The sequence below is a fragment of the Bufo bufo genome, chromosome 4 (genome assembly GCF_905171765.1).
Source record: "Bufo bufo chromosome 4, aBufBuf1.1, whole genome shotgun sequence".
Classification (NCBI taxonomy): domain Eukaryota; kingdom Metazoa; phylum Chordata; class Amphibia; order Anura; family Bufonidae; genus Bufo; species Bufo bufo.
In genome coordinates this window covers 389,182,857-389,327,035 of record NC_053392.1, presented here as the reverse complement: position 1 = coordinate 389,327,035, position 144,179 = coordinate 389,182,857, and the positions used below count along the sequence as shown (strand labels likewise).

At 44.5% G+C, this 144,179-nt stretch overlaps 1 pseudogene; it reads right to left on the bottom strand.

Annotated features, from left to right (window-relative positions):
* Positions 1-43,898: 43,898 nt before the first annotated feature.
* LOC121000091 lies at positions 43,899-44,076 on the bottom strand (annotated as a pseudogene).
* Positions 44,077-144,179: the final 100,103 nt, after the last annotated feature.

Below are 144,179 nucleotides of genomic sequence, written 5' to 3'. Positions count from 1 at the left end.
TCATGATATGGTCTAGTCTGTGGTATGACCCATGAACATGGGAGAAAAATGTGTAATCCTTAGATACTGGATTAAGGGTTCTCCAGACATCTATAAGATCTTGACTATGAAACTGTTTTTTAATGGACGATAAAGCTTTGTGAGAAAGGGCAGGTTTTTGGGAAGTTGAATCACTCAGAGGGTCTAGGGTCAGGTTAAAGTCTCCGCCCATTACAGTAATGCCTTCTTTAAAGGAATCTATAAATGGGGTGAGACTTTTAAACCAGTTCTGTTGGTTAGTATTTGGGGCATAAATATTAATGAACGTGTATATTTGGTTTGAAATACAGCCTTTAATTAGAATGTAGATGTGGGGAAACCAGCACTCACTCAAATGCACGCTGCACGGGAGAGGACGTCAATCCACAGTAATATGAACAAAGGATCCCAGCAGTCGCGTCTTAGTGAATCAAATGTCTTTTATTCCATAGACCAGGACCAGGTTTCGGCAATGTGCCTTCATCAACAGGTAATCCAAATACAAACTTAACAGACTATATATGCTCTACAGTCACTGCCCACAGGAGCAAAAGTCCATCCCATAAAGGGAATGGCCAGAAAGTAACAGGTGTAATCAATTTAATAATAGACAAACCAAAGCAGAGAAAAAAGCATCTAGATAGATATTTCATCTTACATTTGTAGATGATACTCTTGTATAACTTTCAAATTTTCAATACCTGAGAAATAAACAGCAAAATATTATAAATATATAACAAAATTATTATATTACAGATACATAACCTCATATTCCCTATTGAGGCCTCTAGGGTGCAATGTGTCCAATGTATGGATCCAAAAGGCTTCCCTCCGTAGCAACATCTTATTAATGTCACCCCCCCTCCGTGGTCTAATCACCTGCTCTATAACCTGGAATTTCAGTTGGGCAATAGAATGTCTGCACTTTTCAAAGTGGCTTGGAATGGGTAATAATAAATTTTTAGTTCTAATGGTCGATTTGTGTTTGTTAATTCTGTCCCTCACTGCCTGCATTGTCTGACCAATGTACAACAGACCACAAGGGCATTTAATCAGATAAACAACATTTGAAGACTCGCATGTAAAAAAACCTTTTACTTCAAACGGATTCCCGGTGTGTGGATGATAAAATGTAGGGCCCTTTATGATGTGTGAACACTGGAGACAATGCAGGCAGGGGAACGTCCCTTTACGCGGTGTTGATAATACACTTTGACGTAACCGATGTTTAGTGCCCCCTAAATCCGCTTTCACTAGCATATCCCTGTAACTGGGGTTCTTCCTATTACAAATCAGGGGTAAACTTTTAAATTCTGAGACCTCTGGATAGGCCTTACCCAATAAATGCCAGTGTTTTCTTACAATATTGTCAATATATGCATTAAAGGGGTGAAATTTATGGACAAATGCTATCCTAGCATCATCCTTTTTCTTATGTTTAACCCTCACTTGACAAGCACCACTGTTCGTTAATACATCTAAGGGATATCCTCTTTCTCTGAATCTAATAGTCATTTCCCCCAACCTCTGATCCTGTAAGAGCGGATCCGTAACAATCCGCCTTAGCCGCTGATATTGAGATTTAGGTATAGACCTTTTTAAGGAAGGGGGGTGTGCACTCGAATAATGCAAAATACTGTTTCGATCCGTTTCCTTCCTATAGAGGTCAGTGGATAATTCACCTTCCTTGTTTTTTTTAACCAATGTATCCAAAAAACTGACTTTATCTCTATCGCATGTCATTGTAAACTGTAGACCTTCACATGCTGAATTCAGATGATCCATAAACGCCACCAGGGTCTCACGTGGCCCCGCCCATACGCAAAAAATATCATCAATAAACCTTTTCCAAATCAAAATGTTCTCAATATATAATTCATTGGTATATACATATGTTTCCTCAAATGAAGCCATGAATATATTTGCATAGGGCGGGGCCACGTTTGACCCCATCGCGGTCCCACGCTTCTGGAGATAATAATTATCCCCAAATAAAAAATAATTCTCTATCAGAACAATGTTCAACAGATGCAGAAAAAAATCACGTAAAGATGCAGTGTATTCACTAGTCTCCAAAATCTTAGATACCGCCTGGATCCCCTCCCTGTGGCTAATCGACGTGTAAAGACTCACAATGTCGATAGTCACAAGGAGGCTATCCTCAGGAATATGGCCCAAATCATTAATCAGTCGTAGAAAATGAGAAGTATCTAATAGAAAAGATTTAGTATTCCTAACAAATGGTGTCAGGGCTTTTTCTAATACTATGGCCAATGGACTAAGAATAGAATCTACTGAGGACACAATAGGGCGTCCAGGGGGATCTATAAGGGTCTTGTGCACTTTAGGTAAAATGTATAATACCGGGGTGATGGGGGATTGCTTAATCAAGAATCTACTCATGTCTGAGTCGATCGTACCGGCTGTTTCAAAATGCTTAACCATAGTGACAATTTTCTCTTTAATTCTCCAAACTGGATCTCTATCAAGTAGTTGATATGTTTGAACATCAGACAGCTGTCTCAAGACTTCATTAATATATTTCTCCCTATCCATCACCACAATCGAACCCCCCTTATCAGCAGGTTTTATCATAAGAGTATTGTCCTCCATAAGAGCCCTGATCGCTCTTTTTTCTTCCATAGTAATGTTTGGAGTCATGAATAGTCCACCATGCTTTACCTTGTCACAATGCTCTCTTATTTCTTTAAGTATTAATTGTGCATATGTCTCCACCGGATGGTACGTCTTCGGCGGCATGAATGTGGACTTATTACTGAGTCCCAGATCTTTCAAATGCAGGCATGTATCAGCTGGTACAATGTCAGTGCGTTGAACAGGCAGAGACGATTGCGCAAAATGTGCTTTCAGCCTCACTTTTCGAAGAAATTGTTGTACATCTATGTCCATTTGAAAACTGTCAAATCTGGGTGAGGGACTAAACGACAGGCCTTTTTGCAATGCCTCTACTTGCTGGCTATTGAGACATCGGGACGATAAATTTATAATCAAAGATTGACTCTTACCTGAGACCGAGTCTGTACTTGATGCGGTCCCGTCTCCGATACGATGCCGACGGTGTTTGCGGCCTGCTCGCCTGTGTCTCCTCCGCCGCGCGGACGCCGTCTGCCTTTCTGAAAAGGGCGCATCTCGCGTGCGCCTGTTGATTCGTTGCCAGAACTTGACGTGAAAGATCCTGATCTCGCGGGTCTTCTGATTAATCGTGAGTAAGATCAAGTCATATGAACATTTATTAATGATACGTTCAAAGTCCTTGCAATATTCACTGTCCTCAGCAAAGAAGGTTGGACACAAATGCACTCTGAGACCTCTTGGAATTCTATTCACTTTATAGTATTCGGCTAGTGTGGCCGCATGAAGTTCATAAGAGGTCGACACTCACATTGCAACCTATAAAAGAGAGACAGAAGATAGGAAACGATCCAAGTTCCTACGAGATTGCGAGGATTATCACCTGAACAAGGTTTACAGATGGCAGGACACGTCATTTCGTCAGCGATCAGGTTTCAGAAGACCCGCGAGATCAGGATCTTTCACGTCAAGTTCTGGCAACGAATCAACAGGCGCACGCGAGATGCGCCCTTTTCAGAAAAGCAGACGGCGTCCGCGCGGCGGAGGAGACACAGGCGAGCAGGCCGCAAACACCGTCGGCATCGTATCGGAGACGGGACCGCATCAAGTACAGACTCGGTCTCAGGTAAGAGTCAATCTTTGATTATAAATTTATCGTCCCGATGTCTCCAAAGGCCAGCAAGTAGAGGCATTGCAAAAAGGCCTGTCGTTTAGTCCCTCACCCAGATTTGACAGTTTTCAAATGGACATAGATGTACAACAATTTCTTCGAAAAGTGAGGCTGAAAGCACATTTTGCGCAATCGTCTCTGCCTGTTCAACGCACTGACATTGTACCAGCTGATACATGCCTGCATTTGAAAGATCTGGGACTCAGTAATAAGTCCACATTCATGCCGCCGAAGACGTACCATCCGGTGGAGACATATGCACAATTAATACTTAAAGAAATAAGAGAGCATTGTGACAAGGTAAAGCATGGTGGACTATTCATGACTCCAAACATTACTATGGAAGAAAAAAGAGCGATCAGGGCTCTTATGGAGGACAATACTCTTATGATAAAACCTGCTGATAAGGGGGGTTCGATTGTGGTGATGGATAGGGAGAAATATATTAATGAAGTCTTGAGACAGCTGTCTGATGTTCAAACATATCAACTACTTGATAGAGATCCAGTTTGGAGAATTAAAGAGAAAATTGTCACTATGGTTAAGCATTTTGAAACAGCCGGTACGATCGACTCAGACATGAGTAGATTCTTGATTAAGCAATCCCCCATCACCCCGGTATTATACATTTTACCTAAAGTGCACAAGACCCTTATAGATCCCCCTGGACGCCCTATTGTGTCCTCAGTAGATTCTATTCTTAGTCCATTGGCCATAGTATTAGAAAAAGCCCTGACACCATTTGTTAGGAATACTAAATCTTTTCTATTAGATACTTCTCATTTTCTACGACTGATTAATGATTTGGGCCATATTCCTGAGGATAGCCTCCTTGTGACTATCGACATTGTGAGTCTTTACACGTCGATTAGCCACAGGGAGGGGATCCAGGCGGTATCTAAGATTTTGGAGACTAGTGAATACACTGCATCTTTACGTGATTTTTTTCTGCATCTGTTGAACATTGTTCTGATAGAGAATTATTTTTTATTTGGGGATAATTATTATCTCCAGAAGCGTGGGACCGCGATGGGGTCAAACGTGGCCCCGCCCTATGCAAATATATTCATGGCTTCATTTGAGGAAACATATGTATATACCAATGAATTATATATTGAGAACATTTTGATTTGGAAAAGGTTTATTGATGATATTTTTTGCGTATGGGCGGGGCCACGTGAGACCCTGGTGGCGTTTATGGATCATCTGAATTCAGCATGTGAAGGTCTACAGTTTACAATGACATGCGATAGAGATAAAGTCAGTTTTTTGGATACATTGGTTAAAAAAAACAAGGAAGGTGAATTATCCACTGACCTCTATAGGAAGGAAACGGATCGAAACAGTATTTTGCATTATTCGAGTGCCACCCCCCTTCCTTAAAAAGGTCTATACCTAAATCTCAATATCAGCGGGTAAGGCGGATTGTTACGGATCCGCTCTTACAGGATCAGAGGTTGGGGGAAATGACTATTAGATTCAGAGAAAGAGGATATCCCTTAGATGTATTAACGAACAGTGGTGCTTGTCAAGTGAGGGTTAAACATAAGAAAAAGGATGATGCTAGGATAGCATTTGTCCATAAATTTCACCCCTTTAATGCATATATTGACAATATTGTAAGAAAACACTGGCATTTATTGGGTAAGGCCTATCCAGAGGTCTCAGAATTTAAAAGTTTACCCCTGATTTGTAATAGGAAGAACCCCAGTTACAGGGATATGCTAGTGAAAGCGGATTTAGGGGGCACTAAACATCGGTTACGTCAAAGTGTATTATCAACACCGCGTAAAGGGACGTTCCCCTGCCTGCATTGTCTCCAGTGTTCACACATCATAAAGGGCCCTACATTTTATCATCCACACACCGGGAATCCGTTTGAAGTAAAAGGTTTTTTTTACATGCGAGTCTTCAAATGTTGTTTATCTGATTAAATGCCCTTGTGGTCTGTTGTACATTGGTCAGACAATGCAGGCAGTGAGGGACAGAATTAACAAACACAAATCGACCATTAGAACTAAAAATTTATTATTACCCATTCCAAGACACTTTGAAAAGTGCAGACATTCTATTGCCCAACTGAAATTCCAGGTTATAGAGCAGGTGATTAGACCACGGAGGGGGGGTGACATTAATAAGATGTTGCTACGGAGGGAAGCCTTTTGGATCCATACATTGGACACATTGCACCCTAGAGGCCTCAATAGGGAATATGAGGTTATGTATCTGTAATATAATAATTTTGTTATATATTTATAATATTTTGCTGTTTATTTCTCAGGTATTGAAAATTTGAAAGTTATACAAGAGTATCATCTACAAATGTAAGATGAAATATCTATCTAGATGCTTTTTTCTCTGCTTTGGTTTGTCTATTATTAAATTGATTACACCTGTTACTTTCTGGCCATTCCCTTTATGGGATGGACTTTTGCTCCTGTGGGCGGTGACTGTAGAGCATATATAGTCTGTTAAGTTTGTATTTGGATTACCTGTTGATGAAGGCACATTGCCGAAACCTGGTCCTGGTCTATGGAATAAAAGACATTTGATTCACTAAGACGCGACTGCTGGGATCCTTTGTTCATTTAATTAGAATGTAGCGTCCATCTGGATCTTGTATTTGGGAGCAGAACTGAAAGGGCACATCTCCCCTGATACCCACGCTAACTCCTCTGGAAGCTGAGGAGTTTGAGCCACAATGAAACCATACTGGGAATTTTGAGTGGGATAGATTCGGATAGTGGTTAAATTTAAGATGCGTTTCCTGAAGCATCAGGATTGAACAATCCTTTTTTTTGAGAAATGAGAGAATCTGGCATCTTTTGGAGGGCGCATTAAAGCCCTTTATATTATAGGAAACTACAGTTAAATCAGCCATCTCTTTTCCTTAATAATGAGACTGCTAGTTCCCTTAATAAAAATGGGTGTTCTAGAGGGCCAGGGATCTGGATGTGCCCTTCCAGGAATATTATCTACCTCATCAATTATCATCCTAATAGGATGAGTTATATTGATAGTATCAGCAAGACATCTACTCATACTGAAAACATATATGAACATTAGTAACAGGTAACAACAATACCACATTCTCTTTTGCTTTACATTTAGCATAAGGGTCATGTGGTGAAAAAATAAAAGTAAAAATAGAAATAAGGTATGAAAGATAAAAAATAATATAGAAGTGTAAAGTATTCGAGGACAGTAAGATAGTAAAATTAGTAAAATTAGAGGGGGGAAAAGGATCTGTTTCAGTGCCCTTATTTCAAGAAATGGTCTAGTTAGACCGAGGGGGAGATAAAGCCGACAGAGGCAAAGAAGGGTAATAAGATAAGGTAAATCTAAAGGGGTGAAAGGGAGGTATATCAGAGGATGGTATTAACAGAGGTAATACGTGACCGCATAAACCTCTGTGTAGTAGATTTTCATTCTCCCAAAGGAAGTCTTCTTGGGATGGTTTTCAGGTTTCCTCTTCTGGTTCTTTGCTGCTTGGGAGTATGTTGTTTGTCCCAGGATTCAGTAGGAGGGAGAGCAGGTAGTCCGCATAGGTCTTGAACTGGATCCCAGTCCTGGATATCCAGAGGGGCAATATTCAGATGCTCATAGACTGGATCCAAATCTAGATGAGAGGAAATGGACATCCTGCGTCCCTCAAAAACAAACGTGAGGCCAATGCGAAATGTCCATCTATACATGGTGTTGTTTCTCCTGAGCCAGTCTGTTAACGGTTTAAGAGCTCTTCTTTTCCTGAGGGTGGATTGTGCAAGGTCTTGGTAGACTAATATGTCATGGCCGTCCTATTTCACTGCTTGTAAATCTCTGGCTTTATTAAGCACAGCTTCTTTCACTGGGAAGCTTAAAAATTTACAAATGACATCTCTGGGTGGTGCTGAAGGGGCAGGCTTGGGTTTCAGGGCTCTGTGAGCTCTTTCTAACAGAACTTCATGTGCCGAATCTGGACCCAATAGAGAAAGGCAAATTTGCACAACAGTATTAGGGATGTCTCCCTAGGCAACCGTTTCTGGTATTCCTCTAAAGTGAAGATTATTGCGGCGGCCCCTGTTTTCCTGATCTTCTATCGCATTGTATAGCGAATTCAGGTTTAGTTGGACTGCTTGCAATTTTTGTGTGACTGCTGTTTGGTGTTCTAGCAGGGCGATTTGTGTGTCTTCCAGCACATCTACTCTGCGGCCTATGTGGCGAACATCTTGTTTTATCACACCTATGTCAGCGCTAAGTGGCTCTAAAGCAGCCATAAGAGAGGCAGTCAGAGTGTCTCTGAGATAAGAATGGGAAATCGGGAGGGTGTCAGATTCTTCCTCACCTCCCTGTGCGCCGAGAGAAGATTCTTCCTGTTTTCGGCTGGCTGCATGTGGAGACGCCGGCGCCATCTTGGCTTCCCTGTTAACGTAGGTGGAAGCAGCCTTTTTTAGAAATTTATCCATGTCCCCGCTTGTAATGGACGGTTTCGGATGAGCGGCAGGTTCCCCCGCTTTAGAGCCTCCGATCTTTACCATGATTAGACCGATTCAGGTGAAAATTCAGGCTGTAAGGGCACTTTTCAAACGGAGCTCCTGCTTCACACAGCCATTCAGCTCGGTCGCAGGCTCCGCCCCCCCCCCCCCCGACCTTCATTTCTTAAAGTAATGATGGCCACTCGTTTTTCTTTACTTAGCTGCTTTTTTCTTGCCATAATACAAATTCTAACGGTCTATTCAATAAAACTATCAGCTGTGTATCCACCTGACTTCTTCTCAATGCAACTGATGGTCCCAACCCCATTTATAAGGCAAGAAATCCCACTTATTAAACTTGACAGGGCACATCTGTGAGGGGAAAACCATTTCAGCGGTCTACCTCTTGAAGCTCATCAAGAGAAAGCCAAGAATGTGCAAAGCAGTAATCTAAGCAAAAGGTGACTACTTTGAAGAACCTAGAATATGACATATTTTCAGTTGTTTCACACTTGTTTGTTATGTATATAATTCCACATGTGTTAATTCATAGTTTTGATGCCTTCAGTGTGAATCTACAATTTTCATAGTCTTGAAAATAAAGAAAACTCTTTGAATGAGAAGATGTGTCAAAACTTTTGGTCTGTACTGTACCTCCAGCAACATAATCAATTGTTCTTTTCTGTACGGTGAATTCCTAATGTTTGGGCCCTGTACTCCACTGGCCTGCAATAAAATTGTTATCCAATGACCGTCTAATATACCTCCAGCCACATTATCACTTGATCTTTTCTGTCCGGTTAATGCCTAATGTATGGGGCCTATACTCCACTGGCCTACAGTAAAATTGATATCCATTGACCGTCTAATATACCTCCAAGCACATAATCACTTGTTGTTTTCTGTACGGTGAATGCCTAATGTTGGGGCACTCTACTCCACTGACCTGCAGTAAAATTGTTATCCAATGACCCTCTAAAATTCCTCCAGCCACATAATCACTTGATGTTTTCTGTTCGGTGAATGAATAATGTTTGGGGCCTGTACTCCACTGGCATACAGTAAAATTGATATCCATTGACCGTCTAATATACCTCCAGCCACATAATCACTTGCTCTTTTCTATACCGTAAATGCCTAATGTTTGGGGCCTATACTCCTCTGGCCTGCAGTAAAATTGATATCCATTGACTGTCTAATATACCTCCAGCCACATAATCACTTTTTATTTTCTGTACGGTTAATGCATAATTTTTGGGGCCTATACTCCACTAGCCTGCAATAAATTTGATATCCATTGACTGTCTAATATACCTCCAGCCACATAATCACTTGATGTTTTCTCTCCGGTGAATGCCTAATGTGTTGGGCCTGTATTTCACTGGCTTGCAGTAAAAATTGATATCCATTGACAGTCTAATATATCTCCAGCCACATAATCACTTGATCTTGACTATACACTGAATGCATAATTTTTGGGGCCTATAATCTAACTGGCCAACAGCCAAATTGTTTCACGGTGACCGCCTAATAAACCTCCACCACATAATCACTTATTCTTTTCTGTACAGTGAATGCATAATTCTTGGGGCCTGTACTCCACTGGCCTGCAATAAAATTGTTATTCAATGACCATCTAATATACATCTAGCCACATAATCACTTTTCTGTCCGGTGAATGCCTAATGTTTGGGGTCTATAAATCAATGGCCTGCAGTAAAATTGATATCCAATGACATTCTAATATACCTCCAGAAACATAATCACTTGATCTATACTATACTCTGAATGAATAATTTTTAAGGCCTATAATCTAACTGGCCAACAGTAAAATTGTTATAAGGTGACCACCTAATATACCTTCAGCCACATAATCACTTGTTCCTTTCTGTACGGTGAATGCCTAATGTTGAGGCACTCTACTCCACTGGCCTGCAGTAAAATTGTTACCCAATGACCGTGTAATATACCTCTAGCCACATTATCACTTGATCTTTTCTGTCCGGTTAATGCCTAATGTATGGGGCCTATACTCCACTGGCCTACAGTAAAATTGATATCCATTGACCGTCTAATATACCTCCAGGCACATAATCACTTGTTGATTTCTGTACGGTGAATGCCTAATGTTGGGGCACTCTACTCCACTGACCTGCAGTAAAATTGTTATCCAATGACCGTCTAATATACCTCCAGCCACATTATCACTTGATCTTTTCTGTCCGGTTAATGTCTAATGTATGGGGCCTATATTCCACTGGCCTACAGTAAAATTGATATCCATTGACCGTCTAATATACCTCCAGGCACATAATCACTTGTTGTTTTCTGTACAATGAATGCATAATTTTTGGGGCCTCTACTCCACTGACCTGCAGTAAAATTGTTATCCAATGACCCTCTAAAATACCTCCAGCCACATAATCGCTTGATGTTTTCTGTCCGGTGAATGAATAATGTTTGGGGCCTGTACTCCACTGGCATACAGTAAAATTGATATCCATTGACCGTCTAATATACCTCCAGCCACATTATCACTTGATCTTTTCTGTCCGGTTAATGTCTAATGTATGGGGCCTATATTCCACTGGCCTACAGTAAAATTGATATCCATTGACCGTCTAATATACCTCCAGGCACATAATCACTTGTTGTTTTCTGTACAATGAATGCATAATTGCCTACTGTTTGGGGCCTATACTCCTCTGGCCTGCAGTAAAATTGATATCCATTGACTGTCTAATATACCTCCAGCCACATAATCACTTGATCTTGACTATACACTGAATGCATAATTTTTGGGGCCTATAATCTAACTGGCCAACAGCCAAATTGTTTCACGGTGACCGCCTAATAAACCTCCACCACATAATCACTTATTCTTTTCTGAACGGTGAATGCATAATTTTTGGGGCCTGTACTCCACTGGCCTGCAATAAAATTGTTATTCAATGACCATCTAATATACATCTAGCCACATAATCACTTTTCTGTCCGGTGAATGCCTAATGTTTGGGGTCTATAAATCAATGGCCTGCAGTAAAATTGATATCCAATGACGTTCTAACATACCTCCAGAAACATAATCACTTGATCTATACTATACTCTGAATGAATAATTTTTAAGGCCTATAATCTAACTGGCCAACAGTAAAATTGTTATAAGGTGACCACCTACTATACCTTCAGCCACATAATCACTTGTTCCTTTCTGTACGGTGAATGCCTAATGTTGGGGCACTCTACTCCACTGGCCTGCAGTAAAATTGTTATCCAATGACTGTCTAATATACCTCCAGCCACATAATCACTTTATCTTTTCTGTCCAGTGAATCCCTAATGTTTGGGGCCTGTACTCCACTGGCCTGCAGTAAACTTGATGTCCATTGATCGTCTAATATACCTTCAGCCACATAATCACTTGTTCTTTTCTGTACGGTGCATGCCTAATTTTTGGGGCCTATACTCCACTGGCCTAAAGTAAAATTGATATCTAATTGACATCTAATATACCTCCAGCCACATAATCACTTATTCTTTTCTGAACGGTGAATGCATAATTTTTGGGGCCTGTACTCCACTGGCCTGCAATAAAATTGTTATTCAATGACCATCTAATATACATCTAGCCACATAATCACTTTTCTGTCCGGTGAATGCCTAATGTTTGGGGTCTATAAATCAATGGCCTGCAGTAAAATTGATATCCAATGACGTTCTAACATACCTCCAGAAACATAATCACTTGATCTATACTATACTCTGAATGAATAATTTTTAAGGCCTATAATCTAACTGGCCAACAGTAAAATTGTTATAAGGTGACCACCTACTATACCTTCAGCCACATAATCACTTGTTCCTTTCTGTACGGTGAATGCCTAATGTTGGGGCACTCTACTCCACTGGCCTGCAGTAAAATTGTTATCCAATGACCGTCTAATATACCTCCAGCCACATAATCACTTTATCTTTTCTGTCCAGTGAATCCCTAATGTTTGGGGCCTGTACTCCACTGGCCTGCAGTAAACTTGATGTCCATTGACCGTCTAATTGACCTTCAGCCACATAATCACTTGTTCTTTTCTGTACGGTGAATGCCTAATTTTTGGGGCCTATACTCCACTGGCCTAAAGTAAAATTGATATCTAATTGACATCTAATATACCTCCAGCCACATAATCACTTGATGTTTTCTGTCCGGTGAATGTCTAATGTGTGGGGCCTGTATTCCACTGGCATGCAGTAAAATTGATATCCATTGACCGTCTAATATACCTCCAGCCACATAATCACTTTATCTTTTATCTATGAAAAAATGCATAATTTTTGGGGCCTATAATCGAACTGGCCAACAGTAAAATTGCAATAAGATGTCCGCCTTATGTACCTCCAGCAACATAATCACTTGTTCTTTTCTGTACGGTGAATGCCTAATATTTGGGCCCTGTACTCCACTGTACTGCAATAAAATTGTTATCCAATGACCGTCTTATATACCTCCAGCAACATAATTACTTGATCTTTTCTGTCCGGTTAATGCCAAACGTATAGGGCCTATACTCCACTGGCCTACAGTAAAATTGATATCCATTGACCGTCTAATATACCTCCAGCCACATAATCGCTTGTTTTTTTATGTACAATGAATGCATAATTTTTGGGGCCTGTAATCTAACTGGCTATCAGTAAAATTGATATCCATTGACTGTCTAATATACCTCCAGCCACATAATCACTTGTTCTTTGAAGAGGCAGCAGGGGGAGCCTGAGTGACTTCCTTGTTTTTAAGGTGTTTACTCCACTGCAGTTCATGCTTTGCATGCAGGTGCCTGGTCATGCAGGTTGTGCTAAGGTTCAGAACGTCAATGCCTCGCTTCAGGCTCTGATGGCACAGCGTGCAAACCACTCGGGTCTTGACGTCAGCACATTGTTTGAAGAAGTGCCATGCCAGGGAACTCCTTGAAGCTGCCTTTGGGGTGCTCGGTCCTAGATGGCGGCGGTCAGTAGCAGGCGAAGTCTCTTGGCGGCGGGTGTTCTGATTTTGCCCACTGCTCCCTCTTTTGCTACGCTGTTGGCTCGGTCTCACCACTGCCTCTTCCTCCGAACTGTGAAAGTCAGTGGCACGACCTTCATTCCATGTGGGGTCTAGGACCTCATCGTCCCCTGCATCGTCTTCCACCCAGTCTTGACCCCTGACCTCCTGTTCAGTCTGCACACTGCAGAAAGACGCAGCAGTTGGCACCTGTGTTTCGTCATCATCAGAGACGTGCTGAGGTGGTATTCCCATGTCCTCATCATCAGGAAAAATAAGTGGTTGTGCGTTAGTGCATTCTATCTCTTCCACCCCTGGGGAAGGGCTAGGTGGATGCCCTTGGGAAACCCTGGCAGCAGAGTCTTCAAACAGCATAAGAGACTGCTGCATAACTTGAGGCTCAGACAGTTTCCGTGATATGCATGGGGGTGATGTGACAGACCGATGGGCTTGGTTTTCATGCGCCATCTGTGCGCTTTCTGGGAGATAATGTGAACGTGCTGGATCCACTGTCGGCCACCCAATTGACTAATGCCTGCACCTGCTCAGGCCTTACCATCCTTAGAACGGCATTGGGCCCCACCAAATATCGCTGTAAATTCTGCTGGCTACTGGGACCTGAGGTAGTTGCTTCACTAGGACGTGTGGCTGTGGCAGAACGGCCACGTCCTCTCCCAGCACCAGAGGGTACACTAACACCACCACGACCATGTCCACGTCCGCGTCCCTTATTAGATGTTTTCCTCATTGTTCCCGTTCACAACAATTTTGAGAATGGCAAATTTGGGAATGCTTTTTCAACCCAGAACAAAAAGTCTGCTTTTACGGTCACTACAAATAACTTGACCAGCTAAAACTGTGCAGATTTGGTTGAATAGAGATGAGAGACCTGTTTTTTTTTGCGCTGTGTGACAGTTATAGGTTTAATCACAGAATGACACTTCTATCAGCACGCTAGCGTGTGTCTTAGGTTTTTCTGAATCACACTATCAATACCTTCAATGTAAGATTTTCTTTTTGGGATAGATTTCAAGTAGGCCTCAAATACCACAAACTAGTTATTTTCAGAATGGCAAATTTGGGAATGCTTTTTAAACCCAGAACAAAAAGTCTGCTTTTACGGTCACTACAAATAACTTGACCAGCTAAAACTGTGCAGATTTGGTTGAATAGAGATGTGAGACCTGTTTTTTTTTTGCGCTGTGTGACAGTTATAGGTTTAATAACAGAATGACACTTCTATCAGCACGCTAGCGTGTGTCTTAGGTTTTTTTGAATCACACTATCAATACCTTCAATGTAAGATTTTCTTTTTGGGATAGATTTCAAGTAGGCCTCAAATACCACAAACTAGTTATTTTCAGAATGGCAAATTTGGGAATGCTTTTTCAACCCAGAACAAAAAGTCTGCTTTTACGGTCACTACAAATAACTTGACCAGCTAAAACTGTGCAGATTTGGTTGAATAGAGATGTGAGACCTGTTTTTTTTTGCGCTGTGTGACAGTTATAGGTTTAATCACAGAATGACACTTCTATCAGCACGCTAGCGTGTGTCTTAGGTTTTTCTGAATCACACTATCAATACCTTCAATGTAAGATTTTCTTTTTGGGATAGATTTCAAGTAGGCCTCAAATACCACAAACTAGTTATTTTCAGAATGGCAAATTTGGGAATGCTTTTTCAACCCAGAACAAAAAGTCTGCTTTTACGGTCACTACAAATAACTTGACCAGCTAAAACTGTGCAGATTTGGTTGAATAGAGATGTGAGACCTGTTTTTTTTTGCGCTGTGTGACAGTTATAGGTTTAATCACAGAATGACACTTCTATCAGCACGCTAGCGTGTGTCTTAGGTTTTTCTGAATCACACTATCAATACCTTCAATGTAAGATTTTCTTTTTGGGATAGATTTCAAGTAGGCCTCAAATACCACAAACTAGTTATTTTCAGAATGGCAAATTTGGGAATGCTTTTTCAACCCAGAACAAAAAGTCTGCTTTTACGGTCACTACAAATAACTTGACCAGCTAAAACTGTGCAGATTTGGTTGAATAGAGATGTGAGACCTGTTTTTTTTTTGCGCTGTGTGACAGTTATAGGTTTAATCACAGAATGACACTTCTATCAGCACGCTAGCGTGTGTCTTAGGTTTTTCTGAATCACACTATCAATACCTTCAATGTAAGATTTTCTTTTTGGGATAGATTTCAAGTAGGCCTCAAATACCACAAACTAGTTATTTTCAGAATGGCAAATTTGGGAATGCTTTTTCAACCCAGAACAAAAAGTCTGCTTTTACGGTCACTACAAATAACTTGACCAGCTAAAACTGTGCAGATTTGGTTGAATAGAGATGTGAGCCCTGTTTTTTTTTGCGCTGTGTGACAGTTATAGGTTTAATCACAGAATGACACTTCTATCAGCACGCTAGCGTGTGTCTTAGTTTTTCTGAATCACACTATCAATACCTTCAATGTAAGATTTTCTTTTTGGGATAGATTTCAAGTAGGCCTCAAATACCACAAACTAGTTATTTTCAGAATGGCAAATTTGGGAATGCTTTTTCAACCCAGAACAAAAAGTCTGCTTTTACGGTCACTACAAATAACTTGACCAGCTAAAACTGTGCAGATTTGGTTGAATAGAGATGTGAGACCTGTTTTTTTTTTGCGCTGTGTGACAGTTATAGGTTTAATCACAGAATGACACTTCTATCAGCACGCTAGCGTGTGTCTTAGGTTTTTCTGAATCACACTATCAATACCTTCAATGTAAGATTTTCTTTTTGGGATAGATTTCAAGTAGGCCTCAAATACCACAAACTAGTTATTTTCAGAATGGCAAATTTGGGAATGCTTTTTCAACCCAGAACAAAAAGTCTGCTTTTACGGTCACTACAAATAACTTGACCAGCTAAAACTGTGCAGATTTGGTTGAATAGAGATGTGAGACTTGTTTTTTTTTGCGCTGTGTGACAGTTATAGGTTTAATCACAGAATGACACTTCTATCAGCACGCTAGCGTGTGTCTTAGGTTTTTCTGAATCACACTATCAATACCTTCAATGTAAGATTTTCTTTTTGGGATAGATTTCAAGTAGGCCTCAAATACCACAAACTAGTTATTTTCAGAATGGCAAATTTGGGAATGCTTTTTCAACCCAGAACAAAAAGTCTGCTTTTACGGTCACTACAAATAACTTGACCAGCTAAAACTGTGCAGATTTGGTTGAATAGAAATGTCAGGTCTATTTTTTAGGCGCTGGGTGACAGGCTCAACTTGCCCCTGATGTAATATATGGCCAAAAAATAACCACACTGTTGATGGTTAAATGCACTTGGGTGACACAGGCTCAGCCTGCAGCTGATGTAGTATATGGCCAAAAAATAATCAGACTGTTGATGGTTAAATGCACTTGGGTGACACAGGCTCAGCCTGCAGCTGATGTAGGATATAGCACAAAATAACCACACTACCATGGTTAAATTCACTTGGTGATAGCTCGTGCTGGCGCACCACAAGTCACAAAATAGCAGCCGATCACCCCAGAAAAAAAGTGATCTAAAAACGCTCTGGGCAGCCTCAAAAAAGTGAGCAAGTCAATAATAGCACTTCAATGATCCACAGCTGCAGATCGATCACAGAATCAAGTCTTTTGGAGGAGTTAATCTGCCTAATCTCGCCCTAACGTCGCAGCTGCAACCTCTCCCTATACTGATCATAGCAGAGTGACGTGCGGCGCTACGTGACTCCAGCTTAAATAGAGGCTGAATCACATGGTGCACTGGCCAATCACAGCCATGTCAATAGTAGGCATGGCTGTGATGGTCTCTTGGGCCAAGTAGTATGACGCTTGTTGATTGGCTGCTTTTCAGCCTTTCAAAAAGCGCCAAGAAAGCACTGAACCCGAACACGGACTTTTACGAAAATGTTCGGGTTTGGGTCTGTGTCACGGACACCCCAAAATTCGGTACGAACCCGAACTATACAGTTCGGGTTCGGTCATCCCTACTCCTGCCCCATAATTACTTGATCTTTTCTGTCCGGTTAATGCCTAATGTATAGGGCCTATACTCCACTGGCATGCAGTAAAATTGATATCCATTGACCGTCTAATATACCTCCAGCCACATAATCACTTGATGTTTTCTGTCCGGTGAATGAATAATGTTTGGGGCCTGTACTCCACTGGCATACAGTAAAATTGATATCCATTGACCGTCTAATATACCTCCAGCCACATAATCACTTGCTCTTTTCTATACCGTAAATGCCTAATGTTTGGGGCCTATACTCCTCTGGCCTGCAATAAAATTGATATCCATTGACTGTCTAATATACCTCCAGCCACATAATCACTTTTTATTTTCTGTACGGTGAATGCATAATTTTTGGGGCCTATACTCCACTAGCCTGCAATAAATTTGATATCCATTGACTGTCTAATATACCTCCAGCCACATAATCACTTGATGTTTTCTCTCCGGTGAATGCCTAATGTGTTGGGCCTGTACTTCACTGGCTTGCAGTAAAAATTGATATCCATTGACAGTCTAATATATCTCCAGCCACATAATCACTTGATCTTGACTATACACTAAATGTATAATTTTTTGGGCCTATAATCTCACTGGCCAACAGCCAAATAGTTTCACGGTGACCGCCTAATAAACTTCCACCACATAATCACTTATTCTTTTCTGAACGGTGAATGCATAATTTTTGGGGCCTGTACTCCACTGGCCTGCAATAAAATTGTTATTCAATGACCATCTAATATACATCTAGTCACATAATCACTTTTCTGTCCGGTGAATGCCTAATGTTTGGGGTCTATAAATCAATGGCCTGCAGTAAAATTGATATCCAATGACGTTCTAATATACCTCCAGAAACATAATAACTTGATCTATACTATACTCTGAATAAATAATTTTTAAGGCCTATAATCTAACTGGCCAACAGTAAAATTGTTAAAAGGTGACCACCTACTATACCTTCAGCCACATAATCACTTGTTCCTTTCTGTACGGTGAATGCCTAATGTTGGGGCACTCTACTCCACTGGCCTGCAGTAAAATTGTTATCCAATGACCGTCTAATATACCTCCAGCCACATAATCACTTTATCTTTTCTGTCCAGTGAATCCCTAATGTTTGGGGCCTGTACTCCACTGGCCTGCAGTAAACTTGGTGTCCATTGACCGTCTAATATACCTTCAGCCACATAATCACTTGTTCTTTTCTGTACGGTGAATGCCTAATTTTTGGGGCCTATACTCCACTGGCCTAAAGTAAAATTGATATCTAATTGACATCTAATATACCTCCAGCCACATAATCACTTGATGTTTTCTGTCCGGTGAATGTCTAATGTGTGGGGCCTGTACTCCACTGGCATGCAGCAAAATTGATATCCATTAACCATCTAATATACCTCCAGCCACATAATCACTTTATCTTTTATCTATGATAAAATGCATAATTTTTGGGGCCTATAATCAAACTGGCCAACAGTAAAATTGCAATAAGATGTCCGCCTTATGTACCTCCAGCCACATAATTACTTGTTCTTTTCTGTACGGTGAATGCCTAATATTTGGGCCCTGTACTCCACTGGCCTGCAATAAAATTGTTATCCAATGACCGTCTTATATACCTCCAGCAACATAATTACTTGATCTTTTCTGTCTGGTTAATGCCAAATGTATAGGGCCTATACTCCACTGGCCTACAGTAAAATTTATATCCATTGACCGTCTAATATACCTCCAGCCACATAATCGCTTGTTTTTTTATGTACAATGAATGCATAATTTTTGGGGCCTGTAATCTAACTGGCTATCAGTAAAATTGATATCCATTGACTGTCTAATATACCTCCAGCCACATAATCACTTGTTCTTTTCTGTCCGGTGAATGCCTAATGTTTGGGGCCTATACTCCACTGGCCTGCAGTAATATTGTTATCCAACGACCCTCTAAAATACTTCCAGCCACATAATCACTTGATGTTTTCTGTCCGGTGAATGCCTAATGTTTGGGGCCTATACTCCACTGGCCTGCAGTAATATTGATATCCTTTTACTGTCTAATATACCTTCAGTCATATATTTACTTGATCTTTACTGTATGGTGAATGAATAATTTTTGGGGCCTGTAATCTAACTGGCCAACAGTAAAATTGTTATACGCTGACCACCCATTGTTCCTCCAGGCACATAATCATTTGTTTTTTTCTGTCGAGTGAATGCCTAATGTTTGGGGCTTGTACTCCACTGGCCTGCAGTAAAATTGATATCCAATGACCTTCTAATATATCTCAGCCACATAATCACTTGATCTTTTCTGTCCGTTGAAAGCCTAATGTTTGGTGCCTAAAATCTAACTGGCCAACAGTAAAATTATTATACGGTGACCGCCTAATGTACCTCCAGCCAAATAAACACTATTTCTTTTCGGTACCGTAAATGCCTAATGTTTGGGCCCTGTACTCAACTGGCCTGCAATAAAATTGTTATCCAATGACCGTCTTATATACCTCCTGCCCCATAATTACTTGATCTTTTCTGTCCGGTTAATGCCTAATGTATATGGCCTATACTCCACTGGCCTACAGTAAAATTGATATCCATTGACCGTCTAATATACCTCCAGCCACATAATCGCTTGTTTTTTTATGTACGATGAATGCATATTTTTTGGGGCCTGTAATCTAACTGGCTATCAGTAAAATTGATATCCATTGACTGTCTAATATACCTCCAGCCACATAATCACTTGTTCTTTTCTGTACAGTGAATGCCTAATGTTGGGGCACTCTAATCTACTGGCCTGCAGTAAAATTGTTATCCAACGACCCTCTAAAATACCTCCAGCGACATAATCACTTGATGTTTTCTGTCCGGTGAATGCCTAATGTTTGGGGCCTATACTCCACTGGCCTGCAGTAATATTGATATCCATTTACTGTCTAATATACCTTCAGTCATATATTCACTTGATCTTTACTGTATGGTGAATGAATAATTTTTGGGGCCTGTAATCTAACTGGCCAACAGTAAAATTGTTATACGCTGACCACCCATTGTTCCTCTAGGCACATAATCATTTGTTTTTTTCTGTCGAGTGAATGCCTAATGTTTGGGGCTTGGACTCCACTGGCCTGCAGTAAAATTGATATTCAATGACCTTCTAATATATCTCAGCCACATAATCACTTGATCTTTTCTGTCCGTTGAAAGCCTAAAGTTTGGTGCCTAAAATCTAACTGGCCAACAGTAAAATTATTATACGGTGACCGCCTAATGTACCTCCAGCCAAATAAACTCTAGTTCTTTTCGGTACGGTGAATGCCTAATGTTTGGGCCCTGTACTCAACTGGCCTGCAACAAAATTGTTATCCAATGACCGTCTAATATACCTCCAGCCACATAATTACTTGTTCTTTTCTGTCCAGTGAATTTCTAATGTTTGGGGCCTATGCTCCACTGGCCTGGAGTAAAATTGATATCCATTGACTGTCTAATATACCTCCAGCCACATAATCACTTCTTTTCTGTACGGTGAATGCATAATTTTTGGGGCCTAAACTCCAATAAATTGCAGTAAAATTTTTATCCAATGGCCGTATAATATACCTCCAGCCACATAATCGTTTGATATTTTCTGTCCGGTGAATGCATAATTTTTGGGGACCTGTAATCCACTGGCCTTCAGTAAAATGTATATCAATTTACTGTCTAATATACCTCCAGCCACATTATCACTTGATCTTTACTGTACGGTGAATGCATAATTTTTTGGGGGCCTGTAATTTAACTGGCCAACATTAAAATTGCTATACAGTGACCGCCTAATGTACCTCAAGCCACATAATCACTTGTTCTTTTCTGTGCGGTGAATGCCTAATGTTTGAGGCCTATTATAAACTGGCCTAAAGTAAAATTGATATCCATTGACAGTCTAATATACCTCCAGCCACATAATCACTTGTTCTATTCTGTACAGAGAATGCATACATTTTGGTGCCTATACTCCACTGGTCTGCATTAAAATTGTTATCCAATGACCATCTAATATACATCTAGCCACATAATCAATTGATGTTTTCTGTCTAGTAAATGCCTAAGTTTTGAAAACTGTACTCCACTGGCCTACAGTTAAATTGATATCCATTGACCGTCTAATATACCTCTAGCCACATAATTACTTGATCTTTACTGTTCTTTACTGTTCGGTGAATGTATAATTTTTGGGGCCTATAATCTAATTGGCTAACAGTAAAATTGTTATAGGGTGACCGCCTAATGTACCTCAAGCCACATAATCACTAGTTCTTTTCTGTACGGTGAATGCATAATTTTTGAGGCCTATACTTCACTAGCCTAGAGTAAAACTGATATATAATTACCATCTAATATACCTCCAGCCACATAATCACTTGATGTCTTCTCTCTGGTGAACGCCTAATGTGTTGGGCCTGTACTTCACTGGCTTGCAATAAAAAAAAAAATTCCATTGACAGTCTAATATATCTCCAGCCACATAATCACTTGATCTTGACTATACACTGAATGCATAATTTTTGGGGCCTATAATCTAACTGACCAACAGCAAAATTGTTTCACGGTGACCGCCTAATGTACCTCCAGCCAAATAATCACTTGTTCTTTTTTGTACGGTGAATGCCTAATGTTTGGGGCCTGTACTCCACTGGCCTGCAATAAAATTGTTATTCAATGACCATCTAATATACATCTAGCCACATAATCACTTGCTCTTTTCTATACAGTAAATGTCTAATGTTTGGGGCCTATACTCCACTGGCCTAAAGTAAAATTGATATCTAATGGACATCTAAAATACCTCCAGCCACATAATCACTTGATGTTTTCTGTCCGGTGAATGCCTAATGTTTGGGGCCTATACTCCACTGGCCTGCAGTAATGTTGATATCCATTTACCGTCTAATATACCTTCAGTCATATATTCACTTGAAGAAAAATAGAGCTAAACGTGCTTAATAAAATCGATACCTTTATTAATAGATTGGGTTTTTAGAGCAAAAATATATTCACTTGATCTTTACTGTACGGTGAATGAATAATTTTTGGGGCCTGTAATCTAACTGGCCACAGTAAAATTGTTATACGGTGACCACCCATTGTTCCTCCAGGCACATAATCATTAGTTTTTTTCTGCACGGTAAATGCCTAATGATTGGGGCCTATACTCCGCTGGCCTATAGTAAAATTAATATCCATTGAATATCTAATGTACCTCCAGCCACATAATCACTTGTTCTTTTCTGTATGGTGAATTCCTAATGTTTGGGGCCTCTACTCGACTGGCCTGCAGTAAAATTGATATTATCAATGACCGTCAAATATACCTCCAGCCACATAATCACTTGATCTTTTCTGTCCAGTGAACGCTTAATGTTTATGGCCTATACTCTACTGTCATGCAGTAAAATTGATATCCATTGACCATCTAATATACCACCAGCCACATAATCAATTGTTCTTTACTGTACGGTAAATGCATAATTTTTGGGGAATAAACTCCACTGGATTGCAGTAAAATTTTTATCCCATGATCGTATAATATACCTCCAGTTACATAATCGCTTGATATTTTCTGTCCGGTGAATGCATAATGTTTGGGGACCTGTATCCACTGGCCTAAAGTAAAATGTATATCCATTTACAGTCTAATATACCTCAAGCCACATAATCACTTGTTCTTTTCTATACGGGGAATGTCTAATGTTTGAGGCCTATACTCCACTGGCCTAAAGTAAAATTGATATCCAATGACCTTCTAATTTATCTCAGCCACATAATCACTTGATCTTTTCTGTCCGTTGAAAGCCTAATGTTTGGTGCCTAAAATCTAACTGGCCAACAGTAAAATTATTATACGGTGACCACCTAATGTATCTCCAGCCAAATAAACACTAGTTCTTTTCGGTACGGTGAATGCCTAATGTTTGGGCCCTGTACTCAACTGGCCTGCAATAAAATTGTTATCCAATGACCGTCTAATATACCTCCAGCCACATAATTACTTGATCTTTTTTGTCCAGTGAATGCCTAATGTATAGGGCCTATGCTCCACTGGCCTGCAGTAAAATTAATATCCATTGACTGTCTAATATACCTCCAGCCACATAATCACTTGTTCTTTTCTGTACGGTGAAGGCATAATTTTTGGGGCCTAAACTCCAATGGATTGCAGTAAAATTTTTATCCAATGACCGTATGATATACTTCCAGCCACATAATCGTTTGATATTTTCTGTCCAGTGAATGCATAATTTTTGGGGACCTGTAATTCACTGGCCTTCAGTAAAATTTATATCAATTTACCGTCTAATATACCTCCAGCCACATTATCCCTTGATCTTTACTGTACGGTAAATGCATAATTTTTTTGGGGCCTGAAATCTAACTGGCCAGGCCAACATTAAAATTGCTATACAGTGATCGCCTAATGTACATCAAGCCACATAATCACTTGTTCTTTTCTGTTCGGTGAATGCCTAATGTTTGAGGCCTATTATCAACTGGCCTAAAGTAAAATTGATATTTACTGACAGTCTAATATACCTCCAGCCACATAATCACTTGTTCTTCACTATACGGTGAATGCATAATTTTTGGGGCCTATACTCCACTGGTCTGCATTAAAATTGTTATCCAATGACCATCTAATATACATCTAGCCAAATAAACACTTGATGTTTTCTGTCTAGTAAATGCCTAAGTTTTGAAAACTGTACTCCACTGGCCTACAGTAAAATTGATATCCATTGACCGTCTAATATACCTCTAGCCACATAATTACTTGATCTTTACTGTACGGTGAATGTATAATTTTTGGGGCCTATAATCTAACTGGCTAACAGTAAAATTGTTATAGGGTGACCGCCTAATGTACCTAAAGCCACATAATCACTTGTTCTTTTCTATACAGTAAATGCCTAATGTTTGGGGCCTATTCTCCTCTGGCCTACAGTAAAATTGATATCCATTGACTGTCTAATATACCTCCAACCACATAATCACTTGTTCTTTTCTTATATCTAATTACCATCTAATATACCTCCAGCCACATAAAGACTTGATGTTTTCTCTCTGGTGAACGCCTAATGTGTTGGGCCTGTACTTTACTGGCTTGCAGTAAAAATTGATATCCATTAACAGTCTAATATATCTCCAGCCACATAATCACTTGATCTTGACTATACACTGAATGCATAATTTTTATGGCCTATAATCTAACTGACCAACAGCAAAATTGTTTCACGGTGACCGCCTAATGTACCTCCAGCCAAATAATCACTTGTTCTTTTCTGTACGGTGAATGCCTAATGTTTGGGGCCTGTACTCCACTGGCATAAAGTAAAATTGATATCCATTGACCGTCTAATATACCTCCAGCCACATAATCACTTGTTCTTTTCTGTACGGTGAATGCATAATTTTTGGGGCCTGTACTCCACTGGCCTGCAATAAAATTGTTATTCAATGACCATCTAATATACATCTAGCCACATAATCACTTTTCTGTCCGGTGAATGCCTAATGTTTGGGGCCTATAAATCAATGGCCTGCAGTAAAATTGATATCCAATGACGTTCTAATATACTGTACCTCCAGGAACATAATCACTTGATCTATACTGTACTCTGAATTAATAATTTTTGGGGCCTATAATGTAACTGGCCAACAGTAAAATTGTTATAAGGTGACCACCTAATATACCTTCAGCCACATAATCACTTGTTCTTTTCTGTACGGTGAATGCCTAATGTTGGGGCACTCTACTCCACTGGCCTGCAGTAAAATTGTTATCCAATGACTGTCTAATATACCTCCAGACACATAATCACTTTATCTTTTCTGTCCGGTGAATCCCTAATGTTTGGGGCCTCTACTCCACTGGCCTGCAGTAAACTTGATATCCATTGACCGTCTAATATGCCTTCAGCCACATAATCACTTGTTCTTTTCTGTACGGTGAATACCGAATTTTTGGGGCCTATACTCCACTGGCCTAAAGAAAAATTGATATCTAATTAACATCTAATATACCTCCAGTAACATAATCACTTGATGTTTTCTGTCCGGTGAATGCCTAATGTGTGGGGCCTGTACTCCACTGGCCTGCAGTAAAAATTGATATCCATTGACAGTCTAATATACCTCCAGCCACATAATCACTTGATCTTTACTGTACTCTAAATGCATAATTATTGGGGTTTATAATCTACCTGGCCAACAGTAAAATTGTTTCACGGTGACTGCCTAATGTACCTCCAGCCACATAATCACTTGCTCTTTTCTGTACGGTGAATGCATAATTTTAGGGGCCTGTACTCCACTGGCTTGCAATAAAATTGTTATTCAATGACCATCTAATATACATCTAGCCAAAAAATTTCTTGATGTTTTCTGTCTAGTAAATGCCTAATCTTTGGGGACTGTACTCCACTGACCTGCAGTAAAATTGTTATCCAAAAGCCGTCTAATATGCCTCTAGCCACATAATCACTTGATGTTTTCTGTCCGGTGAATGCCAAATGTTTGGGGCCTGTACTTCAATGTCCTGCAGTAAAATTGATATCCAATGACCGTATAATATACCTTCAGCCACATAATTACTTGATCTTTTCTGTATGGTGAATGCCTAATGTTTGGGGCCTGTACTCCACTGGCCTACAGTAAAATAATATCCACTGACCTTCTAATTAACCTCCAGCCACATAATCACTTCATGTTTTCTGTCCGGTGAATGCCTAATATATGGGGCCTATACTCCACTGGCCTACAGTAAAATTGATATCCGCTGACCGTCTAATATACCTCCAGCCACATAATCACTTGTTCATTTCTGTACGGTGAATGCATAATTTTTGGGGCCTATACTCCTCTGGCATGCAGTAAAATTGTTATCCAATGACCATCTAATATACCTTCAGCCATATAATCACTTGATTTTTACTCTACGGTGAATGCATAATTTTTGGAGCCTGTAATCTAGCTGGCCAACAGTAAAATTGTTATACGGTCACCGCCTATTGTTCCTCCAGCCACATAATCATTTGTTCTTTTCTGTGCGGTAAATGCCTAATGTTTGGGGCCTATAATCCTCTGGCCTATAGTAAAATTGACATCCATTGATCGTCTAATATACCTCCAGCCAGATAATTACTTGTTCTTTTCTGTTAAAAGTAATATCAGGAAGTATTACTTTACCGAGAGAGTAGTGGATCCATGGAATAGCCTTCCTGCAGAAGTGGTAGCTGCAAATACAGTGAACGAGTTTAAGCATGCATGGGATAGGCATAAGGCCATGCTTCATATAAAATAGGGCCAGGGGCTATCCATAGTATTCAGTATATTGGGCAGACTAGATGGGCCAAATGGTTCTTATCTGCAGACACATTCTATGTTTCTATGTTTCTATGTACGGTGAATGAATAATTTTTTAGGCCTTTACTCCACTGGCCTGCAGTAAAATTGTTATCCATTGACCGTCTAATATACTTTCAGCCACATTATCATTTGTTCTTTTCTGTACAGTAAATGACTCATGTTTAGGGCCTATACTCCACTGGCCTATAGTAAAATTAATATCTATTGACCATCTAATATACCTCCAGCCACATTATTACTTGTTGTTTTCTGTATGGTTTTTACAAAATTTTTGGGGCTTGTACTCCAGTGGCCTGCAGTAAAAATGATATCCATTGACCGTCTAATATAACTTTCAGCCAAATAATAACTTGTTCTTTTCTGCACGGTGAACGCAAAATGTTTGAGGTCTGTACTCCAATGGCCTGCAGAAAAATTGTAATTCAATGACCGTCAAAAATACCTCCAGCCACATAATCTTTTGATGTTTTATGTCCGGTGAATGCCTAATATATGGGGCCTATACTCTATTGGCCTACAGTAAAATGTATATTCATTGACCGTATAATATACCTCCAGCCACATAATCACTAGTTTTACAGCAAGACACGGAGGCTCCTATTGCTATCTCCTTCTTTACTGTCCACCATTAGCAGCAAAGAAAAATTTACATAACATGACGTAACCATAGTAACATCACCCTCCCCTCACAGTCCATATAACAGACGGCTCCTCCTATAGATCCTCCTCTTTCTTTGCTGCTGCCACCAAGATAAGTACTCATTTTGGCAGCTCCTGGTTTATTCATATTGTGCATTTATTTATATATGCTGTATTCTGATTGTGCATTTATTAGATATGCTGTATTTCATGATTTTGTTTTAACTGCACGCTTCTCTTAGCGTTTATTGTGCAGGGCATTGCTTGGGGCTAGTTCCCCTGCGGCCATCTCCACTGCTGGTATTTTGTGTCATGGGGATCGTTCTGTTTTTCCCCCTATAGCCTCCGCTTCTTGCGGTTTACACTGTGCGCCCATATAGCTTTCTATTCATTACTGCGTCTTACCGCCATCGCCGCATCGCTTCCCGCGCTCTGCCCGGTCTTCTCCTATGGTCGCGTGATCTCGCGAGATCTCGGCGGCCATTTTGGTACACCTTTTTGCCGCCTCCCGCTGGATATCGCGGGATTTCGGCGCCCATTTTGTTTTTCCTCTGGTATTACCGTCGGGCGTCGCGAGACTTCGGCGGCCCTTGCATTTTCACCGCATCGTCCTGTGTTCCAGTCGCCTGACGCCGGCGCTACTCTCAAAGCGGGTGAATAACCCAATTTTAGCTAGTGTCTCTTAGCGATCTTTCTATTGAGCTCCGATCCCTTACCATTAGATTAAGATCAGTTTTTTCCCCTGCAGTCTATATATTTTAGTATACTACCTCACCATGCCTCTTTCAGACCCTACCCCTGAGGCCTCAGCACCTTCATCTCCTGTGAGGGATTCATATATGGATAGTGACACTCAGGCAGTAGCGCTGCAGCGCTCTGTCTCGGCCGCAATCACTGCTGCAATGGATTCCATGTCCTCTGTGCTGTCTCAGACGATAGCACAGGCACTGGCTGGCCACCCTGTTCCAGGGCCTGTACAGCCTGCGGTCCCCACAGCTCAGCAACCTCCTATGAATAGTCCTGTGTCACAGGTACAATTGACTGGTGCGCCTCCGGCCACCCTTGAACACGCGCATAGATCGCGTAAGAGAGCCTTTCCGCGCCAGGCAGAACGGGCGCGGCCTTGGAAATGCGCTAGAGCGCAACAATTGAGCGATTCTGACGCCGATATTGGGTCAGATGAGGAGGTTTTTGCTGGAGCTAATGCTGATTCTGAGGAAGAAACGCTTGCGGGGCCTAGTTCCCCCCACTGCCCCACTCCTTCCACTTCTCAAGTGAAGGATTCCTCTGCTAGGTCTACTCCGGCCTCCTCCCTTGTTGACTCTTTGGGAGAGCCCATGTTTGACCCTAACGCCCTCCACCATCCTAGATCAGCGGAGTGGCTACCGACGGACCATGTTGGTAAATACCTGGAACATTGGGTCCGCCGCCCCCTTAGCAAGGAGGCGAGAAACAAGATGAAGGCTGAATGCCCTAGGCCCATTGTACCTAATAAGGTATGTGACACCCCTGTGGTTGACCCCAAGGTCACACAATTCCTGGCCAAGTCCGGCTGGAATCCCCGTAAGGGGTTAGACTCAGCTCTGCTTAGCTGTCAGGACAAGCTCCTAGATGTCTTTGGTCCTCTGGCCAAGTTGTTTGAGATGGCTGAGAATGCCAGATCTGAGGGGTCCCCTATTGACCCAGAGGAAATGAGAGGCTGGATACAACGAGCAATTTGCATCGCTGGTAATGCCAATTCCTCTCTAGCAATTGAGAGAAGAAAGGCAATTTTATTCAAAATAGACCCGAAACTGGCCAACCTGGCCCTGACTGAATCAGGCGCAGATGCTCAGGGGCATCTCTTTGGCGACTCCTTTATTAAGGATTTGAGTCGGTTCGTAGGAGCATTCACTGCCCTAGATAAGGCCCAATCTTCTATTAGGAGAGTGTTCCAGGGACGGGTCTCCACCAGGGCCGGCAGTATTAGGGGCCGTCTGTCCGGCCGTTCCAATTTTCAAGCCCGCAACGCGGGCAGAGGCTCCTTTCATCAACGCCCCGCATTCCAGGAACAGAGGTTTCCATCCCCGTTCTTTCCTGCCAGAGGTGGACAATGGCGTGGCAGACCCTACAGAGGAAATCAATCCTCACGACGACATTTCGGTAAGTCCTCCCCGATGGGGGCTTCTTTGGATCATTGCATAGGGGGCAGACTCCTGCATTTTTCCCCTGCTTGGGCGGCAATAACATCCGACCCTTGGATTTTATCCACTATAGAAGACTTCCACGTGGAACTCGTGGGTTCACCAGACCAGATTCCACCCCCTCCCACCTCCCGGCTGTCTCGCCCCGACGCCGCGCTGGTAGACCTGGAACTCTCTTCCCTCTACCACAAGCGGGCGATCGAGAGGGCACCTCTAGGCATGACGGGTGTCATCAGCTCTATCTTTCTGGTCCAGAAGAAAGGGGGTCAGATGCGCCCTGTTATCAATTTGCGGGCTCTGAATGCGATTGTCCGCTATCGCCACTTCAAAATGGAGGGCATCCATCTACTCCGAGATCTCCTTATGCCGAGCGATTGGTTTGTAAAACTAGATCTCAAGGACGCTTACTTAACAGTACCTGTGTCCGCCCCATCCAGGGACTTGCTGCGTTTCCTGTGGAGGGGAGAGATCTGGAGGTTCTCTTGCCTCCCTTTCGGTCTTTCCTCAGCACCGTGGTGCTTCACGAAACTAATGCGACCAGTTGTGGCCTGGCTCCGCAGTCGTGGAGTCCGCCTCATAATATACCTGGACGACATTCTTGTCATGCACCAGTCAGCCTCGACTCTGCTGATACATCTCCGCTGGACGACGGACCTTCTATCCCATCTAGGTTTTCTCGTCAACCACGAGAAGTCGTGTTTAGAACCATCGCAGAGGATGGAGTTTTTGGGTTTTACCGTGGATTCGGTGTCCGAATCCCTCTCCCTACCCGCAACGAAGCTGCGTTCCATACGCAAGGAACTCAGACATGTCCTGTCTATGCCTCGGCTGTCCCTACGCCATTTGGCCAGGATCATCGGTCTTCTCGCCTCGTCGATCCAAGCGGTGTTTCCAGCCCCATTACACTACAGGGCCCTTCAGCGCTTGAAGATAGCACATCTCCGCTCTGGCGCTGCGTTCGCAGACACTCTGACCCTGGACCCGGAATCTCGGGAAGAGATCGCTTGGTGGATCGACAACCTGGAAGCGTGGAACGGCAAAGCGATTTTCGGTTTACAACCCGATTTCACTGTCGAGTCGGACGCCAGTCTTCACGGTTGGGGTGCCCACTGCAACGGGATCTCCACGGGTGGCCGGTGGTCCACGGTAGAGGCACGAATGCATATCAACGCGTTGGAACTTCTTGCCCGTTCCTTTGCCATTCGGAGTTTCACCAACGGGATGGCTCGGGCGTGCATTCGTTTGAGGATGGACAATGTGTCTGCAGTGCGATACATCAACCGGTTGCGAGGTACGCGCTCGGCTACCTTGGCTCGGTTAGCGAAAGATTTCTGGTCCTTTTGTCTATCCAGGGATGTCATGGTTCAAGCGGAATACCTTCCGGGACTCCACACCAGTCGGGCGGATTGGGGCTCTCGCTACCTTACGGACAGCAGCGATGGGATGCTAGCTCCAGAGACTTTTTCCGAGTTATCCAGGAATTGGGGTCCTTTTGCTATAGACCTGTTTGCCTCACGTCTGAACACCCAGCTTCAACGGTTTTTCAGCTGGCGCCCGGATCCGGCGGCAGAGGCAGTGGACGCGTTCCTTCAACCTTGGTCCAGTCCGCTGATGTATGCATTCCCGCCATTTGCCATGATCCCGAGGATGATGTTACATGTTCGTCGGCATCTGGCCGAATTGGTAGTTGTGGTCCCTTTCTGGGGGACTCAGGCTTGGTTTCCGTCGCTACTGGATCTCCTGATAGAGGTGCCGTTTCTTCTCCCGACTCGGATGGATCTCCTCCAGGACCCTCGAGGATTGCACCACCCGCTCCTGTCGGACGGATCCCTACGTCTGATAGCCTGCCGGATCTCAGGACGCCTGGAGAAATCGGCGATATTTCCGAGGCAACTAGACGCCTTTTGGACAACGCATGGGCTCCCGGCACCAGAAAATCTTATCGGGCAGCCTGGCGATCTTGGTCTGGTTGGTGCGTGGAACGGGACTTGGATCCCGTTTCGGCCCCTGTGACCCGTCTTTTATCGGACAATTAATTTGTTCAGATCCGCTATTTCGTCTACGCATCAGGGTTTTGATGGTGTTCCTGCGGGACAGCACCCTTCCGTGTCTCGTTTGCTTTGCGGTTCCCGCATGTCTCGTCCTCCCCGTCCTCGCTTTACCACGACTTGGGACGTGTCTTTGGTTTTATCCTTTTTATCCAACTGGCCAGGTAACCCGGATCTCACGTTACGGCAGTTGTCGGCCAAATTAGTGGTTCTATTTTGCCTAATATCCTGTAAGCGGGTCTCAGATGTTCGGGCGCTTGATCACGACGCCAGATCATTTACTCCGGAAGGGGTAACCTTCAATATATCTAGACGTACTAAAACCAACATTAGGTCGGTCTCTTACCCATCGTTTCCAGCCTCGCCGGTTCTTTGCCCGGTGGCTTGTTTGAAAGAGTATGAGTCCCGGACGCGTACTTACCGGTCGTCTTCGGTTCCTCAGCTTTTCTTGTCCATTCGGCATCCGTTTGGTCCTGTGTCCAGCCCTACTTTGGCGCGCTGGATGAAGTGGATTATGTCGTTAGCAGGAATTGATACTTCCATATTTACAGCTCATTCCGCTAGAGGCGCATCAGCTACCGCCTTGGCTGTTTCGGGGGCACGATTGGAGGATATTCTGCGTCTTGCGGACTGGTCTTCGGCATCAACAATCAGGGAGTATTATTTTAGACCGCCTCCACATTTGTTTTCTGCTGTGATTGCTCAACTTTAAACTTAGCAATAGGAGCCTCCGTGTCTTGCTGTAAAACTAGGTGATTTTCCTAGTCTATGACGGAAAGTCATGGTTTTATTAAAGACACGGAGGCGAGTATTGCCCACCCTGGGATTCCCTCCCTTACAATGTGTTTTTCTGTGGTTTTCACTCTGATTTGCATGCTATGTCTGCATAGTCGGCTTAAGATGTTTATTATGGCAGGATCGCGTATGACTGGCGATGTATTCTTCTGCCCATTGCTTAATTTGTTTATTACTTTCAGGAGGAAGTTGATTCGCTACGGGCTTCAGTTGCTCTGTTCCAGTTATAGCCATGTTGGCTTTCAAGGAAGAAAGGTTCCAGTGATCTCAGCTGTTGAGGTTCGTTCGGATGTTCCGGTGATTCCATGCTGGTCGTTTTCCCGATTCAAGGTTCCGGTTTCGTGTTCGGTGGTTCCGGTCATGGTGTCAGGCTCATAAAGAAAGAGGAGGATCTATAGGAGGAGCCGTCTGTTATATGGACTGTGAGGGGAGGGTGATGTTACTATGGTTACGTCATGTTATGTAAATTTTTCTTTGCTGCTAATGGTGGACAGTAAAGAAGGAGATAGCAATACTCGCCTCCGTGTCTTTAATAAAACCATGACTTTCCGTCATAGACTAGGAAAATCACCTAGTTCTTTTCTGTACGTTGCATGCATAATTTTTGGGGCCTATACTTTACTGACCTGTAGTAAAATTGTTTTCCAGTAACCCTCTAAATCCCCTCCAGCCACATAATCTCTTGATGTTTTCTGTCCAGTGAATGCCTAATGCTTGGGGGCTATACTCCACTAGCCTGCAGTAATATTGATATCCATTGACCGTCTAATATACCTCCAGCCACATAATCACTTGTTCTTTTCTGTACGCTGAATGCATACATTTTGTGGCCTATAATCCACTGGCCTGCAGTAAAATTGTTATTAAATGACCCTCTAAAATACCTCCAGCCGCATAATCTCTTGATGTTTTTTGTCCGGTGAATGCCAAATGTTTGGGGCCTATACTCCACTGGCATGCAGTATTATTCATATCAATTTACCGTCTAATATACCTCCAGCCATATAATCACTTTATCTTTACTGTACGGTGAATGCATATTTTTGGGGGCCTGTATTCTAACTGGCCAACAGTAAAATTGTTATACGGTGACCGGCTATTGTTCCTCCAGCCACCTAATCATTTGTTCTTTTCTGTACGGTAAATGCATAAAGATTGGGGCCTATACAACACTGGCCTATAGTAAAATTTATATCCATTGACTGTCTAATATACCTCCAGCCACTTAATTACTTATTCTTTTCTGTACGGTGAATAGATAATTTTTGGGGCCTGTACTCCACTGGCCTGCAGTAAAATTGATATCCATTGAATGTCTAATATACCTCCAGCCACATAATCACACTTGATGTTTTCTGTCCAGTGAAAGCCTAATGTTTGGGGCCTGTACTCTACTTGCCTGCAATAAAATTGATATCCAATGACCGTCTAATATACAGTATCTCAGCCACATAATCACTTGATCTTTTCTGTCCGTGAAAGCCTAATGTTTGGGGCCTATAGTCTAACTGGCCAACAGTAAAATTATTATACGGTGACCGCCTAATGTACCTCCAGCCAAATAAACACTTATTTTTTTCTATACAGTGAATGCCTAATGTTTGGGGCCTATACTCCTCTGGCCTACAGTAAAATTGATATCCACTGACCGTCTAATATACCTCCAGCCACATAATCACTTGATCTTTTCTGTCCGGTGAATGCCTAATGTTTGAGGCCTATACTTCACTGGCCTGCAGTAAAATTTATATCCATTGACCGTCTAATATACCTCCAGCCACATAATCACTTGTTTTTTTACTGTACGTTGAATGCATTAATTTTTGGAGCCTAAACTCTATTGGTTTGCGGTAAAAATTGTATTCAATGACCTTATAATATACCTCCAGCCACAAATTTGCTTGATATTTTCTGTCCGGTGAACGAATAATTTTTGGGGACCTGTACTCCACTGGCCTGCAGTAAAATTGATGTCCATTGACCGTCTAATATACCTCCAGCCACATAATCATTTCATCTTTACTGTAATGTGAATGCATAATTTTTGGGGCCTGTAATCTAACTGGCCAACAGTAAAATTGCAATAAGGTGACCGCCTAATGTACCTTAAGCCACATAATCACTTGTTCTTTTCTGTACGGTGAATGCATAATTTTTGGGGCCTTTACTCCATTGGCCTAAAGTAAAATTGATATTTATGACCGTCTAATATACCTCCAGTCACATAATCCCTTGATGTTATCTGTCCTAATGTTTGGGGCCTATATTCCACTGGCCTGCAGTAAAATTGAAATCCATTGACCGTCTAATATACCTCCAGCCACATAATCACTTGATGTTTTCTGTCCGGTGAATGTCTAATGTTTGGGGCCTGTACTCCACTGGCCTGCAGTAAAAATTTATATCCATTGACAGTCTAATATACAGTGCTACCCATAATTATTCCTACCCTTGGCAAATTTTGACTTAAAGTTACTTTTATTCAACCAGCAAGTAATTTTTTGATGGGAAATGACATAGGTGTCTCCCAAAAGATAATAAGACGATGTACAAGAGGCATTATTGTGGGAAAAAAAACATTTCTCAGCTTTTATTTACATTTGAGCAAAAAGTGTCCAGTCCAAAATTTTTCATACCCTTCTCAATAATCAATAGAAATGCCTTTATTGGCTATTACAGCAATCAAACGCTTCCTATTATTGCAGACCAGCTTTTTGCATGTCTCCACAGGTATCTTTGCCCATTCATCTTTAGTAATAAGCATCAAATATTTCAGGTTGGAGGGTCTTCTTGCCGTGACCTTGATCTTTAGCTCCCTCCACAAAAGGCTTCTCCTTTTTTAAGCCAAATGAAGGAAACATCATTGTGACCAAACAATTCAATTTTTGTTTCATCTGACCATAACACAGAAGACCAGAAGTCTTCTTCTTTGTCCAGATGAGCTTTTCCAAAGGCCAAGCAAGCTTTTGTGTGCCTTATTTGGAGAAGTGGAACCCAGCAGTGTGTAGTATCTGTTGGATTGTCTGCCTTGAGACATTGCCACCAGCAGAGCCCAAATTCACCAGGATGGCCTTGGTGGTGATCCTTGGATTGTTTTTCACCTCTCTAACTATCCTCCTGAGCAACACAGATGTCACTTTTGGCTTCCGACCACGTCCTCTGAGATTTACCACAGTGCGGAACATCTTGTATTTTTTTGCTCAAATGTAAATAAAAAAAATTCCACAATAATGCCTCTTGTACATCGTCTTATTATCTTTTGGGAGACACCTATGTCATTTCCCGTCAAAAAATTACTTGCTGGTTGAATAAAAGTAACTTTAAGTCAAAATTTGCCAGGGGTATGAATAATTATGGGCAGCACTGTACCTCCAGTCACATAATCACTTGATCTTTTCTGTATGATGCATGGCTAATTATTGGGGCTTTGGAGGAATTCAATACCTGTGACGACCACGTGTTATTTAAAATCCAGTAGGCTACAGTAAAATTGTTATTCAGTGACCACATAATATACCTTGAGCCACATAATCACAATTTATTTTATGTCAGGCGAATGCCTAATTTTTAGGGCCCATACTTCCGTAGCATAAAATAAAAAAAAATTCTAGGCTCTATCAGGGCACATTTTTGAGAATTTCCCTTTAAGACGCATAAAAATGGCCCATGATTAACATACATATTTTTGTGGGAATTTTTGTCATTGATCCCACCTCTAGTATACCACCCAGATGACGGCAGTATGTGTCAGGAGCAGCGTCTTAATTCAATTCTGTCCGTTACCTCTGATGAAGCCAGATTAGCTGGCAAAACATGTTGGGGGACAGTGTTTAGTGTTTTAGTTTCTGATGCCCTTGTCAGCTAAAGCCAGTAGTGCAGCACAATACTAGCGGTATCTGTCAAAGAGTGAACAGTGGTTGATACATAGAATCACCTATTAACATAGGACGGTACTGTACTGGTCTGCCTATACATAATCCAAGTGTGTGATGACATGGGGAGTGCACCCCCATTGGACATTGTAGTCACAACAAACAAGCTTAACAACTGACAGGGCATTAGATAGTTTTAACCCTTCTCTAGCTCACATTTACTTACTTAGGACTTTTAAATATAGATAGTAAAAGTTAAGTTTTAATATCTGGGACAAGTGAGGTTATTAGCCTAGTAAGGCTTTAGTTTGGTGATATATATACAGTACAGACCAAAAGTTTGGACACACCTTCTCATTCAAAGAGTTTTCTTTATTTTCATGACTATGAAAATTGTAGATTCACACTGAAGGCATCAAAACTATGAATTAACACATGTGGAATTATATACATAACAAACAACTGTGAAACAACTGAAAATATATCATATTCTAGGTTCTTCAAAGTAGCCACCTTTTGCTTTGATTACTTCTTTGCACACTCTTGGCATTCTCTTGATGAGCTTCAAGAGGTAGTCCCCTGAAATGGTTTTCACTTCACAGGTGTGCCCTGTCAGGTTTAATAAGTGGGATTTCTTGTCTTATAAATGGGGTTGGGACCATCAGTTGCGTTGAGGAGAAGTCAGGTGGATACATAGCTGATAGTCCTACTGAATAGACTGTTAGAATTTGTATTATGGCAAGAAAAAAGCAGCTAAGTAAAGAAAAACGAGTGGCCATCATTACTTTAAGAAATGAAGGTCAGTCAGTCAGCCGAAAAATTGGGAAAACTTTGAAAGTAAGGGCTATTTGACCATAAAGAAGAGTGATGGGGTGCTGCGCCAGATGACCTGCCCTCCACAGTCACCGGACCTGAATCCAATCGAGATGGTTTGTGGTGAGCTGGACCGCAGAGTGAAGGCAAAATGGCCAACAAGTGCTAAGCATCTCTGGGAACTCCTTCAAGACTGTTGGAAGACCATTTCAGGTGACTACCTCTTGAAGCTCATCAAGAGAATGCCAAGAGTGTGCAAAGCAGTAATCAAAGCAAAAGGTGGCTACTTTGAAGAACCTAGAATATGACATATTTTCAGTTGTTTCACACTTGTTTGTTATGTATATAATTCCACATGTGTTTATTCATAGTTTTGATGCCTTCATAGTCATGAAAATAAAGAAAACTCTTTGAATGAGAAGGTGTGTCCAAACTTTTGGTCTGTACTGTATATATATATATATATATATATATATATATATATACTAACTAACTATCTATCTAAAGTAATTAAAAAGTAAAGCACAGAGCACAGCAATGACACTGCTGTCTCTCTCAGAACTCCATAAAACTATCGAAAATTTCTGCTGGGGAGGTCCTTATATAGTAAGGGGTAGGCAACTTTCCTATTGGTTGCTAGGGATGTTGCTAAGCTCAGACAAAAAAGTTGCAGTCTTCTCATTGGCCAATAGAGATGTCCCGAACTATTCGCCGGCGAACATAGCTTGTTCGTGTTCGCCCGCGGCGGGCGAACATATGCGATGTTCGGTCCGCCCCCTATTCATCATCATTGAGTAAACTTTGACCCTGTACCTCACAGTCAGCAGACACATTCCAGCCAATCAGCATCATACCCTCCCTCCCAGACCCTCCCACCTCCTCGACAGCATCCATTTTAGATTCATTCGGGAGCTGCAGTCTTAGTGAGAGGAGGGACAGTGTAGCTGCTGCTGATTTAATAGGGAAATCGATAGCTAGGCTAGTGTATTCAGTATCCACTACAGTCCTGAAAGACTCATCTGATCTCTGCTGTAAGGACAGCACCCAAAAAAGCCCTTTTTAGGGCTAGTACATCAGTCTGCTTTTTTTTTTGCTTGCATTTAAAAAAAAAAAATACATTTTTGACTGTAATATAATAGCAGTCAGTTGCCTACATGCGTTTTTTTTTTACAGGCCCTGCAAGTGCAAAGTGTCACCAGCGCAACTCCTATCTGGTGTCACAGTAGATAACATTTTTTTTTTAAATAAACAGTTTTGACTGGTAAATAATAGCAGTCAGTTGCCTGCACGCGTGTGTGTGTTTCAGGCCCTGCAAGTGCATAGTGTCACCAGCGCAACTCATATCTGGTGTCAAAGTAGATTACATAAAAAAAATTAAAAATTTGGACTGTGAAATAATAGCAGTCCGTTGCCTGCACACGTGTGTGTGTTTCAGGCCCTGCAAGTGCACAGTGATACCAGTGCAACTCATATCTGGTGTCGCAGTAGATTACACTTTTAAAAAAAAAAACAATTTTGACTGTAAAATAATAGCAGTCAGTTGCCTACACGCGTTTTTTTTTTTACAGGCCCTGCAAGTGCACAATGTCACCAGCGCAACTCCTATCTGGTGTCACAGTAGATTACATATTTTTTTTAAATAAACAGTTTTGACTGTGAAATAATAGCAGTCAGTTGCCTGCACGCGTGTGTCTGTTTCAGGCCCTGCAAGTGCATAGTGTCACCAGCGCAACTCATATCCTGTGTCACAGTAGATTACATAAAAATAAAAAATAAAAATTTGGACTGTGAAATGATAGCAGTCAGTTGCCTGCACGCGTGTGTGTTTCACGCCCTGCAAGTGCACAGTGTCACCAGCGCAACTCATATCTGGTGTCAAAGTAGATTACATTTAAAAAATATATATAATTTTGACTGTGAAATAATAGCAGTCAGTTGCCTGCACACGTGTGTGTGTTTCAGGCACTGCAAGTGCATAGTGTCACCAGCGCAACTCAAATCTAGATTACATAAAAAAAATATAATAATTTTGACTGTGAAATAATAGCAGTCAGTTGCCTGCATGCGTGTGTGTGTTTCAGACCCTGCAAGTGCATAGTGTCACCAGCGCAACTCAAATCTTGCGTCACAGTAGATTACATAAAAAAAACAACTATTTTGACTGTGAAATAATAGCAGTCAGTTGCCTGCACGCGTGTGTGTGTTTCAGGCCCTGCAAGTGCATAGTGTCACCAGCGCAACTCAAATCTTGTGTCACAGTAGATTACATTTGAAAAAATAAAATAAATTTTGACTGTGAAATAATAGCAGTCAGTTGCCTGCACGCGTTTGTGTGTTTCAGGTCCTGCAAGTGCATAGTGTCACTAGCGCAACTCATATCTGGTGTCAAAGTAGATTACATAAAAAAATCAATAAAAATTTTGACTGTGAAATAATAGCAGTCAGTTGCCTGCACGCGTGTGTGTGTTTCAGGCCCTGCAAGTGCATAGTGTCACCAGCGCAACTCATATTTGGTGTCACAGTAGCTTGCACGCATAGTACAACTAAACTAATCTAAAAAAAATGACAGGCAGAGGCCGGTCACCCCGCAGGGGCCGTCGTGGTCGTGGTGCTGTGATTCCCCTTGGCCCTAGAATAATGCCCAGTGTTCAGAAGCCACGTACCCTGAACTCGAAAAGTTCTGAGGACATAGTTGACTGGCTAACACAGGACACCTAATCTTCTACAGCTTCCGCTCGGAACCTTGACGCACCATCCTTCTCCAGCTCAGCTTCGGGCACCTATCAAGTTACCACTCGCCCGCCTGCCGCCACCACCAACACTAGCACCACAGCTGCTTCACTTGATCTGTCAGAGGAGTTATTTACACATCAGTTGGAAGAAATGAGTGATGCGCAACCATTATTGCCAGAGGATGTAGATAACAGGGATATGGCTCAGTCAGGTAGCATTACACACATGGACGTACGGTGTGATGATGATGATGATGTTGTACCCGCTGCTGCTTCCTTTGCTGAGTTGTCAGATACAAGTGAAGCGGTTGATGATGACGATGTGTCCGTGGATGTCACGTGGGTGATCGCTCGAAGAGAAGAAGAACAGGGGGAAAGTTCAGATGGGGAGACAGAGAGAAGGAGGAGACGAGTTGGAAACAGGGGGAGGTCGTCGCAAGGAGCTAGTGGCACAGTCAGACAGCATGCATCGGCACCCGGGGTCAGAAAGACAGCATGCCAATCAATGCATGCTGTTGCCACCACCAGAATGTCGTCATTGCAGAGATCATCAGTGTGGCATTTTTTTTGTGTGTCTGCCTCTGACAACAGCGATGCCATTTGCAACCTGTGCCAAAAGAAACTGAGTCGTGGGAAGTCCAACACCCACCTAGGTACAACTGCTTTGCGAAGGCACGTGATCTCAAATCACAAACGCCTATGGGATCAACACATGAGTACAAGCAGCACACAAACGCAAAGCCGCCATCCTCCTCCTGGTCTAGCATCTTCAGCCACGTCAACCACTGCTGTCCTCCTTGCCCCCTCTCAACCATCCACCACTCCGTCTCTCGTCTTGAGCAGTTCCTGCTCATCTGCCCACAGTCAGGTGTCTGTCAAGGACACGTTTGAGCGTAAAAAGCCAATGTCACAAAGTCACCCCCTTGCCCGGCGTCTGACAGCTGGCTTGTCGGAACTCTTAGCCCACCAGATTTTACCATACAAGCTGGTGGAGTCTGAGGCCTTCAAAAAATTTGTAGCTATTGGGACACCGCAGTGGAAGGTACCCGGCCGAAATTTCTTTGCACAAAAGGCAATCTCCAACCTGTACTCGATTGTGCAAAAGGAAGTGATGGCATGTCTGGCACACAGTGTTGGGGCAAGGGTCCATCTGACCACTGATACCTGGTCTGCAAAGCACGGTCAGGGCAGGTATATCACCTACACTGCGCATTGGGTAAACCTGCTGACGGCTGCCAAGCATGTAATGCGTGGCTCTGCAGAGGAGTTGGTGACACCGCCACGACTTGAAGGCAGGCCTGCTGCCACCTCCTCTACTCCTCCTACTCCATCCTCTTCCATAACCTCCTCGGCTGAGTCCTCTTCTGCTGCGGCGTCTTGCTCCACATCAACTGCACCCCCCCAGCTCCCCAGGGGCTATTCCACATCCCGGATATGACAGTGTCACGCCGCCTTGGGGTTGACTTGCCTGAAAGCAGAGAGTCACACCGGACCAGCACTCCTGTCCGCCCTGAACGTACAGGTGGATCTGTGGCTGACTCCGCACCAACTGGAGATCGGCAAAGTGGTGTGTGACAACGGAAGCAATTTGTTGGCGGCATTGAATTTGGGCAAGTTGACACATGTGCCGTGCATGGCACATGTGTTGAATCTGATTGTACAACGCTTTTTGCATAAGTACCCAGGCTTACAGGAGATCCTCAAGAAGGCCAGGAAGGTGTGTGGCCATTTCAGGCGTTCCTACACGGCCATGGCGCACTTTTCAGGTATCCAGCGGCGAAACAACATGCCAGTGAGGCACTTGATTTGCGACAGCCCGACATGTTGGAATTCAACACTCCTAATGTTTGACTGCCTGCTCCAACAAGAAAAAGCCGTTAACGAGTATTTGTATGACCGGGGTGCTAGGACAGCCTCTGCGGAGCTGGGAATTTTTTTGCCACGTTACTGGACGCTCATGCGCAATGCCTGTACTCTCATGCGTCCTTTTGAGGAGGTGACAAACCTAGTCAGTCGCACCGAAGGCACCATCAGCGACATCATCCCATTTGTTTTCTTCCTGGAGCGTGCCCTGCGAAGAGTGCTGGATCAGGCCGTAGATGAGCGTGAAGAGGAAGAGGAAGAGTTGTGGTCACCATCACCACCAGAAACAGCCTTATCAGCATCGCTTGCTGGACCTGCAGCAATGCTGGAAGAGGAGTGTGAGGAAGAGGAGTCAGAGGAGGAATGTGGCTTTGAGGAGGAGGAGGAAGACCTACCACAGCAGGCATCCCAAGGTGCTCGTTGTCACCTATCTGGTACCCGTGGTGTTGTACGTGGCTGGGGGGAAGAACAGACTTTCAGTGAGATCACTGAGGACGAGGAACGGGACATGAGTAGCTCGTCATCCAACCTTGTGCAAATGGGGTCTTTCATGCTGTCATGCCTGTTGAGGGACCCTCGTATAAAAAGGCTGAAGGAGAACCACCTGTACTGGGTGGCCACGCTACTAGACCCCCGGTATAAGCAGAAAGTGCCTGAAATGTTACTGAATTACCGGAAGTCGGAAAGGATGCAGCAGTTCCAAAATGAATTAAAAAGTATGCTTTACACAGCGTATAAGGGTGATGTCACAGCACAATGGGAATCTAACAGGGGAAGAGGTGAAAGTAATCCTCCTACCACGACCACGCCGGCAAGGACAGGATGCTTTACCGACGTGATGTTGATGGAGGACATGCAGAGCTTTTTAAGTCCTACGCATCGCCACAGCCCTTCGGGGTCCACCCTCAGAGAACGACTCGACCAACAGGTAGCAGACTACCTCGCCTTAACTGCAGATATCGACACTCTGAGGAGCGATGAACCCCTTGACTACTGGGTGTGCAGGCTTGACCTGTGGCCTGAGCTATTCCAATTTGCGATAGAACTTCTGGCCTGCCCTGCTTCAAGTGTCCTGTCAGAAAGGACCTTCAGTGCAGCAGGAGGTATTGTCACTGAGAAGAGAAGTCGCCTAGGTCAAAAAAGTCTAGATTACCTCACCTTTAAGATGAATGAGGCATGGATCCCGAAGGGACTGACAGTGGGCGATACATTTGACTAATAAAGGCCTGGTGATGAGATGAGCTGCCTTGGGCTAAAACTGGTCCACACGCTGCTGTATTTTATCTCTGCATGCCCGATGACTTGCGTGACTTATCTGCCACCAACTAGGGTTCAAGCCAAAATGTTTTAGTGCACTTTCTGCCTGGAAAACATCAATTTTTCTGGCCGTTGCTACAGCAGTGGCTGCAACAATACCTAATTTTTCAGGCATGTGTACATGCCTAATTTTTCTGGCCTCTGGTGCTGCACTGTGGCTGCAAAAAAAAAAAAAAAAAGGCACATACATGTGTCAATTCCCCTTCGTGATCGTTACCTTGTTGTGGTTAAGGGGCTTGCATATCACAATGAAGCGACCACCTCTATGAGTGTGTTGGCAATGGCAATGTTGGCACACCCCAGATGTTAAGGTCGTTGCTTCATTGTGAACAGACCACAAGCGATCGGCTGGATAATTTTGCATAGAAAAAACATTAATTTTCTTTGTGATCATCTAAGGTGATCATTAAAGCCTACTAGGCCAACAATGGGCCCACACTGCAGAATCATTGTTTTCTGTGTCACTTAACTATCACTGAACTACCTTAGTCAGAACAACCATAAACTTTGAAAAAACCCCATCGCCTGCAATCTCCCAAACGTGCGCACGAGCACATTCATCACTACACCAAGATTGACGCATAGAGGAATAAAATTTATGTCATGAGTGTGTCAACTATTGACAACTCTTTGCGGTTGTCTAAAATCTATTCCATACACCTCCCCTGATAGGGGACGTAACAGGGATTAAACTGATAGGAATAGTACTACTTAACACACCACTCATATCTGGTGGCACAGTACATTGCACGGCGCACGCGCAGTGCCCCAAATTGGAAGTAGGAGGACCAACCAAGCATCTTTTTCCATCTCCCGGTTCCTAAAATCTATTCCATACATGTCCCCTGCTAGGGGACGTTACAGGGATTAAGCTGATAGGAATAGTACTACTTAAACACACCACTCATATTGGAATTGCACAGTACATTGCAAGGCGTATGCGCAGTGCCCCAAATTGGAAGTAAGAGGACCGACCAAGCATCTTTTTCCATCTCCCGGTTCCTAAAATCTATTTCATACACCGGCCCCTGATAGGGGACAAAACAGAGATTAAACTGTTAAGAACAGATTTTTTTTAATTAAAAAAAAAGAGGACAGCCTCTGCGTAGCTGGGTATTTTTTGGTCGCGTTACTGAACGCTCATGCACAATGGCTGTGCTCATGCGTCCTTTTGCGGAGGTGACAAACCTGGTCAGTCAAACCCAAGGCAACATCATTGACCTCATCCCATATGTGTTTTTTCTGGAGCGTGCCCTGCGAAGAGTGCTGGATCAGTCCGTAGATGAGCATGAAGAGGAAGAGTTGTGGTCACTATCACCACCAGAAGCAGCCTTGTCGTCGTCGATTGCTGGACCTGCGACAATGCAGAGAGAGGAGTCTGAAGAAAAGGAGTCAGAGGAGGAAGGTGGCTTTGAGGAGGAGGAAGACCAACCACAGCAGGCGTCCCAGGGGGCTTGTTGTCACCTTTCAGGGACCCTTGGTGTTGTACGTGGCTGGGTGGAGGAAGAGACCTTCAATGATGTCAGTGAGGACAAGGAACGGGACATGGCTAGCTTGGTATCCAACCTTGTGCAAATGGGGAGTTTGCGGTTGTGCAAATGGACTGTTTGCGGTTGTTTGCGGTGCGTTAAATGGGGAGTTTGCTCTGTCACTGTGAAGCGGGCGCAACCCTTACACTACCTGATCGATACAACATCATACCTGATGTTTTAAAGCACATTATTCCAAACAATTTAGGAATGTTAGGTGATTTATGCCCTTTATGGATTAAAACACGACTCTGCGTCAACTATGTAATTTTCCATTGGAGTTTTGCCATGGATCCCCCTCCTGCATGCCACAGTCCAGGTGTTAGTCCCCTTGAAACAACTTTTCTATTTCTATTGTGGCCAGAAAGAGTCCCTGTGGGTTTTAAAATTCGCCTGCCTATTGAAGTCTATGGCGGTTCGCCCGGTTCGCCTGTTCGTGAACATTTGCGAAAATTTGCGTTCTCTATTGGCCAACAAGCAAGAAGAGAGGTTACTGATTAAAAAAAAATCTTGAATATTCGCTAATATGAATATATAGTACCTGTAACGGATCTCCTGGCATCCCGACTGGGTACCTCCGTTGATGGATGCTCCTAGTGTTTCCCGAGTACTCCAAGCACTCGTTCGACACCGTAACCACCACAGGAACAAGGAACAGGAACAGCTCTTACAAGAGCTAGGGGTTATAGCCAGGGGAGTATACAGCATATAGCAATCCCCACACACATGAGACGAGGCTCTATGTTGAATGTAAGACAGGAACTCTTTATTGACCACACAAGCATTGCCTTTTATACACATTTTCCAACAAGGGTACCACCCCCGTGGACCTGGTTGGGAACTGAGGACATAACATAGCAGCCAATCATTTACAGTTTTACAGTTTAAACACAAAAACTATACATTCAACAAACACAATGGCATTGCCTGTGACGCAATCAATAACAGAATAGGCATTGTCTGTGACGCAATTAACAACACATGTCATATTTCACAAACACAATGGACTCCGCCTGTGATATATTTAACAAACACAATGGACTTAATTACTCAGAGGCATAAAATACACATTTTTCCCAACCACAGAAAACATCCCAAAACACCACATATCCCCATAAAAGTTATATCCCCTGATAGCCTCGATCTGGGTGAACAAACTATCCAAAAATAACCCAGATTGGTTCAGGGGTTCAGGAATTTCCTGGAAGTCTTATTTTTTTTTACCCACCGTGCACATGGTCACATGCCCCAAATAGTTCCAGTAAATAGTCCACGGGGCAGAAACAGTGCCTTTGAAATCCAATATGCCCAAATAGTGTCCCAGTGGCCATAGTCACAGGGCAAGAGGCTGGCAAATTCTTGAAGTGATATATATAGTGCATTTAGGTAGTGCAGCATTTGTTTGCGGTTTTGCTGCGTTACCGCATCTACACATAGAGTGACAAATGCTAATGGAACCAATAATTTCTACTGGTGTGATTTACCAGTTGCCCCCCAAAAAAACTGATTGAAGCAGGGGTGTTATATACCAATAATATACTTTCTATATAGTGCATTTGGGAAGTGCAGCATTTGTTAACGATTTTGCTGCGTTACCGCATCTACACAAAGTGACAAACACTATTGGGACAAATAATTTCTACTAGTGTAATTTACCAGTTGCCCCCCAAAAAATTTGATTTAAGCAGGGGTGTTATATACCAATAATATGCTTTCTATATAGTGCATTTAGGTAGTACAGCATTTGTTTGCGGTTTTGCTGCGTTTCCGCATCTACACAGAGTGACAAACGCTATTGGAACCACTGGTCCGAAAAGACGTTCAGCGCAGCAGGGGGGATCTTGACCAATAAGCACTCGCCTAGCTCACGACAGTGTGGACTACCTCACATTTCTAAAAATGAATGAGGCGTGGATCTCGGAGGAATTTAACACATGTGACGAGTCGACCACGTTTGATTGAATTTCCTTATGACAGCTCACAAATATCCGCCACTACCCAGAACAAATCATGATCCATGTCTTTGGTAAATACAGCAGCATAAAAGGCCTTTTATGTCCTTTGAATGCCTAATTTTTGGGGCCTGTACTGGCCGACAGTTACATATTTATCCTATGACGGCCTAATGTCCCTCCAGCCACAGAATCCTACAAAGTTCTGTGCTGTCAGGTGAATGCCTATTGGCTAATTTTTGGGGCCTGTACTGGCAAGTTCTCACAACAATTCTTAGTGCACCAATCACTAATATCTCATGAGACGTTATAAAATGTGAAGTTGTGTGTACCGCAAAAAAAAAAAATTGCATCATTAGGGATTTTTGCAATGGCGCTTTTTTTTAAACACTCAATCTGCATATACAGCTATTGTTCTAACATGCATGTGAAATGTAATCAAATACACTGCTTTAATGTCGAGATACTTACAGTGAGAAGTTCTTCCTCAACGTTGCGAAAATTGTTGCCAACCATCTTTTCTGATCGCATCCAACTTTGTTCTGGTGGAAACAAGTTGCTGTAGTAGGCCGTGCCTATTTTGCGCATGCGCATACGCAAAAATTACATTGCCGATATTTTGCATTGAAAAAAATAATGAATGGAGATCCCAAATTCGAATAATACATCTGTTATGTCACTGTCCATGTTGTGGGACTATTTGTGCACTTCTAGTAATTATTTGGTGGCTGCAAATATGACCTGAAGGTTTTTTAGGTTCACCTGCCATTTAAGTCTATGGGGCTCGCTGCGAACACACATTTGAGCGCGAACGCGCTTTCGTGTTCGCGAACCGTCCCGGCCAATGTTCGTCCATCACTAGCTGAGAACAAACATGGATACTTTTACATTTAATTGTATGGAGACTACTGTTCTGCAGATAGGCAAGTGGCCTATAGGTGGGAGCTGCGCCTATCAGATATTTACTGCATAACTTGTAGTTATGCTATACATTTTAAAGCTGGAAATTCCCTTTATTATGAAATATTATTTCATTTAGTACAGCATAATTGTAGGTGTAATTGTATGTAAAGACAAAATTAATTAATTCAACGTGTTACTAGACATACAGACCACTGTCTCCATGCTCCAGGAACTCAAAAAGGTTTTCTTCCAATCAATAAACCTGAGTCCATGACCTTACATTCGATGTTACCCTATGTCAGATACCATCTCTGAAGAGTATTGTAGTACCCAAAATTGTATGTATGATTTTACTGGTGTTTTCACTAGTTCAAGCATCATTGATGTTCTATTCCTTTACTCTTATTGTTTTTAGCTAAACAAGATGGACACTGGTGATTATTATTATTTTTTTTCACATGAGAAAATATTCACCATTGTACAGCCACTGTTTTGATTGATATGGAAAAATGTGTCTCGGTCTCTCCAGTGACAGGGGTCAGGAGATCTTAGAGACTGGCTGGTCATGACCACACCTCTTGTCTCAGGTGTAGATTAAGTTGTCATTCCAACTCCTATTTAGTCTGACCTCACCCATCTTGCTATGTGGTTGATAGCTCCTTTTGGATGTTGGAAGTGCTGGTGTTGGTTCTCCTCTGAGTTCCTGCTCATCCGCATACTTTGGAGTTAAGTGTCTTTCCTTTATTTTTTGTTTGTTGTATTTCCTCTACTTTTTTGGTATTTGGTCTGAGGGGGTCTCTTGTTCCTTCAGCTGGGAAGGAACAGGCCATCCGTTGTCCTTAAACTATCTCCAGGGCCCTGTTAGGGTGAAATAGGGCTTAGGTTCCTGTGTATGAACATTCTTACCATCAAGGTCTGTTCATACTGTCAATAGTCAGGGCTCAGATTAGGGACTAGGTGTGACCATTCCCCCTATCCCTATTTTCCAGGCCTCATACCTTTTCTGTGTTCGGTTCATCAATAACATGTTTTTTCATCTTAATTTCTTGTAATTTAGCATTTGCCATTGGCCAACTGTGCTGAATAAGTACTGTTTGCTATAAAATTTGATCTGAGCTAAGAAATGCACTTATCTCTACTGGTAACTCTGCTAGCAACTTTACAGTAACAGATAATCAAGAAGCACTAGTAGTAAATATAAATTGCAGATGTTTATACAATTATACACTGAATTGTTTTATTATAATCTTTAAATCCATGGGAAAATAACTAAATATCTGAATAAAGAAAGTAGATGAATCTAGAAACGAGAAAAGATCTGTTGAGTAATTTTTTATGTCCTTCTGAATTCTCAATTTAAGTGTTGCTTAGCAACATTAGCTGGTAACAGCTAGAATAACTTTGATTTTGTTAATATAATCTATTAAAATACGTGATAAAAAATGATACCATGGAAACAGTTTTGAAGGTATCATTTTTTATTAACTTTGAGCAACTATATGGAAACTACCAGAAGTAACTAATTTAACATATTTAAAGGGGTTGTCTCACTTCAGCAAATAGCATTTATCATGTAGAGAAATTTAATACAAACCCCTAACTAATGTATTCTGATTGTCCATATTGCTTCCTTTGCTGGCTATACAAATTTTTCTATCACATTATTTACTTCTCGTTTCCATAGTCACAGCCACCCTTCAATTCAGCATCGGTGGTGGTGCTTGCACACTATAGGAAAAAGCGCCAGCCTATGTGCACTCCTATGGTCCTTGCCACTATATAGGCCAGTGTTTGTTTCTATACTGTGCAAGCACGACTGCCAATGATGGATTGCTGGGTGGTCATAACTAGTGATGAGCGGCAGGGGCTATATTTAAATTTGCGATATTTCACAAATATTTTGTAGAATATTAATCATCAGTGATGGACGAACATCAGTGATCAGCTGAAAAACAGCCTGTTTCGGTTTATTTGTTGTTTTTATTAAATTGAATGCTCAAAAAATGTTTTGTCTCACTCCCATTTCTTCTTGTTGCATGTTGAAGCTCTACTTGGAACCTTGTTAAGATCCAGCCATGCTAAATATGATTTTTTGCCATTTTTCAAGTGGTCTTAAACTTTTGATCAGGACTGTATATTTAACATGCACATTGCACATCCATTGTCATGCTGCACACTATATGCCGCACACACACACACTATATACCGCACACACACACACATTATATACTACACACACACTATATACCGCACACACACAGACACACACTATATACCGCACACACACACACATTATATACCACACACACTATATACCGCACACACACAGATTCTATAGACTATAGTTTGTATCCTGTTGGTCAGGACTTAGGAGAAGCTTTCTTTGTCAGACCGCCAGTATTTGCTGGTTCATTTAGAGTTACCCAGGGCGCATCCCGGGGAGGCGAACCAGCTGTACACACCATACCATACCGTCACTTCACTAGACAGGTACATTTCTGCTTAGCTGGACAGTATCTGATAGCTCAGAACCAACCCACATACAGTCTTAATACAATCCCATCTTCTAAACGTAACAGTAAGGCCGCATGCACACGGGCGTGTTTTTTCACAACTACGGACCGTAAAAACCCAGGCTGATGTCCTGCAGAGTGGATGAGCGCACGGCGTCATTGGTTGCTAACTCGGTATGACGCAGTGCGCTTCTTGCCGCCACCGCTGTACATTAATACACTTGTACAGATCATACAGTGTATCACAGTACAGCGGTGGTGGCCGGAAGCGCATGTCGTCATAGCAACCAATGACGCCGTGCCCTCGTCCACTCTGCAGGATTTGCAGTTTACTTGAATAAATTATTTTCAATACTATTATTGTTAAAAATTGGGATTATATGCTTGCATTTTTATCTTGCAGCGGATGTTGGGGCGGGGATATGACCGCACCGGGTCCCACGCCGAGAAGCAGCAAATTATGCTTTAGCTGGCGTTTGAGATCTGGCGCCAAACGGGTCTCAAACACCACCGTCTGGCCATCATAAAAAAATGGTCAGACATGAAGCGAAGACACCCCCGGTTTATAAAAAGAATCCGGGACGAAAAATGCCCAGGTAGATGCGTAAATTTATTTGTATGTTTTGTATGTTTTGCCAACACTCTGTAATGTATACAGTGTTAAGCAAAAGTATTCACCCCCCTTGACTTCGTTCTTTTTTTTGTTGCCTCACCCCCTGGAATTAACATCGATTGTTTGAGGATTTGCATCATTTAATTTATAGAACATGTCGTCAACTTAGACCTATTTTAAATTGGTTAATTGTAAATCATACAAAAAATAGGACAAAATAATAGAAAAGGTCAATGTGCATAACTATTCACCCCCTAAAGTCAATACTTTGGAGAGCCACCTTTTGCGCCAATCACAGCTTCAAGTCGCTTTGGATAAGTCTCTATGAGCAGTTGCCACATCTTACCACTGGGCTTTTTGCCCATTCTTCCTTGCAAAACTGATTCAGCTCCTTCCATGGTTTGCGCTTGTGAACAGCAATCTTTAAGTCTGACCACAGATTTTCTATTGGATTGAGATCTGGGATTTAGGCCATTCCAACACATTTACATGTTTACCCTTAAACCACTCAAGTGTTGCTTTAGCAGTGTGTTTGGGGTCATTGTCCTGCTGGAAGTTGGACCTCCGTCCTAGTAGAGGGGATGTCTTTTTGCATGCTGTTCATTTTTGATTGAGTTATGAGTCATGAAGCTGGCAGCCACTGAAATTATATATAGATCTCTCCATATTTGAATTAATTTCTTTATATCTAATGTTGTTAAGATTTCGGAGTTGTTTATCTAAAATCTGAACATTCTGTGATCACAGAAGTTCCTATTCCCTTTATTTGGAAAAGGTGATCGGCGGAGGCCATGAAGAATGTGGGAGAAGTAAAGAAGGTGGAGGTTGAAAGTGCTGGACCCCCCAGCACCGCCCCATCTCAGGACTAAGAGGGTAAATATGTGCACATAGCAATATGATTATGTATCCATAACATGTACATAAACATTAAAAGGGCCAACAATGAGGCGACAACATACACTATAGTACTACAAAAAAGAACACTGGACAATATCTGTTTAATCTACATTAAAACCATTAACTTAACAAATAAATAATATTAAACTCTATAGAACTATCACTAACTAACAAACAAAATAAAATGATACTGTACTGAAATATCACTAACAAACTATATAATGATCATAAATATCACTAACTAACGTATTGAGATTTAAATCGTCAATATGCATAAAGACTTTAAATAATTTTTTTTTTTTAAAGTTAAAAAAATAGACAAACTTTGTACCTATTACATATTTTGTACCGCCGTGTACATATTCGACTGTCTCTTTAACAATATCCTATGCTCTAAAAAAAAAAAAGCAAATTTAGTCACCTAACATCACTAAAAGTGCAACAAAAAAGGCATATGCCCCCCAAAATAGTAACAATCGGTCATTTCATTCTGCCAAAAATGAGATCCTAACATTAGACAATCGCAAAATAAAAACAATTATATTGCTCTCAAACTATGGAGACAGTAAAACATGAATTGTTTTTGGTTCAACAATGCTGTTATTGTGTAAAATAGAAAAAATAAAAAAATAAAGAAAAATATTAGGTCTTACCGCATCTGTAATAACCAGCTGTATAAAAATATCATACCAATTAACCCCTCAGGTGGACACCTTTAAAAACAAAAATGTAAAACTCTCAAAAAAGGCATTTTTTGGACAACTTTTATCACAAAAAGGTGTAATAGCAAGCGATCATAAAGTCAGATGCACCACAAAATAAAGGTTTAAAGGTTTAATAAGAATTGCAAATAATGTTCATAATATATATTTTTTTCAAACAGTACTGAAGACATTGAAGGCCAAATTGGCCAAAATGCAGAAGGAGCAGCGCAACTATATGCGGGCCTTTCAGGAGAACATTGAGGCCATGGAGGAGAGGCAACGCCAGGCCATGAAGGGGGTGCAGGAGATGATCCTGCTATTGGAAAAGTTGCCATAATGTTTTAATTTTTTTTTCTAATAAGTTATATAAATGGTTCATACAGTTATAACGTGTATTTTGTTTTTTGTAATATTGCTCTGTTTTAGTGTAATAGCTTGGCCTAAATCAGCCAGAACTGACAGCAGCCGGTAAATACATGTCAAATACAGTTGCAAGAAAAAGTATGTAAACCCTTTAGAATGATATGGATTTCTGCACAAATTGGTCATAAAATGTGATCTGATCTTCATCTAAGTCACAACAAAAGACAATCACAGTCTGCTTAAACTAATAACACACAAAGAATTAAAAGGTTACCATGTTTTTATTGAACTCACCATGTAAACATTCAAAGTGCCAATGGAAAAAGTATGTGAACCCCTAGACTAATGACATCTCCAAGAGCTAATTGGAGTGAGGTGTCAGCCAACTGGAGTCCAATCAATGAGATGAGATTGGAGGTGTTGGTTACAGCTGTTCTGCCCTATAAAAAACACACACCAGTTCTGGGTTTGCATTTCACAAGAATCATTGCCTGATGTAAATGATGCCTCGCACAAAAGAGCTCTCAAAAGACCTACGATTAAGAATTGTTGACTTGCATAAAGCTGGAAAGGGTTATAAAAGTATCTCCAAAAGCCTTGCTGTTTATCAGTCCATGGTAAGACAAATTGTTTATAAATGGAGAAAGTTCCGCACTGCTGCTACTCTCCCTAGGAGCGGCTGTCCTGTAAAGATGACTGCAAGAGCACAGAGCAGAATATTGCTGAACTGAAACAGTTTTGTAAAGCGGAATGGTCAAGAATTACTCCTGACTAGAGTTGAACGAACACCTGGATGTTCGGGTTCGAGAAGTTCGGCCGAACTTTCCGGAAATGTTCGGGTTCGGGATCCGAACCCGACCTGAACTTCGTCCCGGACCCTATTGAAGTCAATGGGGACCCAAACTTTTCGGCACTAAAAAGGCTGTAAAACAGCCGAGGAAAGAGCTAGAGGGCTGCAAAAGGCAGCAACATGTAGGTAAATCCCCTGCAAACAAATGTGGATAAGGAAATGAATTAAAATAAAAATTAAATAAATAAAAATTAACCAATATCAATTGGAGAGAGGTCCCATAGCAGAGAAACTGGCTTCACGTTAGCAGAGAATCAGTCTTCATGCCATAGCAGAGAATCTGGCTTCACGTCACCCACCACTGTAACAGTCCATTGTCATATATTTAGGCCCCGGCACCCAGGCAGAGGAGAGAGGTCCCGTAACAGAGAATCTGTCTTCATGTCAGCAGAGAATCAGTCTGCATGTCATAGCAGAGAATCAGGCTTCACGTCACCCAACACTGGAACAGTCCATTGTCAGATATTTAGGCCCAGGCACCCAGGCAGAGGAGAGAGGTCCCGTAACAGAGAATCTGGCTTCATGTCAGCAGAGAATCAGTCTGCATGTCATAGCAGAGAATCAGGCTTTACGTCACCCAACACTAGAACAGTCCATTGTCAGATATTTAGGCCTCGGCACCCAGGCAGAGGAGAGAGGTCCCATAACAGAGATTCAGGCTTCATGTCAGCTGAGAATCAGTCTTCATGTCATAGCAGAGAATCAGGCTTCACGTCACCCACCACTGTAACAGTCCATTGTCATATATTTAGGCCCAGGCACCCAGGCAGAGGAGAGAGGTCCCGTAACAGAGAATCTGGCTTCATGTCAGCAGAGAATCAGTCTTCATGTCATAGCAGAGAATCAGGCTTCACGTCACCCACCACTGTAACAGTCCATTGTCATATATTTAGACCCAGGCAGAGGAGAGAGGTCCCGTAACAGAGAATCTGGCTTCATGTCAGCAGAGAATCAGTCTGCATGTCATAGCAGAGAATCATGCTTTACGTCACCCAACACTGGAACAGTCCATTGTCAGATATTTAGACCCAGGCACCCAGGAAGAGGAGAGAGGTCCCGTAACAGAGAATCTGGCTTCATGTCAGCAGAGAATCAGTCTGCATGTCATAGCAGAGAATCAGGCTTCACGTCACCCAACACTGGAACAGTCCATTGTCAGATATTTAGGCCCAGGCACCCAGGCAGAGGAGAGAGGTCCCGAAACAGAGAATCTGGCTTCATGTCAGCAGAGAATCAGTCTGTATGTCATAGCAGAGAATCAGGCTTCACGTCACCCACCACTGTAACAGTCCATTGTCATATATTTAGGCCCAGGCACCCAAGCAGAGGAGAGAGGTCCCGTAACAGAGAATCCGGCTTCATGTCAGCAGAGAATCAGTCTGCATGTCATTGCAGAGAATCATGCTTTACGTCACCCAACACTGGAACAGTCCATTGTCAGATATTTAGGCCCAGGCACCCAGGCAGAGGAGAGAGGTCCCGTAACAGAGAATCTGGCTTCATGTCAGCAGAGAATTAGTCTGCATGTCATAGCAGAGAATCAGGCTTCACGTCACCCAACACTGGAACAGTCCATTGTCAGATGTTTAGGCCCAGGCACCCAGGCAGAGGAGAGAGGTCCCGTAACAGAGAATCTGGCTTCATGTCAGCAGAGAATCAGTCTGTATGTCATAGCAGAGAATTAGGCTTCACGTCACCCACCACTGTAACAGTCCATTGTCATATATTTAGGCCCAGGCACCCAGGCAGAGGAGAGAGGTCCCGTAACAGAGAATCTGGCTTCATGTCAGCAGAGAATCAGTCTGCATGTCATAGCAGAGAATCATGCTTTACGTCACTCAACACTGGAACAGTCCATTGTCAGATATTTAGGCCCAGGCACCCAGGCAGAGGAGAGAGGTCCCGTAACAGAGAATCTGGCTTCATGTCAGCAGAGAATCAGTCTGCATGTCATAGCAGAGAATCAGGCTTCACGTCACCCAACACTGGAACAGTCCATTGTCAGATATTTAGGCCCAGGCACCCAGGCAGAGGAGAGAGGTCCCGTAACAGAGAATCTGGCTTCATGTCAGCAGAGAATCAGTCTGCATGTCATAGCAGAGAATCAGGCTTCACGTCACCCAACACTGGAACAGTCCATTGTCAGATATTTAGGCCCAGGCACCCAGGCAGAGGAGAGAGTTCCCGTAACAGAGAATCTGGCTTCATGTCAGCAGAGAATCAGTCTGCATGTCATAGCAGAGAATCAGGCTTCACGTCACCCAACACTGGAACAGTCCATTGTCAGATATTTAGGCCCAGGCACCCAGGCAGAGGAGAGAGGTCCCGTAACAGAGAATCTGGCTTCATGTCAGCAGAGAATCAGTCTGCATGTCATAGCAGAGAATCAGGCTTCACGTCACCCAACACTGGAACAGTCCATTGTCAGATATTTAGGCCCAGGCACCCAGGCAGAGGAGAGAGGTCCCGTAACAGAGAATCTGGCTTCATGTCAGCAGAGAATCAGTCTGTATGTCATAGCAGAGAATCAGGCTTCACGTCACCCACCACTGTAACAGTCCATTGTCATATATTTAGGCCCAGGCACCCAGGCAGAGGAGAGAGGTCCCGTAACAGAGAATCTGGCTTCATGTCAGCAGAGAATCAGTCTGCATGTCATAGCAGAGAATCATGCTTTACGTCACCCACCACTGGAACAGGCCACTGTCAGATATTTTTAGGCCCCGGCACCCAGACAGAGGAGAGAGGTCCCATAACAGAGATTCAGGCTTCATGTCAGCAGAGAATCAGTCTTCATATCATAGCAGAGAATCAGGCTTCATGTCACCCACCACTGGAACAGGCCACTGTCAGATATTTTTAGGCCCCGGCACCCAGACAGAGGAGAGGTTCATTCAACTTTGGGTTGCCCCGCAATATAATGGTAAAATGAAAATAAAAATAGGATTGAATGAGGAAGTGCCCTGAAATACAATAATATATTGTTAAGGGGAGGTAGTTAATTTCTAATCTGCACAAGGGATGGACAGGTCCTGTGGGATCCATGCCTGGTTCATTTTTATGAATGTCAGCTTGTCCACATTGGCTGTAGACAGGCGGCTGCGTTTGTCTGTAATGACGCCCCCTGCCGTGCTGAATACACGTTCAGACAAAACGCTGGCCGCCGGGCAGGCCAGCACCTCCAAGGCATAAAAGGCTAGCTCTGGCCACGTGGACAATTTGGAGACCCAGAAGTTGAATGGGGCCGAACCATCAGTCAGTACGTGGAGGGGTGTGCACAGGTACTGTTCCACCATGTTATTGAAATGTTGCCTCTTGCTAACACGTTCCGTATCAGGTGGTGGTGCAGTTAGCTGTGGCGTGGTGACAAAACTTTTCCACATCTCTGCCATGCTAACCCTGCCCTCAGAGATGCTGGCCGTGACACAGCTGCGTTGGCGACCTCTTGCTCCTCCTCTGCCTTCGCCTTGGGCTTCCACTTGTTCCCCTGTGACATTTGGGAATGCTCTCAGTAGCGTGTCTACCAACGTGCGCTTGTACTCGCTCATCTTACTATCACGCTCCAGTGTATGAAGTAAGGTGGGCACATTGTCTTTGACCGTGGATCCAGCAGGGTGGCAACCCAGTAGTCCGCACACGTTAAAATGTGGGCAACTCTGCTGTCGTTGCGCAGGCACTGCAGCATGTAGTCGCTCATGTGTGCCAGGCTTCCCAGAGGTAAGGACAAGCTGTCCTCTGTGGGAGGCGTATCGTTATCATCCTGCGTTTCCCCCCAGCCACGCACCAGTGATGGGCCCGAGCTGCGTTGGGTGCCAGCCCGCTGTGAACCTGCTTTATCCTAATCCTCCTCCACCTCCTCCTCATCCTCGTCCTCCTCGTCCTCCAGTAGTGGGCCCTGTCTGGCCACATTTGTACCTGGCCTCTGCTGTTGCAAAAAACCTCCCTCTGAGTCACTTCGAAGAGACTGGCCTGAAAGTGCTAAAAATGACCCCTCTTCCTCCTCCTCCTCCTGGGCCACCTCCTCTTCCATCATCGCCCTAAGTGTTTTCTCAAGGAGACATAGAAGTGGTATTGTAACGCTGATAACGGCGTCATCGCCACTGGCCATGTTGGTGGAGTACTCGAAACAGCGCAACAGGGCACACAGGTCTCGCATGGGGGCCCAGTCATTGGTGGTGAAGTCGGGCTGATCCGCAGTGCGACTGACCCGTGCGTGCTGCAGCTGAAACTCCACTATGGCCTGCTGCTCCTCGCACAGTCTGTTCAGCATGTGCAAGGTGGAGTTCCACCTGGTGGGCACGTCGCATATGAGGCGGTGAGCGGGAAGGCCGAAGTTACGCTGTAGAGCAGACAGGCGAGCAGCGGCAGGATGTGAACGCCGGAAGCGCAAACAGATGGCCCGCACTTTATGCAGCAGCTCTGACATGTCGGGGTAGTTGTGAATGAAATTCTGCACCTGCGCCAGGCAAGGGATGTGCGTCAAACCGGCTAGTCCCAGAGCTGCAACGAGATTTCGCCCATTATCGCACACCACCAGGCCAGGCTTGAGGCTCACCGGCAGCAACCACTCGTCGGTCTGTTGTTCTTTACCCCGCCACAACTCCTGTGCGGTGTGGGGCCTGTCCCCCAAACATATGAGTTTCAGAACAGCCTGCTGACATTTACCCCGGGCTGTGCTGAAGTTGGTGGTGAAGGTGTGTGGCTGACTGGATGAGCAGGTGGAAGAAGAGGAGGAGGAAGCTGAGTAGGAGGAGGAGGAGACAGGAGGCAAAGAATGTTGCCCTGCGATCCTTGGCGGCGGAAGGACGTGGGCCAAACAGCTCTCCGCCTGGGGCCCAGCCGCCACTACATTTACCCATTGTGCAGTTAGAGAGATATAGCGTCCCTGGCCGTGCTTACTGGTCCACGTATTTGTGGTTAGGTGGACCTTGCCACAGATGGCGTTGCGCAGTGCACACTGATTTTATCGGATACTTGGTTGTGCAGGGAAGGCACGGCTCTCTTGGAGAAGTAGTGCCGGCTGGGAACAACATACTGTGGGACAGCAAACGACATGAGCTGTTTGAAGCTGTCTGTGTCCACCAGCCTAAATGACAGCATTTCATAGGCCAGTAGTTTAGAAATGCTGGCATTCAGGGCCAGGGATCGAGGGTGGCTAGGTGGGAATTTACGCTTTCTCTCAAATGTTTGTGAGATGGAGAGCAGAACGCTGCCGTGTGACATGGTTGAGATGCTTGGTGACGGAGGTGGTGGTGTTGGTGGTACATCCCATGTTTGCAGGGCGGCAGGTGCCAACATTCCTCCAGAGGCGGAGGAAGAGGCCGTTGCCGCTTCTGCCGACTTCCGTGCTTATGAAGCGTCCCCATTACCATGGGAACGTCTCCATACTAGAATGTACTGTCGGATTTGAGAATTACGTTGAAATCACAATGCGATTAATATAACGCATTGCGATTTCAACTTAGAAATGCTATATTCCATATTCGTTAATTCTAGCCTAGAATTAATGAAGTTAACAAACGAATATGGAATATAGCAGTGCTAAGTTGAAATCGCAATGCGATTAATAAAAACTTGAAGTAATCGCATTACGATTTCAACTTAGACCTGTTTTACTCTGGTTGGCTTGGTAGAATTAGCGAAGATGACGAATATGACGAATGTATTCGTCATATTCCTCAAAACAAAGTTAACAAAATATTCTCCATCTTCGTTTTTAGCTCCATATTCGTCAACTTCGCTAATTCTAGCAATCAAATAGGAAGGTTTTCTTTAAATGGACCGCGCTGCTCCAGGACAAAGCTGAAAAATCCTCCCTTCCAGATCTCACAGAAATTTTGTGGACATGGGTAAGCGGTCAGTTCACTCGGATTCACCTTTCCTCTGGGAAACCTTATGAGAAATCAAGGTGCTGCAAATAGTGAAGTACAATCACAAAAGTTCCAACTGCAAGGCTTTATTGTACTTACAAGATGGATATGGTAACAAGCAGTATACACAAATCATTCACCCGACCCGGGTTTCGCTTTAGGAAGCTTCGTCAGGGGTATCTCCTCCGCCTACCTACAGGCGGTCTTTATATACCTGCCAGTGATAAGCTACCACACCTCCTTAAAATCATCATAGCCCTTATGGCTCAATACAAAAATAAATAAAAATCCATAAGATACATAAAATACATTCATAAAACACATATCACAAAGAGACCTCCCTCGGGTCACCAAATTACTGGTTAGGCTACTTTTACACCTGCGTTCGGGTGTCCGCTCGTGAGCTCCGTTTGAAGGGCCTCACAAGCGGCCCCGAACGCATCCGTCCAGCCCTAATGCATTCTCAGTGGACGCGGATCCGCTGAGAATGCATCAGTCTGCCAGTGTTCAGCCTCCGCTCAGCGAGCGGACACCTGAACACTGCTTGCAGCGTTCGGGTGTCCGCCTGGCCGTGCGGAGGCAAGCGGATCCGTCCAGACTTACAATGTAAGTCAATGGGGGCGGATCCGTTTGAAGATGACACCATATGGCTCAATCTTCAAACGGATCCGTCCCCCATTGACTTTCAATGTAAAGTCTGGACGGATCCGTTCAGGCTACTTTCACACTTAGAATTTTTTTCAAACTATAATGCAGACGGATCCGTTCTGAACGGATACAAACGTCTGCATTATAGGAGCGGATCCGTCTGAGCAGACATCAGACGGACCCGCTCTGAACGCTAGTGTGAAAGTAGCCTTAGCTGAACATTACAGACATATCTCGACTGATCCAGACTAATCGCATATGATCGAGTGCCATGCGATCATATCCGGAACTATCACACATGATCACATAGCACCAACATTCTCATGGTTAACACAGGGGCATATCTGGACTGATCGCATATGATTGCATAACATAACTTGATCGCATAACATTCTCATACTTAACTCTAACACTCCCATGATTAATACGCAAACATATCTGGACTGGTTGCATCTATCACATAACATTCTACTACTAAACACTACCCGCCCACCCCATAAAGCACAGTATCTAACCAATGCTAAAAGCGCACCTCCTGGAGGCTATCCCCTCATTAATGGATAGCTGAACATGTCACCACCTACATAGTTGGTTACAACCATTGATCAGTTATACCTAGGACCGCCCTCCTTCATTCATTGCTGTCCTACGTGCCACAACTCACATGGTACAATCCTACCAATGGGGATATCAGAAGTCACATGACTTTTTTTCAGCCAGTAACAGCCTCACAACCATGGGACCGCCCTCCAATAGTAGTTTACACATCATGGGACCGCCCTCTTCATTCATGGATGGCCACTCATCTAACCCCACGAGATCCTTCCCCACCAATGGTAGAGTACATCTCCTAGGGCCGCCTCCCTCCATCCAAGAATGATTGAACACATCACGATCCACATGATTGCCTCCAGTCAGATGCGATTACTCCCTCACTACTGCAACGGATCTTTACATGGCCAAAACGGGGATTACAGAAAATTCGGTGAGACAGGGTTTCAAATCAAATTCCACATTCATCCCTTTTGGTTGCATTGAATCCATCTTGTAGATCCATTCAACCTCCCTCCTATTGATCCGCTCGATGGAGTTCCCTCCCCGCCAATGTGGTTTCACCAACTCAACCCCTGCAAATGACAGGCCACTAGGGTCTTTCTGATGTTTGATTTTAAAATGCATCGAGACACTGTGTGTCTCAAGTCCCTTTCTGATGTTACGAACATGTTCCTGAATTCTCACTTTCAGTTTTCGCATGGTGCGGCCCACATACTGGAGGCCACACGGGCACTCCAGCATGTAGACCACCCCTACACTTTCACATGTGATGGATCCTTTTATTGTATAGTCCTGACCCTTTTGATTGGAATGTACAATCTGATTATCCCTCTTTCTTTTTTCTCTCTTCCTGTTACGGCACGACAGACAGAACACCCTCAGAGTGTGAGGAGCTATGCACCAATTTAGTCCGTAAACTTGGTGCTTTTCTAAAAATCACATTTGGAAGTTCTGGGATGTCCTTCCCTAATACTGGGTTATTATTTAGGGTTGGCCAATTCTTCCTTATTATGTTTTTAATTATTCCAGCCTGGACATTATACTGTGTGAGGAAGGAAAATCAGAAGTCTTTCTTTGTTCTCCCCGAGAATCCCTCTCCTACATTTTCTCTCTCTACTTCTTCTCTACATTTCTCTAAATCCTCTCTACAGTATCCTTTCTCCAGAAACCGCTCACTGATAACCTCACTTTGCGCTCTAAAATCTTCATCCTTTGTGCAGTTACGGTGGACCCTTTTTAATTGCCCCTTGGGTATATTCTTCAACCAAGGGGTGTAATGACAACTGGAGGTATCTATATAACCATTGACGTCAGTCTCCTTGAAGAACGTTTTAGTCTTCAGGTGATTATCCTCCAGAAAGATTGTCAAGTCAAGGAAATTAATGCTACTATTGCTGGCTGTGCTTGTAAAGGAGAGGTTCCATTGATTCATATTCAGATTGTTAATGAAATCTAAGAGACCCTGTCTCTCTCCCCTCCACACAATCAGACAGTCGTCAATGAACCTCTTACAGATTGTAAGTTCACCAAAAGCCGTTACTTTATTCAGGACGGGGATGATGTTTTCTTTTTCCCATGCCCCCATAAAAATATTAGTGAAACTGGGGGCGAATTTCGCCCCCATCGCCGTCCCTGTGCGCTGGAGATAGTAGTTATCTTTGTACCAGAAATAGTTATGACAGAGGCAGAAGTCTACACAATCAAGGATAAACTTCCCCTTTTAAAGATGACCAATTTTGTCACCTATGTTGCTATCATTCCACAAACAAATTTTTATGCATATATTTTTTTGTAATATGTTTTTAGTAAAATATTTTAATGATATGTTCTTAACAAGGACAGTTCTATCATTATGTACACAAGCAGCTTAGCTGCCTACACTTTATTGAATATGTCGCCATATGGAAAAGTAATGTATTCATTTTGAGCCCATTTGGTCTCCCTCAATGTGGAAAAGCACTTACACCATTAAGCTTGTAAAAAGCCAACCTGGATATGAAGCCAGATGCCAAATTATAACAAAACATGTGAAAAACGCACCAAAAATCTAGCAAAACCGCAAGTGCGTTTTTTTTGCATGAGGCTGCAGTTTATTACGGTGAACACATCCTATAGATTAGTTTTTTCCAATTGGACTGATTCAGCCAAGATAGACATAAGAAATGTATAAGGAATTGGGTGTGATCTAGTACGAAGCTTTGAGATAGCCCAAGGAATCCAGATGACTATATAAGTGGGTTGGGTATGGGGACATAGTTAACCACTGAGGAAGGAGTGAGCTTACACTCCTGAAACGCGTATGGTTAGAAGTCTTACACCTATGAACCCCAAGACCAATGACCCAATATCCATGGATATGAACTAGAAGAGCGCCCTACTAAGAAGTAGAAGATTTGCTCCGCCGGACAAGCATCATACGAACCTCTCCCTCACACTGAGGATAAGACCATACCGGAGACTGATCCATCGAACACGTGGGACGCCAAACCCAACACGTGGGAAGCCAGTCACTGCTCTTGGATTATTATATTCAGCGCAGCGGGGAGGTGAGCCAACTCGGTCGGAACGGTCTTCAGGAAGGAGGTAATAGACAACCAGATACCGGCTGCTGCGTGGGACGCCACTCAGTAGCGGTTGCATATGACATTATCACCTAAGGTCTAAAGGGATATGTGTTCTATATATATAAATTAACACACTTAAGGGGACTGTGCCACAATTGAACAGGCATCACTGTCACCGGCCGTTCGCTTTCTATAGCCAAGGTGTAATATATATATACACACACATATAAATATCTATATATATATATATATATATATATATATACACTGCTCAAACAAATAAAGGGAACACTTAAACAACACAATGTTACTCCAAGTCAATCACACTTCTGTGAAATCAAACTGTCCACTTAGGAAGCAACACTGAGTGACAATCAATTTCACATGCTGTTGTGCAAATGGAATAGACAACAGATGGAAATTATAGGCAATTAGCAAGACACCCCCAATAAAGGAGTGGTTCTGCATGTGGTGACCACAGACCACTTCTCAGTTCCTATGCTTCCTGGCTGATGTTTTGGTCACTTTTGAATGCTGGCAGTGCTTTCACTCTAGTGGTAGCATGAGACGGAGTCTACAACCAACACAAGTGGCTCAGGTAGTGCAGCTTATCCAGGATGGCACATCAATGCGAGCTGTGGCAAGAAGGTTTGCTGTGTCTGTCAGCGTAGTGTCCAGAGCATGGAGGCGCTTCCAGGAGACAGGCCAGTACATCAGGAGACGTGGAGGAGGCCGTAGGAGTGCAACAACCCAGCAGCAGGACCGCTACCTCCGCCTTTGTGCAAGGAGGAACAGGAGGAGCACTGCCCGAGCCCTGCAAAATGACCTCCAGCAGGCCACAAATGTGCATGTGTCTGCTCAAACAGTCATAAACAGACTCCATGAGGGTGATATGAGGGCCCGACGTCCACAGGTGGGGGTTGTGCTTACAGCCCAACACCGTGCAGGACGTTTGGCATTTGCCAGAGAACACCAAGATTGGCAAATTCGCCACTGGCGCACTGTGCTCTTCACAGATGAAAGCAGGTTCACACTGAGCACATGTGACAGACGTGACAGAGTATTGAGACGCCGTGGAGAACGTTCTGCTGCCTGCAACATCCTCCAGCATGACCGGTTTGGCATTGGGTCAGTAATGGTGTGGGGTGGCATTTCTTTGGAGGGCCGCACAGCCCTCCATGTGCTCGCCAGAGGTAGCCTGACTGCCATTAGGTACCGAGATGGGATCCTCAGACCCCTTGTGAGACCATATGCTGGTGCAGTTGGCCCTGGGTTCCTCCTAATGCAAGACAATGCTAGACCTCATGTGGCTGGAGTGTGTCAGCAGTTCCTGCAAGACGAAGGCATTGATGCTATGGACTGGGCCGCCCGTTCCCCAGACCTGAATCCAATTGAGCACATCTGGGACATCATGTCTCGCTCTATCCACCAATGTCACGTTGCACCACAGACTGTCCAGGAGTTGGCAGATGCTTTAGTCCAGGTCTGGGAGGAGATCCCTCAGGAGACTGTCCGCCACCTCATCAGGAGCATGCACAGGCGTTGTAGGGAGGTCATACAGGCACGTGGAGGCCACACACACTACTGAGCCTCATTTTGACTTGTTTTAAGGACATTACATCAAAGTTGGATCAGCCTGTAGTGTGTTTTTCCACTTTAATTTTGAGTGTGACTCCAAATCCAGACCTCCATGGGTTGAAAAATTTGATTTCCATTTTTTAATTTTTGTGTGATTTTGTTGTCAGCACATTCAACTATATAAAGAACAAAGTATTTCAGAAAAATATTTAATTAATTCAGATCTAGGATGTGTTATTTTTGTGTTCCCTTTATTTTTTTGAGCAGTGTATATTTTATATATACAACATCATGATCTAAGAATGATTGGCATATAGATGACTGAAAGTGTGAAATAGTACAGACGTATACAAACTACTCCACACATATCCGGATTATACTATGCCCTCCGAAAGATAGGTTGATATAATTGGAATACCTTAAAAGGGATCACTCTCATTCTAATAGAAACCAGCTGCAAAGGGGAGCAAACCGTGCGGATCCCTTGAAACACACGTGTGCATCTATACCTTATGTTACAGAATTATTCTTATGTGGACTGCACTTTTTTGGCATGAACAATTGATGCCACTTTTATGATTCCACCTTTTATGTTGTAGGAGTATCTATACTGTATTTTACATTGCAGGAACATATAGGTGTACTGTACTTAATCCATATATCAGGCTATGTTCATAGATTAAGACACATTGTTTTTACTCAATTTTGATACATTTTTTTACCTAGTCTTAAGAGTCTATTAGGCTATACCATTTCATAAATCTATCTATATTTATTTATACACATTCTCTTGGTGTGGTTCCAGAAGTCGAGTGCCTGTCGCTCTTATTCATTGTATCCTTTACTCGTTTTTTTGACTGGGTGTGTCAAATCCGACAAAAACACCTATCCCTACCTGTATGTGGGTGAGCGTCTATAATTACTTCCTTCGACTGGAAGCCCTATCTTCAGCAATCCAACTGACCAACTGTTCGCACTGGTCCGACTTGGGCAGTGTTGTCCTGCGCCGCCCAGCTAAGGCTACTTTCACACTAGCGTTCGGAGCGGATCCGTCTGATGTTTCATCAGACGGATCCGCTCCTATAATGCAGACGTTTGCATCCGTTCAGAACGGATCCGTCTGCATTAAAACTTAGAAAATTTTCTAAGTCTGAAAGTAGCCTGAGCGGATCCGTTCAGACTTTACATTGAAAGTCAATGGGGAACGGATCCGCTTGAAGATTGAGCCATATGGTGTCATCTTCAAGCGGATCCGTCCCCATTGACTTCCATTATAAGTCTGGACGGATCCGCTCGCCTCCGCACGGCCAGGCGGACACCCGAACGCTGCAAGCAGCGTTCAGGTGTCCGCTCACTGAGCGGAGGCTGAGCGCTGGCAGGCAGATGCATTCTCAGTGGATCCGCCTCCACTGAGAATGCATTAGAGCTGAACGGCTGCGTTCAGGACCGCTCGTGAGCCCCTTCAAACGGAGCTCACGAGCGGACACCTGAACGCAGGTGTGAAAGTAGCCTAAGTTGGACATTACACAAACGGAAAATGCAAATGTGATCGCACACTGCATCCAGCACTCTGCCCTCCATGCTGGATGAGACATTGGTTTATATTTTGGCCAAAGCATAGTAAGCCACTCACCGCGTCAAGGTCGTCTCAATTGAGTGTTTTTTTTTTCCTTTTTTTCCTACCTGTTCATGGGCCATGACAGCCACACAAAATCCAGGGAATGCAGGTCAGCATGCAAGCCAAGTACACTTTGCTTGTAACCCCGTCCGGTGCCATTACAGCTTTCATCGGATCCAGGGATGCAAGTACCAACATGCATGCTGAACCCACCATATACTTCTCCTGGAGCCAGATGGCTAATGGTAGGTTCTATACAAGCAGACTCAGTTTTATACTGACTTTAAAACCAGCCTCCAGGACAGATTAACTGGTCAGGTGTGCTTGACTCAAAGGAGATCGCCACGCCTCCAATATATGCTACAAAGAAAAAAATATAAGGGGTTGAGTCCGCACAATTGAGACGACCTTGACGCGGTGAGTGGCTTACTATGCTTTGGCCAAAATATAAACCAATGTCTCATCCAGCATGGAGGGCAGAGTGCTGGATGCAGTGTGCGATCACATTTGCATTTTCCGTTTGTGTATGTAGTTCGCCATAGTGATGTGCACCTGCAGGCAGGTTGTGCGGACTCAACCCCTTATAAGTTGGACATTAAGCTGGGTTCAGTGGGTGTTTTATTTTTTTCTGGTGCACTGGCAGCAGGCATAGTTTCATTGCGCCCAGGGCCACGGCCTCTACGTGCACCATCAGCATCACTCCCACTTCCCCGATCCTTAGTGCTCGCCTTCTTGATTTTAATTGTTTTGTCACTAGATGTGGCGCAGATTGTTTTACAGTCCGCTGAAGACACAGTTTTCTGATGCAGGACAGTATATGTCACAGAAACACACAGAATATGGACACTAGATTAGGCCCAGATATTTGGCTTTTGCGCTAAAGAAAAAAAAATCTGATGCAGTACAGTATATGTCACAGAAACACACATAATATGGACACTAGATTAGGCCCAGATATTTGTATTTTGCTCTAAAGAAACAGTTTTCTGATGCAGGACAATATATGTCACAGAAACACACAGAATATGGACACTAGATTAGGCCCAGATATTTGGATTTTGCCCTAAAGATACAGTTTTCTGATGCAGGACAGTATATGTCACAGAAACACACAGAATATAGACACTAGATTAGGCCCAGATTTTTGGAATTTGCCCTAAAGATACAGTTTTCTGATGCTGGGCAGTATATGTCACAGAAACACACAGAATATGTACACTATATTAGGCCCAGATTTTTGGAATTTGCCCTAAAGATACAGTTCTTTGATGCAGGACAGTATATGTCACAGAAACACACAGAATATGAACACTATTTTAGGCCCAGATTATTGGATTCTGAGGTAACAGACGCTGTTTTCTGATGTAGTTTATATTAATATTTTTCACTATATTTGGCCCTGACAATTTCATGATTTTCCTATTCCATGACGTAAAGTCATGATTTTATTAAAGACACGGAGGCGAGTATTGCTATAACTTCCTTTACTGTTACCATAGCAGCAAAGAACGAATATGTCAATCACAAAAGAAAACCATAGTAACCAACTTCTCCCCACTATCCCAGTATATAATGACTCCACGCTCTGGGATCATCCTCTTTCTTTGAGCAGCTACTCCAACTGCAGAACTCTCCGGAACCTGGACATCCCGGACCGCAACCGTCATTCTTGAACATTAGAACCAAACTCTTTAACCGAAGGAGAAACGGTCGTTGATGGCAACACGAACCCAACACCGTACTCTGAACCGAAATTGTAGAGAAAGCGACAATTCAGCCTGTAGGATGAAAAAACATACTGAAATAGAATCACAAGGTAATGGAATGAAAATCAAAACATTAAGTCCAAAACAGAAATACAAGTACAGAAACAACGTCATAAATATGGCAATGGAAACAATAAATGCACATTAAGACCACCCCAAAAGGGTGGGAAGGGCGGGCAATACTCGCCTCCGTGTCTTTAATAAAATCATGACTTTACGTCATGGAATAGGAAAATCATGAAATTTTATCACAAGACACGGAGGCTCCTATTGCAAGTTTAAAGCTGAGAAATGACAGAATTAAAAGCATGTGAAGCGGGACGAAAATAAAATTCACGAAAAGTGGAAACCCTAGACCAGTCCGCCAAACGCATGACATCCTCCAGACGGGCTCCTGAGACCGACATAGAGGTAGCGGATGCACTGCAGACAGAATGAGCTGTAAAGATATTGGTGTCAATACCTGCCTGACTCATAATCTCTTTGACCCAGCGTGACAGGGTCACACTGGAGACGGGAGTATAGGGTCTCCTAAAGGAGATAAACAGATTAGGAAAAGTAGAGACACGCAAGGAAGCAGTACGAGATTCATACTCCTGTAAGCACGCAACCGGACAAAGTTGTGGGGACTGCCGGAAAGCAGGGTAATGCCCGTCTTAGTCCGTCTGGAAATGTTAAAAAGAACACCATCTGGAGTAAATGACCGCGCATCATAGTCCAGGGCCCGGACATCAGAAACCCTCTTACAAGAGATGAGACATAACAAAGTAACTAACTTCGCTGAAAGTTGGCGAAGGGACAACTGGTCATTAGAAGACCATGAGGATAAAAAGTTCAAAACTAACCCCACATCCCAAGTTGTAGAGAACCGAGGTCTGGGAGGCCGAGCCAGACGAGAACCTTTTAACAAGCGACACACCAGAGGATGTTGACCCGCAGGACAACCCTCAAAACCCTTTTGCCTAGAGGATATCGCTGATCTGTAGAGGTTTATCGTACGATAGGCCTTACCGGAATCATACAAGGAAGACAATGACAAGACTGAAACTACAGGGGCTCGAAGGGGATCCAGATCGCGCTCTCCGCACCAATGAGCCCAAGCCTCCCAGGCGGCTCGATAAGCCCGTCTGGTACCGGGAGCCCATGCGTTTTCCAATAAGAAAACAGTTGTGTTCGAAACTCCAGACAGCGAGCCGGAACACCTGAGATCCTGCAAGCGAGAAGGCGAAGTAAACCTGCTCGAATAAGGGGGTGGGACTCCCCCAATGGATCTCGCAGCAGAAAGGGGAGATCCGGAAGGAGGAGAGAAGGTTGTACCAACAGGTCCAGAACCAGAGGGAACCAAGGTTGAGATCGCCACAGAGGTAGAATTAAGATCAACTCCGCCGCTTGGCGCTGAACTTGAAGGAGAACCTGAGGGATCAAAGCAAATGGGGGAAAGGCATACATCAACGCTCCCTTCCACTGTTGCAGGAATGCGTCCACTGCTTCTGCCAGAGGATCCGGTCGCCAGCTGAAGAACCTGGATATCTGGGCGTTCAAATGATTGGCAAATAAATCCACCGAAGGAGGACCCCAGCGAGATGATATAGCTAGGAATACCTCCTCGTCTAACTTCCAGTCGCTGGAATCCGTGAAGTAACGTGAATTCCAGTCCGCCAACGTATTGTGGAGGCCGGGAAGATGCTCCGCTATCACTACAATACCCTTGGCGAGGCAGAATTCCCAAAAGTCCTGAGCTAGGTAGGTGAGGACTGAGGAACGAGTTCCGCCCATCCCGTTGACGTATCGGACCGCAGACACGTTGTCCATCCGCAGTCTGATACAGGTAGTGAGCGTGCCATTGGCGAAACTGCGAATCGCCAGAGACCCTGCCAGCAATTCCAGGCCGTTGATATGGAGACGAGACTCCTCGGAGGACCAGGGGCCCCCGGTGGACACCCCATTGCAGTGGGCTCCCCAACCGTGCAAGCTGGCGTCCGACTCTATGATCAAGTCCGGTACCGGACCGAATAAGGCCTTGCCATTCCAGACCGATAGGTTCTGGATCCACCACCGTAGCTCGTCCTTCGTCTCTGAGTCCAGAGTGATCATGTCCGAGTACTTGGCCCCAGTCCGGAGATGGGCAATCTTGAGCCTCTGAAGGGACCGGTAGTGCAAGGGAGCTGGAAAAATGGCCTGGATAGATGCAGCTAGAAGTCCTATTAGACGTGCCAGGTGTCGCAGTGACAATTGAGGTAGGAGCAGCGCATGTCGCAATTCTTTGCGAATAGATCGGACCTTGGACAGAGGGAGATGAAGGGTCATGGAAGTGGAATCTATTTGGAAACCCAGAAACTCCATAGACGTCGATGGAGTGAGACAAGATTTCTCCTGGTTTATGATGAAACCTAACCCTGAGAGGAGACTGGTGGCCATGGAGAGGTGTTTGTGGAGAAGGGACGGACTTTGTGCCATGATAAGGATATCGTCCAGATAAATTATCATGCGTACCCCTCTGCTGCGTAGCCAGGCTACCACTGGTTTCATTACCTTGGTGAAACACCAAGGGGCGGACGATAGGCCGAACGGCAGGCAGGTGAAACGCCAAATTTGGTCTCCCCAAAGGAAACGCAGTAGATCCCTGGAGGCGGGGGCCACCGGGACCGTGAGATACGCATCCTTGAGGTCGAGTTTGACCATCCAATCGCCCGGGAGGAGCATGTCCCTTAAAAGATGGATGCCTTCCATCTTGAAGTGGTGATACTGTACTAGCGAGTTGAGGGATTTCAAATTGATAACTGGGCGCATCTGACCACCCTTTTTCTGTACCAGAAACATATTGCTGATCACACCAGTGGTGTGAGGGGTGGCACGTTCTATCGCTTGTTTGTGGACTAAGTCTTTTAGTTCCCTGTGTAAGTGGTGTCGAAGGGACTCGGACAAGAGAATGGGATGGGGGGCGGGAAGAAGATTTGGGGAGGCTACCAATTCTATGGTGAAACCCTTTATGGTGTCCAGTACCCATCGGTCTGAGGTGATCTCGGACCAAGCATTGAAAAAGAGACGGAGTCTGCCCCCGACACAGTCTGTTGAAGAATACAATGTTAGAACGGGTTGAGAACTTACCAACTGGTCGTCGATAGGAGGGAGCTCCACGGAAACCTCTGAAACGTCCTGTAGCCCCCCTGGAGGGGAAAAAGGAAGGTTGGTGCCTGGGATCTTGGAGTGAGGATCTATAGCTGAAGGAGCCTCTTCCCGTGCCTCGGGAATGAAAATCGGATCGGCCGGACAGACGGCCCCTAGAACTGCCGGCCCTATTGGAGAAACAGGTGTTAAATACCCTCTTCATAGATGTTTGAGCCTTGTCTAGGGCCGTGAATGCTCCGACATATCTACCTAACTCCTTTATAAAGGAGTCTCCAAAAAGAAGGCCCTGGGCATTCTTGCCCGCCTCAGATAAGGCAAGGTTGGAGAGTTTTGGCTCCACCTTCATCAAAATGGCTTTCCGCCTTTCTATGGCCAAGGAGGTATTAATATTGCCAGCAATGCAAATGGCCCTCCGGATCCATCCCCCCAATTCGATGGGGTCGACAGCTCTACCCTCTGTCTTGGCGGATTCCGCCATATCGAAGATCCTGGCTAGGGGACCCGTGATGTCCAGGAGCTTATCCTGAACGGCCCGTAGGGCCGAATCTAGCCCTTTCTTCGGGTTAAACCTAGTTTTGGTCAGGAATTGAACCATCTTCGGGTCCACCGTAGGTGTCTCACACACCTTATTGGGAATAATAGGGCGAGGGCATTCCGCTCGCAACTTGTTGCGGGATTCCTTACTTAAAGGAGTGCGGATTTTAGCTTCCAAATACTGAGCTACGTGAGTGGCGGGGAGCCATTCAGCGGAGCGTGGATGATGGAGCTCGTCCGGATTAAATAGGGGGGTGCCCAGGGAATCAACCAGAATGTCATCTAGTGAGGACTGACCCTCTTGCCTAGTAGCCACATGTGTGGTTGGCGTGGGATCGGGCATAAACTCTAGAGGGTCAACAGCCACATCCTTGAGTTCGTCTACTGAGTCATAGTGTGACTCGTTCAATGCCTACTCAATTGATTCCTTATCTGAATCAGACAGTGGCTCAGGAAGAGTCCTGGCCGTTTTCCATGCGCGAGAGCGTTCTGCCTGTCGCGTGCAGGCTCTTTTTCGCGGGACAACCGCGTGGTCATGTAATGGATTACCATCGGTCATAGAGGTTCTGGAGGCTGATGGCCTGTTCAGGTCAGAAACTGGGATATAGATTGCGAGAGTGCTGACGACATAGAGCCCATGGCAGCCATGATCGCAGTAGATATAGATTGCTGCAGCGCAGCGTTTTGTTCCTCCTGTGAGGCGTCATCCCTGCGGCTAATTAGCGTAGAGGGAATAGGGGGGGGTAGTGGGGGCACCCTGTCTAGGGGTAGAAGAGGCACTGTGACGAGACATGAGAGTGATGGCAGGAGTAATTCACCCCAGGCCACCAGAAATTAGCACAAGAGACCTGGAAGGAGAGAAAAACACATAATGAGGGGCTGCCCAGAGAAAAGGGGGTGATAATAGGCGCAGTGGGAGAAACTCACCAACAATACCGGCACAGAAAGACCCAGAAGACGTGCGGTGTGGGCGCAAAAGGATCCGATGCAAGACGCCGAGATCTCGCGAGATCTGAATGAGGTGACGTCAGGGAACGAGCGGCATACGACGCGGCAACAGAAGCGCCCGAAATCCCGTGAATCGCGAGATTTCGGGAGAGGTGGACGTACTGAGGCCTAAGAAGGCGGCCGAAGTCTCAGGTATCGCGAGACTACGGCCGGCCGAGCTGGTAATGGGCGCAAAGAGGAAAGAACCCGGCACAGGAAACGGTAAGCGCCGCGACAACCAAACTAAAGATGGGCCTAAACGTAGAGAGGTAGGAAGGGAGGTAATAAATGGGCCAGCAAGGATAAGCTGAAACGAGCGGAACCGAGGGGAACCAGCAAGCCAAAAACCAGGAAGAAACCTGGGGACAGCAAATAAATAGCAAAGCAATGAGGGCCTGCAAAGTAAAATTCCTAATACATTAAAGGCAAAGTAATCCTAAAACCTTCAGGCAAATTAAGCATTATCATTTGAGGTACTTATCTGCCATGGTAGCAGCAAAGAAAGAGGATGATCCCAGAGCGTGGAGTCATTATATACTGGGATAGTGGGGAGGAGTCGGTTACTATGGTTTTCTTTTGTGATTGACATATTCGTTCTTTGCTGCTATGGTAACAGTAAAGGAAGTTATAGCAATAGGAGCCTCCGTGTCTTGTGATAAAATCAGAAAATGTATTAAAGCGCAGATCATTAATTGCACTGTTGACAGCAAAAATGTGGATAGATTATTGGGAAAATTATTTTCCCTATATATGGCCCTGACAACCACACAAGCTATTGAAGAGCAGATCTGACAACTCACGGATGACACAGTTTACAGCTAAAATGTGGATAGAGTATTGGAAAAAAAACGTATTGTTTTCACTAATATTCTTCCTATCTCTGCCCTGACACACAGAAGGTATTGCACAGATGTCACAAGTCTCTGCAGACACCCTCTATATAGAAAAAGAATTGCAATTTTGCAAAGTATGTAAAAAAAAATTGGAGTACTGCTTTCCTAAAATAAATTGCTGCAAACCACACACAATAGTCCTTAAAAGGATTTTTGTGTCTTTGAAACGTTATTCACTTGAATAAAATACGATCACAAACTCCCTATACTATCTCTCCCTTTCTAAGTGCAGCTCTCCCTGACTTACAATGAGCCAAACCCGCGTCATAGGGTGCTATATAGCACCCGATGACGCGTTCCGGCCAGCCAATCACTGTAATGCCAGCAGGCAACATGGCTACAGGCATTACAGTGATGGCAGTACTTACCTGCATGTTTATTGGCTGCTTAGAAGCCGCGAAACGTGTGGGAAGATACTCGAGCATGCAGCTCGAGCACATGTGGTACTCGGCTGAGTATCGCTATGTGCCGAGCATAGTGATGCTCGAGCCGAACAAGTATTCGGCCGAGCAAACTCTCTCATCACTACTCATAATGCCTATGCACTAATTAAAAGGGCTGCCAAAAAATACAAGGAACCGGAACTCCAATACACCCTTTATTACACAAAAGGAGGGCATCATACACACCCTTGAAAAATTATGATTGATGGCCTGCTGGTGACCCTCAAAAACATTTGGAGCAAGGGCCTGCTGGTGACCCTCTAAAACATTAGGGGTGAGGGCCTGCTGCTGATCTGACCATCTAAAACATTAGGGGTGAGGATCTGCTGCTGAGCTGGCCCTCTAAAACATTAGGGGCGAGGGCCTGCTGCTCATCTGACCATCTAAAACATTAGGGGCGAGGGCCTGCTGGTGACCCTTTAAAACATTAGGGTGTTGGCGGGGTGTCAAGAAACTGTCCCAGGCCTTAAGATAAGATAAGATAAGATAAGATGCCTTTATTGTCACTGTACAATACAATGGAATGGAATGTACAATACAGTGAAATGTTGTTTGGAGCAATCCTAGATGCCATGGACAGAGGAACAAGAACTGACATTTAAACCAAAGCATTACACTAGAAAAAAAAAACTAAACATTGCACTAGAAAGCATTACTATTCACAGTTCACAGCATATATATAGCAAGAGCAAAGTAGAAAGTGCTTATGAGTATATGTACACACTGATTCAGACAACACTGCAGACAAGAGATCATCATGGGTTCATGAATGCAGCAGTCACTTTCAGTCTGTGGTAGTTTCTATCCTTGGAAGGGGCAATAGTCTCTGAGCATTTAAGAGACTGATTGCTTTGGGGTAAAAGCTGTTCTTCAGCCTAGTGGTGCGGGCATGTAGGGCTCTAAGACGCCTACCAGAGGGTAGGGGAATGAAAAGGCTGTGGCCGGGGTGAGTTGGATCCCCGCAGATAATTTTTGCCCTGTTGCTGCAGAGAGCAGTGAAGATGTCATCCAGTGATGGTAACTGAGTACCAGTGATTCTGCCAGCCATTCTGATGATGCGCTTGAGGGTCTTCTTGTCCTCAGAAGAGCAGCCGGAGTACCACACTGTAATGCAGTATGTGATAAAAGATTCTATGGTGCACCTGTAAAATTTGACTAGCAGCTGTTTTGGGAGTTGTGCTTTCTTCAGACTCCTCAGAAAATAAAGCCTCTGAAGGCCTTTTTTGGTAATTTCTGTTGTGTTTTTTATCCATGACAGGCCCTGACTAATATGAACTCCCAAGAATCTGAAACTTTGAACTATCTCCACGTTTCCACCATTAATGCTAATGGGATGGTGTCCATTTTGTTTCTTCTTCCTAAAATCCAGAATTAGCTCCTTTGTTTTCTTGGTATTGAGTATGAGGTTGTTGTTCTTACTCCATCTCTCTAGGTTCTCAACCTCTTTCCTATAGGCTGTTTCATCATTGTTGGAGATTAGGTCTATCACTGTCGTGTCATCTGCAAATTTTATAATGGTATTGGTATTGTGAATAGGTTTACAGTCATTTGTGAAGAGGGAGTAAAGGAGAGGGTTCAACACACAGCCTTGCGGTACCCCAGTGTTTAGTGTTAAGGATCAAGAGAAGTGCTTGCCCATGCGTACTATTTGTGGTCTTTTTGTAAGAAAATCCAGTATCCAGTTGCACAGGTGTGAGCTGAGACCCAAGTTGTTCAGTTTCGTTGCCAACTTGTTGGGAGGGATGGTGTTAAAGGCCGAGCTGTAATCAATGAACAGCATCCGCACATAGCTGTCTCTCTGCTCCAGGTGTGACAGCGCAGTGTGAAGGGTAAGTGAGACAGCATCCTCAGTTGATGTATGTGCTCTGTAAGCAAACTGGTATTGGTCCATGAAGGTGCAGATCTTGCTCTTCATGTGCCTGAGGACAAGTTGTTCAAAGCACTTCATAGCAATAGGAGTGAGAGCCACCGGGCGATAATCACTTAAGGTCTTCACCCCTGCCTGTTTTGGAATTGGGACAATTGTGGAGGACTTCAGGCAAGTGGGGACAATGGCCTGCTCTAGTGAGCTGTTAAACATACTGGTAAACACTGTTTTCAGCTGTTTAGCACAGTTTTTTAGGACTTTTCCAGGAACTTCATCAGGGCCAGCTGCTTTGTGGGGATTAATGTGGTTTAAGGCCCATTCTACCTCATGTGCTCTCAGCATCAGGGAACATGATGGAGCCTCTTGCTGGGCTAATTTGATGATAGGCAGCTCATTGTCTTTGTCAAATCGTGCAAAAAAATGATTTAGGTCATCAAGAGAGAAAGAATTTCCGGTGTTGATAGAACAGGTGTTGCTCTTATAATTCGTAATGGACTTGATACCCTGCCACATGCGTCGGGAATCAGAGCTTGTAAAATGATGTTGTATTTTTGTTTTGTAGCAGTGCTTTGCCTCCTTAATGCCCCTCTTCAGATTGGACTTGGCTGTTTTGTACTCCTCTGGGTCTCCCTTTCGGAAAGCAATGTCACATGCCTTCAAAAGGTTTTGGACATTTCTGTTTATCCATGGTTTCCTATTTGGGAAGGTCCGAATGATTTTGGTATCAGTGACATTGTCCATGCAAAATTTTATATAGGATAGGACAGAGGAGGCATATATGTTTAAGTCTGTGTGATTTTCCTTTGTAGCTGCCTGTTTAAACAATCTGTGTCCTCAAAACAATTCTGTAGTCTCATTGTGGCTCCTTCAGGCCAAACTCTGATTGTATGCAAAGTAGGCCTAATCCTGGTGATAAGAGGTTTGTATGCTGGAGCTAAAAACAAAGAAATGTGATCCGACCTGCCAAGATGGGGGGCAGGTGATGCTATATAAGAATTTGCTATGTTGCAATAAACACGGTCCAATGTATTTCTCCCCCTAGTTGGGAATTTAAAAAACTGGTAAAATTTGGGGAGCACAGTTTTGAGATTGGCTTGGTTAAAATCACCCGCTAAGATGAACACTCCATCTGGATGGATATTTTGCAGACTGTTCGCAATATCATGCAATTTGGACAGTGCCAGCTTAACATTAGCTTGTGGAGGAATATAAACTACGGTGAGATACACGACTGTGAAGTCCCTCGGTAAGTAGAACGGTCTGCATTTAAGTGTCATAAGTTCTAAATCAGCAGAGCAATATTGTTCAGCAATGACTGTGGAGGTACACCAAGACTTATTGACATAAATACACACTCCACCTCCCTTATTCTTACCGGACTCAGCGGTTCGATCCATTTGATCCGCAAGTTCAATAGCCTCGTCCGGGATGTTAGTATTTAGCCAGGTTTCGGTGAAAAATTAGGCGCAAGTGTTCATCCTATCAGATGAGATCCTCAGTCTCAGCTCATCGATCTTGTTCACTATAGACTGGGTATTTGCGACGAACAGACTGAGTAGTGCTTGCTTGTTTGGGGGGTTCTTTAATCAAGTATTGATGCTGCCCCCCCTTGCCCCGCTTCTGCTTCCATTTCCGTCTCCTCCTGTGCTGTCTCATCCGGGATATTAGGGGGTGGTGGTGGAACAGGACCTTTCATTCTGATGTCTAGTAGCTCTTGCACACTATACGCTGTGTGTGCTGTAGAAAACTAAATACAGTTGCTTGCTGTGCTTAAAATGTAGGTAATGACTATGTAAAAAATAAGAAATTGGCATCTAAATGGAGAGCTCCAGGCTGCTGCGTCCATGCGCGCTGCCATGGAGAGTGTTGCCCTGCCTCTGTTGGAACTGCTGTGTGTTTTCCCCTCATCTTCCCTCCTCGGTTGCGCAAGGAACTACGTACTCTGCCGCCAGTGCTGTCAGCTGAAAATTTTTGGAGCAATTTTTCCACAAGGACCTTCTGGTATTGCACCATTTTGCTAGTCCTCTCCACCACAGGAATGAGAGATGAGCAGTTCTCTTCGTAGCGGGGTTCGAGAAGGGTGAACCATGCTCACCATCTGTGTTGATTTCTCAAATTTGTGTAAAACCTCACAGAGGTCAGACATCCATGCCCACTTTTCGCTTGTGAAGAGCGGAAGCTGACTGGAAAAGCAACGAGCATGTTGCAGCTGGTATTCCACTACTGCCCTCTGCAGCTCACAAAGCCTGGCCAACATGTGGAACATGGATTTCCAGAGCGTGCTCACGTGGCACAACAGTCAGTGAGATGGCAATTGCAAGCCCTGCTGCAGCGTTGCCAGACCGGTGGTAGCTATAGATGACTTTCGGAAATGGGCACACACACTGCGCACCTTCACCAGTAGCTCAGGCAAATTGGGATAGGTTTTGAGAAACCGCTGAACCACTAAGTTGATCACATGGGTTAGGCATGGTATGTCTTTGAGCTTGCCGAGCTCCAAATCTGCCACCAAGTTACAGACATTATCAAACAGAACCATGCCTGGTTGTAAGTTGAGTGGTGAGAGCCACAGTCAGTCTGATCCCATATTCCCTGTCACAGCTCTGCGGCGGTGTGCTGTTTGTCACCTAAGCAAATTAGTTTCAGCGCGGCCTGTTGCCGTTTCCCCACTGCAGTGCTACACTGCTTCCAGCTACTGACTGATGGCTGACTGGTGCTGCAAGATGAGAATTCAGAGGTGGAAGTGGAGGAGGAGGTGGAGGAGGAGAAGGAAGGGGTTGCAGCCCCTAAGGTAGGTGGTGGCAGAAATTCTAATGGAAGTAGGGCCCACAATCCTTGGCGTCGGTAGCACCTGTGCTAATTCATGGTACGACTCGCTCCCGGCCTCCACAACGTTCACCAAGTGAGCCGTCAGGGAAATGTAGCGTCCCAGGCCAAAAGCACTTGTCCATGTGTCAGTTGTTAAGTGGACCTTCCCAATACCTTCGTTGGTCAGAGCACGGGTGATGTTACGGGACACATGCTGGTGTAAGGCGGGGATGGCACGGCGGGAAAAATAGTGGCGACTGGGGACTGAGTAACGAGGGATGGCCGACGCCATCAGGCTGCGGAAAGCCTCAGTGTCCACAAGCCTAAATAGCAACATTTCAAGGGCCAGCAATTTGGAAAGGTGCGCATTTAGTGCTATGGTCTGTGGGTGGGTGGCTGGGTATTTGCGCTTTCGTTCAAAAGCCTGGGGAATGAACATCTGTATGCTGCGCTGGGACACAGAAGTGGATGTGCTAGCTGATGGTGCTTGCGAATGTCCAGGTAAATGGCTGGAGGCAATCGGGCCTGAGTCTTGGCCAGCACGTAACACAGGGAAGAGGAGGCAGTGGTGTGACCCGCAGACATTGATTGTGGACCGAGGCGTTCAGCCCACCTATTAGGGTGATTTCATGTTATGTGGCGGATCATGCTGGTGGTGGTGAGGTTGCTAGTGTTCACACCCCTGCTCATTTTGGTACAGCAGAAGTTGCAAATGACAATTCTTTTATAGTCCGCACTTTCCTCAAAAAAGAGCCAGACTGCGGAACACGTACCGCTTGGCAAGGGAGATTGCCGCAAGGGGGTGCACCAGTGAACAGTTGCGGGCCTGTTTGGTGTGGCCCGCCTTCTCCGTTTTGCCACCCAACTGCATCTTTCAGCCTGTTGCAGTGCTGCAGATCCTTCCCCCTCTATACTGCTGTCCTCGCTCGGCTTGCCACCTTCCCAGGTTGGGTCAGTGATTTCTTTGTTCACCACCTCCTCCTCCACTTCCTCACTCTGGTCATCCTTCTGACTTGTTGACCTAACAATAACCTCACTTATTGACAACTCTGTCTCATCCTCAGCATCAAACTCTTGAGACACTAATTGCCGTTGACTTATTGGCAACTGTGTCTCATCATCATCATCCACCTTGTGAAACACTAATTGCCATTCCCCACCGTCATCTTCTTCTGACTGTGGATTCTCAAGAGTTTTGGAATCAGTGCACAAGATCTCTTCATGTCCCTCTTCAAGCGGGCTTGGCGAGAGGCCCAAATCAAGGAATGGCGCTAAAAAGAGCTCCTCGGAATATCCAAGTGTGGGATCACTTGTTTGCAATGACTCTCCATGGTGGGAGGAAGGAGGATCAGGGTGAGAATTCTGTTGACGAGACACTTGGCTCTTTAGACTGGATTTTGTGAAAGACAGGGTGGTGCTTAACCGACTGGAAGCATTTTCTGCTGCAATCGAACCGACCACCTGGTTGCACTGGTGTGACTTCGAGAGTGGTGTCCTGCGCCGCCCTGCAAACTCGGACATGAAGCTAGGTATCGTGGATGAGTGTTTTTCTTGTGCTCTGGCAGCAGGCACAGGCAAGTATGACAAACATACAGTAGCGCAGGTTTTGTAGGTGTATGCGCAATAAAATTAGATGCACAAACATTATACAGGAGATGTAGTGCAAGTAATGTCGCTGTCACCAGCGGCTAAGAAAAAATTTGACTGAATGTCACAGATATTTAGGATGCTCAAGCATTATACAGGACATTTAGTGCAGGAAATGTCGCTGTCACCAGCGGCGAAAAAAATTAGACTGAATGTCACAGATATTTAGGATGCGCAAACGTTATACAGGAGATGTAGTGCAGGTAATGTCGCTGTCACCAGCGGCCAAACAATTTTGCGGAATGTCACAGATATTTAGGATACGCTACACAACAGATGTAGCAGAGGTTGTGTCACTGTCAGCAGCGGCCAAACAATTGGACGCAATTTAGCGCAGGTTGTGCTAATAATATATATTGCAGCCAGATAAAACAGTCCCAATCTGTCTCTTTTGCTGCAGCTCTCACTGACTAAGACTGAGCCGAACCACGTGTCATCGGGTGCTATATAGCTCCCGATGACGCGTTCCGGCCAGCCAATCACTGTAATACCAGTAACCAACATAGCTACGGCATTATAGTGAGGGCCATTACTTTTCTGCACGTTTATTTTCTTAACGTTTACAAAGATAAATCAGGTCTGGATCAATCAGAATTTTCAAACATCAGTGCCTGACACAACAGACTAGATCATTCTGGTAGCTGCCATACCCACCTGATGCCACACACCTGCTGCCTCCACTGCCATCTGTTGCTACTGTGATCTGCCACCATCTTGTGTTTTTATTGCCACTGCTGTTGCCCCTCCCCCACTCTGTATCGAGGCCACTATTATGACTGGTCATGATTTTGCCACCCTCACCAGTCTGTTAAAGAGGGCCACTAGGGTCCCTATTTGTCTGTGTTGACATCACCGTTTATGTTTCCGTTCCTCTGATCCATCAGAAGAACAGAAAAATAACAAAAAATGAGTCCATGGCCACTATCATACGGTTAATATTTTGCATCAGGATTTGATCATGATTTGAAAGCCAAATACAGGAGTAGGTCCAAAACACAGAAAACATACAATATTTCAATCACATGTTAGTGTATCTATTTTTTAAACCCACTTCTGTTTTTGCCTCACCTATTGTTAAGGTTACCTGCACAATTGCTTGTAGAGGTTACTCGAAGAGGGGAAGGAGTCCAATGGCAGCGACACAGGAACAGAGGAGCGCGGAAACGGAATGGATGACTGATCCCGATATGCAGGAATGGCGGCGGCTCAACGGACCCGATAAGGTGCACGTGGTAGATGAGTGCTGAAGAACGAGCAAGGCAAGAGAGTAGTCAGGCAGTCCTGGGTCGGTACACGGGATGGCAGGTACAAGGATTCAGGATGAGGCTGGAGAGTAGTCAATGGAGGCAGAGTTCGGTACACGAGATGGCAGGTGCAAGGATTCAGGATGAGGCAGGAGAGTAGTCGATGGAGGCAGAGTTCGGTACACGAGCAGGTTAGCAGACAAATACTGAGACGCTGAAGCAAGACTATGGCTGAGATAGCTCAATAATCTGGCAAGGGAGGAAGTGACATGGTCTTCCTTAAATAGGGCGTACACAGATCTGATTGGTCAAACCAAAAGCAGGAACATTCAGGTCAAGGAGGTGGTTCAAAAAAGTAACAGAAACTGTCGAGCAAGCTCTGTGGTCTAGTGAGCAAGGCTACAGACTAGGACGCCGGAGTCTCCCGGTTCAATCCCTGACACCTATACTGATTAAATACTGATGCAATAAGAAGAACAAATACTAACTGTGTGATAGAAGCCATAAAAGTCTGGCATACTGTCATAGGTGCTGTTGCAGAAAGCTGGAACTTATAAATAAACATCCCACTGGCTTGATCACAAACTAAGGAGTGTCACGGGGTTCCGAAGGTGCACTCGGTCCCCCATTGCCTGCAGACCTGTTGCTTAGGCTTTGGGAATGAGGATTTGTGCTTGACCTTATTCCCAGGGCGGCTTTGCTGGCTGGGTGGCTCCCTGCTCCTAGTCTGCCTTGAGCACCGAGCTGATCACTCGGTGCTCGAGTTGGCCTGTCGGTCATGTGACGCTGGCCACGTCACATGACCCTCACTCCCCACTATAAATACAGGCAGCCTGCTGGCCACAGGTTGCCTGTTAATTTCTAGGTTCCTGGCTATTTGTTGGACTACTGAATACTTACCTGATCCTGTTCCCTGACGATCCTCTGCCTGCTCCTCCTGTACTGCGCATCCATCCTGGTATTGTGACCTCGGCTCCCACCTGACTACTCTATTAGGGCTACTCTCCTGGTATTTGACCCCAGCTTCTCCTGACCATTCTATGCTTAATCCGTTGTACTGCGTAGCTCTCTTGGTTCTGACCCGGTCCGTTCATGTTCCGTATTTTGTCTTCTCTGTCTTCCCTGCACATATCCTAAGTTAGGGACTGCCGTCCAGTTATCCCCTGTCATCAGGACTCGTGAGGCAAGTAGGCAGGGCCAGGGGTGAGGGTGGAGCGCAGTGGTCACTATCCTTTCCCCTGTGTGTGTGTGGACGTGACCGTTACAGATTAACAGGCCCAACAACCACTGTATCATGAATCCTCTTATTACCCTGACTGACCATGTCTCTAACTTGACACAGATGGTGCAGGAGCTAGGAGCGAAACTCCATTCTTTTGAGTTAGGGCAAGGTTCTTCAACTCCTCTGCCCCCCGGTCCACATGTTGAACCCCAGATCAAGCTCCCAGAACCCTTTTCTGGAGACCGGAGGAGGTTTCTCTCCTTTAAGGAGAGTTGCAAACTCTACTTCCGTTTGCGCCCCGTGTCCTCCGGTCCCGAGAGCCAACGCGTGGGGATTATTATTTCTCTACTACAGGGTGATCCCCAGGACTGGGCATTCTCGTTACCTCCTGGGGCCAGTTGTCTGACTTCCGTGGAGGGGTTTTTTCAGGCCCTGGGTACCCTCTATGATGAACCAGACAGGGCCCTGGTAGCCGAGACGGCTCTTAGGGCACTGGTTCAGGGCCATCTCCCTGCGGAGGAGTATTGCACCCAATTCAGACGGTGGTGTGTCCCCTCTGGATGGAATGAACCAGCCCTGAAGAGTCAGTTTAGGTCTGGTCTGTCTGATATTTTAAAAGATCTATTAGTCAGTTATCAAGTTCCAGAGACCTTAGAGGAGATGATGACCCTAGTTGTCCGACTTGACCGACGAGTTAGAGAGAGACGACAGGAACGACAGTTCTGTTCTCAGATGGTGGTACAGCCAGAGGCCTTTTCCAGGGACAACACTGAAGTCTCCACCGAGGATCCCATGCAGGTTGGCATGACCCGGGGTAATCTTCGTCGCAGACGCGGAGAGTGCTTCTACTGTGGAGATCCTGGCCATTGGATCAACAAGTGTCCTAAGAGGGTCCCTCTCTGACAAGTCTCCTAAGGCAAGACAACCTAAAGACCAGGTACACCCTGATTTTTCTAAATATAAGCTTTTGGTACCCATAACAATTTCTCTGGGGGTTAATAAGTGGCCGCGTAAGGCCTTTATTGATTCCGGTTCAGCGGCCAGCTTTATTGACTTAGAATTTGTCTAGTAAATTGGGTATTCCAATGTTTGCTTTACCTACACCTATCCATGTCATGGCTATTGATGCTACTCCCCTGATTGGTGGTACGGTGAGGTCATGTACCTCTAAAATTTCTCTGACCGTGGGTGTGTGCCACTCTGAGAGATGTTCTCTTTTTGTCTTGGAGAACCTACCGGTTGAGGTGGTACTAGGGTTGCCTTGGCTCTGTTTACATAACCCCACAATTGATTGGTTCAAAGGAGAGTTGGTGAAATGGGGACCTAAGTGTGACTCATGTTTGTCCGTGGTCCAGGCTGGGGTTTCAGTAAGGTCTAATACATTACCTTCAGTTATTAAAGAATATTCTGATGTATTCTCATCCCCTATTCCAGAGGTTCTACCGCCCCATAGACCGTATGATTGTGCCATAGAGCTAATAGAGGGTGCCGAATTTCCTAAAGGGCGAATTTATAATCTTTCAGGGCCCGAACGCAAGGCTATGGAAGATTATATTAAGGAGAGCCTTGCTAATGGGCATATTAGACCTTCAGTCTCTCCTATGGGAGCAGGGTTTTTCTTTGTTAAAAAGAGGGATGGTGGTCTTAGGCCTTGTATTGATTACCGGAGACTAAATAAGATCACTGTCCAAAATAGATACTCTCTCCCATTGATTCCGGATTTATTTAACCAGGTTCTGGGGGCAACCTGGTTTTCCAAGATTGACCTGAAAGGGGCATACAATCTAATCCGAATCAAGGAGGGAGACGAATGGAAGACAGCGTTCAATACTTCGATAGGACACTTTGAATATCTGGTGATGCCTTTTGGACTCAGCAATGCACTAGCTGTGTTCCAAAACTTAATGAACGATATTCTTAGAGAGTTTTTAGGTAAATTTATTATTGTCTATCTTGACGACATTTTGATATTCTCTCCTGATTTCATATCTCATGTGTCTCATGTCAAACAAGTATTAGAGGTGTTGAGGGAGAACCAGCTATCCGCTAAGCAAGAGAAATGTGTCTTTGGTGTACAGGAGATACTGTTTCTAGGGCATGTTTTGACTCCTCACGCCTTTAAGATGGATCCTGGTAAGGTTTTAGCAATTAAGGAATGGGTAAGGCCTTCATCCTTAAAGGCTTTACAACGGTTTTTGGGTTTCGCTAATTACTATCGTAAATTTATCATGAATTTTTCTGTAATTGCTAAGCCATTGACCGACCTTACTAAGAAAGGGGCGGATTTGGAGAATTGGTCTACCAAGGCCATTTTTTCATTTGAAACATTAAAAAAGGCATTTAGTAGCGCTCCCATTCTGATCCAGCCTGATCAGGAGAGACCCTTTATTGTCGAGGTAGATGCGTCCGAGGACGGCGCAGGAGCAGTTCTTTCACAGGGTCTGCTAGCCTCACTAACCTGAGACCGTGTGCCTTCTTCTCCAGGAAATTCTCTCCCACGGAGAGAAACTACGACATTGGGAATAGGGAGCTGCTGGCTATTAAATGGGCATTTGAGGAGTGGAGGCATTTTTTGGAGGGGGCAAGGCATCGAGTAACTGTTGTCACTGATCCTAAAAACCTAATGTTTCTCGAGTCGGCTAAGAGGTTGAATCCCCGACAAGCCGATGGGCTCTGTTTTTTACCCGTTTTGATTTCTCCATTACGTTCAGGCCGGGAAGTAAAAATGTGAAAGCAGACGCATTATCTCGGAGCTTTCATGCCTTTCAACCCACTGAGACGCCGCCTGAATCCATCCTACCAGCAAACATCTTCTTAGCAGCTCTAACCCAGGATATCTCGGCTCGCATTAAGGCTGAACAACATCTGGCACCGGCATCCACCCCAACAGATAAGTTGTTTGTTCCCGTACAATTTCGTCTCCAGCTGTTGGGGGAGTGTCACGATTCTACCTTTTGTGGACATCCGGGTGTTGAGGGCACTAAGGATCTGGTTTCTAGATCCTATTGGTGGCCCACTCTGACCAGGGATGTCAAGTCCTACGTGTCAGCCTGTGAGGTTTGTGCCAGGTCCAAGACACCTAGGACTCGCCCTGCTGGTAACCTACGACCCCTACCCATTCCCAGTAGACCCTGGTCCCATATCTCGATGGACTTTATAACTGACCTACCGCTGGCGGAGGGTAAGACTGTGGTTTGGGTAGTGGTCGATAGGTTTAGCAAGATAGTTCATTTCATTCCCCTGTCTAAACTTCCCAATGCTAAAACCCTGGCGTCTATTTTTGTGAGAGAGATTGTTCGTTTACATGGCATCCCGGAAAACATTGTTTCTGACGGGGGTGATCAGTTTGTGTCCAAATTCTGGAGGGCCTTCTGTCAAAGATGTAAAATTTCATTGTCTTTTTCTTCCGCCTACCATCCTGAGAGTAATGGGCAGACTGAACGCCTTAATCAGTCTGTGGAACAATTCTTGAGGTTGTATGTTGCTGATGACCAGCAATTATGGGTCAAATTCCTTCCGTTGGCTGAATTTGCTTTGAATAACCGTGTCAATTCTTCTGCTGGGGTCTCCCCTTTCTTTTGTAACCATGGTTTTCATCCCCGTTTTCATTCTGGGTCGTCCGTCTCCTCCTCTAACCCTGAAGCGGATAAACTCTCCTCCGAACTGTGCACAGTTTGGGCCTGGGTTCAATCGAACCTAGAAAAGGCTCTCAAAAACTCAAGGCCGATAGGAGACGTTCAAGGGGGGTGAACTTTCAGGTTGGGGATAAAGTATGGTTGTCCTCCAAGAATCTATCTCTCAAGGTAACTTCTAAAAATTTGCTCCTCGTTTTATTGGACCATATAAGATCACGGAGGTGATTAACCCGGTATCTAATGTGTTCCATAAATCTCTGCTTAAAAAGTATTTTGAACCGGTAGTACCATCAAAAGCCTTGCCTCCGCCGGTTCTTGTTAATGATGCTGTCAAGTATGTGGTGTCTAAAATAGTGGATGTCAGGAAGGTGCGTAATGCCTTGCAGTACCTGATTCACTGGAAGGGGTATAGACCTGAAGAGAGATCTTGGGTACCTGCTAGGGAGGTTCATGCTCCTAGACTTGTTCGTAAATTTCATTTAGAACACCCTGAAAAGCCATCGCCTGAAGTCTTGGGTCCGGTGGCCCCTCGTAAAAGGGGGGGTACTGTCACGGGGTTACGAAGGTGCACTCGGTCCCCCATTGCCCGCAGACCTGTTGCTTAGCTTTGGGAATGAGGATTTGTGCTTGACCTCATTCCCAGGGCGGCTTTGCTGGCTGGGTGGCTCCCTGCTCCTAGTCTGCTTTGAGCGCCGAGCTGATCACTCGGTGCTCGACTGGTTTGCCTGTCGGTCATGTGACGTTGGCCACGTCACATGACCCTCACTCCCCACTATAAATACAGGCAGCCTGCTGGCCACAGGTTGCCTGTTAATTTCTAGGTTTCTGGCTATTTGTTGGACTACTGAATACTTACCTGATCCTGTTCCCTGACGATCCTCTCCCTGCTCCTCCTGTACTGCGCATCCATCCTGGTATTGTGACCTCGGCTCCCACCTGACTACTCTCTTAGGACTCCTCTTGTACTTCGCTACTCTCCTGGTATTTGACCCCAGCTTCTCCTGACCATTCTTTGCTTAATCCGTTGTACTGCGTAGCTCTCTTGGTTCTGACCCGGTCCGTTCATGTTCCGTATTTTGTCTTGTCTGTCTTCCCTGCACATATCCTAAGTTAGGGACTGCCGTCCAGTTGTCCCCTGTCATCAGGACTCGTGAGGCAAGTAGGCAGGGCCAGGGGTGAGGGTGGAGCGCAGTGGTCACTATCCTTCCCCCTGTGTGTGTGTGGACGTAACCGTTACAAGGAGCATATGGGTGAGCCCTATAAAACCCCTAGAGCTCTCCCTGGTCTTTATGGTAGACGATTGCATGCCCACGTACCTTATACTGTGTGACACCTGAAAACCCTATAATAGTGAGGGGACACGACCACCGGCTTCCTGCACTTAATACGGATGGAGTCAGGGTCACCTAGAATCAAGCCAGCACGGAAACACAAATAAATGAAAAGGACTTATCTGAGGAATCAGCAGTAGCAGCCTCCAGCAGTGAACAACTCATCCAGGAAGAAGTATAAACCGCAAAGTGAGGCAGTATGGGAGGGAATATAAAGGGAGACAATTAGTGTAAATAGGTGACAGCTGGGAGAAGAAAAGGAGATGACAAAGTGAAACCAAAACAAAGAACCTGATGCAGGAGGTAGAGAAGAACGTCTAACAGACCTTCTCACTGAACTGGCAGTGACACATACATGACTTCTTTTCCTTCTGAATAATACCGATTTCGTACTTAAATGACCAAAACCCATGCAAATTGAACATGAGGCCTCTATCATATTGTCAGGTTTTTTTAATTTTTTTATCATCATTTGGAATCCCAAAGCAGAAGTGGGACCAAAACACAGAAGACATGCAAATATTTCCATCACATGTTATTTTATTTCAGTTTTCGACCCATTCCTGTTTTTGTGTTACCAAAACTGATCAAATGCTGACCAACTACGGATGTTTTGAAGGTGGATCTGCATTTTTTGGGCTGTTCTTGTGATGGATCAGAAGAATGGAAAAATAAACTGTGATGTGAACACAGACTTACTGCTGACACCCTCCCCACCTTCATGGGGTCTCTACTTTAATCTTGGACCACTGCACGGGTAAGTCCATGCTGATAAATTAGAGCTGACACTAACATTGCAAATGTTTCATCCGAAGTCGATTCGCTCATCCCTAATCATCACTACTGCCATGTAAACCATAAGTGTCAATACTGGAGAATGTTACGCACTGTGCAGAATTTTTCAGTCATAAGTTCAACCCCCTTTGCAGGTCATAACCTTTAACAAAGTCCAAGCAAAGATGCTAGAGGAGCAACATGAGCAAAGGGCACAAATGGAGGGTCATAAATGAAGCAGGCATTAGGGTCACCTGAGGCAGGGTAATAGTGGGGATCCTGGAGCAGAGGTATTAGGGGGGGCAACTGGAGAAGAGGCAATATTAGGGGTGCATTTAGAGTGGGGGCATTGGGGGGCATCTGGCTCTGTGGCACTAATGGGGGTGCACCTAAAGCAGAGGCATTGGGGGAACCTAGGGCAGAGTCCCCCCAATGCCACTTTGAACTCTGCAGAGAGCAGCACACATACACAGATCTGAGTCTACTATAAACAAATCCCCTATTTTCCCCTTACAGTCTCCTACAGCTCACTACTGTCATACACCTGAGAAATCAGCCCAGCACTGCAGAGGAGTCCTTCTCTCCAGCAACCACAGTTTTCTGACAACAGGGAGGGCAGGAGGATGGCCAGACATATTCTCTCCTCCTTCACTGCCAGCAGCCCAGGAAGCTTAGAAGATACTGCAGGGTCTCCTGTACAATTTACACCAGTAGGGGGCGGCATCACTGTGCGATACTGCCACCTAGTGGTTACAATAATTCTCTCTCCTGAGAAACAAGAGAAATAATTACCCCTCCGTCTTATCTCCGGGCACAGGAGATCCCGAGGAATCCCCCCCCCCCCCCGGTGGGCTAGTCTGAGCCTGTTTACCACTCACGGATCATTTTCCTCAATAAATTACTGACCAAATGTAATACTTTTGACTTATTTGTCTGATTTAGTTTTCTTTATCTACTTTAATGGAAATTTTATGAAATTATAGATCAATTTTATGCAGAAATAAATAAAATTTTGAAGAGTTAACAACTTTTAAGCACCACTGTACTTATGCATGTTAAAGTGTTTGTTTTTTCTCTTCATTTTCCTTTGTTTCACCATAAAAAAAGATTTTGCACCTTCAAAGTGTTGGCATGTTTTGTAAATCAAATGGTATGACTTCCTTCACTCCCCAAATTCATACCAGGTGGTAGTGCGACAAAAGAAAAACACTAAGCTGGTGAACATTTTTGCAAGGCACTATATGTCATGCTCTTTTGAAAAAATATCTCATCAAAATCTAAGCACATTTTCTTAATTGCGATTATTCCCTTTAGCACTTTACAAAGTGAAACATAACATGCAATTTTAGCACATGCTTTATGAAGTAAGTAGTCAAGTAAGTGACCACTGTACAACAGGGATTTTTTTTTTCCTGATTAGCAAAATGTAAGATATATATGTGTAAATATATATATATATATATCAACGAAAATGGCGGCACAGGATAATAAGCGAGTCTGGGTGCACGTCCTTAAGGGAATAGGCTTCTTACCCCAATTATAGTCCAGAAAAATGAACGGCACTCCAATAGGTCATAAGAAAATAACTCCTTTAATCACTTGTGCGGTGCAATGTTTTGGCTCAATGCTAGATTCTTTTTCAAGCAAAGAACATATACATATGGTGAGTATATATAGGTAAAACAGCACACATCATCATCATGTGACCCAATCAAATCAGTGGGTGTTGACAAAATTAGCATACATAGCAATAAGAAAAAAATACATCAAAATATACAATATGCATTGCAAACAAAAAATTGCATGGTTAAACCATGGTGATACAATCATTGTGATATAAGTTATAATCTGATGTCCATATATCAAAACCTGTGATCCATAATATTAAACACCATCTCCAGTGTTGACCATGACAAATGCGAAAACAAAATAAAGTGTAAGGGGAGGAGCCAAAAGACCGAAAATGCTAACATACCCAAGGGATGAGGCACACGATCCACACGCCATCCCGGCGTTGTATACAATCTACTGCGCCTGGTCCAGGGAGTGCCAATCAGGTAGGCAGCTGAGAGCGCCCTGCGTCAGAGACAAGTATTTGCGCATGCGCATTCCCCTTTTGCCGTTCCGCTCATCTGCCCATTCTACAGGATACTGTGCGCATGCCCAGTGTGATCCAAGCACACACGCGCCATCTTGGTTGCTGGTCAGCTGCCCTACCTTCGCATATCAATGCTGTTCATATCAGAATCCAGCCTTGTAATGGAGTATAGTGCAGCAAGGCGGTAGGGGCAGTTCCCTTCACAGGGCTGCAACCCTACCAATCCAGGTAACACCCCGAAGACCACCACATATCACGTGGCTATCTGGGGGGGGTTACTGTGAAAATGATGCGGGCATCATTCTACTCAGGAGGGATCTCCTCAGGCCGGTGAACCAATGTATATAAAGGGCAAATGAATCAAGATGCCTAAAACAATATAGACTGAACAAATAGGGCTAGTGTGGCTTATACCCTTTGGCACTCCTCACTCAGGGCAGCATGTACTAAATAAAACATTACAATAAGAGTGCCGGATTCCCAATGGATGTGAATCAGCTATTCGACTTTGCTCTCCATCCCTGTTTCCTTCATATTGTGCAAGTGATCTAAAGAGAGAAAAAAATAAAAAAATATTTAAGTATATTAAAAACATTATAGATAATATTGTAGTTCTCCACGTCTACACACATAAGAACAAGATACAAGTCACAGGTCAGAAGAGGCAAACCACCCTCTATATGATATCCCCAAAATTATATTCCACATTTAATCCATTGGCCTTAAGACTGCCCAACCTGTGTATCCACAGTAACTCCCTATGTTTCAACAACTTAAGTCTATTGTCACCTCGTCTAGGTAGAGGTATGTGGTCCAAAATCCAACATTTCAAATCATTCTCTTTATGTCCTGCCTCAGTAAAATGCTTGGATATCGGCAGTTCAAGGCGCTTTTTCCTAATATTGTATCGGTGATTGTTGAGGTGAGTTTTTAATTCCGTGGATGTCTCGCCCACATAAAGTAAATTACATGGACAGGACAACACGTATATAACAAAACTGGAATCGCAAGTTAAATGAAACATGATATCATAGGATATGCCTGAACTAGGGTGTATAAATTTCTTCCCCTTGCGAATATACCTACAGTTGACACAGCCTAGGCAGGGAAAACAACCCAGTCCAGGCTGTGTCAGCGTGGTCTGTCTGATGGTACCCTTGGAACCAATATCCGCCCTAACCAACTGGTCTCGCAGGTTCCTAGACAGTCGATAGGAAAACAACGGGGGATGTTTAAACTCGGGAATATTCTTACTGCAGGTACCCAACATATCCCAGTACTTCCTGATGATCTTATTAATGGAGGGACTTAATTCATTGTACACAGAGTTAGTTATCATGGAATCCAGGGCAGGATCAAGTTTACTTTGATCAGTCACTATACGTTTCACCCTGAGGAATTGGGAAAAAGGAAGCGACTGAATCATCTTTCTGGGATGGGAGCTATTATAACACAAAAATGTGTTGGTGTCTGTAGGTTTTGTGTAAAGTTCAGTGTGTAATGTGCCTCCACTGCATATGACCCTGGTGTCTAAAAACTGGATCTCAGTGTTAGAGTGTACAAGTGTAAATTGCAGGTTCTCATCCTGGTTGTTCAAGAACATGTGAAAATCCAACAACTGGGCCTCATTGCCACTCCAAATGAGGAATATGTTGTCAATATATTTCCACCACCTCAGAACATGTCTGAAGTGGTGGGACAGATAGACGACATCTTCCTCAAAACACTGCATAAATATATTTGCGTACGTAGGGGCCACATGGGACCCCATCGCCACGCCACATTGTTGTAAATAAAAAACATCCTGAAAAAGAAAGTAATTATATTGCAAAATAATATTCAGCAATGTAATAATGAAGTCTGATGCATGAGAAGTATACGCTGACAATCTAAGCATCCTTGTAACAGCTGAAATGCCTCTCTTGTGTACAATCGAAGTGTATAACAAGGTTACATCAAAGGAGGCAAGCAATACAGGGGAGGAGTGAGCCAGTGAGTGGGGTCAGATCTAAGTGACTCAAGTGCATCGACTTCTGTGCTAGTCAAGTTGGGGTGTCTGAAGTCCAGGTCCCCCTGGCAAGAGGACCTGAGTTCAGACACAACCCGTTTAACAGCACAAATATAGGCTTCAACTGCTGGTTCATTGATAACCAGTGAAAAATCACTTTTTTGGAACAGATTGAGGGACCCCAGCGTGAAATCACTAGTCTGTGGTTTCGCAATCCTTTCCTTGTCACAAAACCATACTTTAAGTTTAATGAGGCGAAAAAATGAATGCAAATAATGTCGCAGAACCTTGTCCAAAAAAATAGCTATATTGCTAAAAATGGAGTCAGAGCCCGAGACAATGGGACGTCCTGGGGGATCAACCAGGGTTTTGTGAATCTTGGGCAGCACATATAGCACTGGAGTGACAGGATGTGCTACCTCAAGATAATCACACAAATCCCTGTCGATCGTCCCCGACACCAAAGCATCAACTAGGAATTTACGTATGATCCCTGCGATCTCAAACTTGGGGTCAGAATCCAACACCTTATAGACCTCCTGGTCCCCCAATTGCCTCATTATTTTATGGACATATTTACTTGTGTCCATAACAACAACCACGCCCCCCTTATCGGCCGGCTTCAATGTGAGGGTGGGGTCAGATCTAAGTGACTCAAGTGCATCGACTTCTGTGCTAGTCAAGTTGGGGTGTCTGAAGTCCAGGTCCCCCTGGCAAGAGGACCTGAGTTCAGACACAACCCGCTTAACAGCACAAATATAGGCTTCAACTGCTGGTTCATTGATAACCGGTGAAAAATCACTTTTTTGGAACAGATTGAGGGACTCCAGCGTGAAATCACTAGTCTGTGGTTTCGCAATCCTTTCCTTGTCACAAAACCATACTTTAAGTTTAATGCGGCGAAACCAGTTCATGTGTGAACTAGGACAAAACGAAAACCCTTTAGACAAAACACTCACTTGTGAAGGAGTTAATACTTTGGAGGACAAATTGACAACAGTCACTTTTGATTCCACAAATGTCCCCTGGTCGCAACGGGACGATTGCGGTTGCTGCGTAGCTTGCCCACTCCTGGAGTGTCTGCGTCCACCCCTCCTGATACGGAATCGTGCTGTTCTTGCATCTGTGGAATGTTGTCTAAAGAAGGCTTGTCCTCAGGTGTAGATGTCTGTATATTCTTCCTCCTATTCCTAGTATCCCTCTGCTGGGTGTTACCATATCTTTCTGTTTGCCAAATATATACATTGCCATTCTTATAATCCTCAGTTTCTCTGTGCCATTTTACTCATTTATTTTCCTCTGATTCTGTCTGAAATTGCTTCAGCTGAACAGAAGAATCCTCCTTGTACTTAGCAAAGTCATCAGAGTTCATAAGGGATTGAAGACTATCTTCTACTTCACGTAACTCAGAGTTCAAAGCGATTAGCTCATGCTGCAAGTACTCAATGTTTAATAAAATAAAATCCAAAGAATAGCAGTTGGAAAGTGCCTATTTTTTTTAATAAAAGACGGAATTGCTGTGAAATAAATTTGGTCGAAGATGTGACCGCATACCTCTGTGACTGCCACCATAATATATATATATATATATATTATGGTGGCAGCAGGTTAAGTGTTAAATAAGTGTTAAATGGCGTATATATTCCACCTAGGTTTCTCACCTATACATGGAACAATTTACTCTGCAGCCACTTGATTAAAGCAGCTTGGCTGAGGCTTAAAGACCTACTTAAAGACTCAGGCTGCATTATGTGGGGGAGAGCCAAACAGGGTAGTTGCTCTGTGTGAGCAGAAGGTACAGTGCTGTTACTGTTTTATTTGGGACAGTCATGTACGTTACTGTCTAGTTAGTGCTTGCATCCTGTATATGTCCTGCCTGTTTACGCTGACAATAAATGCCGGAAAAGACCACGCTTGGAAACCTTAAAGTCTGTCTGGTCTCTATAGCATTGGACTTGCTCAGACCAGTGAGCTAAATAGAAAAGTCCACTATATATATATATATATATATATATATATATATATATAGTTGCAAGAAAAAGTATGTGAACCCTTTGGAATGATATGGATTTCTGCACAAATTGGTCATAAAATGTGATCTGATCTTCATCTAAGTCACAACAATAGACAATCACAGTCTGCTTAAACTAATAACACACAAAGAATTAAATGTTACCATGTTTTTATTGAACACACCATGTAAACATTCACAGTGCAGGTGGAAAAAGTATGTGAACCCCTAGACTAATGACATCTCCAAGAGCTAATTGGAGTGAGGTGTCAGCCAACTCGAGTCCAATCAATGAGATGAGATTGGAGGTTGGTTACAGCTGCCCTGCCCTATAAAAAACACACACTAGTTCTGGGTTTGCTTTTCACAAGAAGCATTGCCTGATGTCAATGATGTGTCACACAAAAGTCAGAAGACCTACGATTAAGAATTGTTGACTTGCATAAAGCTGGAAAGGAATATAAAAGTATCACCAAAAGCCTTGCTGTTCATCAGTCCATGGTAAGACAAATTGTCTATAAATGGAGAAAGTTCAGCACTGCTGCTACTCTCCCTAGGAGTGGCCGTCCTGTAAAGATGACTGCAAGAGCACAGCACAGACTGCTCAATGAGGTTAAGAAGAATCCTAGAGTGTTAGCTAAAGACTTACAAAAGTCTCTGGCATATGCTAACATCCCTGTTAGCGAATCTAGTATACGTAAAACACTAAACAAGAATGGATTTCATGGGAGGATACCACAGAGGAAGCCACTGTTGTCCAAAAAAAAACATTGCTGCATGTTTACAGTTTGCACAAGAGCACCTGGATGTTCCACAACAGTACTGGCAAAATATTCTATGAACAGATGAAACCAAAGTTGAGTTGTTTGGAAGAAACACACAACACTATGTGTGGAGAAAAAGAGGCACAGCACACCAACATCAAAACCTCATCCCAACTGTGAAGTATGGTGGTGGGGGTTTGGGGCTGCTTTGCTGCATCAGGGCCTGGACGGATTGCTATTAGTGTTGAGCGCGAATATTCGAATTTCGATTTTTTTTTCCGAATATCGCAATTTCGAGATTTCGCAAATATTTAGAATATAGTTCCATATATTTGCAAAATCGAATATTCGTATATATATATTATTATTTTTTCATCTGAAAATATATGATTCCTCCCTGCTTCTTGCTTGTTGGTCAATGAGCCATTGGTCCACAAGCAACTGAATTGAAGCTGGAAGGAATCACGTTTTCAGATGGACCGGAATATTCGAAATGAAGAATATATTGCTGTATATTCAATTTTAGAATATCCGTCCTATTCTAATCAAAACCAATAATCTCGGTTATAATATTTGAGTTCACGAATATTACAACAGAAAAATCGTAATGGTTAATATGTGTGCCCCAGCGCATGACAAAATCGTTATTTAATCAATTTCAGCATACAACAAACACCCCGACAAGCATCCCCGTCACCGTGGGAACGCCTGTGGGTTAGAAAATACCATCGGATTTGAGTTTTCCCTGAGATCGTAAAACCTCATGTCACAGCCACTATCTCTGGCTGTGACCTTCCGTCATTGCTTGTTCGGCGCTCCTCGCTGAAGTTCTGTTCCTGTGTCATTTGTGGTTCTTTATGGGTTAACTCCCCTGTGTGCCTATTAGGAGTTAATCCTCTGTCTGCTCCATGGGTGTGGTCTCTTTGCTGCACCCATGGAACCTGTATATAAGGCTGAGGTTTCCTCAGTTCTGTGTCAGCTCTCCTGGTGTGTGTTGTCCTGTCCTGCCCCTGGTTTGTACTCTCTCTCCCATGCTGCTGACCCATGGGATCCCTGTCTGTCTGTGCTCTGTGGGTTTCCCTACTTGTTCATTAACGTCGTCTGTCTGTTATCTGTTCTGCCTGTTATGTTTTAGTTACTTTGTGTTTATTCTGATGTCTGTGTTCAGCAAGCCTTTGCAGCAGAGTGGCATGACAAGGCCATGCAGTTTACTACTGGTGGAGCAAGTCCTTCTCTGCTCATTGCCACTCCTGCTCCCTTGCGTGAACTCCTGCTTGTATTATTAGTTGCCCTGTTTTGTATTCATATGTCTGTGTTCAGCAAGCCTTTGCAGCAGAGTGGCATGACAAGGCCATGCAGTTTACTACTGGTGGAGCAAGTCCTTCTCTGCTCATTGCCACTCCTGCTCCCTTGCATGAACTCCTGCTTGTGTTATTATTTGCCCTGTTTTGTATTTACCTGTCTGTTATGTTTGCCTATGTGCCGTCGGTACCTTCTGGTACTTGTTGTCCATTCGCTCCTGCTGTCACTGTCTAGGTCACGCTCCAGAGTGGACCCTGGCAACTTCCTGCGGCTAAGTCTAACCCTACCATCTAGGGCTCTAGTGAAAACCAGGAGTTGCTTAGTTACGCCCCTCTGGAGTATTACTAGACAGTGGCGCAGTGGGGGTTTTCTCCCACTGTGCTGACGGTACATAGAGCTCATGTTTTATCTGTGCTGCTTTCCATGTTTCTGTTTGTGCAATAAACTCTTATGTGTCTGTACCTGATTTCCGTTTATTGCTTGACGACGCGGTGGTCTCTCCTGGGACCTCCAACTCGTGACACCTCAGATCCGATGGTATATTCTAACCCACAGGCGTTCCCATGGTGACGGGGACACTTGTCGGGGAGCAGTATGCCAAAGTGGAATATTATTGCTCTAACTTCGTATTTTAGAATATTCTTAATATTGCTCTAACTTCGTCTTTTAGAATATTTGTAATATTCTAAAAGACGGAGTTAGAGCAATATTACGAATATTCTAAAAGACGAAGTAAGAGCAATATTAAGAAATTTCGTATAATACACATAGATTGTAATTTAGCTAATATAGTGCTATAATCCTTTTTTTTTGTCTAATTTTTTTGCCTCTTCTGAACTTCAGTTTTGGAAAATATGTACACTATTAAAAAAATTACTTTAGCAGTATATTAGCTAAATTACAATCTATATGTGTATTTTCCGAAATTTCTTAATATTGCTCTAACTTCGTCTTTTAGAATATTCGTAATATTGCTCTAACTCCGTCTTTTAGAATATTACGAATATTCTAAAAGACGAAGTTAGAGCAATATTAAGAAATTTCGTAAAATACACATATTAGCCTAGCCATAGTCATAAGAACGTTGCCTTATACAGAAAAAAAAAAAAAAAGAATCGTACGATTAATTTAATCGCATATTATTCGCGAAAAATTAAATAATTACGAATATTCGATTTCGACGAAAATAATACGAATATTCGTGAAATATCGCGAAATCTAATATGGCACCTCCCGCTCATCACTAATTGCTATCATCAAAGGAAAAATAAGTTCCCAAGTTTATCAAGACATTTTGCAGGTCCACATTTTGCAGCTGAAGCTCAACAGAAGATGGGTGTTGCAACATGACAACGACCCAAAGAATAGAAGTAAATCAACAACAGAATGGCTTAAACAGAAGAAAATGCACCTTCTGGAGTGGCCCAGTCAGAGTCCTGACCTCAACCCAATTGAGATGCTGTGGCATGACCTCAAGAAAGCGATTCACACCAGACATCCCAAGAATATTGCTGAACTGAAAGTTCTGTAAAGAGGAATAGTCAAGAATTACTCCTCACCGTTGTGCACGTCTGATCTGCAACTACAGGAAACGTTTGGTTGAAGTTATTGCTGCCAAAGGAGGTTCAACCAGTTATTAAATCCAAGGGTTCACATACTTTTTCCACCTGCACTGTGAATATTTACATGGTGTGTTCAATAAAAACATGGTAACATTTAATTCTTTGTGTGTTATTAGTTTAAGCAGACTGTGATTGTCTATTGTTGTGACTTAGATGAAGATCAGATCACATTTTATGACCAATTTGTACAGAAATCCATATCATTCCAAAGGGTTCATGTACTTTTTCTTGCAACTGTATATATAATAAAAGGACTGTAACCTTGAGTGTACATTTTCTAAAAATGTTGGTGAATAAAATAATAAAATAACTTTGTTTTTGTATTTCTTAGAGAGAGAGAGAGATCCATGCATAATACTGAAAATCAGCACATCTTTCTACTGGTATCAGATTTAGGCTTAGTGGTTTCACTTTTATATTTTTTATGGAAGAAATACAAATTTGAATATCTGTCCAAAAACTCAAACATATGCAAACTAGCTTCTCATTATGAAAAAACACTGATTAAACAGTTCAAGGCTATCACCAGGGGACAACCTTATTATGAAAACGCACTGATTGGACAATTTGAGGGTACCAGCACATTTTACCCTGGTGGTGGCCTCAAACTGTTCACTCATTCCTTTATTCTTCTCAAATTCTTAATTAGTAGAATCAATTTACTCATCTCTAATACATATTGAGTCAGTTATAAAAATGTATTGACATTAATGAATTTGTTTAAAGTAGAGTAAGAACATATTAAAAGGCTTATCATATGACTAAAAAATAGCATCCAACTGAATACTATTACTATCTATTATCTTTACAGGCAAAATGTGACATTGTGAAATGATAAATGGATCTAAAATTATATTCTTAACAGACTAAAATGTTAAGAAATAGAGCACTGAATGAATTTACTATTAAAAATAATCTAAAAAGGCCAGAGACACTTAATTAGTCATTTCAGCTAGAATAGTGGTATATTTATGGTAATGCAAAAGAGCTCTTTTCTAACAGAAAACAGACAGCAGCAATATGTTTCAAATAGTTAGCAGCAATTTACATTATAGATTAACAGCTTCTTATTACTCATTGCTGTCGGAATCGGCTCACTGCATGGCAAAGTTTTATCTAATGAGTATCATAAAAGTCTACAGTTTGCTGAAAGATATCCCACTATTTGTATAAATGTTTTTGAAATACAGATTTCAGTGTCTTACGTTATAATGATTAGTATTAATAGGCACCAGGCAACATATCTTACTCTTATTTTTCAATTTTCTCATTGCTTAATTCATGTTTTCTTTCTGCCTATTTATGAAACATATGCAATGACCGGACACCCTAGGGGTGATGTGCGTGAGCGTACTGGTGATAAGGTGCCGAGGATAGTAGTAATCATGTTTAAGTTGTCCCTTGGGGCCGGCGTGCAGTGGATGGGAAGACAGCACAAAATCCTCCGGGCACTCTCTGTTGCAGGGAACACCAGCCAGATGTTGGTTGAGGTGCCCTTGATGGTAATTGGTGTTTAAGGTGCCTTGGTGGCTGGACCCCCGATTCGTGATGCCAGCACCGCTAGGTGCAAATGTTGCGAATTGAAGTGAAATGATCAAAGAGGCAGTAGTTGAACCAAATGGAAACTTTAGTTGGCAGTTGTAATCTTGCAGTGAATAGCATTGCATGAAATTGGCAAAGATGATAAAGCTGCAAATTCCCATTAGCAGACTCTGTGAGGCGCTGTATGTAGGTTCCAGCTCAACTTACTTATGCAGGAGTGATGAAGATACTGTACTTGGTTCCTGGTCTTGCTCAGGCTTTCTATCTTTCCAATAATATGAATATTAAACATAACTTTGTACTTAGTTGTCAGGTGGTGTCCAGGCACTGGAACCTTCTCCTGGTCACTTGGTGCTGTGGATTCCTTAAGCTGGTAATGCTCTAACCTCCACAAGTTCAAGTAGATTAACTCCTGGGGCAAAGCCCAGGACGACAGAGACAAAGTCTGTCTCCTAGACTCCTTTCCTCCCCACTTCAAACTTCTCTCTTCCCACACTCTCCAACTCTAACTTCCTGTGGTTGGCCAATTTAAATTATGTAATAGAGAACTCTAGTGTTGGCAAAGTGTAGTGCGTTTGAACTGCCTGAAATAGGAATTTAGCAGCATTTGATAAATGCAAATACAGTAATGAGTGCAAAATGACATGAAATGGAAATAGCATTTTGGAGTGCCCATACACACATAAGTGGAATGGTCAGCAAAATTAATATATGTATATGTATTATTAAAAATAAATATTCACTACAACTCATCTAAAGAATTATTAGGAACTAGGGATGAGCGAACCCAAACTGTATAGTTCGGGTTCGTACCGAATTTTGGGGTGTCCGTGACACGGACCCGAACCCGAACATTTTCGTAAAAGTCCGGGTTCGGGTTCGGTGTTCGGCGCTTTCTTGGCGCTTTTTGAAAGGCTGCAAAGCAGCCAATCAACAAGCGTCATACTACTTGCCCCAAGAGGCCATCACAGCCTTGCCTACTATTGGCATGGCTGTGATTGGCCAGTGCAGCATGTGACCCAGCCTCTATATAAGCTTGGGTCACGTAGCGCTGCTCGTCACTCTGCTGATTCAAGCATAGGGAGAGGTTGCAGCTGCGACGTTAGGGCGAGATTAGGCAGATTAACTCCTCCAAAAGACTTCATTCTGTGATCGATCTGCAGCTGTGGATCATTGAAGTGCTAATATCGACTTGCTCACTTTTTTGAGGCTGCCCAGAGCGTTTTTAGATCACTTTTTTCTGGCGGCCATTTTGTGACTTGTGGTGCGCCAGCACAAGCTATCACCAAGTGTATTTAACCATCAATAGTGTGGTTATTTTGTGCTATATCCTACATCAGCTGCAGGCTGAGCCTGTGTCACCAAAGTGCATTTAAACATCAACAGTCTGGTTATTTTTTGGCCATATAGTACATCAGCTGCAGGCTGAGCCTGTGTCACCGAAGTGCATTTAACCATCAACAGTCTGGTTATTTTTTGGCCATATACTACATCTGGTGCAGGCTGAGCCTGTGCCACCCAAGTGCATTTAACCATCAATAGTGTGGTTATTTTTTGGCCATATACTACATCAGGGGCAAGTTGAGCCTGTCACCCAGCGCCTAAAAAATAGACCTGACATTTCTATTCAACCAAATTTGTACTGTTTTAGCTGGTCAAGTTATTTGTAGTGACCGTAAAAGCACAGTTTTTGTTCTGGGTTGAAAAACTATTCCCAAATTTGCCATTCTCAAAATAACTAGTTTCTGCTATATGAGGCCTACTTGAAATCTATCCCAAAAAGGATATCTTACATTGAAGGTGCTGATAGTGTCATTCAGAAAAACCTAAGACACACGCTACCGTGCAGATAGAAGTCTAATTCTGTGATTAAACCTATACCTGTCACACAGCGCAAAAAAAAAACAGGCCTCACATTTCTATTCAACCAAATCTGAACTGTTTTAGCTGGTCAAGTTATTTGTAGTGACCGTAAAAGCACAGTTTTTGTTCTGGGTTGAAAAACTATTCCCAAATTTGCCATTCTCAAAATAACTAGTTTCTGCTATATGAGGCCTACTTGAAATCTATCCCAAAAAGGATATCTTACATTGAAGGTAGTGATAGTGTCATTCAGAAAAACCTAAGAGACACGCTACCGTGCAGATAGAAGTCTAATTCTGTGATTAAACCTATACCTGTCACACAGCGCAAAAAAAAAAAAAACAGGCCTCACATTTCTATTCAACCAAATCTGTACTGTTTTAGCTGGTCAAGTTATTTGTAGTGACCGTAAATCACAGTTTTTGTTCTGGGTTGAAAAACTATTCCCAAATTTGCCATTCTCAAAATAATTAGTTTCTGCTATATGAGGCCTACTTGAAATCTATCCCAAAAAGGATATCTTACATTGAAGGTGCTGATAGTGTCATTCAGAAAAACCTAAGACACACGCTACCGTGCAGATAGAAGTCTAATTCTGTGATTAAACCTATACCTGTCACACAGCGCAAAAAAAAAACAGGCCTCACATTTCTATTCAACCAAATCTGTACTGTTTTAGCTGGTCAAGTTATTTGTAGTGACCGTAAAAGCACAGTTTTTGTTCTAAGTTGAAAAACTATTCCCAAATTTGCCATTCTCAAAATTGCGGTGAACGGGAACAATGAGGAAAACATCTAATAAGGGACGCGGACGCGGACGTGGACGTGGTCGTGGTGGTGTTAGTGGACCCTCTGGTGCTGGGAGAGGACGTGGCCGTTCTGCCACAGCCACACGTCCTAGTGAACCAACTACCTCAGGTCCCAGTAGCCAGCAGAATTTACAGCGATATTTTGTGGGGCCCAATGCCGTTCTAAGGATGGTAAGGCCTGAGCAGGTACAGGCATTAGTCAATTGGGTGGCCGACAGTGGATCCAGCACGTTCACATTATCTCCCACCCAGTCTTCTGCAGAAAGCGCACAGATGGAGCATGAAAACCAAGCCCATCGGTCTGTCACATCACCCCCATGCATATCAGGGAAACTGTCTGAGCCTCAAGTTATGCAGCAGTCTCTTATGCTGTTTGAAGACTCTGCTGCCAGGGTTTCCCAAGGGCATCCACCTAGCCCTTCCCCAGGGGTGGAAGAGATAGAATGCACTAACGCACAACCACTTATTTTTCCTGATGATGAGGACATGGGAATACCACCTCAGCACGTCTCTGATGATGACGAAACACAGGTGCCAACTGCTGCGTCTTTCTGCAGTGTGCAGACTGAACAGGAGGTCAGGGATCAAGACTGGGTGGAAGACGATGCAAGGGACGATGAGGTCCTAGACCCCACATGGAATGAAGGTCGTGCCACTGACTTTCACAGTTCGGAGGAAGAGGCAGTGGTGAGACCGAGCCAACAGAGTAGCAAAAGAGGGAGCAGTGGGCAAAATCAGAACACCCGCCGCCAAGTGACCGCCTGCTACTGACCGCCGCCATCTGGGACCGAGCACCCCAAAGGCAGCTTCAAGGAGTTCCCTGGCATGGCACTTCTTCAAACAATGTGCTGACGACAAGACCCGAGTGGTTTGCACGCTGTGCCATCAGAGCCTGAAGCGAGGCATTGACGTTCTGAACCTTAGCACAACCTGCATGACCAGGCACCTGCATGCAAAGCATGAACTGCAGTGGAGTAAACACCTTAAAAACAAGGAAGTCACTCAGGCTCCCCCTGCTACCTCTTCTGCTGCTGCCGCCTCGGCCTCTTCTGCTGCTGCCGCCGCCTCGGCCTCTTCTGCTGCTGCTGCCGCCGCCTCGGCCTCTTCCTCTGCCTCTGGAGGAACGTTGGCACCTGCCGCCCAGCAAACATGGGATGTACCACCAACACCACCACCTGCGTCACCAAGCATCTCAACCATGTCACACGGCAGCGTTCAGCTCTCCATCTCACAAACATTTGAGAGAAAGCGTAAATTCCCACCTAGCCACCCTCGATCCCTGGCCCTGAATTCCAGCATTTCTAAACTACTGGCCTATGAAATGCTGTCATTTAGGCTGGTGGACACACACAGCTTCAAACAGCTCATGTCACTTGCTGTCCCACAGTATGTTGTTCCCAGCCGCCACTACTTCTCCAAGAGAGCCGTGCCTTCCCTGCACAAACAAGTGTCCGATAAAATCAAGTGTGCACTGCACAACGCCATCTGTGGCAAGGTCCACCTAACCACAGATACGTGGACCAGTAAGCACGGCCAGGGACGCTATATCTCCCTAACTGCACACTGGGTAAATGTAGTGGCGGCTGGGCCCCAGGCGGAGAGCTGTTTGGCGCACGTCCTTCCGCCGCCAAGGATCGCAGGGCAACATTCTTTGCGTCCTGTCTCCTCCTCCTCCTACTCAGCTTCCTCCTCCTCTTCTTCCACCTGCTCATCCAGTCAGCCACACACCTTCACCACCAACTTCAGCACAGCCCGGGGTAAACGTCAGCAGGCCATTCTGAAACTCATATGTTTGGGGGACAGGCCCCACACCGCACAGGAGTTGTGGCGGGGTATAGAACAACAGACCGACGAGTGGTTGCTGCAGGTGAGCCTCAAGCCCGGCCTGGTGGTGTGCGATAATAGGCGAAATCTCGTTGCAGCTCTGGGACTAGCCGGTTTGACGCACATCCCTTGCCTGGCGCATGTGCTGAATTTGGTGGTGCAGAAGTTCATTCGCAACTACCCCGACATGTCAGAGCTGCTGCATAAAGTGCGGGCCGTCTGTTCGCGTTTCCGGCGTTCACACCCTGCCGCTGCACGCCTGTCTGCGCTACAGCGTAACTTCGGCCTTCCCGCTCACCGCCTCATATGCGACGTGCCCACCAGGTGGAACTCCACCTTGCATATGCTGGACAGACTGTGCGAGCAGCAGCAGGCCATTGTGGAGTTTCAGCTGCAGCACGCACGGGTCAGTCGCACTGCGGATCAGACACACTTCACCACCAATGACTGGGCCTCCATGCGAGACCTGTGTGCCCTGTTGCGTTGTTTCGAGTACTCCACCAACATGGCCAGTGGCGATGACGCCGTTATCAGCGTTACAATACCACTTTTATGTCTCCTTGAGAAAACACTTTGGGCGATGATGGAAGAGGAGGTGGCCCAGGAGGAAGAGGAGGAAGAGGGGTCATTTTTAGCACTTTCAGGCCAGTCTCTTTGAAGTGACTCAGAGGGAGGTTTTTTGCAACAGCAGAGGCCAGGTACAAATGTGGCCAGACAGGGCCCACTACTGGAGGACGAGGAGGACGAGGATGAGGAGGAGGGGGAGGAGGATGAGGATGAAGCATGTTCACAGCGGGGTGGCACCCAAAGCAGCTCGGGCCCATCACTGGTGCGTGGCTGGGGGGAAACTCAGGACGATGACGATACGCCTCCCACAGAGGACAGCTTGTCCTTACCTCTGGGCAGCCTGGCACACATGAGCGACTACATGCTGCAGTGCCTGCGCAACAACAGCAGAGTTGCCCACATTTTAATGTGTGCAGACTACTGGGTTGCCACCCTGCTGGATCCCCGGTACAAAGACAATGTGCCCACCTTACTTCCTACACTGGAGCGTGATAGTAAGATGCGCGAGTACAAGCGCACGTTGGTAGACGCGCTACTGAGAGCATTCCCAAATGTCACAGGGGAACGAGTGGAAGCCCAAGGCGAAGGCAGAGGAGGAGCAAGAGGTCGCCAACGCAGCTGTGTCACGGCCAGCTCCTCTGAGGGCAGGGTTAGCATGGCAGAGATGTGAAAAAGTTTTGTCAACACGCCACAGCTAACTCCACCACCACCTGATACGGAACGTGTTAGCAGGAGGCAACATTTCACTAGCATGGTGGAACAGTACCTGTGCACACCCCTCCACGTACTGACTGATGGTTCGGCCCCATTCAACTTCTGGGTCTCCAAATTGTCCACGTGGCCAGAGCTAGCCTTTTATGCCTTGGAGGTGCTGGCCTGCCCGGCGGCCAGCGTTTTGTCTGAACGTGTATTCAGCACGGCAGGGGGCGTCATTACAGACAAACGCAGCCGCCTGTCTACAGCCAATGTGGACAAGCTGACGTTCATAAAAATGAACCAGGCATGGATCCCACAGGACCTGTCCATCCCTTGTGCAGATTAGATATTAACTACCTCCCCTTAACAATATATTATTCTACTCCAGGGCACTTCCTCATTCAATACTATTTTTAATTTCATTTTACCATTATATTGCGGGGCAACCCAAAGTTGAATGAACCTCTCCTCTGTCTGGGTGCCGGGGTCTAAATGTGTGACAGTGGCCTGTTCCAGTGGTGGGTGACGTGAAGCCTGATTCTCTGCTATGACATGAAGACTTATTCTGTGCTGACATGAAGCCAGATTCTCTGTTACGCGACCTCTCTCCTCTGCCTGGGTGCCTGGGCCTAAATATGTGACAGTGGCCTGTTCCAGTGGTGGGTGACGTGAAGCCTGATTCTCTGCTATGACATGAAGACAGATTCTGCGCTGACATAAGGCCAGATTCTCTGTTACGGGACCTCTCTTCTCTGCCTGGGTGCCTGGGCCTAAATGTGTGACAGTGGCCTGTTCCAGTGGTGGGTGACGTGAAGCCTGATTCTCTGCTATGACATGAAGACAGATTCTGCGCTGACATAAGGCCAGGTTCTCTGTTACGGGACCTCTCTCCTCTGCCTGGGTGCCTGGGCCTACATGTGTGACAGTGGCCTGTTCCAGTGGTGGGTGACGTGAAGCCTGATTCTCTGCTATGACATGAAGACAGATTCTGCGCTGACATAAGGCCAGATTCTCTGTTACGCGACCTCTCTCCTCTGCCTGGGTGCCTGGGCCTAAATGTGTGACAGTGGCCTGTTCCAGTGGTGGGTGACGTGAAGCCTGATTCTCTGCTATGACATGAAGACAGATTCTGTGCTGACATAAGGCCAGATTCTCTGTTACGGGACCTCTCTCCTCTGCCTTGGTGCCTGGGCCTAAATGTGTGACAGTGGCCTCTTCCAGTGGTGGGTGACGTGAAGCCTGATTCTCTGCTATGACATGAAGACAGATTCTGCGCTGACATAAGGCCAGATTCTCTGTTACGGGACCGCTCTCCTCTGTCTGGGTGCCGGGGCCTAAATATGTGACAGTGGCCTCTTCCAGTGGTGGGTGACATGAAGCCAGATTCTCTGCTATGGCATAAGGAGACTGATTCTCTGCTGACATGAAGCCAGATTCTTTGCTATGGCATGAAGAGACTGATTCTCTGCTGACGTGAAGCCAGATTCTCTGCTATGTGACCTCTGTCCAATTGATATTGGGTCATTTTTATTTTTTTTATTTTTATTTTAATTCATTTCCCTATCCACATTTGTTTGCAGGGGATTTACCTACATGTTGCTGCCTTTTGCAGCCCTCTAGCTCTTTCCTGGGCTGTTTTACATCCTTTTTAGTGCCCAAAAGTTCGGGTCCCCATTGACTTCAATGGGGTTCGGGTTCGGGACGAAGTTCGGTTCAGGTTCTGATCCCGAACCCGAACATTTCCGGGAAGTTCGGCCGAACTTCTCGAACCCGAACATCCAGGTGTTCGCTCAACTCTATTAGGAACACCTGTTCTATTTCTCATTAATGCAATTATCTAGTCAACCAATCACATGGCAGTTGCTTCAATGCATTTAGGGGAGTGGTCCTGGTCAAGACAATCTCCTGAACTCCAAACTGAATGTCAGAATGGGAAAGAACGGTGATTTAAGCAATTTTGAGCATGGCATGGTTGTTGGTGCCAGACGGGCCGGTCTGAGTATTTCACAATCTGCTCAGTTACTGGGATTTTCACGCACAACCATTTCTAGGGTTTACAAAGATTTGTGTGAAAAGGGAAAAACATCCAGTATGCGGCAGTCCTGTGGGCAAAAATGCCTTGTGGATGCTAGAGGTCAGAGGAGAATGGGCCGACTGATTCAAGCTGATAGAAAAGCAACGTTGACTGAAATAACCACTCGTTACAACCGAGGTATGCAGCAAAGCATTTGTGAAGCCACAACACGCACAACCTTGAGGCGGATAGGCTACAACAGCAGAAGACCCCACCGGGTACCACTCATCTCCACTACAACTTTACAGTTCTAGTTTGCACAACCCTAATGGGCATCAATTGTTAAGTATACTAATTCAGTACTAATTTGCTCTTCAATAATTAACCTGAGCTAAGCATTACTGTATTTCAGATACGAGTTTATATTCAACCCCCTAGTCTATACAGGTTATACTACACATGTGTGAAGCATAAGAAAAATTTTAGATAAATAAAAAAAACTGTTAAAATTAAGATAAATTCCTTTACATAGAAAAAGGAAAGAAAATATGGTTTGCTTATATCGCTTACCTTCAATCAGTCTTGCTCTGTAACTCAGAATTGCATGATTTTGCTAATTTATGACGTAAAGTCATGATTTTATGAAAGACACGGAGGCGAGTATTGCATTACCTTTCTTTACTGTCCACCAATAGCAGCAAAGAATAGAAACAGTAGGAAAAATGGTAACCCAGGTGATAGGCCACTCCCCCACCCAGACCTGGTATAATAGCAACACCTCCCCATACAATTCCTCTTTCTTTGGCGATGAGACACCGAACCAGCGAACCGGAACCAACAAAACTCAGAACAATGGTCGAACCATCAACAGCGATGACTAATCAACAACAGGAATTTCATTGCAATTGCTTCCATAGATCTTCAGTCAACGTGGCGAAGTCCTAGCAGGAAATGAGGTCTGTATATCCAAAGTAGCATCGACTCAAACTGAGAAGATATAAAAAACAGGAGTCCCAACATAAAAGCCGTACTAATCCATTGCGGCCGCTGAACCATAACAGTGATAGTGTCACGATTAATAGGTTCAACAAGCAGAGTAAAACAATAATACAATATATAGCACAGACACTAAGACCCCAGGGAGGGAAGAAAAAACTTTAACAAGGTGGGGCAATATTCCCCTCCGTGTCTTTCATAAAATCATGACTTTACAGCATAAATTAGCAAAATCGTGCAATTTTATTTCAAAACATGGAGGCTCATATTGCAAGTTTAAAGCTGATCAATAACAGAAGAGAAAACATTTGGGAAAGGCCGAAAGCAACATTTTCTGAAGGTGGATTCGCGTGACCAATCCGCCGCTTTCATAAGGTCTTCCAAACGCGCTCCTGAAGCCACCATGGACGTTGCTGAAGCCCCTCGTTTGCAGTGAGCGCTAAAGATGGAAATATCCACTTCGGCCAGTCACATGATCCATTTAACCCAATGAGTCAAGGTAGCGCTGGATACCAGGGGCGAAAGGCTGACGAAACGAGAGAAAAAGCTAGCGGGCGAAGCTGAACGATGGGCCTTCGTCAGTAGTTCATATTCCTTTAAACAGGAAACAGGGCATAAAGCCAGCGAAGCTGGAAAACCAGTATACGAGACCGAGCGAATAGCTGTTTTAGTGCGTCTGGAGAAATTGAAGGTCACTCCTTCCGGAGTGAAAGACCTCGCATCATAGTCTAAGGCCTGAACATCTGAAACCCTCTTGCAGGAGATGAGGCAAAACAGGGAAACTAATTTGGCCGAAAGCTGTCGCAGGGTGAGGTCCGCATTAGGAAGCCAGGATGAAAACAGCGATAGGACGCAAGAAACGTCCCGAGTAGCCGAGTACCAAGGTCTGGGGGGACACGAAAGGCGAGACCCTTTAAGTAAGTGGCACACCAAGGGGTGTTGTCCCGCTGGGCAACCCTCGAACCCCTGGTGAGCCGAAGAAATGGCTGATCTGTGCAGGTCAATTGTGCGGTAAGCCCGGCCAACCTCAAATATGGAAGTAAGGAACTGTAGAATTGCTGTCACAGGTGCCGAAACGGGATCCAAGTCCCGAGCCAGGCACCAAACAGACCAAGCCCTCCAGGCAGCCCTATATGAATGTCTAGTGCCGGGGGCCCATGCATCCGCCAGGAGGCGTCGAGTTGAGCCCGAAACTCCCAGGGGTTCCCGAAATCCTCCAAGCTAGTAGAAGCAATGAGCTGTCCAGGAGGAGGGGGTGTCGTTGGTCTAACGGGTCCAGCAGAAGATCCTGGTGGGCTGGCAGAAGTCTGGGAACATCGATTGCCAGTTCCAGGATCTGGGGAAACCACGATTGGGACCCCCAGAATGGGGCTAGTAGGACCAATTTGGCCATCTGGCGCCGAACCTGGAGAAGAACCCGAGGGATCAGTGCAAACGGGGGAAATGCATAAAGGAGCAAACCGGTCCAATCTTGTAGAAATGCATCCACTGCTTCCGCGGCTGTATCTAGGTACCAGCTGTAAAATTGGGGTAGTTGGGTATTGAGCCGAGAAGCGAATAGGTCGATGACAAAAGGTCCCCAAAGGGACGAGATAGTAGAGAACATCTCTACATTCAACCTCCAATCACTGCTGTCTGAAAGATAACGTAAGCTCCAATCCGCCTGGGTGTTGTGGAGACCTGGAAAGTAATACGCCTGGATGACTAGATTCTTGGTTCTTTGCCATCAAACAGTTCCAGGGCATTGATGTGGAGACGGGATTCATCCTCCGACCAGTGTCCCCCTGTAGTTACTCCGTTGCAGTGGGCCCCCCAATCATGGAGTCTTACGTCCGAATCTACCGTAAGTTCTGGTTGGGAACCAAAGATGGCCTTGCCATTCCAAGCGGACAGATTGTGGATCCACCAAGTCAGTTCGTCCCGGGTTTCCGCATCTAGTGATATCATGTCCGCATATGAAGCCCCCTTGCGAAGATGTGCAATTTTCAGACGTTGGAGGGCACGGTAATGGAGAGTGGCTGGATACACCGATTGGATCGAGGAGAATAGTGGGCCGATCATTCTGGCTAGGTGACGAGATGATAGTTGTGGCCGCGTCAAGGCGCGACATAGCTCTTTGCGGATGGAACGTATCTTGGCCGGAGGAAGGCTGAGAGATTCTGCTTCCGAGTCCACAGTGAAACCGAGAAATTCCATGCGTCGGGAGGGGGACAGACAGGATTTCTCCAAATTGAGGAGGAAACCCAGTCGAGAGAGGAGATCCATAGCCCACTGAAGGTGTGTTAAGAGGATCAAGCGATCTTGTGCCATGAGGAGGATGTCGTCCAGATAGATTATTAGACGGACTCCTCGACTGCGCAACCAAACCATGGCAGGGCGCATCAACTTGGTTTTAGAGTTGTACATAACAGGGAATCCTGCAGCCTAGTTTATAAATACACAGACCGCTGAATATAGTAGCAGGGCTAGGAGAAATGGCTAGTGGGAGTAAGACACCCCAGACTAGCCACCTAATAGAAGGAAAGTGAGAGGGAGGTCACCAGGGTTCAGACCGGAGTTACAAAGGTAACCAGAGGACTGAAGAACTGCCAATGGAAAAAACTAAGATGGCCACCGAAATCTCGTGAGATTTGCGGCACTATAGAGAATACAGAGGAGAACGCCGGATGCAAGGGAGGGCGGACCGGGGAAGAGTGAGTGAATAAAGGATAGCAGGAAAGTGTCCAGATAAGGGCAAGGGGTCTGGGCACCTGGTGAATAAAACCTGATATAAGACCTAAATTACAGGAGGAGAAACCTGAGGGAGGACACAGAGAAGAACCCCAGTCTCCCACACACCAGAATTCACTAGTAATGGCTGCACAAGCTATGGAATTGTCACTACCAGAGCTTTGGGACGTTCTCACAGCTCTGTTTCTCCACCCCTGTGATGATGTCACTACTAGAGCTGGGAGGTGTTCTCACTACTCTGTTTACTTCTGGTTTCTTTCACCACAGCTGTCCTTCATGTGTTTGATTTCCCTCTCTTTATATCACCCCTCCTCCTATGATAGGATGTGGATTATAGTTCTCACTTCAGTTGTGGCTCTTGCTTTGGTTTCTTCACTTGTAGCTATCAGTCCACTGGACTTGTGTTCTGCTGCAGCTAGCACTCCGGATTTTGCCAGCCTGTCCTTGGATCCGTCTTCTCTGCGGCTACAACACCTTCAGCTAAGTCTGCAGACATTGTTGTATTCCTGTTTGTTTTCTGACTGGATCTGAGGTGACCACGGTTCCCTCCATATACTGAGTAGGGCACTGGTGGCCGTGCCCCTTCCACTATTGTAGGGGTTACAGTGGTCATTAGTCTTAGGCACGTGGGCATGCCTCGTTCCGCCTTTTGGATCCGGGCATGTGCTTTAGCAGAATAGGGAAAGCGTTGAGGGTCGGACAGGGGTCACCCTTTATCCTCCCTAGTTCTGGGTCCAGTCAGTTGCTCTGTACTGTGAATTACTATCGTTGCTCACACACACCCGTGACATTATAATCCACCAAAACCGTCCTTTTTTGACATGGATCCGCTTTCTGACCTGGTTGACCGCATGCAGGGTCTTTCTTTGGAAGTAGCGGATCTCCGTCAATCTATGACCCAGTTTCAAGCATTGGGCCCTGCTCCGGCTCATGGAGTCTGTTGCGAGCCAAAAGTCTCACTTCCGGATTTGTTCTCCGGGGGCAGTGAGAATTTTGTTCGTTTCAGAGAGGCATGCAAACTCCATTTTTGCTTGTGTCCTCACTCTTCTGGTAATCAAGAGCAGAGGGTGAGGATTGTCATCTCCCTGCTCAGGGGTAATGCTCAGACTTGGGCTTTTTCGCTGCCATCAGGGGATCCCTCCCTTCGATCCGTGGAGGGATTTTTTGTGGCCCTGGGGCAGATTTATGATGACCCGGATCGTGTTGCTCTGGCCGAATCTAACCTACGTGTTTTATGCCAGAACAAACGGTCTGCGGAGCTTTATTGTTCTGAAATTCGGAGATGGGCAGCTGATTCGGGTTGGAATGATGCTGCACTCCGGAGTCAGTTCTGTCATGGTCTCTCGGAGAGATTAAAAGATGCGTTGGCTTTCCATGAGAGACCAACGTCCTTAGAGTCTGCCATGTCATTGGCGGTACGCCTTGACAGGCGTCTAAGGGAAAGAAACGAGACCTCTCTGTCCAGCCATTGTCAGTCTAGGGGCAGTGGTGCGGACTCATTCAGTGTGCAGGGGCCTCATCCTGTCTCGCTCCCCTCTAAGGAGGAGCCCATGCAGCTAGCTCGACTTGCCCCTGATAAAAGAGGATTTAGTCCTCAGAGTATGGTCTGTTTTTGTTGTGGGGGCATAGGTCATTTGGGTAATGTTTGTCCGTCTAGGAGATTCTTGAACCGTACTAAGAGCGATAATAAGAGAAAAATCTCAAAAGGTAAATCATCAAGTTCTGCTTCATCTGCTACTTTGGGCAAAGTTGATGTAGGATTTGATGCTTTTCCTCTGACCTGCAGTTCCCGTTTTCTCCTGTCTGCCAGGGTGGCGCTAGAGAGCAAAGTCATTTCTTGCGAGATTTTTGTCGATAGTGGAGCGGCCGTCAATCTTATTGACACTCAATTTGTAGCCATGCATGGTTTTCAGGTTTGCACATTAGATAAAGATATACCTGTTTTTGCTATTGACTCTGCTCCACTCTCACAGAGATCTCTGAATGGCATTGTTCACAATATCCGGCTAGCTGTAGGTGACACTCATGTGGAGGATATATCTTGTTTTGTCCTTAACGGATTGCCGTCTCCTCTAGTTTTGGGGTTACCCTGGCTCACTAGACATAACCCCACTATTGATTGGCAAGGAAGGCAAATAAATGAGTGGAGTGATTTTTGTAGAGAGAATTGTCTCACAGCGACTTTTGCAGAGGTGTCTACTAAAACGGTGCCATCATTTCTCTCTGATTTCTCGGACGTGTTTTCCGAGAGCGGTGTTCAGGAGCTACCTCCTCACCGGGAGTTTGACTGTCCCATTAACCTCATTCCCGGCGCCAAGCTGCCAAAAGCACGCCTCTACAATCTCTCACAACCGGAAAGAATCGCAATGCGAACTTACATCTCCGAGAGTCTCGAAAAGGGGCATATTCGTCCCTCAAAGTCACCTGTGGCCGCGGGTTTTTTTTTTGTTAAAAAGAAAGAGGGCTCTCTGAGACCTTGCCTAGATTTTAGGGAGCTGAACCGTATCACGATTCGCGATCCCTATCCCCTTCCTCTGATCCCGGACCTCTTCAATCAAATTGTTGGGGCCAAGGTGTTTTCCAAATTGGATTTGAGAGGCGCGTACAACCTGGTCAGGGTCAGAGAGGGGGATGAATGGAAAACGGCCTTTAATACCCCTGACGGGCATTTCGAGAATCTCGTTATGCCTTTCGGCCTGATGAATGCTCCGGCCGTCTTTCAGCATTTTGTTAATAGTATTTTCTATCATTTAATGGGGAAATTCGTATTGGTATATCTTGATGATATTTTGATTTTTTCCCCTGATGTTCAGACCCATCAGGATCATCTTTTTCAGGTTCTGCAGATTCTGCGGGAAAATAAATTGTACGCCAAGCTGGAGAAATGTCTTTTTATGGTATCGGAGATTCAATTTCTGGGTTTTCTCCTCTCTGCTTCTGGTTTTCGCATGGATCCCGAGAAGGTCCGTGCTGTACTTGAGTGGGAGCTTCCTGAGAATCAGAAGGCATTGATGCGCTTTCTGGGTTTTGCGAACTATTACAGAAAGTTCATTTTGAATTATTCCTCTGTTGTCAAACCCCTCACTGACATGACAAAAAAGGGGGCGGATTTTTCCTCTTGGTCGGAGGAGGCGCTTGCAGCCTTTTCTAAGATTAAAGAGAATTTTGCGTCTGCTCCCGTCTTGGTGCATCCCGATGTTTCCTTACCTTTTATTGTTGAGGTGGATGCTTCCGAGGTGGGTGTGGGTGCGGTTTTGTCCCAGGGCCCTTCCCCTGCCAAGTGGCGACCCTGTGCCTTTTTCTCTAAAAAACTCTCCCCGGCAGAGAGAAACTATGATGTGGGAGATAGGGAGTTGTTGGCCATCAAGTTGGCTTTCGAGGAATGGCGCCATTGGTTGGAGGGGGCCAGGCACCCTATCACCGTTTTTACCGACCATAAGAATCTGGCATACTTGGAGTCGGCCAGGCGTATGAATCCGAGACAGGCCAGATGGTCTCTGTTCTTCTCCAGATTCAATTTTGTTGTTACATTCCGACCTGGGATAAAAAATGTGAAGGCTGATGCTCTCTCTCGCTGTTTTCCGGGAGGAGGAAACTCCGAGGACCCGGGTCCCATTTTGGCGGAGGGGGTAGTTGTTTCTGCTCTATATTCCGATTTGGAGGCCGAGGTCCAGGCTGCCCAGACTGAGACACCTGCCTGTTGTCCTTCTGGGAAGTTGTTCGTGCCTCCTGAGCTACGTCACAAACTCTTTAAGGAGCATCATGATACGGTTCTTGCTGGTCACCCCGGGAGTAGAGCCACGGTGGATCTCATTGCTCGGAGATTTTGGTGGCCGGCTCTTCGTAAGTCGGTGGAGGGTTTTGTGGCTGCTTGTGAGACGTGCGCTCGCGCTAAGGTCCCTCGTTCACGGCCTTCAGGTTCCCTTCTCCCGTTACCCATTCCTTCCCGTCCTTGGACACACCTGTCCATGGACTTTATCACGGATCTTCCTCGTTCCTCGGGGAAGTCGGTGATCCTGGTGGTGGTGGACCGTTTTAGCAAGATGGCTCATTTCGTACCTTTCCCTGGTTTACCCAATGCTAAAACGTTGGCGCAAGCTTTTGTCGACCATATTGTTAAATTGCACGGCATTCCCTCTGATATTGTTTCCGATAGAGGCACGCAGTTTGTGTCCAGGTTCTGGAAGGCTTTCTGTTCTCGCCTGGGGGTTCGGCTGTCCTTCTCTTCTGCTTTTCATCCGCAGTCGAATGGTCAGACTGAGCGCCTCAATCAGAATCTGGAGACATATTTGCGCTGTTTTGTTTCAGAGAACCAGGAGGATTGGTGTTCATTTCTCCCTCTTGCTGAGTTTGCTCTGAACAACCGTCGTCAGGAATCTTCTGATAAGTCACCATTCTTTGGTGCATATGGGTTCCATCCGCAGTTTGGTACATTCTCGGGAGGGGCTCTTTCTGGTTTACCTGAGGAGGAGAGATTTTCCTCGTCTTTGTCTACCATTTGGCAAAAGATTCAGAGTAATCTTAAAAAGATGAGTGAGAGGTATAAGCGTGTGGCTGATAAGAGACGTGTGCCTGGTCCGGACCTGAATGTGGGTGATCTGGTGTGGTTGTCTACTAGAAACATTAAGTTGAAGGTTCCCTCCTGGAAATTGGGTCCCAAGTTTATTGGGCCTTATAAAATCTTGTCAGTCATCAATCCTGTTGCCTTCCGTCTTGATCTTCCACGGGTTTGGAAGATACATAATGTATTTCACAGATCTCTCTTAAAACCATATGTCCAGCCCACGGTACCCTCCTCTTTGCCATCAACCAAAATCGGAGGAGGAGGCAATCTGGAGTTTGAGGTTTCCAGAATTGTGGACTCTCGCATGGTCCGCGGTTCTCTTCAGTACCTAGTTCATTGGAAGGGTTATGGTCCTGAGGAGAGGATGTGGGTTCCGGTGTCGGACATTAAAGCCACTCGCCTCATCAGGGCATTTCATAGGGCTCATCCTGAGAAGGTGGGTCCTGGGTGTCCGGAGTCCACCCGTAGAGGGGGGGTACTGTCACTACCAGAGCTTTGGGACGTTCTCACAGCTCTGTTTCTCCACCCCTGTGATGATGTCACTAGTAGAGCTGGGAGGTGTTCTCACTACTCTGTTTACTTCTGGTTTCTTTCACCACAGCTGTCCTTCATGTGTTTGATTTCCCTCTCTTTATATCACCCCTCCTCCTATGATAGGATGTGGATTATAGTTCTCACTTCAGTTGTGGCTCTTGCTTTGGTTTCTTCACTTGTAGCTATCAGTCCACTGGACCTGTGTTCTGCTGCAGCTAGCACTCCGGATTTTGCCAGCCTGTCCTTGGATCAGTCTTCTCTGCGGCTACAACACCTTCAGCTAAGTCTGCAGACATTGTTGTATTCCTGTTTGTTTTCTGACTGGATCTGAGGTGGCCACGGTTCCCTCCATATACTGAGTAGGGCACTGGTGGCCGTGCCCCTTCCACTATTGTAGGGGTTACAGTGGTCATTAGTCTTAGGCACGTGGGCATGCCTCGTTCCGCCTTTTGGATCCGGGCATGTGCTTTAGCAGAATAGGGAAAGCGTTGAGGGTCGGACAGGGGTCACCCTTTATCCTCCCTAGTTCTGGGTCCAGTCAGTTGCTCTGTACTGTGAATTACTATCGTTGCTCACACACACCCGTGACAGGAATTGACTTGAGCCATAGCTAGCAGAAACATATAAGCATGATAAATTGCAGTAAAACGGAGCAATACTTATCTGCCTTGGTAGCAGCAGAGAAAGAGGAGTTGTATGGGGAGGTGGGGGAGTGGCCTATCACCTGGGTTACCATTTTTCCTACTGTTTGTATTCTTTGCTGCTATTGGTGGACAGTAAAGAAAGGTAATGCAATATGAGCCTCTGTGTCTTGAAATAAAATTAAAACTCCACAGTTCTGCATTATGTGATTTTATTTAGCTGTTTGCATTTCTAATCTTAAAATGCAAGGATGCATATACACTCACCTAAAGAATTATTAGGAACACCATACTAATACGGTGTTGGACCCCCTTTTGCCTTCAGAACTGCCTTAATTCTATGTGGCATTGATTCAACAAGGTGCTGATAGCATTCTTTAGAAATGATGGCCCATATTGATAGGATAGCATCTTGCAGTTGATGGAGATTTGAGGGATGCACATCCAGGGCACGAAGCTCCCGTTCCACCACATCCCAAAGATGCTCTATTGGGTTGAGATCTGGTGACTGTGGGGGCCATTTTAGTACAGTGAACTCATTGTCATGTTCAAGAAACCAATTTGAAATGATTCGAGCTTTGTGACATGGTGCATTATCCTGCTGGAAGTAGCCATCAGAGGATGGATACATGTTCTCATTCTGTTTACGCCAAATTCGGACTCTACCATTTGAATGTCTCAACAGAAATCGAGACTCATCAGATCAGGCAACATTTTTCCAGTCTTCAACAGCCCAATTTTGGTGAGCTCGTGCAAATTGTAGCCTCTTTTTCCTATTTGTAGTGAAGATGAGTGGTACCTGGTGGGGTCTTCTGCTGTTGTAGCCCATCCGCCTCAAGGTTGTGCGTGTTGTGGCTTCACAAATGCTTTCCTGCATATCTCGGTTGTAACGAGAGGTTATTTCAGTCAACGTTGCTCTTCTATCAGCTTGAATCATTCGGCCCATTCTCCTCTGACCTCTAGCATCGACAAGGCATTTTTGCCCACAGGACTTCCGCATACTGGATGTTTTTCCCTTTTCACACCATTCTTTGTAAACCCAAGAAATGGTTGTGCGTGAAAATCCCAGTAACTGAGCAGATTGTGAAATACTCAGACCGGCCCGTCTGGCACCAACAACCATGCCATGCTCAAAATTGCTTAAATCACCGTTCTTTCCCATTCTGACATTCAGTTTGGAGTTCAGGAGATTGTCTTGACCAGGACCAGACCCCTAAATGCATTGAAGCAACTGCCATGTGATTGGTTGACTAGATAATTGCATTAATGAGAAATAGAACAGTTGTTCATAATAATTCTTTAGGTGAGTGTATACACAATATGTCATCTTGCCACTCTGGGGTATCCTCCTGCTGCTGCTGCCATCTCCACACTATGTCACCTTGCCAATCTGTGTTATCCTGATGCTTCTGCTGCTGCCATCTCCACACTATGTCAACTTGCCACTCTGTGGTATCCTCCTGCTGCTACTGCCATCTCCACACTATGTCACCTTGCCACTCTGTGATATTCTCCTGTTGCTGCCATCTCCACACTATGTCACCTTGCCACTCTGGCAAAAAAATATGTTGGATCCGGTTCAGCTGTATCAAAAGCACTTACTTTCAAGGCTCTCATTCAATCCATATGGTTCTAAGGTCTGTAATTAAAAAATGTAGAACATCTCCCTTTTTTGCAGTGTTCTGAATCAATCTGAGGAGTTTTCAGTAATGCATTCATGGGTGTGATGGTTAATTGGAAAGGATCTTTGTTGTGGGCGGAAAGGAAATGTCGGGAGACACTATGCTTGAGGTATCCCCGGGTGATGTTCCGTAGTTGTTTGTTCACTCGCTCCCTGAAGGACTGGATGGTACGGCCCACATATTGCAGTCCACATTCACATTCAAGCAGATAAATGATATATGCAGAGGAGAAATTCAAAAAACTTTTTATGGGGAATTATTCTCCTGTTATGTTGCTCTTGAAATTCCGCATGTGGTTTGAAGTGCTGGTACAGCATTTGCAGAGATTGTGACTACATTTGTAACTGCCAATGTGATTTAGAAAATGTCCCAGACTGGTTGAAGATGTGACCCCCTTCTTTTTTAGCTTACTTGGTGCCAGTATGTTTTTTAGCGTTTTTGCTCTCCTGAAGGTGACTTGTGGTCTGGATGGTATGATTCCTTTGAGATATGGATCATTTGTTAGCATATGCCAGTATACTAGCACCAAAGTATTCGGGTGTTCGGATGTTCGGCCCGAACACATTGCTATATTCGTGTGCTCGGCCGAGCCCCCGAGTATAATGGAAGTCAATGGGAGACAACCAGGCACCCCCTGCTCTGAAGAGGGGAGGGTGCCTGGTCCATTGGAAAAGGTCAGAAAGTGACAAAAACACCACCGAAATGGATCGTGAACACCATAGGGATGTTGTCTGGATGCATCTTGGACTCCCAGGTCGCTGCTGGAAACCATGTTGTCCGAGTTGTATGTCACTTTTACAGACTGACAAAAATACGCACAACCCCCCCCCCCCCCAAAAAAAAATTTTTCAGGGAAAATTGTTAGGAAACATTCTCTCCTGTATATTCAATTGTATATAAAGTGCAAGTGCTGCAAAAAATTACAAGCAAGAGGCACTCCGAAACAGCCTGTATATCACATAATGGAGGGCCTCATTCACATTGTGGTACAATTGTTCAGGTAGTGGGACTCCTACACTCATAAAGACTATGCACTAAGTGAAAGGTCTGCCAAAAATTACAAGGAACAGCACTCCAAAATACCCTTTGTTACACATAAAGGAGGGCATCATACACATACTTGAAAAATGATGATTGATGGTGACCCTTAAAAACATTTGGAGCAAGGGCCTGCTGATCTGACCATCTAAAACCTTAGGGGCGATGGCCTGCTTCTGCATTGGTGACTCTAGATGACCTCTGGGCTATTGCACGTCCCTGTGACGGCGACGATCCATTTGGATGTCTGCCTTATCAACTTTTGATGTTCTTTTCTGCGCCTACCATGGTGATCACGGGGAATCAGGGTTTGATGCCGGAGAGGGAGCTTGAGAAAGGGATGCCACATCCAAGAGAGGCCAATGGCTGAAATCACCCTTTTTTTGGCAATATCCTACATCTGGTGCCTTTGCAGGATTAGTCAGGGTGCAACTTAAGCCTTTGCTGCATATGTCATTGTTAGATACACCCTTTAGATACTGTGGTTCTATTCTGCTATTAGCAAAACACCCATTTTGGGCCAAAAACTTGAATTGCGTCCTAGTCTTGATCTGTACGTGTGAGATACACACTTTAGATACTGTGGTTCCATTCTGCTTTTAATAAAACACCCTTTTTTGGCAGAATACACAATTTTACAGCCCTTGCTGCATCTGCCCATGTGAAATTCAAGGGTTATATACTGCTGTCATATTCTGTTATTGAACAAACACCCATTTTGATCATAAAACGTAATTTTGCAGACTTTGCTACATATGTCATTGTGAGATACACCCTTTAGATACTGTGGTTCTATTCTGCTATTAGCAAAACACCCATTTTGGGCCAAAAACTTTAATTGCGGCCTAGTCTGGATCTGTACGTGTGAGATACACCCTTTAGATACTGTGGTTCTATTCTGCTATTAGCAAAACACCAATTTTGGGCCAAAAACTTTAATTGCGGCCTAGTCTTGAGCTGTACATGTGAGATACACACTTTAGATACTCTGGTTCTATTCTGCTATTAATAAAAGACCTTTTTGGGCAAAATACACAATTTTACAGCCCTTGCTGCATCTGCACGTGTGAAATTCAAGGGTTATATACTGCTGTCATATTCTATTATTAAACAAAGATACACCCTTTAGATACTGTGGTCAGGGGCGGAGGACGCACAGACAGCTGATTCTAATGGTGAAGCAGAAAGCCGCCCGCTCCCAGCTTCACTATTCATAACTCCATCCAGCATGTAGAAGGGCCCCCCCTGGCAATCTGCGGCTCAATGTCTTGAGTCTGAGAACGTGCTGTGCCGTCCACATCTCTGAGCAGCAGGGCCTGGGCAGCCCGTCCTGAGCTGTATCTGTGATCGCCCTGCCTCCTTACAGCCGAGTCCTGCTGTGTGGGGGGCACTGGGGCAGCCATACAGAGTTTGAAATGAGCTCAGCCAGGCCTGTGCTGAGCCACTTCATGGTGTCAGTCGCCCCATCGGTAGCTTCACCCACATCTGGTCCTCTCCTAGCTTTTCAGCACCTCAGAGTTGGTGCTTAATGTGTGAGGCCTGGGAGCAAACCAGCAACTCAGGAGAAAGTGAGTAAGGACTGGAGGTGGCCCCTGTGCCCATTGTCCCTGCCAGACACTGAACTTGACACTTGGTATGTTATTTTTTTTTACTCCACCCATCACCCCTGTCCCCCTCTGGCCCTCCTGTGACTGGCTCTGGCCCACACTCATGTATTTTGCGGTCCGTGGATCGGCAAGATATGTATGTGGTTCATGTGCGATCCACATATTTTTGCAGACCAATTGACTTAAATGGGTCTGCAGTCTGCATTTTGTAGAGAAGTATAGGACGTGTCACATTTTCTGTTTTGTGAAGAACGGACATACGGATATGGAAAGCATATAGAAGTAATTTGCTTTCTGCATCCTTATGTCTGTTCCCCAAAGGATAGAAAATGTGACATGTCCTATACTGGTCCCCAACATGCAGGCTAGTTAATGGGTCTGCAAAAAAAAGGTAGATGGCACATGGACGTCATCCGTAATTTGCAGATCACAAAATGCATATGGTTTGTGTCGTGTAAATTGGTTAAAAGTGTTGCTCAGACACTCAGGGGGTCATTTATTAAGACCAGCGTTTTAGACCCCGATCTTAATAACCCCTATATCTGGCGGTGCTTCCGCCGAAGTTATAGAGAGGCGCCGGCCTCTTCATAACTCTTGGCGGATCCTCCGCCAGTTCTACATGTTCTAGATGTTCCAGTTCTAGATGTAGATAATTTTCTACCCCTAAACCAGGCATAGAAAATGGTGAATGAGAGAGGCCTATCGGCCCCTCCCCTTCCATGTCTACTTATTTAGACATGGCGTGAGCGGGGCAAAGTCACAGATTGCGGCGACTGCACCTGAAATATAGGCGTATTTCGGGATAATAAATGACCCCCTCAGGTTCTTCTCATCAGACACGGAGAGAGAGCAAAAACATTTCTGACACCCAACAATTATCAAATCAGAAGGGTCCGCGTACGATACTTGCTGAGTGTCGCATGGTTGCTTTGTCTGGTATCGGCAAATTGCATGCACCGGTGTCCCTCCACGTGTAATGTCAGATTAAATCCTCTTTTAATAGCGAATTTTCCTACTGGATGCGATGTGTGCAGCAAATGCATATCATCCAGACTGAATCCAGACCCATTCATTTCAATGGGTCTGTGTGAGGGGGCACATATCAGGGCATAGTACTGTGAGGGGCACATATCTAGCATAACTACTGTGACAGGGCACAATGTGTATATTACTACTGTGTGCTGGCACAAAGGGGCAATAAATACTGTGAGGGCATTAAGGGGGCATTAATATGGACCACAGGATCTAAACGGTCTCCACCATTTTTGATGCCCTTGATCGCCCCTTCCTCCCCCTGAAGGATCGGGAGGAGCTGACAATCTGGTGTGCCTTCTGCTGTCACACATCACTATGTATTAATCTTTGCCTATGGCCTATGTTTATTTCTGTATGTGTGGTTGTGGGGGGGCTAGGGGAAGGGGGGGCCCAGGCCCTTTGCTTTCTGTTTCCACCCCTGGGGGGCACATATATAGATATAAGTACTGTGAAGGGGGCACATATCTGGTCATAACTACTGTGAAGGGGCACATATCTGGGCATAACTACTGTGAGGGGGCACATATCTGGGCATAACTACTGTGAGGGGGCATATATCTGGATATAAGTACTGTGAGGGGCACATATCTGGCATAGCTACTGTGAAGGGGCACATAGTTGGTATAACTACTGTGAGGGGCACATATCTGGGCATAACTACTGTGGGGGGCATATATCTGGATATAACTACTGTGAAGGGGCACATATCTGGACATAAGTGCTGTGAAGGGGGCATAGTGTGGGCGTTACTACTATGTGCTGGCCTTGGGAGGAGTTAGAGGCGTGACCTAGTATGAAAAAAATATAAAAACATATTGACCCATATTATCAAGATTTTTATTTTTATTTTGCACGTATATATTTATATCTGTATGGGTGTTTTTTTTTTGGGGGGGGGGGGGCAGGTACATACTTTTCACAGGGGTCCTCTGCTGTCTGTGTCCGCCCCTGACTGTGGTTCTATTCTGCTATTAGCAAAACACCCATTTTGGGCCAAAAACTTTAATTGCGTCCTAGTCTTGATCTGTACGTGTGAGATAAACACTTTAGATACTGTGGTTCCATTCTGACATTAATAAAACATCCTTTTTTGGCAAAATGCACAATTTTACAGCCCTTGCTGCATCTGCACGTGTGATATTCAAGGGTTATATACTGCTGTCATATTCTGTTATTAAACAAACACCCATTTTGGCCAAAAAACTTAATTTTGCAGACTTTTCTACATATGTGTCACGGATGGTGTTGCAGAAAGCTGGAACTTATAAATAAATATCCGACTGGCTTGATCACAAACTAAGGAGCATATGGGTGAGCCCTATAAAACCCCTAGAGCTCTCCCTGACTGCTATGCCCATGCGAAGGTCTTTATGGTAGACGATTGCATGCCCACGTAGCTTGAAAACCCTATAATAGTGAGGGGACACGACCACCGGCTCCCTGCACTTAATACGGACGGAGTCAGGGTCACCTAGAATCAAGCCAGCAAGGAAACACAATTAAAGGAAAAGGACTTATCTGAGGAATCAGCAGTAGCACTCCAGCAGTGAACAACTCATCCAGGAAGAAGTATAAACCGCAAAGTGAGGCAGTATGGGAGGGAATATAAAGGGAGACAATTAGTGTAAATAGGTGACAGCTGGGAGAAGGAAAGGAGATGACAAAGTGAAACCAAAACAAAGAACCTCATGCAAGAGGTAGAGAAGAACGTCTAACAGACCTTCTCACAGAACTGGCGGTGACAGTACCTCTCCCTCTACGGGTGGACTCTGGACACTCAGAGCCCACCTTCTCAGGATGAGACCTATGGAAAGCCCTGATGAGACGAGTGGCCTTAATGTCCACCACTGGGACCCACATTCTGTCCTCAGGACCATAACCCTCCCAATGAACGAGGTACTGGAGAGAACCGTGGTTAGTGCGAGAATCCACAATCCTAGAGAACTGAAATTCAAGATTACCATCAACAACAATCGGAGGAGGAGGCAAAGAGGAGGGTACAGTGGGTTGGACTTAAGGTTTTAATAGGGACCTGTGAAAAACATTATGGATCTTCCAAGTCTGAGGAAGATCAAGACGGAAGGCAACGGGATTGATGACGGACAAGATCTTGTAAGGCCCAATAAACTTAGGACCCAACTTCTAGGAGGGAACCTTCAGTTTGATATTCTTTGTAGACAACCACACCAGATCACCCACATTCAGGTCCGGACCAGGCACACGTCTCTTATCCGCCACACGCTTATATCTCTCACTCATCCTCTTCAGATTACCCTGAATCTTTTGCCAAATAAATGACAAAGACGAGGAAAATCTCTCCTCATCAGGTAAACCAGAAGACCCCTCTCCAGAGAATGTCCCAAACTGCGGATGAAACCCATATGCACCAAAAAATGGTGACTTATCAGAGGACTCCTGGCAACGGTTATTTAAAGCAAACTCAGCAAGGGACAAAAAAGCACACCAATCCTCCTGATTCTCCGCCACAAAACAGCGCAGATATGTCTCCAGATTCTGATTGACGCGTTCGGCCTGACCATTCGACTGCGGGTGAAAAGCAGAAGAGAACGACAACCGAACCCCCAAGCGAGAACAGAAGGCCTTCCAGAATCTGGAAACAAATTGCGTGCCCCTATCAGAAACGATGTCTGAAGGAATGCCATGCAATTTAACAATGTGATCAACAAAGTCTTGCGCCAGCATCTTAGCATTGGGTAACCCAGGAAAGGAAATGAAATGCGCCATTTTGCTAAAACGTCCACTACTGCCAGAATCACAGTCTTCCCTGAGGAACGAGGCAGGTCCGTAATAAAGTCCATGGACAGATGCGTCCAAGGATGGGAAGGAATGGGTAACGGGAGGAGAGAACCCGATGGCCGTGAATGAGGGACCTTGGCACGAGCCCAGGTCTCGCAGGCTGCCACAAAACCCTCAACCGTCTTACAAAGAGCCAGCCACCAGAATCTCCGAGCAATGAGATCCACTGTGGCTCTACTCCCCGGGTGCCCAGCAAGGACAGTATCGTGGTGCTCCTTAAAAACCTTGTGTCGTAAAGCGAGAGGCACAAACAACCTTCCAGGGGGACAAAGATCAGGAGCCTCTGCCTGGGCAGCGAGAACCTCTACCTCCAAATCAGGATAAAGAGCAGAGACAACCACCCCTTCATTCAAAGTGGGACCCGGGTCTTCAAAGTTCCCCCCTCCCGGAAAACAACGTGACAGGGCATCAGCCTTCACATTTTTAACCCCAGGGCGGAACGTAAACAACAAAATTAAACCTAGAAAAGAACAAAGACCATCTGGCCTGTCTCGGGTTCAGACGCTTGGCTGATTCCAAGTAGGCCAGATTCTTATGGTCTGTAAACACGGTAATAGGGTGTCTGGCTCCCTCTAACCAATGGCGCCATTCCTCAAAAGCTAATTTGATGGTCAACAACTCCCTATCTCCCACATCGTAATTTCACTCTGCAGAGGAGAGTTTCCTTGAGAAAAAGGCACACGGTCGCCATTTGGCAGGAGAGGGACCCTGAGATAAGACCGCACCCACACCCACCTCAGAAACGTCCACCTCAACAATAAACGGTAGAGAGAAATCAGGTTGTACCAAAATGGGAGCGGAAGCAAAACTCTCTTTGATAGTAGAAAAGGCTTTAAGCGCATCTACCGACCACAAAGAAAAATCTACCCCCTTTTTAGTCATATCAGTGAGTTGCTTAACAACAGAGGAATAATTCAAAATAAACTTTCTGTAATAATTGGCAAAACCCAAAAACCATATCAGCGCCTTTTGATTCTCAGGAAGCTCCCAATCAAGCACAGCGCTGACCTTCTCAGGGTCCATGCGAAAACCAGAAACGGAGAGAAGAAAATCAAGAAATTGAATCTCCTGAACCGCAAACACATTTTTCCAGTTTAGCGTACAATTTATTCTCCTGCAGAATGAGCAAGACCTGAAGTAGGTGGTCTCGATGAGTCTTGAAATCAGGAGAAAAAATCTAAATGTCATCTAGATACACCAGTACAAATTTCCCCATTAAATGATAAAAAATGCTGTTCACAAAATGCTGGAAGACGGCCGGAGCATTCATCAAACCATAGGGCATTAGCCAAATTCTCGAAATGACCCTCAGGGATATTGAAGGCCGTCTTCCATTCGTCCCCTTCCCTGACCCTGACCAGGTTATATGCCCCTCTTAAATCCAACTTAGAAAAACCTTAGCCCCAACAATCTGGTTAAACAGGTCCGGGATCAGAGGAAGCGGATATGGGTCACGAATCGTGATACGGTTCAGCTCCCTGAAATCCAGACAAGGTCTTAAAGAACCATCTTTTTTCTTAACAAAAAAAAAACAGCGGCAACAGGTGACTTCGAGGGTCAGATGTGTCCCTTTCTCAGGCTCTCAGAGATATAAGTACGCATAGCGACTCTTTCAGGTTGGGAGAGATTGTATAAATGTGATTTTGGCAGTTTGGCACCTGGGATGAGATTAATAGGGCAGTCGTACTCCCGGTGCGGGGGCAACTCCTGGACACCACTCTCGGAAAACACATCCGAAAATTCAGAGAGAAAAGATGGCACAGTCTTGGTAGAAACCTCTGAAAGAGACGCCGTGAGGCAATTCTCTCTGCAAAACTCACTCCAACCATTTATTTGCCTTGCTTGCCAATCAATGGTGGGGTTATGTTTAGTGAGCCAGGGTAGCCCCAACACTAGAGGAGTAGGTAATCCGCTTAAGACGAAACATGACATTTCCTCAACATGAGCGTCACCCACAGTCAAACGGATATTGTGAACTATGCCCTTTAACGATCTTTGAGAAAGTGGAGCGGAATCGATAGCAAAAACAGGTATATCCTTTTCCAAAGTGCATACCTGGAAACCATGCGTTAATGCAAATTGATTATCAATGAGATTGACAGCTGCTCCACTATCTACAAAAATCTCACAAACAATGTTCTTGCTGTCTAGCGCCACCCTGGCAGGTAGGAGAAAACGGGAACTACAAGTAAACGGCAAACCTTCAATTTCTGCATCAACCTTGCCAATAGTAGCAAATGAAAAGTTTTTAGAGGGTTTTTTTCTTTTTGTTTTTCTTTTATTACCCTCAGAAAACTCCATGAATCTCCTAGAGGGGCAAACATTAGCCAAATGATTTATACCCCAACAACAGAACCAAACCCTCCTCTAACAGCTGAATCCGTTACTATCAGAGGCAAGCAAACCCAGCTGCATGGCCTCCTCCTCAGAGGGGATTGAGAGAGACTGAGACCCCTGTGCACTGAATGAGACAGCCCCACTGTCCTTGGACTGAATATGACTGGAAGGAGCAGTCTCCTCTCACTCTCTAAGACATTCTAACGAGGCTGGTATCTCATGAAAAGCAAATGCATCTTTCAATCTTTCTGAAAGACCATGGCAAAATTGACTTCGGCGTGCAGCATCATTTCAACCAGTATCAGCTGTCCATCTCCGAAATTCTGAACAATATATCTCTGCGGACTGTTTGCCCTGGCATAAAAGACGCAGTTTAGATTCAGCCAGAGCAATACGATCCGGGTCATCATATATGTGCCCCAGGGCTACAAAAAATTCATTCACCGATCGGAGGGGCCGTGCCCCCACCGTCAGCGAAAAGGCCCAAGACTGAGTGTTATCCCTGAGCAGCGAGATGATGATCCCCACCCTCTGCTCCTCATCACCAGAGGAATGGAGAAGTAGGCAAAAATAGAGTTTGCAAGCCTCTCTTAAGCGAACAAAATTTTTACTACCCCCGGAGAACGTATCCGGAAGCGAGATCTTAGGCTCGGAACAAACTTCATGAACGCCAGCAAAACCGGTCACCTGAAACTGAGACACAGTTTTACGGAGATCTGCTACCTCCAGCGAAAGACCTTGCATGTGGTCCATCAAGGCTGAAACCGGATCCATGCTTAAGATGGTTAAGGCGGTTTATAATGTCACGGATGGTGTTGCAGAAAGCTGGAACTTATAAATAAACATCCGACTGGCTTGATCACAAACTAAGGAGCATATGGGTGAGCCCTATGAAACCCCTAGAGCTCTCCCTGACTGCTATGCCCATGCAAAGGTCTTTATGGTAGACGATTGCATGCCCACGTACCTTATACTGTGTGACACCTGAAAACCCTATAATAGTGAGGGGACACGACCACCGGCTCCCTGCAATTAATACGGACAGAGTTAGGGTCACCTAGAATCAAGCGAGCAAAAAAACACAATTAAAGGAAAAGGACTTATCTGAGGAATCAGCAGTAGCACTCCAGCAGTAAACAACTCATCCAGGAAGAAGTATAAACCGCAAAGTGAGGCAGTATGGGAGGGAATATAAAGGGAGACAATTAGTGTAAATAGGTGACAGCTGGGAGAAGGAAAGGAGATGACAAAGTGAAACCAAAACAAAGAACTTCATGCAAGAGGTAGAGAAGAACGTCTAACAGACCTTCTCACAGAACTGGCGGTGACAATATGTCATTGTGAGATACACCCTTTAGATACTGTGGTTCTATTCTGCTATTAGCAAAACACCCATTTTGGGCTAAAAACTTTAATTGCGGCCTAGTCTGGATCTGTACGTGTGAGATACACCCTTTAGATACTGTGGTTCTATTCTAGTATTAATAAAACACCCATTTTGGGCAAAAAGCTTTAATTGCGGCCTAGTCTTGATCTGTAGGTGTGAGATACACACTTTAGATACTGTGGTTCCATTCTTCTATTAATGAAACACCCTTTTTGGGCAAAATACACAATTTTACAGCCCTTGCTGCATCTGCACGTGTGAAATTCAAGGGTTATATACTGCTGTCATATTCTGTTATTAAACAAACACCCATTTTGGTCAAAAAACGTAATTTTGCAGACTTTGCTACATATGTTCTTGTGAGATACACCCTTTAGATACTGTGGTTCTATTCTGCTATCATTTAGGGCAAGATCCTATATTTGAGAAATATGAGGAGAGCATCAAATGAGGGACGTGGATCAGGTCGTGGTGCTGCTGGTGGAGCTCCTGTTGCAGGGAAAGGATGTGGTCGATCTGTGCCAGCTACATGCACAAGTGAAACACCATCCTCAGGTGCGAGTAGGCGACAGAACCTGCAGCGGTATTTGGTCGGGCCTAATGCGGCTCTACGAATTGTGAGGCCAGAACAAGTACAGGCGATAGTAGATTGGGTGGCTGAGAGTGTCTCCAGTTCCTTCGCATTCTCCCCCCCCAGTCTCCTGCTGAAAGATCAGAGTTGGCACCTGCAGACGATGTCCATCAGTCTTTCACCTCACCTCCTTGCAAATCAGCCAAGCAGTCTGAGCCCCAAGTCATGCAGCAGTCTCTTCTGCTTTTTGATGACTCTGTTAGCAGTGATTCCCAGGGCCATCCACCTATCCCTGCCCCAGAAGTGGAAGAGATTGAGTGCACCGATGCCCAACCACTTATGTTTCAAGATGAGTACATGGGAGGACCATCGCAGCATGTCTCGTATGATGTCGAAACACAGGTGCCAACTGCTGGGGCTTTCGAAAGTTTGCAGACTGACAAGGAGGGCAGGTGTGAAGACTGGGTGGAAGATGGTGTGGAGGACCATGAGGTCCTCGACCCCACATGGAATCAAGGTCATGCAAGTGACCTGTGTAGTTCAGAGGAAGAGGCGGTGGTCGCACAGAGCCACCAGCACAGCAGAAGAGGGAGCAGGGTGCAAAAGCGGAGAGGCCATCCCCTAGACAGTACGGCTGCTACTGCCCACCGCAGCAAGCGACCTAGCACACCAAAGCCAGCTCCAAGGAGTTCCCTGGCGTGGCAGTTCTTCAGCCAATGTGCTGACGACATGACATGAGTGGTTTGCACGCTGGGCAATCAGAGCCTGAAGCGAGCCATAAACATTCTCAACCTCTAGCACAACCTGCATGACCAGGCATTTAAGTGCAAAGCACGAGCTGCAGTAGAGTAGACACCTCAAAAACCAATAAAGGTCTCTGGCTCCTCCTGCTTCCTCTTCTGCTGCAGTCTCGGCCTCTTCATCCACCTCTGGAGTGACAGTGCCACCTGCCATCCCGCAAACAGAGGATCTGCCAGCAACACCCCCATGTGGGTCACCAAGCATCTCCACAATGTCCCACAGAAGCGGTCAGCTCTCCATCTCCCAAACACTGGAGTAGAAGACGAAGTACCCCCCTACCCACCCGCGATCCCTGGCCCTGAATGCCAGCATTTATAAATTACTGGCCTTTGAAATGCTGTCATTCAGTCTGGTGGAGACAGAGAGTTTTAAAAGCCTTATTGCGGTGGCTCTCCCACAGTACGTCGTGCCCAGCCGCCATTACTTTTCCAGGCGAGACATCCCTTCCCTGCACAACCAAGTGGGGGACAAAATCAGGTGTGCACTGCGCAACACCATATGTGGCAAGGTGCACCTCACTACGGATACGTGGACCAGTAAGCACGGTCAGGGACGTTATATCTCCATAACAGCACACTGGGTAAATGCAGTGGCGGCTGGACCTGAGGCGGATAGCAGTTTGCCTCATGTTCTTCCACCACCGAGGATTGCAGGGCGCTCCAGTTTGCCTCTTGTTGCTTCCTCCTCCTACTCCGCTTCCTCATCCTCTACCGGCTCCTCATCCGGTCAGCGTAACATCTTCACCACCATCTTCAGCACAGCCAGGGGTAAACGACAGCAGGCAGTTTGTGGGCTGTCTGTGGGCGCTTTCGGCATTCTCACCATGCTCGGCTCGCCTGTCAGTGCTGCAGCGTAACTTCAGCCTTCCCGCTCACCGCGTCTTATGCGACGTGCCGACAAGGTGGAATTCCACCTTGCACATGCTGGCCAGACTGTGCGAGCAGCAGCAGGCGATAGTGGAGTTTCAGCTGCAGCACACATGGGTGAGTCGCTCTGCGGAACAGCACCACTTCACCACCAATGACTGGGCCTCCATGCGAGACCTGTGTTCCTTCTTGCGCTGTTGCGAGTACTCCACCAACATAGCCAGTGCCGATAACGCCGTTCTCACTGTTACTATCCCACTTCTATACCTACTTGAAAAAACTCTGCTGGTGATGATGGAAGAGGTTGTGGCACAGGAGGAGGAGGAGGAAGAGGAATCATTTCATAGGGTTTCCAGCCAGTCATTCACAAGTGGCTTCAAGGGTGGGTTGCTGCACCCACAAACGCCAGGTACACAATTGTCCAGCCAGGGCACAGTTCTGGAGGATGATGAGGTGGAGGATGAGGAGGAGGAGATGGAGGAGGAGTAACCTTGTTCACAGCAGGGTGGCACCCAGACAAGCTCATGGCCATCAATGGTGCTTCGCTTGGGGGATAGAGAGGACACAGACGATACACCTTCCACAGAGGACAGCTTTTCGTTGCCTCTGGGCAGCCTGGCACACATGGGCGATTACATGCTGCAGTGTCTCCGCAATGACCGCCGAGTTGCCCACATTCTAACTTCTGCTGATTACTGGGTGGCCAAGCTGCTGTACAAGGACAACGTACAATACTTAATTCCGTCACTGGAGCGTGATCGTAAGATGTGTGAGTACAAGCGTATGCTGGTAGACGCGCTGCTAGTGGCATTCCCACCTGAAAGCGGGGGCACAGTGGAAGCACAAGGCGAAGGCAGAGCAAGAGGTCGCCAACGCAGATGGGGCTCCGCCTGCTCCTCACAAGGCAGGGTTACCATGGCCGAAATGTGGAAAAGCTTTGTCAGCACGCCACAACAACCAGCACCACCAGCTGATATGGAAAGTCTTAGCAGGAGGCAGCATTTCACCAATATGGTGGAGCAGTATGTGTGCACACGCCTACACGTACTGAATGACAGGTCTGCCCCCTTCAACTTCTGGGTCTCTAAATTGGGCACATGGCCTGAGCTTGCCCTTTACACCTTGGAGGTGCTGGCCTGCCCTGCAGCCAGTGTATTATCTGAACATGTGTTTAGCACGGCAGGGGGCGTTATCACAGACAAGCGCAGCCGCCTGTCCACAGCCAATGTGGACAAGCTCACATTCATTAAAATGAACCAGGCATGGATCCCACAGGACTTGTCCGTACCTTGTGCAGAATAGACATTTATACCTGCCTTACCCAGCCATTGTTATACTACAACGCAATTGCTCCTTGTTGTATTTTGGATATTTCACACTCTTTTAGAGTGTACCCTAATTTAAAAAAATAAAATGAAAACCAAAAACCTGTGTTGGCTACCTCGTCCTCCTCCTACACCGCTACGTCCACCGCCTCCTCAAACTCCTACTCCATATGGACCTCCACCTCACAAATCAAGTTGATTTTTTTTTTATTTGTACCTATTTTATCTTATTTTATGTAATTTCACTAATTGGTCTGTTATATTTCTGGGTGAAATTCACTAGTTTTTGGCTGTGATATACCACTGCTATAACTAGTATACTGGTTAAAAAAAATTACAAATTTGTCTGTTACATTTTCAGGTGAAATTCACCAATTTTTGGTTTTGATATACCACTGCTATAGCTATTAGCGAGGATAAAAAAATCCACAAATTTGTCTATTACATTTTTGGGTGAAATTCATCAATTTTTGGGTGTGATATACCACTGCTATATCTATTAGACCGGTTAAAAAAATTCACTAATTTGTCTGTTACTTTTTCAGGTGAAATTCAGCAATTTTTGGGTGTGATATACCACTGCAATATCTATTAGACAGGTTAAAAAAATCACAAATTTGTTTGTTACATTTTCAGGTGAAATTCACCAATTTTTGGGTGTGATATACCACTGCTATACCTAGTAGACAGGTAAATAAAATTTACTAATTTGTCTGTTACATTTTTAGGTGAAATTCAGCAATTTTTGGGTGTGATTTACCACTGCTATACCTAGTAGACAGGCAAAAAAAATTCACCAAATTGTCTGTTACATTTTCGGGTGAAATTCACAAATATTTGGGTGTGATATACCACTGCTATACCTAGTAAACAGGTAAAAAAAATTCACTAATTTGTCTGTTACATTTTCAGGGGAAATTCAGCAATTTTTGGGTGTGTTATACCACTGCTATACCTAGTAGACAGGTTAAAAAAAATCACAAATTTGTCTGTTACATTTTTGGGTGAAATTAACCAATTTTTGGCTGTGATATACCCCTGCCCTACCTAGTTGACAGCTTAATAAATTTCACTAATTTTTATTTTACATTTTCGGGTGACATTAAACAATTTTTGGCTGTGATAGACCCCTGCTCTACCTAGTAGATAGGTTCATAAATTTCACACATTTTTCTGTTACATTCTTGGGTTGACATTTTACAATTTTTGACGTGAATAAACCCCTGCTCTGCATAGGTGACAGGGACCGAAATTTTTAAAAATAATCTGTTCCATTGGTGGGTGCCACCCGTGATCACCATTGTAGGCGCATAAAAGAACATCGAAAGTTGATAGAGAAGATATCCAATTGGATCGTGGACATCACGGGGACGTGCGACATCATGGATCAGTATATGTGCACACGCCTACACGTACTGAATGATGGGTCTGCCCCCTTAAACTTCTGGGTCTCCAAATTGGGCACATGGCCTGAGCTTGCCATTTACGCCTTGGAGGTGCTGGCCTGCCCTGTAGCCAGTGTATTGTCTGAACATGTGTTTAGCATGACTGGAGGGGGTTATTACAGGTTATATTTCCCAATGTTTTGGGGTGTACCCTAATTTAAAAAAATTAAATAAAAATTTTAACCAAAAAGCAGTGTAGGCTACCTCCTCCTCCTCCACCGCAGCTTCCACCTACACCGCCACATCCACAGCCATCTCAACCTCCTACTAGATCAAGATTATTATTTTTTATTTTTATGTATTCTATGTTATTTAAAGTCATTTCCCTATCCACATTTGTTTGCAGAGCACTTGCCATGCTCTTAACCAAATTTTGATGCCATTTGCAGCCCTGTAGCCCTTTCCATGACATTTTTACAGCCATTTTAGTGCTCAAAGTTCGGGTCCCCATTGACTTCAATGGGGTACCGGTTCGGGGTCAAGTTCGGGTCCCGAACCCGAACTTTTTTGTGAAGTTCGGTCGAACCTGTCAAACCCAAACATCCAGGTGTCCGCTCAACTCTACTAATCTCTCAATTTTACATCAGTATGAGGGTTTAGTAAGACCACAGAGTGCACCTGACTTTGTATAAGTTATTGTTATTTTGTTTGATTGTTTGTCACATCTACACATTTGCTATCCTGTGTAAGATGTCTATTGTGGTACTTGTCGTCCGCTGCGGGCATCCTCCATTGTATGCATTTTTGCTGGGGATTGCCATTAGCAGCGGACCACAAGTGCAGGATCTGCCCCCCCTGTATAGATGCACCACTGCATATGGGGCTGAGCACCTCCTGCTTTTCATCACCACGCCAATTTGTAGTTTACATATAGAACTGTTTGGAGGTGTAAAAACTCCTAGTCTGAATGTGCCTTTATTTCCAGATACAGGCAACATTCTGTTGCACATGCAAGGCCTGGGCTATATCAGCCATTCTTGCGTGTGGCTCAGAGCTCTCTCCCTCCTCCCATTGCAAGCATGGCTGCATGCTGGAGGTAACTGAGAGTTTGCTCTGAGTCAGACCTTGCGCTCATGTAATTTGCCCACTGGCTCCTGGTATTGCCCATACGACACAGTTAGGTTAAGCGTTAGGTCCCAAGCTACTTGAGAAACCTTGGCGCGGTGCTCCGGGTCAGACATGTCCTCCACAGTAGGATATGTTGGCTAATCTCTCAATTTTACATCAGTATGAGGGTTTAGTAAGACCGCAGAGTGCACCTGTCTTTGTATAAGTTATTGTTATTTTGTTTGATTGCTTATCACATCCACACATTTTCTACCCTGTGTAGGATGTCTATTGTGGTACTTGTGGTCCGCTGCAGGCATCCTCCATTAAATGCATTTTTGCTGGGGATTGCCATTAGAAGTGCAGGATCTATAATTTAATTAAATAATTATAATTATAATTCAATTAAACGTGGTCATCACAGGTGTTGAATTCCTCCGAGATCCATGCCTTATTCAGTTTTAGAAATGTGAGGTAGTCCACACTGTAGTGAGCTAGGCGAGTGCGCTTATCGGTCACGATCCCCTTGTTGCGCTGAACGTCCTTTTTGGACAGGACACTTGTCGAGGGGCAAGCCAAGAGTTCCATGGCAAATGGTGCCAGTTCTGGCCACAGGTTAATCCTGCACACCCAGTAGTCAAGGGGTTTCTTGCTTCTCAGAGCGTCCACATCGGCCGTTAACCCGATTTAGTCGGACACCTGTCGGTCTAGGCGTTCCCTGAGGCTGTTGATGGGTTGTTTGCAAGAATGATCTCACATCCGAAGTGACAAACACATCTTCAAACCCTGAAATTGAATCACCCTATTCAATAAATGCAAATAGATACAATTAAACTGTAAGTGAAAGTAAAAAACAAAAAGCTGAAAACTATATCTTTGAAAAACGTAATTATGCTCCCACTGAAGTAGAAAAATCTATGATTTATTTTATCCTAATATTTTTTAATCCATTTTATTGCTGTGTATTAAACATTTTGCTTGCTCCATGATGTATTGAGTGCTTGCCCACCAGTTTTATTGTATCTATTTGCATTTATTGAATAGGGTGATTCAATTTCAGGGTTTTTAGCACCTATCCAGAGTCATTGGGGGTGAGCCACCATAATAGTATTATTTACAATTTTCTCACGCTTTCCACCCTTTAGGCGAGTGAGCTCCCCCTTTATGACTATGGACATCTGGAGCCATGCTGAAAGCAAAAAACAAAAAGCTGAAAACTATATCTTTGAAAAACGTAATTATGCTCCCACTGAAGGAGAAAAATCTATGATTTATTTTATCCTAATATTTTAATCCATTTTATTGCTGTGTATTAAACATTTTGCTTGCTCCATGATGTATTGAGTGCTTGCCCACCAGTTTTATTGTATCTATTTGCATTTATTGAATAGGGTGATTCAATTTCAGGGTTTTTAGCACCTATCCAGAGTCATTGGGGATGAGCCACCCTAATAGTATTATTCACATCTTCAAACCGCCCTCTTCTTGCATGTGCTGTAGGATTGGCACCCGCAACTGTTTCTCTGTGGGTGGAAATTCCTTTGCCAGCATCCACGACAGCAGAATGCAGAATCTCTCGAAGCAAGGCCTGGAAATGATACATTCTGACAACCCTCTGAGATGCTGGTAACATGTCCGCCATTTTGTGTTTGTACCGGGGTCTAAGTACATTGCCACCCAGTACTGGTCCTTGCCCTTTATGCTTTTTATACGAGGGTCCCTCTTCAAATACTGGAGCATGAAGACCCCCATTTGCACTAAATTGTCATCCTCGGTCTCCTCCGACAACACCAGGGATCCCAGAAAAGTTTAAAGCCTGCTCTTCTTGCTCCTCCTCCTCCCCCCAGGCACCATCCTCCTCTGACTCCTCTTCAGACTCCTGCTGACTTATCTCAGATGGGGTAGCTTCTCCTGGGAATTCATTCAGCATTGCGACTTCCTCTTCTTCCTGCTCCTGCTCCTCGATGGCTTGATCAATGACACGAGGCAATGCACTCTCCAGAAAGAAGGCATAAGGTACGATGTCACTGATGGCGCCCTGCCTGCGACTGACCAGTTTGATGATCTTATCAAATGGCCGCAGAACTTATTAGGGTGCTTGGATGCCATGTGGCGGATCATGCTACTGGTGGTGAGGTTGCTAGTGTTCACACCCCGGATCATTTTGGTACGGCACAGGTTGCAAACTACCACTCTTTTGTCGTTGCACTTTCCTCAAAAAGCGTCATTCTGCGGAACACCTACCCCTTGGCAAGGTAGATTTACGCATTTGGGGGGGCTCGGTGTAATGGTTGCAGGCCTGTTTGGTGTGGGCCGACTTCTCCCTTTTGCAAACCCACTGCCTCTTCCAGCCTGTTGCGGTGCTGCAGATCCCTCCCCCTCTGTACTGCTGTCCTCGCTCGGCTTTTCACCTTCCCATGTTGGGTCAGTGACCTCATCGTCAACTGCATCCTCTTCCACTTCCTCACTCTGCTCATCCTCCTGACTTGACCTAACCACAACCTCAGTGATTGACAACTGTATCTCGTCATCATCCACCTCGTGAACGAACGATTGCCGTTAGCCACCATCATCTTCTTGAGACTGTCATCTTCTTGAGACTGTGAAGGCTTAAGGGGGTCGGGAATCAGGGAACAATATCTCAGGTCCCTCTTTAAGCGTGCTGGGCGCGAGGGCCAAATATAATAGCGGCGCTGGAAAGAGTTCCTCGGAATATCCGAGTGTGGGATCACTTGTTTGGCAAGCCTCTCCATGGTGGGAGGAAGGATGATGAGAGTGAGGATTCGGTTGACCAGACTCTTGTCTACAGAGTCTGGACTTAGTGAAAGAGAGGGTGGTGCTTAACCGACTGGAAGCAGTATCTTCAGCAATCCAACCAGACTCTTGGCTACAGAGACTGGACTTGGTGGAAGAGAGGGTGGTGCTTAACCGACTGGAAGCATTATCTTCAGCAATCCAACCGACCAACTGTTCGCACTGGTCCGACTTGGACAGTGTTGTCCTGCGCCGCCCAGCTAAGTTGGAATTGAAGCTGGGTACAGTGGATGTTTTTTTTTTTTTGTGGATATCCACTGAGGAAGGGGTTGTCCCCGAAACGCGTATGGTCCCAGCAAGTGAGCTTAACTAACGGATGTACATGCAAAGGATATTGAATCAATAACGACAGGCCTGTCGAGGAATTGCCTCAGCCCAACCAGGACCTTCGGCAAGTAAAATCAACTGACCGGCAAGGAACGCCTCTACCACGTCACGTGAGACGCTGTGCCGACGCTTGCATCACCACATGGGACGCCGCGTGAAGGGTGAGGAGCAGGGCAGCGGAAGACGCTGTGAATCGGGAGGCCGGTAAAAGACGCCGACTACTGGGAGGCGGGCGAGTGACACATCGAGAGTCCGGTAAGAGACATCCACTCTTAGTTCCGGACACAGCAGCGCACTATACAGCCATCAGGCTGACACATCTAGAGCAGTAAAATAGAACAGTATACGCTGTTATATTTAAAGGCTGAACTGATTGCATAGTGACATTGGATTACAAGTGGATTGAGATATACAAAACTGCAAGGACTGCTCCTACTATTTAACTGCACTATTGCACTTTGAATGAGAATTGTACTATTGCACTTTGAACGGAATTGGGACATTGAATAGCTTACCTGGAGAAATATATTGCTATACTTGAATTCAAGGACTGGTTACTCTTGACCGCAAGGAGGAGCTATATACATAGTGGATAACTTTCCTTCTCTTCCACACAATAGCAGATTTTAGCATTATACTGCATGATCAATTGATGTATTTTATTTTGGGGAGTGTATTTTTACCATTTTATTCATTCACTTTGTATTTTTAGGGAAAATTTATTGTCATTGTCATCTGTAGTGAGGATATTAAATGCTAAATAATCATATCTATATTTGTGTGTGATCCCATATGTAGAGAGTGCCCCTCTTATTTCTACACAAATACTTTTCTCTATCCAGGCCTAGGTTGAGGCCTTTAGAGGTGAGCACCTCGAATCCACAGCCGACTGGTGGGTGTAGCCGCTGTTTTTTATTTTTTATTTTATATTTATTTTATTTTATATACATTTTAAAACGCACACTATAGACAATAAATGTGGCGATGATTATTTGAATTTACACAAAAAGACACAGTCTGCAGATGATTTACAGTATATGTCACTAATAGGTTTTAAAGAAAAATATCTTACTGCTGTCAAACTCACACACAGTAGTCCTTAAAAGGACTTTGGGGTCTTTGAAAATCTTTTGGCAGTAAAAACAGCAAATTTCTCTCACTGCACTATCTGTCCCTTCCTCAGCACAGATGTCCCTGAGACTGATCAATTTAGTGCAGGTAAAAATATATTGCTGCTCTAAAACACACACACACACAGTAGTCCTTAAAATGACTTTTGGCTCTTTGAAAAGCTTTCTTAGAATAATAACTGTGAATTTCGCTACCTACACTGCCTTTCCCTTCCTATGCTCTGCTCTCCCTGACTATGACTTATCCGAGCACGTGTCATTGGGTGCTATATAGCACCCGATGACACGTTCCGGCCAGCCAATCACTGTAATGCCAGCAGCCAACATGGCTACTGGCATTACAGTGATGGCAGTACTTACCTGCAGGTTTATTGGCTGCTTAGCAGCCGCAAAACGTGCATGGAGGAGACTCGAACAAGGCGCTCAAGCACATGCGATACTTGGTCGAGTACCGCCATGTGCCGAGCATAGCGATGCTCGAACCGAACAGGTATTCGGCCGAGAATGCTCGTTCATCACTAATCACACCCATTAATCAGTTTTTTGGGGGGCAACACAACTGTTGCAATTACTTATTCCAATAGTGTTTGTCCCTCTATCTAGCTGCGGTATCTCAGCAGAACCGCACACAACTGCTGTACAATACAAATGCACTATAATATAGTTTCTATGTTAGAAGTATTGTAGGTATATCACACACCTCAATCAGATTTTTTGGGGGGGGGCAACAGGTACAGTATGTCACAACAGTTGCAATTAGTTATTCCAATAGCGTTTGTCCCTCTATCTAGCTGCGGTTTCGCAGCAGAACTGCACACAACTGCTGCACAATACAAATGCACTATAATATACTTTCTATGTTATTCCCCTCTGTATGTCACACCTATCAATAGCACACCTATACCAGTCCTTAAAAGGACTTTTGTGGCCCTATTAGCTAGCGTTTTGTGTCCCTAACCATCTGTCCCTGCTCCACACAGCACTGGCAAAAAACAGAATGTAAAATTGCTGCCAGATCAGGTTTATTTATAGGGTAGGGTGTGTGTCCATGTGCTGAAACATCTCAATTGGCTGTCCTGTCCCACCTGATGGATGTGTCATAGGTCAAAGTTCTGTTCGGCGAACCACAAACGAGCAAAGTTCGCCACAAAACGACCGCAGGGCGAACCGCAAGGCCATCTCTAATTATATGTTCTAAAGCCATTTTTGGCGTGTATTAGTGGCAAAAAATATGTATTATTTGCCATTCAGCTGTGTAGTTATATGTTCTAAAGTCTTTTGTGGCATGTATAAGTGGAAAAAAGTAAGGGCCTATGTGACATTCAGTGGTGCAGTTATATGTTCTAAAGCCCTTTTAGTCGTGTATTAGTGGCAAAAAAATATATATTATTTGCCGTTCAGCGGTGCAGTTATATGTTCTAAAGCCCTTTTTGGTGTGTATTAGTAGCACAAAAAAAGCATTTTCCGTTGTGTGGTGAAGTGAGAAATTACAGCCCTTTTTGGCTTGTATTAGTGGCAAAAAAATATATATTTGCCGTTCAGCAGTGCAGTTATATGTTCTAAAGCCCTTTTTGGTGTGTATTAGTGGCAAAAAAATATATACTATTTGCCGTTCAGCGGTGTAGTTATATGTTCTAAAGCCTTTTGTAGCGTGTATAAGTGGGAAAAAAAGAACATATTTGCGTCTAGCAGTGCAGTTATATGTTCTAAAGCCCTTTTTGGCATGTATTAGTGGGAAAAAAGGGCTTATTAGCCATTGTGTAGTGAAGTGAGAAAATGTTAGGCTTTTTTTGGGTGTTTTAATTTCCTTTTTATTTATTTTTTTGATCTAACAGTACAGAGAAGTGACAGGCCCTGCCCAGGAGAGTGTCAGAAGCCTAAATGTTCACAGGCACAGGTCTCAGCAGAGTAAGGGGGTGTGGCAGCAGTACTCGTAGCAAGAGGTCTAAGCTCCAAGTGTAATCTAGCGGTCGTGTCTTGTCCAGCTACCCAACGGTTCTTGAATGGTTGATTCTGTCATCCACTTCATCCCAAGTGACATCAGACACCCCCCGCCAAATATCGGTGGGTTTGTCAGGCACAACCCTTAGTTGGCATGGCCCGGGAGCAAGCTCTGTGCCCTCACCTGTCCTCAATCTGCCTCTGTCCTTTTCTGTTTCCTCAGCCAGAGAAGTATTATATCCTGTGGGCTCAGCTCCACTATACAGCGAGGATGACCTACTAGAGGACAGTCAGCAGCTACTGGCCAGCCAAGATGTGGAGGAGACATCCATTTTCAAAACCCGGAATCTGTGTTGAATCTGTGTTGGTTCTCTATGAACAGTTTTTCAACCATCACAAAGGAACTTAGATTATAACTTGAAATATCACCTCTGAATTGTGAATCCAAGGATATTGATTCCCCGTATCACATATCGTATCATATATATATTATAGGTGGAGGAAAGCCTCATGTTAAAGGGATACCAAGAGTGCGTGAACCAAAGCACCTCCGGTCTCACTACAGCCACGAGGCATCCATCCACGAAATGTAACTCCCATCAAATATAAAATATATTAACACATAAAAATATATAAAAAATATAAACATATGCGATATATATATAGAGAATTAACTTTATCTTGTGCCAGTTTTATACAAATGTTCTTGGTATACTTGTGCGTTGATATGGAGGAATATGGCAGGAACGAATTTGCAAGAGCCTGGACAAACTAGAACAGGAGATCATAGATAAAAAAACTGAAAAATTTAGAAACAATATAGACAAAACACGAACATATGGGGAACCCACCACAGAGAAGACTTCTACACATAAGGTTAGGGGACAACAGGGGACACTGAGGGAAATACTCAATCTAAATGTAATATTCCAGTCACAAATAGGTACAAAACCCTCACTAAGGAACATTTTTTAGACCGAACCCCACCCCACCACAAACCCCGCACCAGACAGACTGCACGACACACAACACCACCTACACCAAACAGGACACAACGATCAGTGTCACCAATATCACGTCTATACAATCTAAGAAACAGACAAACGTCACGGGATTGGGAACAAAACCCCCCCCACTATACATCCCCTCGGGGACAATGTCATCACTGGGATCACAACATAACCCGGAATCAGAAACAGGGACAGCATTACAACAGGCCAATTTACCAAGAAAGAAGAGAAAATAAAGGAGAAGTAAGCAGAAGAAATTACAGTCACAACAGATAATAGACACTACTATAACTTTAGACTCTGTAATTAATTAAGTAAAACTACATTAACCACATCACAATTAAAACTTCTAAACAAAGGTTTAAAATTTGCACCAACTTCGAATCTAAATAAATTTGATACATATATAGGTATCAAAAAGTTTATAAGAAAATTGTGTCTCAAAAAATACTTTTTGAAATATCCAATAATTTCAAATTCTGAAGTAAATTCAGATATACATCAGCTCTATAAACATACGAAACTTAAACCAAAGTCCATAAAGTTTCCCAGGCAGAAAATTAGCTCTGAGATAGAAACTTTCCGCAAAAATGTAGAGAAAGATATCAGGGCTATGAATAACAGCTGTATAAAAAATTATCTCTCCAGTCAGGAAATTGCAGCCATTAAATGCTTACATAAAATGGAAAACCTCACGATTCGCCCTGCCGATAAGGGCGGAGCTATCGTTATTTTAGACTCTGATGCGTATAAACAAGAATGTAATAGGCAGCTATCAGATAGCAAAACATATAGGAAATTACCAAAGAATCCCACAGACTTCCTCCCAGTATTAACGTCATTTTGTAGGAAAGGTCTTCAGAGCAACATATTATTAGAACGAGAAGCTGAGTTTATAATGAATACCCAATGCAGACTACCTATGTTTTATTGTTTACCCAAGGTGCACAAACAATTGGAAAATCCACCAGGCCACCCCATTGTGTCAGGGGTAGGCTCACTAACATCTAATCTATCACAATATATTGACAGATTACTTCAACGGGTGGTCAGACAGACAATGTCATATATAAAAGACACCACTCAAATTGTGAAAATTGTTAAAGAATTGGAGTTTGACCCACGGTGGATCTTGTGCACCTTGGACGTTTAATCCCTTTATACGGTCATTGACCATGAACAGGGAGTAAGAGCCATGAAAAAACAGTTAGAAAAGAGCAATATGTATCACATTATCAGATAGACTTTATAGTGGAAGGTGTAGGTCTTATTCTGAAACATAATTATTTTTATTTTGAATCCGAGTTTTTCCTTCAGGTTACTGGTACAGCTATGGGCACCAGGTTCGCCCCCAGCTACGCTAACCTCTTTATGTCCAACTGGGAGGACGATCATATACAGCGTAGGTTGGGAACGGACCTGGTGCTTTGGCATCGATATATAGACAACGTCTTTTTTATTTGGAGGGGGGAGATATGTCCTTGAAGTCCTTTCTTGAGGAAATTAATTCAAATGATTGTAATCTAAAATTTGCTGCTAATATCAGCAAAACGGAGGTTACATTTTTGGATTTAAAAATCAAATTGAAAAGAAATTGAATTGTTGTACTTACCATAAACCGACAGCTAGGAATAGCTTTATCATATACTCAAGCTGCCACCTGCCCAGTTGGCTCCTCAATGTGCCAGTTGGCCAATTCAGGCATTTAAAATGCAATTGTAGTAATAATGAGGACTTTGAATATGAGGCAAAAGTCATGAAAAAACAATTTCTGGATAGAAAATACTCCATTAAATCTGTAGAGGCGGCTCTAGACAAAGTTAGACAACTAGATAGAAAAACTTTTTTTGAGACCAGGGACACGAATCCACCTGATGAGGAACAAACAGCATATTCTATACATATTATTTTGCCTTTTAGTGCACAATATAGAAGAATTGAGAATACAATAAACCGAAATTGGCATTTTATTTTGAGAGACAAATTAATTGGACCAC